The 133618-nt window shown below is 39.6% G+C and overlaps 34 protein-coding genes across 34 annotated transcripts; 17 read left to right on the forward strand and 17 right to left on the reverse strand.

Moving 5' to 3' along the window:
* Window positions 1-5100: 5100 nt before the first annotated feature.
* F4813DRAFT_301674 (fungal-specific transcription factor domain-containing protein) lies at window positions 5101-8166 on the reverse strand. Its single transcript, XM_049240772.1, has 3 exons — window positions 7752-8166; window positions 7564-7687; window positions 5101-7506 (listed from the first exon to the last, which is right to left on the reverse strand). Exons 1-3 carry the CDS (start codon window positions 7798-7800, stop codon window positions 5364-5366), a joined length of 2316 nt encoding a protein of 771 aa, XP_049094649.1. The 5' UTR covers window positions 7801-8166; the 3' UTR covers window positions 5101-5363.
* A 4572-nt stretch (window positions 8167-12738) lies between these two features.
* Window positions 12739-14569, reverse strand: F4813DRAFT_394413 (uncharacterized protein; the record flags this gene model as incomplete). Its single annotated transcript, XM_049247563.1, has 5 exons — window positions 12739-13112; window positions 13170-13476; window positions 13526-14098; window positions 14153-14322; window positions 14377-14569. 5 exons carry the CDS (start codon window positions 14567-14569, stop codon window positions 12739-12741), a joined length of 1617 nt encoding a protein of 538 aa, XP_049094650.1.
* Window positions 14570-16854: 2285 nt separating this feature from the next.
* On the forward strand, window positions 16855-19208 carry F4813DRAFT_377046 (major facilitator superfamily transporter). The gene is made up of 6 exons (XM_049245195.1): window positions 16855-16988; window positions 17047-17239; window positions 17291-17586; window positions 17635-17803; window positions 17862-18568; window positions 18623-19208. Exons 2-6 carry the CDS (start codon window positions 17103-17105, stop codon window positions 19012-19014), a joined length of 1701 nt encoding a protein of 566 aa, XP_049094651.1. The 5' UTR covers window positions 16855-16988; window positions 17047-17102; the 3' UTR covers window positions 19015-19208.
* A 291-nt stretch (window positions 19209-19499) lies between these two features.
* Window positions 19500-21936, forward strand: F4813DRAFT_377049 (glycosyltransferase family 62 protein). Its single transcript, XM_049245196.1, has 5 exons — window positions 19500-19923; window positions 20019-20701; window positions 20758-21077; window positions 21127-21222; window positions 21275-21936. Exons 1-5 carry the CDS (start codon window positions 19808-19810, stop codon window positions 21524-21526), a joined length of 1467 nt encoding a protein of 488 aa, XP_049094652.1. The 5' UTR covers window positions 19500-19807; the 3' UTR covers window positions 21527-21936.
* A 293-nt stretch (window positions 21937-22229) lies between these two features.
* On the forward strand, window positions 22230-27976 carry F4813DRAFT_377050 (uncharacterized protein). The gene is made up of 8 exons (XM_049245197.1): window positions 22230-23088; window positions 23145-25654; window positions 25701-25993; window positions 26042-26390; window positions 26441-26829; window positions 26879-26985; window positions 27036-27418; window positions 27477-27976. Exons 1-8 carry the CDS (start codon window positions 22608-22610, stop codon window positions 27747-27749), a joined length of 4785 nt encoding a protein of 1594 aa, XP_049094653.1. The 5' UTR covers window positions 22230-22607; the 3' UTR covers window positions 27750-27976.
* A 309-nt stretch (window positions 27977-28285) lies between these two features.
* On the forward strand, window positions 28286-29702 carry F4813DRAFT_377051 (RNA-binding domain-containing protein). The gene is made up of 3 exons (XM_049245198.1): window positions 28286-28406; window positions 28501-28814; window positions 28902-29702. The coding sequence occupies exons 1-3, from the start codon at window positions 28381-28383 to the stop codon at window positions 29300-29302; spliced, it is 741 nt and encodes a 246-aa protein (XP_049094654.1). The 5' UTR covers window positions 28286-28380; the 3' UTR covers window positions 29303-29702.
* On the reverse strand, window positions 29469-31041 carry F4813DRAFT_301860 (vacuolar ATP synthase subunit D). The gene is made up of 7 exons (XM_049240773.1): window positions 30790-31041; window positions 30606-30718; window positions 30517-30527; window positions 30077-30451; window positions 30002-30011; window positions 29909-29949; window positions 29469-29856 (listed from the first exon to the last, which is right to left on the reverse strand). The coding sequence occupies exons 1-7, from the start codon at window positions 30802-30804 to the stop codon at window positions 29636-29638; spliced, it is 786 nt and encodes a 261-aa protein (XP_049094655.1). The 5' UTR covers window positions 30805-31041; the 3' UTR covers window positions 29469-29635.
* Window positions 31042-31330: 289 nt separating this feature from the next.
* F4813DRAFT_377060 (TPR-like protein) lies at window positions 31331-34765 on the forward strand. The gene is made up of 3 exons (XM_049245199.1): window positions 31331-31548; window positions 31622-31792; window positions 31861-34765. The coding sequence occupies exons 1-3, from the start codon at window positions 31486-31488 to the stop codon at window positions 34114-34116; spliced, it is 2490 nt and encodes an 829-aa protein (XP_049094656.1). The 5' UTR covers window positions 31331-31485; the 3' UTR covers window positions 34117-34765.
* A 189-nt stretch (window positions 34766-34954) lies between these two features.
* Window positions 34955-36081, reverse strand: F4813DRAFT_301911 (uncharacterized protein). Its single transcript, XM_049240774.1, has 2 exons — window positions 35830-36081; window positions 34955-35743 (listed from the first exon to the last, which is right to left on the reverse strand). The coding sequence occupies exons 1-2, from the start codon at window positions 35942-35944 to the stop codon at window positions 35472-35474; spliced, it is 387 nt and encodes a 128-aa protein (XP_049094657.1). The 5' UTR covers window positions 35945-36081; the 3' UTR covers window positions 34955-35471.
* Window positions 36082-37802: 1721 nt separating this feature from the next.
* Window positions 37803-39570, reverse strand: F4813DRAFT_377065 (uncharacterized protein). Its single transcript, XM_049245200.1, has 2 exons — window positions 38936-39570; window positions 37803-38876 (listed from the first exon to the last, which is right to left on the reverse strand). Exons 1-2 carry the CDS (start codon window positions 39042-39044, stop codon window positions 38236-38238), a joined length of 750 nt encoding a protein of 249 aa, XP_049094658.1. The 5' UTR covers window positions 39045-39570; the 3' UTR covers window positions 37803-38235.
* Window positions 39571-40614: 1044 nt separating this feature from the next.
* F4813DRAFT_377069 (uncharacterized protein) lies at window positions 40615-42611 on the forward strand. Its single transcript, XM_049245201.1, has 3 exons — window positions 40615-41574; window positions 41629-42177; window positions 42232-42611. Exons 1-3 carry the CDS (start codon window positions 40653-40655, stop codon window positions 42495-42497), a joined length of 1737 nt encoding a protein of 578 aa, XP_049094659.1. The 5' UTR covers window positions 40615-40652; the 3' UTR covers window positions 42498-42611.
* Window positions 42612-42773: 162 nt separating this feature from the next.
* Window positions 42774-44531, reverse strand: F4813DRAFT_302103 (uncharacterized protein). The gene is made up of 4 exons (XM_049240776.1): window positions 44329-44531; window positions 43852-44221; window positions 43742-43786; window positions 42774-43526 (listed from the first exon to the last, which is right to left on the reverse strand). The coding sequence occupies exons 2-4, from the start codon at window positions 44008-44010 to the stop codon at window positions 43218-43220; spliced, it is 513 nt and encodes a 170-aa protein (XP_049094660.1). The 5' UTR covers window positions 44011-44221; window positions 44329-44531; the 3' UTR covers window positions 42774-43217.
* A 39-nt stretch (window positions 44532-44570) lies between these two features.
* Window positions 44571-49118, reverse strand: F4813DRAFT_302040 (Hydantoinase B/oxoprolinase-domain-containing protein). The gene is made up of 4 exons (XM_049240775.1): window positions 48954-49118; window positions 48286-48900; window positions 47986-48232; window positions 44571-47924 (listed from the first exon to the last, which is right to left on the reverse strand). The coding sequence occupies exons 1-4, from the start codon at window positions 49018-49020 to the stop codon at window positions 45008-45010; spliced, it is 3846 nt and encodes a 1281-aa protein (XP_049094661.1). The 5' UTR covers window positions 49021-49118; the 3' UTR covers window positions 44571-45007.
* Window positions 49119-49881: 763 nt separating this feature from the next.
* On the forward strand, window positions 49882-52488 carry F4813DRAFT_377125 (FAD dependent oxidoreductase). The gene is made up of 2 exons (XM_049245202.1): window positions 49882-50632; window positions 50694-52488. The coding sequence occupies exons 1-2, from the start codon at window positions 50417-50419 to the stop codon at window positions 51768-51770; spliced, it is 1293 nt and encodes a 430-aa protein (XP_049094662.1). The 5' UTR covers window positions 49882-50416; the 3' UTR covers window positions 51771-52488.
* A 743-nt stretch (window positions 52489-53231) lies between these two features.
* On the forward strand, window positions 53232-54913 carry F4813DRAFT_394426 (putative allantoate permease; the record flags this gene model as incomplete). The annotated part of the gene is made up of 3 exons (XM_049247564.1): window positions 53232-53736; window positions 53801-54226; window positions 54288-54913. 3 exons carry the CDS (start codon window positions 53232-53234, stop codon window positions 54911-54913), a joined length of 1557 nt encoding a protein of 518 aa, XP_049094663.1.
* A 2273-nt stretch (window positions 54914-57186) lies between these two features.
* F4813DRAFT_383812 (fungal-specific transcription factor domain-containing protein) lies at window positions 57187-59504 on the reverse strand (the record flags this gene model as incomplete). The annotated part of the gene is made up of 4 exons (XM_049245987.1): window positions 57187-57417; window positions 57496-58422; window positions 58481-58820; window positions 59488-59504. The coding sequence occupies 4 exons, from the start codon at window positions 59502-59504 to the stop codon at window positions 57187-57189; spliced, it is 1515 nt and encodes a 504-aa protein (XP_049094664.1).
* A 22020-nt stretch (window positions 59505-81524) lies between these two features.
* F4813DRAFT_400846 (uncharacterized protein) lies at window positions 81525-82569 on the forward strand. The gene is made up of 2 exons (XM_049248319.1): window positions 81525-81983; window positions 82040-82569. Exons 1-2 carry the CDS (start codon window positions 81655-81657, stop codon window positions 82443-82445), a joined length of 735 nt encoding a protein of 244 aa, XP_049094665.1. The 5' UTR covers window positions 81525-81654; the 3' UTR covers window positions 82446-82569.
* A 2113-nt stretch (window positions 82570-84682) lies between these two features.
* On the forward strand, window positions 84683-88318 carry F4813DRAFT_377201 (TRP-domain-containing protein). The gene is made up of 5 exons (XM_049245203.1): window positions 84683-85904; window positions 86008-86421; window positions 86502-86756; window positions 86854-87619; window positions 87675-88318. The coding sequence occupies exons 1-5, from the start codon at window positions 85163-85165 to the stop codon at window positions 87706-87708; spliced, it is 2211 nt and encodes a 736-aa protein (XP_049094666.1). The 5' UTR covers window positions 84683-85162; the 3' UTR covers window positions 87709-88318.
* Window positions 88319-95605: 7287 nt separating this feature from the next.
* Window positions 95606-96309, reverse strand: F4813DRAFT_302559 (uncharacterized protein). The gene has a single exon (XM_049240778.1). The coding sequence runs from the start codon at window positions 96184-96186 to the stop codon at window positions 95653-95655; it is 534 nt and encodes a 177-aa protein (XP_049094667.1). The 5' UTR covers window positions 96187-96309; the 3' UTR covers window positions 95606-95652.
* Window positions 96310-97825: 1516 nt separating this feature from the next.
* F4813DRAFT_394432 (uncharacterized protein) lies at window positions 97826-98221 on the forward strand (the record flags this gene model as incomplete). The annotated part of the gene is made up of 1 exon (XM_049247565.1): window positions 97826-98221. One exon carries the CDS (start codon window positions 97826-97828, stop codon window positions 98219-98221), a length of 396 nt encoding a protein of 131 aa, XP_049094668.1.
* Window positions 98222-98666: 445 nt separating this feature from the next.
* On the reverse strand, window positions 98667-100486 carry F4813DRAFT_400854 (MFS maltose permease MalP). The gene has a single exon (XM_049248320.1). The coding sequence runs from the start codon at window positions 100452-100454 to the stop codon at window positions 98820-98822; it is 1635 nt and encodes a 544-aa protein (XP_049094669.1). The 5' UTR covers window positions 100455-100486; the 3' UTR covers window positions 98667-98819.
* Window positions 100487-101103: 617 nt separating this feature from the next.
* On the reverse strand, window positions 101104-103468 carry F4813DRAFT_302576 (FAD/NAD(P)-binding domain-containing protein). Its single transcript, XM_049240779.1, has one exon. It carries the CDS (start codon window positions 103351-103353, stop codon window positions 101512-101514), a length of 1842 nt encoding a protein of 613 aa, XP_049094670.1. The 5' UTR covers window positions 103354-103468; the 3' UTR covers window positions 101104-101511.
* Window positions 103469-104546: 1078 nt separating this feature from the next.
* Window positions 104547-105738, reverse strand: F4813DRAFT_377213 (uncharacterized protein). The gene has a single exon (XM_049245204.1). The coding sequence runs from the start codon at window positions 105649-105651 to the stop codon at window positions 104704-104706; it is 948 nt and encodes a 315-aa protein (XP_049094671.1). The 5' UTR covers window positions 105652-105738; the 3' UTR covers window positions 104547-104703.
* Window positions 105739-106143: 405 nt separating this feature from the next.
* On the forward strand, window positions 106144-109282 carry F4813DRAFT_302597 (uncharacterized protein). The gene has a single exon (XM_049240780.1). It carries the CDS (start codon window positions 106756-106758, stop codon window positions 108937-108939), a length of 2184 nt encoding a protein of 727 aa, XP_049094672.1. The 5' UTR covers window positions 106144-106755; the 3' UTR covers window positions 108940-109282.
* Window position 109283: 1 nt separating this feature from the next.
* Window positions 109284-111268, reverse strand: F4813DRAFT_302605 (uncharacterized protein). Its single transcript, XM_049240781.1, has 4 exons — window positions 110842-111268; window positions 110563-110779; window positions 110121-110512; window positions 109284-110074 (listed from the first exon to the last, which is right to left on the reverse strand). Exons 1-4 carry the CDS (start codon window positions 111028-111030, stop codon window positions 109442-109444), a joined length of 1431 nt encoding a protein of 476 aa, XP_049094673.1. The 5' UTR covers window positions 111031-111268; the 3' UTR covers window positions 109284-109441.
* A 311-nt stretch (window positions 111269-111579) lies between these two features.
* On the reverse strand, window positions 111580-112062 carry F4813DRAFT_377216 (uncharacterized protein; the record flags this gene model as incomplete). The annotated part of the gene is made up of 1 exon (XM_049245205.1): window positions 111580-112062. A coding segment is annotated over exon 1 (164 nt), but the record flags the coding sequence as incomplete, so codon positions are not given.
* Window positions 112063-112198: 136 nt separating this feature from the next.
* On the forward strand, window positions 112199-113905 carry F4813DRAFT_377218 (uncharacterized protein). Its single transcript, XM_049245206.1, has 3 exons — window positions 112199-112458; window positions 112529-113037; window positions 113103-113905. The coding sequence occupies exons 1-3, from the start codon at window positions 112291-112293 to the stop codon at window positions 113350-113352; spliced, it is 927 nt and encodes a 308-aa protein (XP_049094675.1). The 5' UTR covers window positions 112199-112290; the 3' UTR covers window positions 113353-113905.
* Window positions 113906-116575, forward strand: F4813DRAFT_377219 (alpha/beta-hydrolase). The gene is made up of 6 exons (XM_049245207.1): window positions 113906-114750; window positions 114819-114935; window positions 114997-115080; window positions 115140-115184; window positions 115235-115328; window positions 115390-116575. Exons 1-6 carry the CDS (start codon window positions 114279-114281, stop codon window positions 116450-116452), a joined length of 1875 nt encoding a protein of 624 aa, XP_049094676.1. The 5' UTR covers window positions 113906-114278; the 3' UTR covers window positions 116453-116575.
* A 347-nt stretch (window positions 116576-116922) lies between these two features.
* F4813DRAFT_302678 (uncharacterized protein) lies at window positions 116923-119134 on the forward strand. The gene is made up of 6 exons (XM_049240782.1): window positions 116923-117050; window positions 117130-117194; window positions 117265-117436; window positions 117499-117944; window positions 118076-118594; window positions 118737-119134. The coding sequence occupies exons 1-6, from the start codon at window positions 116966-116968 to the stop codon at window positions 119097-119099; spliced, it is 1650 nt and encodes a 549-aa protein (XP_049094677.1). The 5' UTR covers window positions 116923-116965; the 3' UTR covers window positions 119100-119134.
* Window positions 118513-122393, reverse strand: F4813DRAFT_377222 (SacI homology domain-containing protein). Its single transcript, XM_049245208.1, has 2 exons — window positions 118737-122393; window positions 118513-118594 (listed from the first exon to the last, which is right to left on the reverse strand). The coding sequence occupies exon 1, from the start codon at window positions 122149-122151 to the stop codon at window positions 119170-119172; it is 2982 nt and encodes a 993-aa protein (XP_049094678.1). The 5' UTR covers window positions 122152-122393; the 3' UTR covers window positions 118513-118594; window positions 118737-119169.
* Window positions 122394-124593: 2200 nt separating this feature from the next.
* On the forward strand, window positions 124594-125294 carry F4813DRAFT_302856 (uncharacterized protein). Its single transcript, XM_049240784.1, has 2 exons — window positions 124594-124715; window positions 124767-125294. Exons 1-2 carry the CDS (start codon window positions 124704-124706, stop codon window positions 125127-125129), a joined length of 375 nt encoding a protein of 124 aa, XP_049094679.1. The 5' UTR covers window positions 124594-124703; the 3' UTR covers window positions 125130-125294.
* F4813DRAFT_383821 (uncharacterized protein) lies at window positions 125222-125897 on the reverse strand (the record flags this gene model as incomplete). The annotated part of the gene is made up of 3 exons (XM_049245988.1): window positions 125222-125294; window positions 125355-125713; window positions 125769-125897. The coding sequence occupies 3 exons, from the start codon at window positions 125895-125897 to the stop codon at window positions 125222-125224; spliced, it is 561 nt and encodes a 186-aa protein (XP_049094680.1).
* Window positions 125898-126224: 327 nt separating this feature from the next.
* F4813DRAFT_377227 (Adaptor protein complex beta subunit) lies at window positions 126225-129779 on the forward strand. The gene is made up of 6 exons (XM_049245209.1): window positions 126225-126537; window positions 126688-126807; window positions 127160-127344; window positions 127408-127483; window positions 127541-127905; window positions 127956-129779. The coding sequence occupies exons 2-6, from the start codon at window positions 126763-126765 to the stop codon at window positions 129475-129477; spliced, it is 2193 nt and encodes a 730-aa protein (XP_049094681.1). The 5' UTR covers window positions 126225-126537; window positions 126688-126762; the 3' UTR covers window positions 129478-129779.
* Window positions 129780-130184: 405 nt separating this feature from the next.
* Window positions 130185-131489, reverse strand: F4813DRAFT_394445 (uncharacterized protein; the record flags this gene model as incomplete). The annotated part of the gene is made up of 1 exon (XM_049247566.1): window positions 130185-131489. One exon carries the CDS (start codon window positions 131487-131489, stop codon window positions 130185-130187), a length of 1305 nt encoding a protein of 434 aa, XP_049094682.1.
* Window positions 131490-133618: the final 2129 nt, after the last annotated feature.

Genomic DNA, 133618 nt, shown 5'->3' on the forward strand with positions numbered 1-133618 from the left:
TTGAATTAATTATAGACATGCGAAGTTGTTGATTTTGTATGGGAAATGGGTGGCCCCCACTAGGGTGGCCCCAGTAAGGGTGGTTTGACTTATAGACGATGATCAACGACAAGAAGTAGTAGTCACAACAACGTAAATTAAATAAGTGAAACAAATGGTGAATCAGTACATATCATCATTAGAAATTTTTACATTGGTTATTTACTATGACCTTGGATACCTAGCATGTGGGTTTACAAAGACATATTGCAACTCTTTACTAACCTGGTAACCTAGTCAAGTCTTAACTCTATACTTTGATTAGGTAAACACTCCCCAAAGAGAGTGGTTTTTATCAATGATAAAATTTTGGGGCAGTGTAGATAACTCGATATACTGTTGTTTGGTCCTGACTTTGGATGCCATAAGGGCACGCTGCATCCTGAAGACGCAACTCAAGTTTCCAGGTAACACTGACTCCTCAACCCACCCCCGTCATCGCACAAACAAAAACCACGTGTACTTAAATTAGTTAAACGCTAAACACGCGGGTACATCTGATAATAATCTATTCCGCGCAGATGGCGATATGCAGAAGGAAGCCCCCTGAAACCTAGAATAGTCTAGGACCAAATCACCGGGTCTCGCGAGCCGGTAACGTTGCCTTCTTAATTTGAGAAAGCCGGCGGAAACGTGGGACCTGATCGCCGCCGGTACCTAGCGAGCTCAGTCCAATCAGCCAGCACGGCAAAGAACTCACGATCCCGATATCCCGCCCGGGGCAGGTTTCCCAAAGCGGGCAACGCGGCCGTCCCTGGGGAAGGAACCGCACTAACGGGCCAACACCTATGCAGCTCGTGTCCTATTACAAGTGGCGCAATGCATGGCTGGTGTGAGGAGACCAGCGATGCTCCCCAAGTATTCCTTCCTATAGGCGGCACCGCTAAGGTCAGACGGTCGGGGATCGGCAACGCAGGTACGCCGGACTTGCAGTAGGCGATGTGGCAGTCTAGCCTACCAGCCGGCGGCAGTGGATGCGCGAATGCCGATAGAGTCCGAGAGATACAACGCTGAGCTGACTGAGTTAACTTGCCATTCTTTATATACCTATAAGGATCCTGCCAAGACATTTGGAGAAGACTTACAAGTTGTCCAGCTCTAGGTTACTACATATCAACACCTCCAGGGGCAAGCCGTGGTAACACAGAAAACGACCACTGAATAGATCGTATGCTACACAACTAGGATTCTTGGCATGCAGTCAGAAGTGCTTGCTTCAAGACGACTCTTCGTTGTCTGAGGCCGTTGGCGGAAGAAATTAGCATGATGGAACGGTTTCGCTCAGACGCGCACCGGAGAAATTTACAAAACTCTTTACCGAAATTATTAACGTCAGGTGGAAGCTGACCGTATCAATTCGAGATTTTGTGAGATCATGATCGTCATCCGTGTTATCGTCATGTTACTCCATAGACCGAAAGACACATGATCATGAAGTACGTGAGGGGACGCCGGCGTGGATCGTAGTCCCAACGAAGGGGACAGTTTTCCGAAGATCCAGGCAGACCGCAAGAATCAAAAGCTTCAATGTTAGAGAACTCTTAACCCCGGTTTCTTAACTCCAAATAAATCTCCAGGTTAAGATCCAGCCTACACTAGACCCATGAATCACAAGTTGCGCACAGACAAAAGCAGTTGGGAACGACGTGTTCGTACTCGTATGTACATAGAAGACGGTCTGGAATGCTACCATGACAAGGGCAAAGGAGATTTTTCGAGGTAGGAGGCTATTCAGCTGTGACATTCATCGCAGCGTGCAAGCAGGGGCCCCAGACTTGTTTAGATATCAAGAAAGCTTGTACAAGTAAGAGAAATAAAGGTTCCGCTTTTATCCTCGACGCTGTAACTCGACGTTGCAGTAAAACACGGCTCGAGTGGCTCGACTTTGGGCCTGGTTCTTGGCGACCCAACTTCAAAACCCTGAAACTCATCCAACCACTGCTATCACCGGTCCACTTGGTTGATTCCTCAAATCCTCGGCGAGGCAGCGAAGGATGCTTAACTGTTAGTCGTTAAGGTTAGTTATGACGATTATTATGATATATCCGCACTTACATTCACATAGTTAGACCTCCTATACGCATTGCAAGGGTACCGAGTCCAAAGCCCCTCGAAATACACCACGTACTCAATTGCATCACGAGACGGTGTAGGCTATACTAGCAGCTTAGGTATGTACGTAGGGTAGGTAGGCAGGCAGCGGCATATTTACTGCGAGGGCGAGGCACAGTTGCGGTAGTCAAGCTAAACTAGACCCCAACATAATCTATTTCACTTGTCTCTTTCTGGACTATGCGCTTCCCGAAAGAGACAAGGTGGACAAGAAGAAGGCCTAGTTGAGGACATTACTACACCAGACGAGGGGCCTATATCATTATGCGATAAAGAATTGCTACTAGACACCATTACCACCATCTAACAGTCCTGAAGTCATACGAAACACGGTTCGAATGTGTAGTGGCGATTGGTTCTTAACGACACCAACTTGCCATAACCCCTGTTGACAATCGCATGAGGTTCCAAAGTGCCCTTTCATTCGTGCCACCGCGATGGCAATGAAGTCCTCTCATGGTGTCCTATAAGTCCTTTTTAAGCTCCGGGTATATGCCAAGGCCCATCGAGACCCGAGGTCATCATAAGATTGAAGACAGGTCACGTTGTAGAATGCAGACGTATGTAATTTAGGGAAATATGCCGTGGCGGTGGCGAATCGATCGTGAGCGGACTAGATTACCTAGGAGGTAGGCTTAGAAGTTGAAATATGACAAGCTCGAATCTCAATCTAGCGCAGGTCCCTGCCATGGTGACGCACCGTTGGAAGCCCAGTTGCACTTCAGCGAAAGCTCTCATCGGACGGACGTTTGTGGCCTCTCAACCCTACCCACCGGTCTCTAAACTTGGCGCATCGTCTCGACTGCCGCTGCAATCTCGCGCGACACAGCAATCGGTAGATGCTCGATGACAGGAACTATGGAACGATGAATCCTGATGGAGGGAGGAATAGAGTAGACGCAACTACCTTAACGTATGATAACGTCTTCGACTAGGAGCAGATTGATAAAGGAGGTTGAAAAAGAGGGAGATGATGAACAGAAGGGAATGATCAAGTCATAGATTGACATCCTCGTTGACGATCTCCTAACCTAGACCCTTACCCCGCATCTCTCATCTCCTAGTGATCTTCTATCTTACCAACCCTCCATCACCTATCGTGATGTTCTCCAACAAAACGGGAGTGTCCTCGGAGAGGGGTTATCGTAGATCTACTTACCTAACATACATCGGCACTGCTGCCAAGTTGTTTTGCCTTGACAAACGAGCAGTCTTCTGACCCAGAGAACCTAGGAAAGAAAACTCTAGCGAGATGGGGTTCCGTTATTTTCAATCTGGCAATTATTTTTCAGTTCGAATCCCCTCTCTAATCGCGCTGACCTCGGAAATTCCATAGAAGAAGAAAAGTTCTCCTTCTCCTCTCCCCCGCATGGGAATTTCCGCTGTGCCACTCAACACTTAAACCCCAGATGGGGAATGGCTGGGGAGAGACAAGGGACCCCTGACAGCCACATAGCGGTACTTGGGTAACATCGTAACTCACAGTACTTCGGGAAGCGTTACCGGGCGGGAGAGGCTTGGTGCCAAGTACCTCACTGGTAGCCTTGTAACAAAGCTCATTACCAGCTCGTCTACGGCGGCCCGAAAGTCCATATTGTGCCGGGGTTCACAACCCTTGCCCAGATGGCGCCCAATCACGATGGCATAAATTTCCCCAGTCCTGTTATCCAACGGCCAACAAGCCGACCGACCAATCGTGTATCTTACACTGCTTATTAACATTCTTTAGGACTACCCTTGCGCATGCAAGACATTGTGTCTCACAATAGCAATTCAGCGAATGGTATTGAGGAGAGTTGGGGGCTAACATGAAGCTATTCTGGGAAGTGCATAGATTGGGTACCTACCTGTTGATTGTTGCTATAACCAGTGCCGTCATTATCAGGAATAGGAAATTATCAAGGCATCACGACGGCTATTATATGCAGATGCTGCGAACACCAACAGAAAGTCCCCCTTACCCATCAATCATACTGACGTTACAGGGCACCGGTCTCCCAACTCTAGATTATGTACTCCATTTCTTCTAAGGCGTTCATCACACAACATCTTTATGGCATGATTAAAATTATAACGATAAAAGATAGTCAAATTTCCCTTTATATCAGACTTTAGTATACAGCTAAGACTCTAATAGATGTACATAGTTATCAGGTAGATACTCAGGGGCCAGGTCAACAGAACTATTACGTCGAGGTAGTCTTCTCTAGCCTCTACTTTGCTATGCTTACTTCGTGTAGCCCATCATCTTGGCGAACTACCACATGCTACGATGTGCCAAGTAGGTATGCAATCTCAAGGCACACGCACAGATAAGGTTTAGGTACCTAGGTAAGTAAGCGTTCACGACGTCTACCCCAGATTCCTGATTTTACCTACCGGCTTTCCGTCGACAGGATCCACTCTCTTCGGATCTCAGTTCCTTTGAGGCCTTCGTCAAGATGCCAACCCTACTATGTATGTGTGTGACGATGTATGTCAATCCCGTTTAGGATCTTCCATTCTTCTATTTCCCCAGAAGACGCTAACGTATAGCACTTTATACCTTTTCAATCACTTCAAGCTACGCGTAGTTGGTTGGTGTTCTCCTAATAATAGTATTATGCATGTAGGTATTGTATGTAAGTCTGTATTCGAGTCTCGTACAAGTTTTCTTCCAGATCGTGATAGGTCATCCCTCATTTAAAAGCTTTCTTGTCTTCTTAACTCCCCCCCCCCTCCATTACGCAGTAGTCGTAACAGTACTAGTAGCAACAGTAGCAGTAGCAATAGCAGTAGCAGTTATCCCCAGACTCCCGTCAAAACATTCAAACGGGCTGGTTTAGCTTGGGGTTGCTCGAAAACCACGTTGCCCGCCGGCCCGGTGCCCTTCCCTTCCCCCCCTTTTTAACCTTTTGAATTCGTTGTAACCCAACCATGAACGCATCCAACGTCAAGAGGTATCATCGCTGAAACATACATGCATGAGGTGAATGGCGATCATGGACCCCTAAAAGTTGACAAAGTATAGAAAGGAAAGAAAAATTGAGTAGAGAAAAAGTTTTTTTTGTCTCTTTGCTCCCGAATAGCCAACCAGAAGTGCAGAAAATCAACCCCAACCGATCGTCGTAATAGTAGCAGTAGTAATAATAGCCGCGTGGCCATGTGTCTCTTGTCTCTCGTACACGCAACATGATTGACCAGTCACCCAAAGGGGTAATCCAAGGGGGTAATTAGTGGACGAATGAAAATGCTGGATTATCGATGCCGTAGGCGCCGAGCTGGCCCATCATCCCGCAGCCACCCGCCGGTGTCCCGTCGTGCATGTTGCCGTTGCCGGCGATGTGTTGCTGTGCCCACTCCATCTCGTCGGGCGCGCTCCAGAGCATGCCGTCCAGGTCCCACAGGCCGTGCTGGTCCAGCATGCCCATCATGCCACCGAAGCCCTCGGGTTCGAGGCCGATAGGCGACATGTGTATTTCCGAGCCGTCACCCATGGGGTTCATGATGGCGGCATGGTCAGTTACAACTTGTAGCCTCTGCATGGGACTTTGCTGCCTCAAAATAGCGGGCTCCAATTGCCGCGATGCCTCGTACATGCGCCAGACGACCTCGCGGGAGCGGCGAGCTGCCAGCGACCAGTCTTCCATGGCCTCAAGAAGTTCCAGAATTGTCTCGATCTGCTTCTGCCAGTCGGGCACGCGGGGGCTGTCCCACTGCCAGAAGATAGAGACGAGCGGGATCATAGCGGCCTGGTACAAGAACCAGACAGCGTTCCAGCCGGACATCTGGTTGCGCGACCACTCGCGGGAGATATCCTCGATGGTCTGCTTAGCTAAGTCGCGGCATGCCTCGATGGCGGCGATGTCATGCTCGGCAGCGTGTGATGCGCCACTGCTGGCTAAATTCAGAAGGACTGGGCGGTGCAGTAGCATACGCAGGTTCTGGTAGCGCCACTTCATGATGCAGCGGGCGATGTACAGGGGTTCGGCGCAGGGGTCACTGGTGCGTAGTAGCCAAGGTAGGTTACTGAACCAGTTGACCAGTTGGCCATCGAGGTTGCAGCGGTCCTCGGCACGTAGTAGGGGGGAAATTGCCAGCATGTCCTGGATGGCAGTGGCAATTTTACAGAACTTGATGTTCTCAATGAGAGGTAGGATACCTGCGTGCTGGGCCGAGTCTCGTGCAGAGGTAACGCCAGTCTCTGGTGGGCGGATGTTGATGGCAGGGCCCCATCGGCCGAACGACGGGCGGCCCATGGTAGTTGTAGCCCAAGTATCGAGGCAGAACAAACTCCACCAAGTACGTCTTCTCGTTTCTGCGGCTGCAATTTCCTTGCTCGTACCGGCAGGGCCGTGAGCCAGGCTTTCTCGGTGGAGTCCGAGAGCACTCGCCATCCTGATAGCAGCACCAACGACGGCGTTTGCCATGTTGGGTCGGTTAATGTAGTGTAGATAGTATCCTCCTATTAATGCTAGGGCTTGGACAGTCTCGATGTGGCTGCCGCCGAAAGAGTCCATGGGAAGGTATTCCATGGCCCGGCTGTAGTAGTTCAGGTGGTTGTAGTCGTCGGATTTGAGAGCGGCAATGCATCCCATGGCGAAAACCATGTTAAGAAGTGCGAGCCAGGGGGCGTCGTATCGTTGTCCTTCAAGGTAGTCTGCTCTGAACGAAGCCTCATCTAGCATCGGAACAAATACGTGTACTCGCTTAAAGTAAGCGTCGATTAATGTTTGGCCTTTCCATGACCATGGCACTCGTTGAGGCTCTTTAGGATTCGTGACTTTTTGCCTCATAATCGGAAGATTGTGTGCCATCTCTACGCTGTTGAGCGGTGGTGTGAGGGAGCTTCGGAGGCCCGGCTGGACTTTTAGCATCACCATGAGTGCTGCCTTGATAGATGAGGCGCCCAGATATGATGCTTGGCGGTCGACCGATAGAGAAAGCGCATTGACATCGTCAGCTTCGACGGGTATAGGGTCTCGTCCTCGGCGTTCCTCGTCCCATTCGATATCTCGAGATGGTATTTGTTCTAAGCTGGAAAGACCCTGGTCAGACCCGGAGAGAGAAGGCGAGCCAATGTCGCCAGGCATAGGAGAAGTATGTAGCGGTGGTGATGGAAGTCCCGCGGCTGCGTCGATCTGTGGTCGGTCAAGGAGACTAAGCAGCTCCTGGCGAGGTAAGGGTAAAAGTGACTGAACTTCGTGGTTTGGGAAAAGCCGCTTGATAATTGACCGACATTCCTCTAAAGATTGTGATAATGCTTCAAGAGTCTTCCTTGATGGGATCACTCTTTGGCGGTGCTTGTCATAAAAACATCGCTTAGGAGCTCGACTTGAGAGACATTGACCACATGGTTGTTGGCCATCACATCGACTGGACTTAAGTGTTAGCAACTTGTTCGTTTATTCTGTCATGTTACACGAGGCGTACATCTTCCTACGCTTGCATTCAGCGCATGCATGTGGTGTAGTAATACGCTTAGCTGTGCCGTTGCCGTTTGTCTTTGTACTCTCTGTAGAGTCTGTGGACTGCTTCCGAGGAGTCACTCCTTGGACTAGCATCAAGTTAGAAACTTATAAATATGTCAAATTCAAGAGAGCAAAGTGAGGAAGACTTACAGGTGTGAAACATTCCACCTTGAGTGGGAATCGGTATACTCGGTGCCATCTTGGCTCAAGTACTCCTGCTGGAGTCTAGCAGATGAAGTATGAAGTGATGATGTGAAACTAAGGTTGAGTGAAGTGATGTATAATGACCCAAAATCACTATAAGCAATCCGGGGGATGTGGGGAGCCGTCTTGGACCCAGGACCGACAACACGGGAGTCGATGAAGATTTATATAGGATATTGTCTTGTAACCTATTTTGGCGGGGAGGCGTGGAGAATCTGGAGATGAAGGGCTGGTAAATAGATTGTGTGGAGTAACGCAACCTTGTCCAAGACTCTAAGTTGCTAGGTTAGTCTGATCAGGAACCGAGAGGCTATAGCGCATCAGGTATACCTCCACACCCTCCATACATACATCCTATAAGATGTGACAGGTCGAGCAGGCCAGACTTACAGACTGGAGTTTAAAAGTATGGCAAGGTACATATAGCAAGGTATAGCAAGGTATAGAAAGGTATGGCAAGGTATGGCAAGGGACGTGCCTTTCGTACCAGAGAACGTCGAGATTTGGACGGGTAGGGAAACGCGCATCTGGAGATCAATGCTGTAGTGCCCAGTAATGATCAACACGTTTGCCACAAGGGACGACAGCACTCAACAGCTGATTGGCATATAATCTGGCGTATCTATACTAGATCTAGGATATACAAGGGGTAGACGTATGGTACTTTGCCATGTCAAGGTCTAGTATATAGCATACATAGTATGTAGCATGATCTATCCGAGTCAGCCAAGTGAGTGTCATATAACACTCATCAAAGGCCTTCATGCACTTTGCCAGTGGTAGCGACTCGAGGTGAAGGGCGCTTGAACCAGTAGGGCATAGGATAAGGGAGCAATGTCAATGTTTCAGCCCTTGGGCAGCTGGCTGTCCAAACCGGGACCAGGCTGTGGATGCCGTTCGGCAAGTTGAGATATAATCCGAAAGCCATGTGAGCAGTGACTGACGTGCAGGGCATCAGACCGCATCAGACCGCATCAGACAGCGTCTAAGGGTAAGGGGCGTGGAATAACCTCCCGTTCTAAGGAGTGGGACTGGGGTAATAGTTTCATGCATGATGGGAAACTTCAATAACATTTTGGAAGGGTTTTTTTTCTTAGCGCTACTTAGAAAGTTGACATTTTGGCGTGTCTTTGGGAGTTCCTGGCGTATGAAAATTCCGAACCCAGCACCTTTCGCAGCGACTAGATTAGATTCGGGGAAAGCCAGGTTCGATTTTCACTGGCTGGAGACGACCTCAATCCCTCATGAACATACACTATATGTATCCCTGAATCCCTGCTACTAGGCTACTAGGTAGCCACGGGGAACCGTAGTCGAGGGGCGGCCCCGCGATCACTGTCATTCTCTCAAAGAATTCCAAACAGGATCAACGGCTAGAACTCGTATGTACCCGTAACAGGGTTACAACGTGAGATTATGGGCAGGCCTGCAAGATCTGCTAGTACTTCCTAGCCATCGATACTATGGTACTTTATACCCTCCCCAAGCCTTTAGGGCAGGGGAGATGCGTGGCAGGGGTCGTCGGCCTTTTTAGCTACATTGTAAAAAGGCTTGACCGGCAAACGACCCGTGCAAATGACATGCGTACAGGTACACGCTCAGCTTGCTCGTACTGAACGATGGGTGTAAGTCTTAGAACTTACATACACGGCCCGGGACTATAGTCAAGGAGAAGCCGCTGCAGACCACTCATGACCTCGACTTAATATACAGAACGTAGCAAGCGCCGACTTAGTGTCTCAATGCCAGGCACGTATACGCGTATATGCGTGCACTTCATAAAGAACCCCATAATTCGTACCATGAATAGCAATAATACGTATAGAGCTACACTACACGTACAATCGCTAACTACGAACCGCCCTCGACCGAATATCCCCAGGTCTTGGAAAGATAAGTAAGCGACTTGTCAACCGGGAGATATTTTTTCTTGCATCTCTGGCGGCTTCGCGTTATCGCAGTACACATAACCTAGTTAGTTATACGTTAACAATAACTTACACATTCAGATCGTCGCCTCTTAACGCCCTAAAAAGAGATGAGATCAGGGGCGGAAAAGCCGATACAGGAATTTCCGCGATGCCGGGGCGGAGAACTAAAGAGCCAGCAATAAGATTGGCTCGCTCCCTCGAGCACACACTTTGCTAACGTAAGGTAGTTAGTCTCGGGAGAGCGGTACGCTGTTACGATTCTTCATGTCTTGGCGACGTCTTGGAGCATGTAGGTATGTACATCGCAGTCCCGCTCAAGAGAAACACCCATCGTGAGGTTGGCCCATTGTTCACGATCCCCTCAACTCGGCTTGTTAAGTTACTAAGTTACTATGACCCTAATCGGCCTATGATCATGACACATCAGGGTTGGAAAGGTTAAGCACATCGTCCCATTCACGAATGATCACCTATCGAGATCTTTGCTTCAAATCCGGGCTAGCCCGACCCAGATGTGGAAATGAGGTGAGATGTAATACAATCGATGACAAGTTGTCCGAGCATCTTCGAGATGTCTCTCAGGGTCCCGCCAATAGACTTTTAGAAGCCCTATGAAAAGTTTGTTCAAGTCCCGGGTCCCTGCACGATTCTCTCCGGATCGCCCATGGCAATGTTTCTTCCTCTGCAAGCTTTTTTCTACATCCTATTCAGGTTCAGTTCCTGGCATGGTGCTGCTGCCAAGCTCGTCGAATTTACCCCACACTCATGCCGGCTGGATACCTGCAACTCTTTTCATCGTTGTACAGCAGGAGTGTGGAGTGCAGTGAACTTGAAAGCAACACCTGACATTGATGTTTATATTGAAACGCCACTCGCTTAAGCACTTAGTCGACATTTTCAGATAGACTTAGATATCTAGTGATGCAAGTAGTGAGGCAAAACCGAGTGAAAGCGAGATAACTCTCCTTGCTCGACCTCTTGGCGCAGAATGTCATGGCAAGACTCTGACATCTTAGAGGCTACGAGATATTAATCTTGTCTATTCCTGTCTCCACCTGCCCGTACTTGGATCCTTCTTGGGAATGCCCCATAGGTTCAAGAAGACTAGTCGACGCCTAAGCCGGTGCAAAATTCCACGATATGTCTTCGTCGTTAACGCGGTCTCGCCCGGGTTCGGACAGTAATCACTATTTATATGTTCATATTATTAAAGTGAAACCCATCCTACGCTTGCAGAGGCATCAGTGCTAATAGGTATACCATAATAGTAGAGTGAAGATGCTTGAAGCTTATACGAATGAGCAACGGGCCACGGGATTGTCAATGGTGACTGTAGGGGTTAGACTCGGCTCTTAGCTACGATGTCTATCAGGGTGCTCCGTACTTTGGTGTGAACTCCTCTATGAAGTTTCAATACTCATGATGGGTTTTACTGTCGGGGTCAAAAACTGCGCTCGTGAGTGGCCAGGAGTCAGTCATATCGGACACGATTAACATATACAGATATTAACTCATGAGGGCAGAATTCGGACACGTCCACGTGCCTCGCTGTCCAAATCGAGCCTATGAGTTTTGACGTACAGGATAGATTATGCGTGTTGGACCTAATCAAGCTTATGCATCGTTCACGCAATACCATGTTAGTGTGGCCGACGACTTAAATAAGATAGGTTAGGTAGCCGAGAAATTCGCTGACAATGCGGAAATACCCAGAGACCAATCAGAATGGCAAGAAGGCTCGGCCTCATTGGTCTATAAATTAAATTTCGCCGTCGATTTATATTCCGTGGAGTTGCATTATGAACATCTGGGGTAGGCCGTTGCGCCTCAATCTGCCCATCGCTCCTCTTTCGTCTCCCAGGGGACACCACAAGGGCTTAGTGCCTATGCCCGAAGATTCTCGACCTCTTTAGAGATGAGTAACACGACATTATATATATATTGAAGACACTTGTGCGCTGTCGTGCACTCTATAAGAGGGATCACCACCTGACCTGAGTCTTTTAATATGTTGCGCGATATCCCTTCATGGCTTGGTGGTCTGTTTGACCGAGAATAACCATATCCAATCAAAGAAAAATAGCTAATGAGCCTATCAAAAGTTCCGTAACCAGAATCCAATCATTGTAGACCGATGTAGAACTCTAGAAACCCTTGCATTACACACCTTCATGCTCAATTCCTAGCCTAGCAGGGTCTTGACTTATATGCCCTAATTTATGAGCTACACAAGGTAGAAGACGGGTATCATTCTACCTCTCAAGAACTACCTAGGTTAGGTACCTAACCTAACCTACTTACCCTTGTCATGCATAGAGCGTCTAAGTTATGGGACAGCGCTACGTGCAACGGCCAAAGATCGACCAGCGTGTTCTGCTAATAGAGGTAGAGTCGTACTTAGGGGGGATAATAGGGAGATTATGTGCGAAATCCGGGAGAAAGATAGCTGGCGTTTCATAATATTTCCGTACCTGAAAGTTACATCCATTTAGATCTGATCCAGAGGAATTTCAATTGTATAGTTGTATTGGGGAGTATACATACGTATCCCAATTTTCTATGGCCAATATCAAGCATGTGGCAGCCACACCGTCACTTCAACCATTCATGAGGATTGAAATTACGCACGAACATGCACTCCAGGTTTAGCGTAACTGGTTGTGACTTCATCCAACTAGATAGGCTCCTCTAGTAACAGTCTTTATAGCTAAAATTATTCATCGTTGACCGAGGGTACGATTAGGCTACATTTCGTAGCTGTCGTACATCGTGTCTGGCGTTACCGCAGAGGGTCTACGGTCCGACAATAGCATCCCCTGCCTTCTCCAGCCAGAAGGTGAGATGGTGTGAATATGTAGTATCGTCAAGCTTGCCAAGCTTCCAGGCTTTTCACGATTCTCCACAAGTTCTCCAATTTCCCCATGAATAACCCGGATCTGCGGATGGTATGCCTATGGGAATATCTTCTGCTAGCTGGCTGTCACCTTCCCGGGGTCCACCTACTATAGCCGAAGTACCTGGCACCGGCTACTGATGCCGTCGAATATGCAGGTATTTTCAATTGGGATGTACTGCTTCGTGATGATTTTGATGATTTCTTGCGCAACCATTCCTCCAGTCAGTGCGGATATGTTGTGAAGTTCGCCGCCAGCAGCTCGTGCTACCTCCTGAGAAGCTTCCAGTACTCTCTTGTTCCCGGCCGCCTTGGGTATTAGATTACTTATGGAGCTCATGATTTCATCGGTGGTAGACGCGATATTGTGGCTAGTCGCCACGAGGGCTAGATAAATGAAGAGATTAGACATGGGCAGAGTAAATGCCCCGTCGGTCTCGACCTTCATAGCCTCGGCTGCCTCGTCGTTCATCGTCTCAGCGTCTATGGAAAGGAGGTCAGTCCACTTTTCAACAAGTCATGGAATGGGTTGCCACTAACCAAAGATTGCATCGAGATCTTCACTCGTTCGTGTTGCATTGATGAGCTTCACGAATCGAGCATTCTTGCAGAAGAGATCTACCTCGGCGGGATCAACGTCTTCGCCACCAGGTAAGGCCCTAGAAGTTTCTAGTACTTCCTGGGCGTCTCGCCGAGCTTTTGCCTTGTATATACTTTGCAGTTTGACATAGACAGTAGACTTGGCCTTCATATCGGGTAAGGCCCCAGGCAGGGGGAGACAACCATGTTTGTTGTAGAATGCCTCAATCGCCTTTGCGATAACCCAGAAAGACGACTGGAGCTCAATCTATCGGCATTAGTCTGGAAAGTTTTCTATACACACCATATGATCATACCTCATTTGCGACTTGGTGATTAAAGATCTCTTGTACACCAGGTTCTAATTCGAGAACCTTGATGTTCTTATTGATGGCAGTGGCGGCCTCTTGGAAGTTCTCCTCCCCACCCTCTGGGTTATCGGTCCTTGCCTTGCTCAGGACAAACTTATTAAATTCCGTCTTATCATTGTAGCTGATAGGATTCTGGCCGTTATGTGATTGTCTCCATTCCTCGAGGTAGTGGAGCAGTATGACGACATATGGTAAATGTCCATGTTCATGATCATCTAGAGCGTCCATGTCCTTTGTCATATCTCGAGAAAACTCAATGAGCTCGGGCCAGGGATTCAGGAGTCGAAGATCTGTTGTCCTCTCTACCTCAGGGTGAGTGTCGACTATTGGAAAGGTTCCAGGAAGACTGATGCGAAAATAAGAATAAAACCCGGCAGAATGAATCGCCACTAGCGGGGTCTTATGCTGATTGGCATAGGACTTGATGATCGAAAGAAGTTCCTTTTTAATAGGATTCGTGTACATGATGAGAGTGAAAGTAGGTGAAGACTCAAGAGCGCTGTGTAGATCCAAGATACCCTATGTTATCATATTAGCACTACGTTGCTTTTCTACCGGGTGCACCTTACGCACCTTTTCCTTTGGAAACCATTCCCCCTGAACCTCTGGGTTTAGCTCCTGGAGTAACTTCGTACAGCATTCTGACCTGAGCTTTCCCAAGCAACTCTCATCAAGAAAGAAGTTGACTCCTAAATCAGCCTCGTTCACTGTAGCATCGTCTGCTATCGTGAACTTTCCTATACCTATATTTTCATATGAGCTTAGGTCGGGGAGAGTAAGTTGAGTATAAGATATACCTGGCAAAACGAGATTCTTTAGTGTCTCTACACCCACAGTGCCGGCGCCAGAGTTCACGAGGAGGATATTGGCAGATTCAAGAGCGGCTTGACCACTAGCAGCCCATAGCCTGAGCTGCCTATCATACTTCTTCTCCTTCTCCGTCGGTCCATGCAGAATAGGAGGGGTTTGGCTCGTCACGATCTCAGTCATCTTTGCCGATTTCCGGGGCGGACCGCTGATGTGAGAATCGACCGACTGCACCGGCCAATAACCCACAAATATCAGACCAACTTTGGGGCTTGAATATGTTGTATGTCGCTTTCAATAAGATACAGTTGAACTAAAACTCCCAAATAGTATAAAGTCGATCTTCTAGATGTTCGTTGTGCTAGGCAAATGGGACTCTGTGAATGCTGTAAGGTTTAGAGGTTCGTGAGGTGGCACAGTGGCGTAGTGGCACAGTGATGCAGTGGCAGACCTACCTTAGGTAGGTACCTAGGTAGCCGGTGGCTAGTGGGGTTCAGCCGCATGGCAGCTGCATGGCTGCTAGGTTAGACAGTTATGACAGCTGTTGCCAAACAGCCATCTCAGCCCAATCAAAGCGTCCATTCCAAAACGAGGGGTGGGTACGGATTACCTCTTGTCCCACATAAAATGCATGTGGATATACCTAGGTATGTACTATGTACTATGTACTTCGTACCTGAATGATTACCCCTATTCATCTCTTTCATCTCTTTCTGTGAGATACAAAGTAGAAAAGTTGCATTTTTAAGGGAAAACAGGTAGTTCGAACTATTGACGCAGTTACCTAAGCTACCTACCTATACATAATGTGTTTGTTACTGCCGGCATCTTCCGAAAGAAATAAGATGAAAGAATCAGACGCTTTCTGGTGGCGTGTGACGGCCGACAAATATAGAAAAAGTACAATATATCGGCAATTTGCTTCTTAACTTAGGTATAGCGGTATCTGTCAGGCATCACAGACTGGCATGTACATAACATTTGAGACAGTACATAAACGAAGCCAGATGTTGTTTCTCTAAAGAATCATCTCTAGTACCAAGCATCTAGTAGATCTTAGTGGCTGATCTGCATGACCAAATGCAGAACGAACCACTACAAGCCAGAATCACTCTATATATCGTGGCATATACATGGGGTATAAAAAGAGGCTTAAAGACGATCTATTTAGGGTTGAACCTCTTTCAAAGGAAGATGATAGGTCAGGATTTAAAAAGGTTGGCGGCTACTTGGCATCGCCACAGCCTTTTGCATCGGAATAGAAGGCCCTGCGTAGTATATTACTTTGGGTAGTTCCGTCACCCATGGCGGTGATCTTTGGCTAAATATCTATAGAAAACTTGGGACAAAAATATCTACATTTGAATTTAGCACTTAAAATTGAATCGAATTGTCAGTAGTATGGTCACCTTTGATAAAGAAAAATAAGAATGGCTCCTGTCATAAACAACGAGGAAATATTAAACTACGCCTAGCCTCTAATATGGGTCTACAGAGGTAACCTTGCACCCGGTCCCGAGAACTCATGTTGCTTTCAGTCACACAATCGATTAGGTTTCGAGATATGACGATGTAGCAACTGTAAAATGACATAAGCTCATTGTCTTCCTTTCGCAGCTCACTCGATACGGCTATAGTTGATAGGCCAGTGACCTCTACGCATAGAATTGTCAGCATGAGTAATATCTTCACAGAGCACAAACGTTAAGCTTAAACAGTGTTTCTCAACCTCAACCTCTGAGTTCTGTTGAGATGATTCAGGTCTACGTACGGAGACAAAATCAGGACGTCGAGTGAAACGGGTGGAACTTGGTGAAGTAAATATAAACATGAGGATCCATTGGAAACGCTCGGCATTGTTGCACTCGTCGCTAGTGCGTGACTAATACAACGGTGCCGAGATGCTGTGTGAGCTTGGGGCAAGTCCCGAGTGGGGGATGTCAAAAGATGATAAAGATTCTGTGAATCGTTTTCATTTACCTGAGAAATCTCACTCTGTGTGTACTAGCCTAACTAGTAGCATGGTGACAGTATGGGTAGTATTATATATAAATAAATACAAAGGAAGACGCAAGTAAACGTCAACTAGCAAACCTACTTGGAAAGCGTCCTTCAACTACTGCTTATATATTAGAGGCAACCAATGTCTACTGCTCACAGCCATAGAATATATAGGCAACTGTTCTCTAAGATGAGCTTAGTCAAGACTACTAGTATGAATAGAGGATATCCCAGTGTGATCAATACGGCCATGTGAGACGTCTAAGGGGTACGATGTTACCAACAGACTGGAACTGGTTACCCCAGGATATCTCGAAATGGTATCAAGTGGGGCTGGAGTTGTACACTCCTGCAAGCAAACGTGAGCGACATTACCAGAAACGTTGTCTCGGTAGGCGTGTAAGTGGGATCAACGCGAACAGCAAAGATTGCTGTAAGAAGCACTGCTAAGACCTTCCTGCTGTCAGGCATTCGCCTCGAGCGATTGGATACTCGGGTTTCCATACTCAAGATGCGCAGCATACGTCTCTTTACCGACGTAACTACACTTATTGACGGCCTATAAGAGTGGCACATGTGCATCTAAGCGTAGGCGGGGATGGTAGGTAGCACCATACACCTCGAGTAGAGTATTTCTTTGTTTAAGCTCTTTGATAAAGGCGAAGTGTTCCCACGTTACGAAGGAAGCATACCCAAACACGCCGAGTACATTGCCATGGAGCTACGTACGAATCCTACGAACAGAAGCGAAGACACCGAAACTCTTGCTCCCATTTCGAGCGATTCAAGTTTGGAACTCCAGATTTCTCGGCCAGAATTACCTCTGCTTCGATTTTGGTTATTTAGTATTGGGTGGGTTGGTACATTAATTAGCATCTAGCCGTTCGTCTAACATAGGACTAGGCTCCTTGTAGGGTTACTTCTGTCATTCCTAGATACATCAATTGTCGCCACGAGCATCTTTGCAATAGCGACGGAGTTTGGCGATTTGGCATCTATAAACTGGGTCGCCTTGGCCTATTCTTTGGTGTATCTTGGATGTGCTTCTTTGTTGGCTCGGGTTTCTGATATAATTGGCCGTCGAAATGCCTTCATCGCATCCTATCTCATATTCATTGCATTTTCAATTGCTTGCGGCTTCGCCCACAATCTAGTTCAGTTGATAGCATGTCGGGCTTTGCAAGGTCTTGGTGGTTCAGGTGAGTGACAACGTATCCTTTTAGCACAAAACGACTGACTTTAGAGAGGGTTATATTCCATCACGATGATAATCCTCCCCGAAGTTGCGCCCGGGAGAATTAAACGGTTTATTGGAGGTCTAGTCGGGATCGTGATTACCATGTCAAGTGTCTTAGGCCCAGTTCTTGGTGGCGTATTGACCGAGTATACAACGTGGCGGTGGGTATTCTGGATCAAGTGCGTTTATCTCATCGGAGGAGGACTATCCAAACATACATACTGATGTAACGTCTAGTGGGCCTATTGGCGTAGTGTCGGTTCTCTTGTTCTACTTCACCTGGCCGGCGCCTCAGTATCTACCTAATTCTGGGAGAAGATCTTGGAGGGAACTTGATTATATCGGCTCGATGCTTCTAATAGCAGCTGCTGTATTAGTTGTCCTCCCATTTCAGAATGCTGCCATGATGGAAGATCAGTGGTCGAAGCCAGTATTCATCGCTCCGCTTATTATCGGAGTAATCTCATGGCTAGGGCTGTTCGCATGGTCCGTCTTTATTGATCGGCAGTTGGGCGATGTAATAGACGCCGCATTACCCATGCGTTTGCTGCGTGACCGTGTGTACGCCGCAGCGGTGCTCAACACCTTATTCCTGGGGTTTCCTTATATGCTTATTGTATATGCATTTCCAATCAGGTTGCAGGTAGTGAACGACAAGAGTGCCCTTCTTGCTGGCGTTATGCTGCTTCCGATGCTGGGATCAAGCGCTGTGGGCTCTCTTGTCGCAGGGGCACTTAACGGAAAGAAGGACAGAATATTTGAGACATTGTTCGTTGCTACCTCTCTGGTAATTCTAGGTTGCGGACTTTTATCAACTCTTTCAAACTCATCTGAGCTTGAACAGAAAGCATTAGGATTTCTGGTTTTTGTTGGCCTTGGCTTTGGAATGGTTGTATCAACCGCAACAATGGTGGCGACCTTTCACTCATCGGTTAGAGATCATGGTAAGTTTCCGGCTCATTGAAACTTCCCCGAGGACGCTTTTGACCACTTGACAGCCCCTGCACAGGGTTTGATGGCCCAAGTCCGAGTTTTGGGAGGTAGCATAGGCATTGCAGCCTCCTCGGCCATCTTAGGTGTTAAGCTTCAAGAGCTCAGCGGCCCTGATCAACCCGGCGAGGTTCCATTGCTTGAAAGTGGCAGCAAATCTCAACAGCAAGCTCAGCTGGAGGCTACCATGCTAGCATACGCGGGTGCGTTTAAGGAAGACATGCGGGTATGCACAATTATTGGAGCTGTTGCCATTCTCCTTACTTTTGGTACATTCAGTCGGAATAGATTGACAGTAGCAGAACGCAGAGCACAGCAGATGAGAGAAAGGTTTGGGAGAAAGAAAACCCAATCGTCCCAAGCCTTTTCTTACCCCGAGTCTCTGGCCGACGAAGACTGAAAAGCTATTGAATGTGAGGTTTCTTGGAGGCGTTTGGTTCACTGTGTGCTCATGCTGGCAAGGAAATTATCAACAGAATTATACTTGTGTGGTATGCATTAGGGAGTAAAGGATATATACTAGAGTAAAGAGTATACTCCATAGTATAATTTGATATAAGACTTTTTTATGAGAAGTAATGGGAAGTAGTAAACTTGTTAGATACATATTTGCATGCATATGTACCTCTTATACATAATTCATAAGGTTCTCTGAAATGCCGTCCCTTAGCTAATAAAGTGGTCCGTGCATAATATGCATAATATGCATAATATAAATATAAAGGCAAGACTAACCTAGGTAAATCTGAAACAGCTTCAATAACTGACTAGCCTGTCTTGGCAAGGCTTCGCCTGTTCTGTTTACATGCTTATCAGCGTTCTAATTTGGGCGATAGACGTTAGCGTAATTAGCAAGTTTCCGAACTCGACACCTTTTTGATTATTCCGCCCTGTACCTCGTACTGTCGTTGCATTTCATTGACATGTATTTGACGGCGGCGACGACGACGACGACGACGTGAATTGACCCTAATACCTCATATAATATCTAGTCAATTCTGACCTAGATCTTCCAACCTCCAAACCTGAGCGGTCGTATCCTCACCCATGAATTTATAAAAGCTTCTTTGCGCGCCTAAGATCCCAGCCCCTAACGGCGCCCATCTCGAAATAAGGGTCGTACCGTTGACTGCAATTTCGAGTAACCCTTTGCGCGAGTCGTTCTCGTCGGCCTGGTCGTTCCTGTATTTCGAATGTTACCCTCGTATGCATCCTCGACCAGTTCCAAGATGATGCCCCGGCATCATTCCGCTGGATTTTCCAATGGCTATCCACGCAATACCAACACTTTCGATATCTCTCCTCATAGGTTGGTGGCCCTCTTCCGATCTCAACGCGGCATTGTTCACAGGTTCGAATAATGTGTAATATAAATTAATTTCTAACTGAGATATTGTTTATTAGATTTCAACCTCGCGCCTCGACACCTGCTGCTCGTCGACGAAGAAGTCTACTGACGCGATTAGGCATAATTGCTGTTGTTATCGTATTGATTTGGTTCTTTATTCGGCCAGGGAGTGGATCATTTACTTCTCTATTCTCTCTAGGTCTTCTCAGTTCAAGCGGTGATGTGTTGATGGATACTGTGCGTTACTATGATCTCTCGAACATTCAGGGTACCGCTCGTGGTTGGGAAAGAGAAGAACGTATCCTCCTATGTGTTCCATTACGAGATGCCGAACCCCATCTCAATATGATGTTCTCGCACCTCCGCAACTTCACATACCCCCATCATCTTATCGACCTCGCTTTCCTCGTTTCCGATTCGAAGGATAGGACGTTAGAAGTGCTTGTAGAGAAGCTGGAAGCGTTACAAGCTAGTGAGGACCCGAAACAGCCTTATGGAGAAATATCAATCATCGAAAAGGACTTCGGCCAGAAAGTCAACCAGGATGTTGAGAGTCGTCACGGGTTTGCTGCGCAGGCAAGTCGCCGGAAGTTGATGGCACAGGCACGCAACTGGCTTTTGAGCGCGACTCTCCGCCCGTATCATTCGTGGGTTTACTGGAGAGATGTCGACGTGGAGACCGCACCGTTTACTATCCTAGAGGACTTGATGCGTCATAATAAGGACGTTATCGTACCGAGTAAGCCTTCTTATTGTAATCTACCTCTGCCTCTTTCGTTGCTGACAGTGATACAGACGTCTGGCGACCCCTTCCTGATTGGCTTGGTGGCGAGCAGCCCTACGATTTGAATTCATGGCAGGAGTCGGAAACGGCATTGGCTCTTGCCGACACTCTCGATGAAGATGCTGTGATCGTGGAAGGATATGCCGAATATGCTACATGGCGACCTCATCTGGCTTACCTCCGCGACCCCTACGGCGACCCCGATATGGAAATGGAAATCGATGGCGTGGGTGGTGTTAGTATTTTGGCTAAGGCCAGAGTTTTTAGGTCGGGTGTTCATTTCCCTGCCTTCAGTTTTGAAAAACACGCAGAAACTGAAGGATTTGGCAAGGTAATACCCATTTCATTGATATACAAATTAACGCTAATGGTGGATTTAGATGGCCAAACGCATGCAATTCTCCGTGGTTGGTCTTCCTCATTACACAATCTGGCATTTGTACGAGCCTAGTGTAGACGATATTCGGCACATGGAGGTAAGTCAAATTTGAACCCTTGTATTTGAAATACATGCTAATTCAAGATTAGGAAATGGAAGCAGAGCGCCAGGCTAAGGAGGCCGAAGAGAAAGAAAAGCAGGAACGGGAGAAGAAGGTCAAGGAACAGTTTAGTGACACCAATGCTCAATGGGAGCAAGATAAATCACAAATACAAAACTTAGCTAAGGAGGCGCAAAAAGAGCGGGAATCCGAGAGCCAACAAGGATCAAGTCAAGACTCGAAAGCAGCAGAGGACAAGGTTGGGGAAAAGGCAAATAACCAATTTAGGGTAGAGGCCTAAGAAATGATATCTAGGATATAATGACTGATGGCCTTGGGTTGTAGTGAGGCTTCACGTCGCACTTCCGGACTCACTATGCATTAGGCGTGTGGGAAAGAAAAAAAAAGTCATTTGGGGCAAAGGGGAAGGATAGGGGCACACACATGTGATCATCTGGTCGCTTGTACAATAGCAAGGACCATGTCGAGGATCATGGCACTGGCGTTTTGGTCGTATCCGATGCATGATTACGAAGCATGGGATATTTTCAAGCGCGGCAACGGGACCGCGTTGTTGATTGTATAGATTGGCCTTGAGGCTATATTACTTTATTAGTAGATATTCTTGTTCAAGCTGCCCTCGGCGCTGTCTTGTTAAGTAATGAGTGATATTTTATTTAAGCTGTCAATGAAATACTCTGAAATACTCAAGATTATAATAGAAATCATTGAATGATATCTCATTAAATAAAATTATAACAAAGCGGTTTATAAGATGTGTTGAGTTATATATAAATATTGGCAATTAAAGATTGCCCGATACTTGCACGTAATCCGTACATATGTATCTAAGTACAGCCGGCATTTAGTACCTGGGCCCTAAGGGCTGGGCGTTCAGGGTTCCCGCCACGCTGTCACAATCGGATAAACGCCAACCGATTAACCTTACAGCTGGCAGAAGCTTGTCGGCACGTGCAAGATTTCTAAGGACCCTGCCGTTAGATGCGATAAGTAAGTTTACCTAAGGTTCGAGTAGTTACATTAGGTACCTACCTACCTAACTGATAAAATTGTTACTTACCTAGGTAGGTACATACAATTCACGACTCGGACAGTTTGTTCATATTGTTCATGTCTACGTGTTGGACGTAATTGGACAATGAGAAGGAGTCTGGACTCTTTGGTGCTTAGTGACTTATAGGCAGATCTTTCGAATTTCACTCCCGTATTCTAAGTGTCGAGTCGAGTCGAGTCGAGTCGATTTACACCAACCTTGCCGACTTCTAAACTCATCTCCTATTGCGCAACGGCGACAATATCCACGAACGCCCTTAATTTGCCACGTTTTACTCCTGAACCGAGTGTCGCCTCTTTAGGCGAGAATGAGTCGAGATGAGCAACTGAGCAAAAACAACATGGAACCAGAGCTTGCGCCCGAGTCGAGTAGCTTGGGTCTCCCGTTACGCCAAAGCGCAACGAGGAACAAGGCTGTGAATACCGATATTCAGGTACCCAACGCGCACTTTCGAAGTCGACCGGTAACAGTTGCTGTTGACCCAGCTTCCTTGGTCATATCGGAATGCATATCGGTCTCTTCTGCCATGCGAAAGCATGCTCGATGGGCGGGCTCGTCGGTATCCTCCATACTGGGTGGCAACCCTAATCCCGTTCAGTTAGGCCCGCCTAGCCCTCTCCTGCGGCCGGGAAGCAAAAGCTCTATGGCAAGCCCGGGAATCGATGGTGCGCAGGACTTTGCTATCGCAAACAGGTGGGGGTTGCGGGGAAAGAAGGGCAAGAGCATGCAGGATAATCCCCTAATGGCTGGCTTTGGTCGTCTTCGCCATGAACTATCAAACTGCAAAGGTAACATGAAAGATCTATACGAAGGTAGTAGGGGACCTTTTTAACACATGTTTTAGATATCCACGATTTCGATGCTCCGGCGTTACTCAACCCCTTCCTCCAAGTGATACAGGCCTCCTCGACTTCTGCCCCTATAACCATCTTAGCACTAAAAGCGATTCGGAAATTCCTCTCTTATGGGTTTATAAACCCTAGCTCTCCACGATTCCCACTCGCCATGCAATCCCTGTCGACAGCAATAACCCATTGTCGTTTTGAAGCAAGCGACTCTGCTCAAGACGAGGTTGTTTTACTCATGATCTTGCACCTGATGGAGGATATGTTGTCTGGCCCGGGTGGCGAGTTGTTAAGCGACGAGAGTGTTTGCGAAATGATGGAGACCGGCTTAACTATGTGCTGCCAGTCGCGATTATCCGAGCTCCTCCGAAGGACGGCCGAAGCGGCTATGGTCCGTATGTGCCAGATCATTTTCGAGCATCTTAAATATCTGGAAGTCGAAGCTGGCGATGACTTGGAGGCCCTAGATCACCAGGCGAACGGGGATATGGAAAGCGTAAAAATGGTTCCCTCGACTAATGGAAACAACGTTATTGCGTCTTCTGATGCCCCTGGTGGCGAACCGCGAGACTCGTCTGGATCGGAGAGTACTCCTCACAATGTAGAAGAAAGGCCCACAATAGAACCCTCAGAACCCGACGATTCTCTCGATATCAAACCCTATTCATTACCGTCTATGAAGGAGCTGTTCAGGGTTCTCGTAGACTTATTAGATCCCCACGACAAGCAGCAAGGAGATACAATGAGAGTCATGGCGCTACGTATTATTCACGTTGCCTTGGAAGTTGCTGGGCCGTCTATAGCGAGACACCCAGCTTTAGCCGTCGTCGCCGAAGATCGGTTGTGTCGACATTTGTTTCAACTCGTCCGATCCGATAACATGGCTATTCTCCAAGAATCTCTCATCGTAGCTGGAACGCTACTCGAGACTTGCCGAGGGGTCTTGAAACTACAACAGGAGCTCTTCTTGTCTTACCTTATCGCGTGCTTACACCCGCCGGTCGAAATACCTCGCGAGGAGAATATCGATCCTTCGCTTTATGATGGAATCCCTCAGAGGCCAAGCGGAGTAAAACCACCTCCGTCACAAGCGGGTAGCGGCAGGTCGACACCGGTGCCGGTTAAGGACCGGCAGAAGTTGGGTATGGAAGGTGGTGCACGAAAACCGGATGCTCGTCAAGCCATGGTTGAAAGCATCGGGGCTCTCACCCGGATGCCGACATTCTTAGTTGAGCTATTTGTTAACTATGACTCTGACGCGAATCGTGGAAATCTATGTGAAGACATGATTGGATTGCTTTCGAGGAGCGCTCTGCCTGACTCTGCAACGTGGAGCACAACTAGCGTACCGCCCCTTTGTCTAGACGCACTTCTTGGCTTCGTTCAGTCCATAGCCGATCGTCTTGACGAAGAGCCAGTTTCAGATGGGTTACCAGATCAAGCGACCCTCCGAGAAGAAAGACGAAGGAAGAAGGTTATCATTAAGGGCGCGACTAAGTTCAATGAAAAACCAAAGGAGGGCTTAGGATATCTCAAGGAGCAAAAGATTATTACTGATGACCCAGCATCGACTGCCCGATTTTTCCGAAGTACGTCCCGAGTCTCCAAAGCGGCCATTGGCGAATTTATATCGAAAAGGGGCAATGATGAATATCTCAACGCCTTTTTGGATCTTTTCGATTTCTCTGGCAAGCGTGTCGACGAAGCAGTAAGACTTCTTCTCGAGAGTTTCCGACTCCCTGGCGAGTCACCGCTTATCGAGCGAATAGTGACTGCCTTCGCGAAGAAGTACTTTGCAACTTCAGGCTCTGATGTTGTCGCGAGCGAGGATGCTGTGTTCATTCTTACGTATGCTATCATCATGCTAAATGTTGACCAGCACAGTCCAAAGCTCAAGGGCTCGAAACGCATGGAACTCGTAGATTTTGCACGCAACTTGCGTGGCGTTAATGGATCTAAGGATTTCCCTCCCGAATACCTCGAACTGACTTTCGAAGCCATCAAGTCCGACGAGATTATTCTTCCAGATGAGCACGATAACCAGCACGCCTTCGACTATGCATGGCGAGAACTACTTCTCAAGAGTGAATCCGCCGGCCCGTTGGTGCTTTGTGATACTAATATCTACGACGCCGATATGTTTGCTACAACCTGGAAACCGATCGTCTCAACATTATCGTACGTATTCATGTCTGCAACTGATGATGCTGTATTTTCCCGAGTAGTTACCGGGTTCGATCAATGTGCGCAGATTGCGTCCAGATATGGTATCACAGAAGCATTAGATCGTATTATCCAGAATCTTAGCTATATGACTACGTTAGATACCGATGGTTTATCAAGTACGGCTCTTAACACGGAAGTTAAGGTATCGGATGATAGCGATAGCGTTATGGTTAGCGAACTCGCCGTTAAGCTCGGCAGGGACTTCAAAGCGCAGCTTGCTACACTCGTCCTGTTCCGTGTCGTAAAGGGGAGCGAAGAAGTCATCCGCAAGGGTTGGCAACATGTAAGTTTCTGGCACAACCTGACTCGAGTTAAGCTAACCAGTTTAGATTATCCGCATCTGGTTGAAGCTATTCGTCAACTCTCTTATTCCCTCCTCGTTCTTTAATAAAAATTTTGAGAAGCTAAATCTTCCTAAAATTCCACTTCATACCCCTTCTCAAGTCATTGACCGAGCGACGAAAACTGCCGACACAGGCCTCATGTCGGTCTTGACTTCGTATATCTCTAGCTATGCGGCTGACGATCCACCGGAACCATCTGCTGAAGAGGTCGAAAGTTCGTTAAGCACAGTTGATTGCATCAAAGCCTGTGATCTAGAAAGTGTCTTCGCGAATATCTCGTAGGTTGTCAAGGACTCCGTAGTTTGCGCATTACTAACCCAACCTAGGGCTCTTTCGGCAGATTCTTTATCACCACTTCTTGAAGCTCTTCTGGACGAACTTCCCGATGACGAAAGTTCGGCTGTACCTGTCATCACAGTGAAAGCAGAGAGTCTCCCTTCTTCGCCCACCAGTGGATCTAAAACTCCTTCCAAGAAGCCTACTTATGACCCTGCAGTAGTATACATCCTGGAATTTTGTACCGTGCTTGCATTGAGAGACAACGAGACGGTTGAACATCTCGGCAAGCCCGTTGCAGAAGCTTTGCAGATGATATTGCGTGACTCTCCTCAACACCACCCTATCCTCGTTTCGCGAGCAGCTTTCTATCAATTCAGCGTATTAAAGGCCAGCTATGTAAGTAACACCCCGAAGATAACCAGGATGTACCCGTGCTGACAGTCCAGGATCACGACTTTGTACGAGCACCTGTACTGCTGCACGCCATATCTAGTTTCCCTAAAGAGACCCTTGTGAAAACATCGCAGTTAGTTCTTCAAGGTCTGAAGCTCTGCATCGATCAACCAGGGCCTCTACGAAGCGAGATTATGACTTCACCCGATTTCTGGCTCATTCTACGTACCCTTGCTGGTAACCCCAATGCGTCTTCTACCGTCTTCGAGATCCTCGAAGGTGGAGTGTCAGGTTCACCGTCAGCAATTATTGCGGATAACTACGAAGCTGCAATTGCCCTGCTTAATGAGTATGCTACCGCCGCTAAAGTCGGCGCAACTGTGCAGCAGAAGGGCGAAAGGAGGCAGAGGAACGCTCGACCACCGAAAAAGGAGACCTCAAGGTACGTTTTCCATTACTTTGCTTTTTATTAACTATCTAACTAGTTCTAGTGATAATGCTGTTGTTTCGCGGGGCGTAAAAGCCGTTAATCTCATTTCTAGCATGACGGCTCGTATTCCTCACTTGATGAAACAATCACATCTTGAGAATAGCGAGGGTAGGTCTGTTTCTATATATACGCATGGCTTCTTACTAATTGCGTTGCAGCATGGTCGGCATACTGGCTACCTATCTTCAAAGCTCTAACGACACAGTGCACTAATCCGTGCCGTGAAGTACGGTCTCTAGCATTTTCGTCACTTCAGAGGTCGCTCCTATCGCCCGAGTTGACCTGTAGCGACCACGAAGAATGGACTGCCATCTTTGGCGAGGTCTTGTTCCCTCTAATCTTGAGACTCTTGAAGCCAGAAGTCTATTCTTCCGATCGAGATGGCATGAGCGAAACAAGGGTGCAAGTCGCGTCTCTTCTTTGCAAGACATTCCTGCAGTACCTCGTGCTTCTCTCCAAGTGGGATGGCATGCTGGATCTGTGGCTGAAAATAATCGATATCATGGATAGGTTGATGAATAGTGGCCAAGGCGATAGTTTGGTAAGCAGCTGACAATAGTTTTCTTTCCCATCTTTAAGTATACTAATGCAATGTTTAGGAGGAGGCAGTCCCCGAGAATCTGAAAAATGTACTATTATTCATGTCGAGTAGCGGATACCTTGTTCCTCCAAGCAAGGACCCATCACAGGAGAACTTATGGGTTGAAACGTGGAAACGAATAGATCGTTTCCTGCCAGATCTGCGCAACGAACTAGCATTAGAAGAACCAGAGCCCTTATCGGAAGAGAAGCAACCCACCACAGAAGAGCCAGTTAAAGAGCAGCCGGCTGAAGAGAAAAGTAATAGCAAGGAGGAAGTTACGACGGCTTAAATACTGGTCGAGAGATATCCATAGTTGAGAGAACAAAAGCTAAAGGCCGTAGATTGCGTGTCTAGCACATTGCTAGAATAGAGCACGCCGATCTGATGGATTGTATAATAGAACGACTTAGAAGGGTAGACTTACCCATGATGCAGAAAATACCTACATATAATCAGAGCCTTAAATACGATAAACGAATTGGTGCGTTCATATTTAAGGAGCTGGTATGATTTATGCAAAATGATACAGTTGATGTCTTATCAGTACCTAACCTGCCTAACTAGGTAAATAAGAAAAAGTGAGCAGTTATTTTGATTTCTATCTACCTAACCTAGGTATTTCATAGCTGCCTTGCTAAAATAGGGGCTAAAGCTGCCACAGACGTTTCGCTGTTGGCAGCTGACAGTTAAATAAGTGGACTTACTCAATACATGCATGTATGTATATTTTTATAGACTATACGTGTTGATTGCATTATCGATAAGCTTTTAGCTCATAACTGGTAGGTTACATCAATTGTAGCTCGCCATGGAGATTTGCTTTGTCCCAAAACATCTACAAAGTCGTAAAAACGCTTCTATCAAAGTGATAACTTTCTCTACTTGATATCACCTAGAGAAGAATTCATACACCACACAAGATGGCTTCAGGCCCGTCCATTTCTACGTATGTGTCATTGCACTCCGACACATACAAGTTCCCCCCAGGTCGTGTTTTGCGCTCGCGCGCCGTTCTGATTTGACTAACCCAAATGCCACAGCGTATACGTGCGGAACCTCGAGGAGCGCGTCAAGCTCGAGGCCCTCAAGGAGGCGTTGTCAGCCGTATTCTCAGAGTACGGGAATATCATCGACATCGTTGCGAAGCGGAACCTTAAGGCCAAGGGCCAGGCGTTCATCGTCTACGACCGCCCTGAGTCGGCTCTTCAGGCTGTAGAAGAGGTTCAGGGCTTCGAGCTCTTCGAGAAGCCGATGCAGGTTGCGCTTGCGCGCACGCGCAGCGATGCTACGGTCAAGAAGACGGGGAATAAGGAGGAGTTTGAGCTTCATCAGCGGAGGAGGTTGGCTGAGAAGGGTAAGTTACTTCTTTTTTCGACAATCGGATTTTAAATGATAGGGGAGGAAGGAGAGGAAAAAGGCTAACATATTACCGTCATGATAGATAAGAAAAAAGCAGCCGAGGCAGCCGAGGAGCAGAAACGCCTCAAGCGTCCCGGCGCCCAGCCCGCTCCAGGCGAAGCAGCGCGTCCGGCCAAGGCAGCGCGCGGGCTCAAGCCGACCGGCCCGTCCGCCGGGCCCAACGCCGTCGTTCCGGACGAGTACCTACCTCCGAACAAGATCCTGTTCGTGCAGAACCTACCCGACGACTACCACGACATCGAGGCGCTCACGGGCATCTTCGGCCGCTTCGAGGGCTTCCGCGAAGTCCGTCTGGTCCCCGGCCGCAAGGGCATCGCGTTTATCGAGTACGAGGCCGAGGCGGGTGCTATCACGGCGAAGGAGAATACCGCGGGCATGGCGCTTGGCGAGAAGCTCATCAAAGTTACGTACCAGAGACAGTAAGGCGGAGGTGGGATTGGTTACGCTGTCCGAGGCGGGAGAAGGTTTGTGTGATAAGCGCATGTTTAATACCCTTTTGCATTCGATGTGGATGCCGGTAGTTCGTAGGAACGTCGAGATAGTAAGCCGATTTAGTATATCTTGCACATCGAGAATTACGCGGTGCCTGTTCACTTAAATACCTACGTATACTACGAGATAGGAACCCAAGGTCATTTAGCCTGATGGTATCATAAGGAATACAAATATATAATGACAGCACGACAAACATTGCAGTTCAGGTCCAAACAACCCCCCAATTCGCCCGTACTAAAACCATACCCTTCATAACCTAGACTAAAAGATAATATCGTCGTCTTCGGTAGCTAGTACATCTGCTGGTCCCGAGTCGTTCGGCTGTGCCTTTTGGCCACCTTCCGCTTGGGCCTTGGCCTGGGCTTCCTTCTTGGCCTTCATCTCGGCATCCGCGGCGGCGGTATCGCGTTGCTTCTTGCCGGCGACCTTCTTCAACCTGTAAAACTCCTCTCTGTCTAGCTCGTCGAGCTCCGAGTTGATGTCTGGCGCTAATGTCAGTTCATCTGCTCCGAATAGTAAGAGGGTCGTACTTACACTTGATGGTATTTTCTGTTCTCGGGATGATAACGTGTTCTCTGCCGGCTAGTTAATTTGTATCTTAAGCATAGTTTGGGTGGGTTGGATTACATGGCATTCACTATAATTATACAAAGTTAGCTTGGTTGCGTTATAAATATCATCTGTGCTCGGTATTCAACTCACCTCTTCGGTTCACAACCTTGATGACTTCGTCTAGAATCACGAAGGCAGTCTGAAGACTAGCAAGCTCGACTAGCGTTTCTACAGCACGCGCATAGGTCTCCCTACACCTCTGCACCTGTTGACCACCTTTGCCGAGGCCAGTCAGGCCAAAGTCGTTGTTGCCCTCCGTCAAGTAGCTCTCGAACGCGGGTAATAGGACACCGGAAACGTTGTCTTGCTTAGTGCGCAGTCGGAAGCGCGCTGATCGGGCGGACTCTTGTACTTGGTAGCCGATATCACCTCCTACGGCGTAGGTGACCTCGGCCAAGGAGAAAGCAGCAATTTGCATGACCCTACCCATCTTGCGCTTCGCCTCGTCGATTCGCCGTGTGATTTCTGTAGGTTCGGTCAACTACTGCAACAGTCGGAAGTCAATGTCATGGTAGTATAGTATATAGTACCTCGGAAACGTCTAGATGTATACGTTAGCATATGTTAAGATAAGGTGGTGGTGGTGGTGGCGGTGGTGGAGGTGATGAGGTTCATATACTTGGTAAGGGCCTCGCTCTTCCGCTTCAGTAAACTGTGGCCTGTCTCAGCTCCCTTGAGCTTCGCCTTCATAATACCCAACGACTGCCGCGTCGGGAAGACGGCCTCTCGGTCCTAGGAAGACATGTTAACATCGCATCGCTAGTGCAAAGATAGCTAACACTCGTAGGGAGTTGTCGACATACCCCAGCTCCAGCCATGGTGGCGTATTATCTATTAACTGTGCTTTGATCGTCGGATGTGATAGGTTAAGGTTTATGGCGGGTCTATCTATAGCACAATAGAGAATGAGAGAGGAAGAAAAGCTAATTGGAAATGGGTTAAAGGTTGTTGCTTTGAACTTGGACTTAGACTTGGACTTGGACTTGGACTTGTGATGACTTATCGGGAGTTGAGTTCCGCTTTATTATTGGTTGGTTACATAAACTGGATTTACAGTAGGTTAGGTACTTGTAGGTACTTCAGCTTTGGAGGCTGGAGCTTTTGGTTTTCTGCTTTACTAAATGCCAAGACTTTATTCTCCTTTGTGCTCTTTTACTATTCTTATAAATGCACCGATGCTCCGCTTATTAAATATTAGCGTCCTTAATTCTCCTTGTCTTTTTGCATTGTTGCATAGTGCGTAGCTATGGCCCATGGTTCTGGAATCCAGAAAAAATAAAACTGGTACTAATCCTGTCTCGTCCTTAAAAATAAGTTCCAAAAGCTGCCGCGGTCACGGTCGCCTTTCACGACGCCAGAGGTCGAAATTTGTCGCCCCCCCCCCCCCTTCAAATATCTCCCACGACGATGCCCTGACTCTCTCGTCTACACCGTCGATTAGCAGAGATTATCTGCGAGCGATCGCGCACAACGACAATCGACGGGTTAAAAGGGTCAAGATGCCGCCCAATGGCCCGACCAATGGTCTCCGAACTGCCCGACAGCCAGACCTTCACCTCATCGTAAGCAGCCTATCGCGTCATCGCTACGAGAGCCTTGTAATTCTTCAAATTATTGGCTAACATGTCTACCTAGACCGATGAAGACGCCGTCTACGAGCAAGATATCTTAAGGGATCTGGGCAGTACGAAACCTTGGCTCGCTTACATTCAGTTCAAAGTCCAACATGGCACCATTCAGGAGCAAGCCTTCGTTCTTGAGAGGGCTTGCCAGCAGTTACCGCGATCGTACAAGCTCTGGAAGATGGTGAGCGAATCCTACACAAGTTGCACGTCGCGACACGTCCCAATGCTAATAATGCTAATATTCCATAGTACTTGCAATTTCGAACGAAGCATGTCATAAAACTAAATGCCGCCGTCTTTGCTTCCGAGTATAAAAAGGTCAACGCCCTATTCGAGCGAGCCCTCGTCTTACTCAACAAGATGCCAAAGATATGGGAATTGTACTTGAAATTCTTACTTAAGCAGCCTCTCGTTACTTTTACTCGGCGCACATTCGACCGAGCTCTCCGGGCCCTTCCTATAACTCAGCACAATCGGATATGGGCCCTATATAGACCATTTGCGAACTCAGCTTCAGGCGAAACTGCGGTGAAGATATGGCGAAGGTATATGCAAGTTCACCCCGAGGATGCTGAAGACTTTATCGAACTCCTGATACAAGTCGGTCTCTATACCGAGGCCGTGAAGAAATATATCGATATCCTTAACAACCCGCGCTTCAATAGCAAGCATAGCAAAGGCCACTATGAGCTCTGGAGCGAGATGGTTGACCTACTCATCGACCATGCCAACGAAGTCGAGACCGGCCACGAGACCGGCATCGACGTCGAGTGTATCATTAGGAGTGGAATCGACAGGTTTGATGACCAAAGAGGGAAACTATGGTACGGCTTAGCTACGTATTGGGTCAGGAGAGGGAGTTTCGAACGCGCGAGAGACATTTACGAAGAAGGAATCACGACCGTCATGACTGTTCGAGATTTCACCATGATCTTTGATAGTTATGCAGAATTCGAAGAGTCCATCATTGGTGCGCTAATGGAGTTGGCGTCCCAGCGAGCGGATGAAGGCACGCTCGATGATGACGCCGACTTTGATCTCGATATACGCATGATGCGGTTTGAGCAGCTCATGGACCGACGGCCATTCCTTTTGAATGATGTATTACTACGACAAAACCCCAATAGCGTTTCAGAATGGGAGAAACGAGTAGCGCTTTGGGGGGACAACAAGGTCGAAGTCGTACAGACATATACCGATGCCATTGCCGCGATCAGTCCGAAGAAAGCCGTTGGGCCTTTTCATCAATTATGGGCAAATTACGCCAAATTTTACGAAAAGGGCGGTGATATACGAAATGCGCGTATCATTATGGAGAAGGCTGTCAAGGTCCCATTCAAATCGGTTGCCGAATTGGCTGATATGTGGATCGAGTGGGCCGAGATGGAACTTCGCAACGAGAACTTCGACGAAGCTGTCAAGATCATGGCCAAGGCCGTGCAAGCTCCGAAGAGATCAACTGTGGACTATTTCGATGAAACCCTGTCGCCGCAGCAAAGAGTCCACAAGAGCTGGAAGCTTTGGAGTTTCTACGTCGACCTCGTTGAGAGTGTCAACTCCCTGGAGGAGACGAAGAAAGTATACGAACGCATATTTGAGCTTCGGATCGCTACACCGCAAACCGTCGTCAACTATGCCACTCTTATGGAGGAACACAAATACTACGAAGAATCCTTCAAGATATATGAAAGAGGGCTCGACCTCTTTAGTTACCCGGTGGCTTTCGAATTGTGGAATCTCTACTTAACTAAAGCAGTGGATAGAAAGATTGGAATTGAGCGACTGCGAGATCTCTTTGAGCAGGCAGTAGAAGATTGCCCGCCTAAATTTGCTAAAGTATTATATCTCATGTACGGCAATCTCGAGGAGGAAAGAGGCTTAGCGAGACACGCCATGCGTATCTACGAGAGAGCGACCCGCGCGGTTTCAGACGAAGACCGAGCAGATATGTTTAACTTCTATATCACCAAGTCGGCGTCTAATTTCGGATTACCGTCTACGAGACCAATCTACGAAAGGGCCATCGCAGCTCTACCAGACGAAGAAGCGAGAGATATGTGTCTGAAGTTCGCCGATATGGAGAAGCGCCTCGGCGAAATCGACCGAGCCCGCGCCATTTACGGACACGCATCCCAATTCTGCGACCCGCGCACCAACCCGGCGTTCTGGACTAAGTGGGAACAGTTCGAGGTGCAGCACGGCAACGAGGACACGTACAAGGAAATGTTACGTATCAAGCGCAGCGTACAAGCACAGTACAACACCGATGTGAACTTCATCGCGTCACAAGCCATCGCACGTGCAAATCAAACACGAGCAGGATCAGAAACAGCGAACGGAGACCCCGAAGTTACTGATGCAATGGAACAGCTAGAGCGGCAGGCCCGAGCGCCGGCAGGATTTGTGGCGTCGAGCACGGGACTCGCAGGGACAGTAACCAAAGAAGCGGTCGCAGTGCCTAGCAACCCAGATGCCATCGATATCGACGGCATGGATGACGACTGACACGAACTGGCCTCTAGGATGGTTCCCGTTTTTTTAATTAGTTACTTGGCATTTGATATTTGGCATAGGTGAAAGGATAGGGCGGCTAGCAATGCAAAATTGCGTTGCATTCCGTTTGTAACGCGCCTTTTTTTTTTCTACGGGTTTTTTGGTCTTCCTTTTTTTTCCCCGGTGCGAGAGTCAAAGCAGACAGATACCTACATACGTACCTACACCTATCTAGCTACCTAGGTACTCTATGAATTCACTAAACACCCATCGGTTTGAGTATACTTGCTACGTGAGTTATCTCTAGGCTGACATGCTGGTGATCATGATGCGTAGGTGCTGAAGGTTTCTTGGTTTGGATTAGGGGGGCAGTGCTATTGGCTACTTCGTTGGCCCCTAAATTGAAGACGACGTAGCGTTGGGGGTTATGTATGTCATGCCCGCAGCTAGATGACGTTATCATCTCCCCCCTTTTCTTTTTCCCCTTTCCCCTTTCGAGGGCGGCTGAATTGCTTGCTGCCTTTAGATCGACGGCTCAGCTTATCATAGGGTTGGGACGTCATTGCTGCTACTTGGGTCGATGGAGTGCCCGCACGAACTGCTGGCATGACTCGTTAGGATTTGTCTAGGTAGAGCTTGTTTATTTGGGGTAGGGTAGGGGGCTAGGGCTGGGGCTAGAGGCGAGGGAAGTCATTCAGAGGCGATAGATGGTTGTAATGGTTGTAATAAGAGATAATTATTTCACGTGTTCGTATACTTTTTGGTGTAGAGCGGTGTGTTGGGGGTCTTTTCTAAGGGGAGTTATAAGCATTCGATATCTCTAGATTAGGTGGTTCATATCAAAATATAGATCATAAGCGTGCGTTTATATATTTTCTTTACGGACATTCAAGCTTTCCAACTACGCATGTAAACTGCAAAATTAAATCTCCCAGTGAGTTGGTTGAAAGAATTTCATATATTCGTCGTGCTCATGTCGTAACCTAGTCGTAAGGTAAAGTAAGGTAGTAGTTGTAGTAGTAGTAGTAGTAGTAGTAATAGTAAAACAGGAATGGAGGCGGTTAGGTATACCCTATATATGTAATACAAGCCAGCGAAGCAACTGCACCTCCCAAGAACATCATCCCAGGGCCCATCAACTCCTTTCCACCACGGCGCTCGTCCTCAGGGCTCTCGCCCCCGCATAGGCCGGCGAACCACGCACCCACCCCCCTTGCTCTACTCTCGTGTATACGTGTACATTTTTCGTTACCTTTTTCGTCTTCATCTTCATTTCCATCTCCACCCCTATACGTAGCATCATCCCCGCCGTCGCGACGACAGCCCCGGCTCTACGGCATAACCGGCGCCCACGCCGTCGACCACACCTATTGGCTTGCTTTGCGGCGCTGGTCGCTGGTAGATGTGGAATGGGTAGCGGTAGTGTTATGATTGTTGTTGCTGTTGCTGTTGTTGCCGCCGGGCAGGCTGCCGCGACGGCTCGACGCGGTACTGCTCATGGACCAGCGCTTCGAGTGCGCCTTGTGGAACTCCTCGACGGCGTCGCGGTTGCGCTCTACGTGGCCGTCGCGGGACGAGGGCGTGGCGTAGATGCTGCCTTTGCGCTTTTGGAAGCGCGAGGGGGGCGTTTTGGAGGCGTCTGGGGGGTGGGTGTTAGTATGGGAGGTACTTTAGGGAGGTGTTTGTGGGAATCGAAAGGGGGGAGAATGCGGGAAAATTACGTACCCCATTCGTCGGTGTGGGAGTAGTCTCGCGACCCTGTCCTTTCTGTGATTGTGGGTTGCTCGTTGGAGAAAGTGTTGGTCAAGTGAGCTGCGTTTGTTTGGTAGTTTGCTGCCATGATGGATTTTGTTCTCTTTGGGTAGGATAGGTGTGCTGTTCGCCCAAGCTAAGTAGGATGAATTAGCTTATAAGATAGTTTCAGAGCAAAGAGGTAGAAGTACCTTCGACGAGGAACGTGTAGGTGCTGGTAGGTCGATATATGTTTCGAGTATGTAGGGTAGTTTGAAGGTTCGAGATTGTATATCTTTGGATGATTTGCGTCCCTGGAATACTTTATATCTGGGGTCCAGGGAGTTCTTATACAACTACATGTAGGTTAGAAGGACCGGACTGATGCTATCGGACCATGTAGAGTTTGCTAATCTTCGCCTGCCTTGGCTTCATGTACGTAACTCGCCTGATCTTTCCTATAATCTATTGAAACGATTATGCAAGATATGTGGCGTAGCATCATCCTCATCTATCTCATATGCCGGTATACCAGAGCGTAGGAAGTTGGCTAAGAGCAACAAAGGGTATCTCCCGGAAGTAGTAACTGGGTTGCCTCCCGTCCATTGTGCTATGAGACTCCGGATCTATTATTGGTCATGCTGCAGCTATCCTTAGTGATCCTAGCTATGGGGAGCATCACGACTCAGACAAGAGCAATTGAGCTCAAGGCCAAGAGCTCCGGGGGTGGATAGAAACGACGATCCGATGGAACTAGCTAGCCTTTCTCGTGCAGCATGTAGTCTAGACGCTTGAAGCCGTCCAATAGCCAGTTATCTCTTTTTAAGCTCACATTATAGGGGGCTTAGCTTTACTGTCACGAGTCGCAAGGGTTCTTTAGTGTGATATCGTCCAATCGAGAGATACCTTTCTCATCACAGTATCCTTTCAATATGATACGAACCCATTTCTAAGATGCAAAGGTGTCGTATGTAGGACCCCTAATACCCATTGCTCGGATCGTCCAAGAGAATCACCGTAGGTTTTCACTTGTATAAGTCAGCAACTTGCTCGTATCCACGGTAGCCTGCAGATCCTATCGCAATGTGAAATAGGGCTAGATATGTAATTGACAAAGGAGCACCCGATTGCTTGTCACCAGACTGTCTATCCTATCAGTGGCTGTGTAAGTCGAGACTCGTCACTTGCAAGTAGTGTGACGCAGAACGGAAACTATAAGATGTCTCTTTCCTTGGGCCCTATTTGGTATCAATGGATATTGGATATTGATGTAGATAAGTGTTTATACGTTTACCTCAAGACGTCTAGTCCATGACGTCAGTCAAGACACCGGAACTTAGCGATGGCAACGGATGTTACGGTATTGCTATACTACCTTAGGTACTACACAGCGTAGTATTTACCCCGCCGTTTCTAGTTAAATCGTGGGCACCAATCAGCGTTGTTTAGGGATATGCTAGGATGGCTATACATACGGCTAGATATATTAATTACTTCCTATCTTATGTAGACAAACGATCGAGACCATTATCAACACATATTCTTGGCACACTAGGTCTTTAACGACAGCATTAACGTCTATTACTAACGACAAGACCAGTTATTCCTAATAGATCTAATATACTTGGCGGGGAGCAGGCGGGGAGATATTATCAACGATATGCCTACGGCTAGTCACCGGTAGACCGGCAGCAAGCAAGCGTTATTTGTGTAATTAGTATAACTGACTGACTTGTCTGTAGCTAGGTAATCTTGCTTTATTTAGGTCTAGACCTCTCCCGACTTTGCTATTATGGAGGCATGCATGAATTCTGCAGCCCTGCGTTGAGTCTTAACTGAGACATGAAGTAACTTCTTCAATTTCTATTGATGAATTATTGTGATTGTGGCTACATGGCGTAATAAAGCATATGCATTACTGAGTGACCAACCAATAAATAAAATAGCAATTAATAGATTGATTAATAGGGATCATAGATTGTCGTGGTAGATCTAGATAACTTCTGTAGAATGTATGGTACAATAAACGATTGTGACATAGGAAGGGATGGGAAGGCATTGAAGCTTACGATGTAAACTTCCAGCTGCACGTCATCGGGCATCAAGCCCCTGTACCATCCAATACTACGCTGCTACCTGTTCTGATCATTCCCAAAGGGTCCGAGAGAATTTCGTAGCTACCATCCAATCGGGATATCAGAAACCACTTCCTCTTCTCATCACGAAATCAGGGATACCCTTTCAACCAGTCTATTACTACCTCTACGATTATCTATCTCAAGCCCCCGAACGACCATACCAATCCCAAAGAATGAGCGTGCAGGACTCAGGCCCGTATTAGCGTCAAATAGCTTTCCCCAAACTCTGCTCTGGACGATTACTTGGACGTAGACAGAGTAGCTAAGCAGAAAATATCGCGCTCTTCCTCGTGACGCGAGAGGTGCTTCGGCGTGTATTATTAGTTGAAGTCGAGTTGGATACTGCACACAACGTCAGCCAGCTAATTATCAATGGGTACCTAGGTAGGTAGGTATTCCGAGGCATCTTACTCTGGACCGGAACGACCCCACCGAAAGGCCCAGCTCTAGCGCCGTTCTGGCATCTGACTAGACAGGCATTGTCCTGACCGGCGACAGTCCCGGTGCACTCCTGATCCTGGGGAATAGCCGCGACTAGAGGGAAATCCGTCTCGTTGCCATCACGGTCTCGCGAATCGTCGCCCGGGGGAGATTGCGTGACTTCGATGTCTTCCCAGTCCTCTCCCGTGCCGTCGTCGTTGATCATGCACTGGAAAGGACCGGCACCGTCGGCATTAACTTGATGAAGGGTCATCTTGAGCTGGCCGCCGGCAGTGACTTGAGGAAGCTGGTCGCCAGTCTCCTCCATGATGGCCTGGGTTCCCTGCTCGATGTCATTGTTGCCAGCGCCGATAGTCTCGCCAACAGTGTCGGCTTGGTCGCCCCGGAAGCGAGTGCTGTCCTGCTGGAATGGCCTTCGTCTGGTTCCGTCTCGGGGAGTTGAAGTGTCGACACCTAGAGCCACTGTTACTCATGTTAGTTTATTGCTCTTTTGTCTGCGAATCTAACAATGGACTCCTCACTTCCGGTTCCACCAGCGTCACCGGTAGCTTCGGTGATGACTGCATGGCCAGCAGCTAGCTGGGCAGCGGCCATGATGCAGAGAGTAACGAGGGCTTTGAATGAAGGCATCGTCAAGTATTTGAAAAGGGATATATATATGGTTAAGATACCTGACCGGCAGGAAGAAATTAGTATGAGAGAACGGAAGAGGTATGAGAAGTTGGTGGTGAACTGATGTGCGATGATGAAAAGCCATTATCCTTCAGCGCAGAGCAGTCTTCTTATAGACATTTTAGTTAATGAATATTTTGCATATTTTACATCTGCTCGCATCTTTGCCTCTCTTGGTCCTAGGGACTGAGCACTATCATGTTGAGTCAAACATGTCTCCGCTGGGGGCTGCCTCCCGTGCTACTCCTAGAAGCTTGGCATGGTAATGGTAGTATTATCTCTTACGAGCCCGACTACTTTGAAGCTTGAGAAGACCTCTCATAAAAACTTCGTATAGCGACGTTGGTATGAATGGGGTCATGTTCGTTCTTTGTGTGGCTGTGAATCCCAGTTTGCACGGGAACGTGATAGCCGGACAGAGTATTGATTATTTGACACTTGGATAGGGAGCCAATCGCAACTGAGAATTCTATTTAGTTTCGACATAGCAGGCTCAACTTCACGGTTGCGGATTGGACCGCATCGGGATATTGTTTCAAAACCGAATCGGGGAATTACTGGATTGATAGGGTGTGATTCGGTATGATTGCCTATTTAGACCGGAACATTTATATGGATTCCTGGTACATATGTATGTAATCAATAAAATATAGCGATAGTATCGATATGCTCTCTATTGAAGTAGTTGAGAAGATATCTTCATATTCTTACTAGTGAAGTGAAGTGAAAGGGGTGATTGTGTTGGCTTTACTACGATAAGTTGTCAAACAACAAGACATATGATATATTCTAAGACCAAGCTAGTAGATGAGACTCTTCAAAGGGGTTCCTAAAAAATAAGCAGACGAAGACTATAAGAATCTAACTTGGAGACTTTAGGAGGTTTAAGCATCTGAGCATGATAAAGGCTATGGATACAGTAACATCTTGTCAGTTTCGCTCAGTGTATGTATTGCTGTACTATTTTCCTGAGATAAGTGACCTACTTCTGGCAAGTGGATTAGAATTAACCCAAGACTTTCTCAATTCATTCTCGTACGACTTGTAGAGTAAAGTTGAAGTCAACGATGTAAAGATAGTTGAATTCAGAGTTGAGAGTTGAGAGTTGGAAATAGATGGGGTAAAGGGGTAAAAGGGTAAAAGGGGTATATGTTTGAGAAAACTGGCCGGTGCGCTAAACTGACAAGCCAATCGGATTCGAGGTGGTTTTTTGGCAAAGCTGACGGCCGACAGCCAGACAGCCAGACAGCCACAGCTATCACTGTCAAGACTAGGTACCTAATGTACCCAATGTACCTAAGAGCTACCTAAGAGTCAGTTCCCACTTTGTCGTCTGCCCCACTACCAATTTTTAGTGGGATGAAGCTCAAAACCGATAAATGATGAACTTCAAACAAATCTCAAATCTACAAGAAGTGGTGAACAATCTTGTAGGAATTAAATCATCTCGAAGCCGTCTCTTCTATGTAATAACCAGTTCCGTCCGGTGTCTAGTACTTATCTTGAGTTACATCACATACCTATTGACATACCTATTGACATACCTATTGACTCATCCGGCGGTCAATGCGTTTTCTTTTTCGCCTATCATCTTACTTCATCTCGAATTTCTATGGGAGATATAAGCCGCGCCTTCACTTAATATTACAGTCCCTCATGGTAAAGAGAAAATCGGAAGTGCTAGGTGACAGCTCCGGGATTCAATCGCTTTCTCGGAAGATTAGAAAGATGGCAACACAGCCAGCGACTACCACTATTGAACTGAGCCCCAAGGAGGCCCAGCTTAAAGACTTGCTTTTAGATGCTGCTAAATTCATAGACAAGTCGGGAACTATCCAAGATCAGGTCATTTTACGATGGGCTGGCGGCTGGGTTCGCGATAAACTTTTGGGAATTGAATCTCATGATATTGACACGGCTATCAACGTGATGACTGGAGAGGCCTTCGCACTGAAGCTATGTGAGCTATGCCAGCAGCCTGATATTGTCAACAAGCATAGCATAGAGGAATCGGATATTGGCAACCTTCATAAGATTGCGCGAAATCCAGAAAAATCTAAACATCTTGAGACCACGACAATCAAGCTCTTCGGATATGACGTTGATTTTGTGAATCTCCGCAAAGAGACTTACACCGAAGACAGCCGAAATCCCCAGATGGAATTTGGCACCGCTGAAGAAGATGCACTACGAAGAGATGCCACTGTTAACGCTCTTTTCTACAATCTTAACACTGGCAAGGTAGAGGACTTCACGACTGGGCTGGTTGATATGAAGTCGCGGCTGATAAGAACACCGCTAGAGCCATTACAGACCTTCATGGATGATCCTCTCCGCGTCCTCAGACTAGTTAGATTCGCTAGCCGCCTAGAGTTTACTATCGACCCAACTGCCGAGAAGGTAATGGGTGACCCTCGCGTCCTTGACGCTTTACGTTTAAAGATCAGCCGTGAGAGGGTTGGTATTGAGCTTCAGAAAATGCTTACGGGCAAGTTTATCTCTAGTATCATCATAGGATTGAGTTATTAATAAGGTACTATAGGTAACCATCCTCGCAAGTCTTTAGAATACATCAACGATCTCGGGCTTTACCACACTATTTTCACAGATCCATCCAAGACGGATATTCCAGCTCCAGATATCTCCAATTGGAAGTCAGTATATGAATGTCTTGACTCGCTTCGCCGGAACAAGACTCCTGGTTCTATTTACGACGTCCTTGTGCGATCAGACGAAGCCGCCTATTATGCCTGGGTCCTAGCGGCCATCTGCCCCTGGGAGAATGTTGAGACCCCTAAGCGTTCTGGCAAGGGAAAAGCGCCACCGCCATTGGGAACTCTAGCGGCTCGAGAAGGTATCAAGGCACCCAACAAGCTCTGCGATCTTGCAACTGCCGCTCATAAGAACAGAGCGGAAATCATGTCTCTTGTGACAGCTGTTTCGGATAAGGCACCCTTCATCGCAGAAAGAGACAGGTTCGGAATGGCGATCCGGCATTGGGATTCAAAAGCTGGTCACTGGAGGTTACAAGTTTTGTATGCTTTCCTGGTCGAGGTTATGAATGTTTTAGGTACAGCGTCGAAAGACCCGGGTGAGATATTATCTGTTATGGCCCATTTCAGACCCATTACTAACAACTACACAGTCAGCATGGATAAGTTCCTACGAAAATGGCAAGCGTTCCTAGATCACCTACAAGAACTGGACGTCATGGAAGCTCCGTCGCTTAAACGGTTAATCGATGGCACTCAACTCACCGAAGCGTTGGGCCTCAAACCTGGAAAATGGCTAGCTCAAGCCCTAGAGATCTGTGTTGCCTGGCAATTGCGTCACCCAGAGGCTACGGATCCGGCGGGTGCAGTAGAAGAGGTCCAAAGTAAAAGAGCCGAGTTAGGAATCCCGGAAAAATAGGATGATACCCATGGGCTTATGATTATCTTTTAGTAGTCTATCAATAAGAGGATGGTATAATAGAATAATGGAAGCCTCTTGTTTATCTATATTAATATTTACGGCATATTTGATGACCATGTCTTTCCCGTAACATAACTCATCGTAAACTAACATCAATTGACACCTAGGTAAGTTTTAGATGCATGGAACTATAAACGCCATGGGTTTTTGTAATAGATTCGTAAATACCCCATGTTGATATTGATACTGGTTGCTAATATAAAAAGAAAATACCTTGATAATAAGTGAATACCTAAGTACCTAATTCTATACACTTCTCTAGCCAATTCATCATGAATATTATAACTATTGTAAACTTGCAAAACTTCCCCTGTTCGTCGCTTTAATATAACCGCATATCTTATCTTCTTATGAGGTATCTTGCAGCCATTCTAGCCCAAATGTAGGTACATTCAATTTGTTAGTAGATGAAGTAGCTCGATATAATATAATATCGCACGCGCTTCAAAACAGCGAATCAACTCCTATTATCCCGCTTCGCCAGAACAGAATTATCATTCATCCCAACTAAAACACCAGGTAAGACCACCCGCTAAGAAAAAGGAATATATCATAAACCCATTAATAAACCACTTCCTCTCCAAATCATCAATTTTCCCCTGACCATAACCAACCAATTCCAACTCCCTATTACCCCAATCCCCTCTCCTTCCAGCCTCAGTCGTCCCTAACAGGCGTATTTAAAGCATCGTCAAGCTCCCTACCCCTAGACTGAAACAACACACTGGCGTGGCCCAGCAGACTGTCTCGGAACCCTTCGACTTCCGAGCGTGTCTCGTCGAGAAGCTCTCCATCTGCGACCAGTCCTTTCAATTGGTTCAAGAACGGCTCCCACGAGTTCTCCTCCACGTCGTCTCCTCTCTCCGCCACCTTCACCTGCGCCTCGAGCCCGTCGACGAGCGTCTGGTTGGCTTCTTCCACCTGCCGTTTGTAGTCTGCGTCTTCGTCTGGCATGGCAGATACCCCCTTTTCTCTAGGGTGTAAGCATAAGTTGAGGGAGCTGTGGACGTAAGAAAGAGAAAGTCGTAAATAGACTTAGCAAAGCTGATGTGCTAGGTTGGCAGATAGATAGAGACTAATGTTCTCCCCCCCCTGAAGTCCCAAGTGGATATAAGTATCCACTACACGCTCTAGCTTATTGCTTGCGAGAAGGGGCTTAGAAATGTTCGCTTTGGACTCACCGATCTCCGGTTATCGGCGTGCTGGATGCGTAATGCGGAAAGTCCCTGCTGCTGATATCAGCGGCGAAACAGAGAAGCGCCGGTCAGGGAATGGCGGCGATTATAAATACTAGAGCCTCGAGCTCATCGGGACGGCCCATTCTATTCCGTCTAGTGAAGTGGGTTATGGCGTTGACGAGTCCTATAGTTGCTCGATATAATCCACCCCTTTCGGTATCAGGGTTGGCGTGGGACGCATCGTTGACGGCCTGGTAGTCTCTATCTCGCATTGTGACTTACTGATTGGTTGGGTAGCCCTGTCATATCGGTACGGTACGCATGCATTATAACTCCGTAAACACCTAATTGTCTTGAAAGCTCCATGCTCAGAATAAGATTTTCCCTATAACTAGGTAGTAAGTACGTTTTAGTAGGTATCCGGACCGAAGCCAACAAGGGATTAAAACCCACGTATATTAATAACGCGTGGTTAAGCATATGCTGCATAATTCTATAAGTCTCGGCGTTAAACAAAGCGGTGTCTGCGTGGCGTGACGAACTTGCAACATCGAACAAGCAGTGCAGGAGGGTCTGCTGACTTGTCTTACCTGTCATAAATAATAGTAATGATCTCCTGCGATGATATTTATAGTATGTATGGGTCGGGTAGAAAATAACCTCTTAAACATGACTAACATGGCATGATCAGAGGTCGATCTGCAGCGACGGATCTCGGAAGAATAAGCCGCAGAGATGACGAGCGTGCGGGGTTATGTTCAAGGGGCTTCTCCTGAAGATTGGTATAGCCCTTCAAGGGGTTAGGTGGTCAGGTTAAGGAGGAAAAGCAAGGATAGTGGCAAGAGTACTATTCCGATATATGCTTTACGATATAGCAACGCAATCCAACCCAACATCATAGACAAACCCTAACGCGCTAAGAGCTCACAGAATAAACTTGATTGCCGGCGTGAAATACCACAAACGATCAATATCATCAGATCCCTAAGTCCAAAGTAAAAGAATAATTACTATCGATCCAGAAACGACGTGACAATGGATCTCACCAAAGCAACCCACCGTAAACAATTTTCAGATACCCTCTGCAGTCAGAGTCCAATTATGGACACTTCCTCGTAGTTCAAACTGGTTCATCGTAGCACCATTAGTCGAACCCCCTTTTCCTAATGATGATCCGTTGGGTTCCGGTGTTCCCCACCCTCCTCCACCAGGACTATACAGATAGGAACGATCAGTTTTCTTCGAAGATGTATGCAGATGGAAGCAAACTTACGTGTTGATGATAACGCGCTCTCCGGGAACCACGTCCAACTCCATCTTGCCTCCGATGTTGATAGTCCGTTCCTTGCCGCCCTCTTCCTTTTTGATGTAGAGGTTCTTACCTACAGCACCCGGTTCACCGCCTTCTAAACCGTACGGGCGCATTACACGTCGCTCGCTGAGGACGGAGACGTGGAGCGGGATCCGGAATTCGACGTCGCGGATACAGCCATCACCTCCACGATATCTACCAGCTCCTCCGGAACCCTCTCTAAGCGTCCACCTCCGGAGGATCACAGGGTAACGCAGTTCGTATACCTCCGGGTCCGCACACCGCGTATTAGACATATTCGTGTGCACACCAGAGGCTCCGTGCCATGCCGGTCCGGCTCCCGAGCCGCCGGCAATAGTCTCGATATAACCGAATCCCGGTACCTCGTTGCCCGAATCGTCCGTGCCTCCTATACCAAACCCAAATACGTTTACACATCCTTGCGACGCAGCCATCGCGTGGAAAGCGCCTAGTATCACGTCGGTAACCCGCTGAGAGGTAATACTATTACCCGCACAGACCGCCGCCCACGGGGAGGGGTTGAGAATCGTGCCTTCGGGAAGAATGATGTCGATAGGAGCTATGCAGCCTTGGTTCAACGGTATATCCTGATTAATGAGGCATCTAAGCGAGTATATAACCGCAGAATAAGTAATTGCTTTTGGCGCGTTGAGGCAGTTGAGGGTTTCTTCCGACGTGCCGGTGAAATCGAATACTGCGTTTCCCGTCTCGCCATCAATTTGGATCTGCAAAACTATGGCCGATCCATCGTCCATGTAGTCTTCGAATGAGATCGGTTTGCCATTCAGTCTTTTGGCTACCGAGCGGAGATAGTTCCTCACCGCCACCTCTGCGTTTTCTGCTATCGCGTTCATATATCTGTGCACAACGGGTAAGGTGAACTCTTTTACAAGAGCGTCAATCAAATTAGCACCCTTTCTGTTAGCCGCAATCGCGGCGCGCATATCGGAAAGGTTGTCCTTGTAGTTGCGAGATCCGCTGCACCCTGTATATTGCGAAGGTTCGTCATACAGGAACCGACGTGTCTCTTTCTCGTTGAAGATACCACCGCTAACGATCTTGTAGCTTATAGTGGCAGCGCCCTCTTCATATAGGAACTTACTATTGGACGGCATGGAGCCTGGACTAATCCCGCCCACGTCGGGATGGTGACCTCGAGAAGCAACCCAGAAGATGATGTCTTTCCCTTCTGCATCCCATATCGGTGTCATAATTGTGATATCCGGAAGATGTACGCCACCAGCTATAGGGTGATTACTGCAGAGAATATCGCCTGGCTTAAGAGTATCCCGATATCTCTCATTCTGGAACCTAACGGCGTACTCCATCGACCCAAGATGAACCGGAACATGGGGCGCATTCGCAACAAGACGACCGTCAGGGGAGAAGAGGGCACATGAAAAGTCCAAGCGTTCTTTGATGTTAGTGGAAACCGATGTCTTTTGGAAAGTCCTTCCCATCTGTTCTGCGATCGACATAAATCTGTGTCCAAATATCGACAACCGGATAGGGTCGATCACCGTGGTACTCAATGTCTGAGTCCTCTTAGAAGGGAGATCGAGTATGACATGGCGGCTAAGAACTGTTGCCTTGACAAGAGGCTCTACAATTATAGTCTGGGTGTTGTCGATGATAGTAGCAGGTCCTTGAATGACGCATCCAGGCTTCAGTTTCTCAAGTAGGTAGATAGGTGTATCTGTCCAACCGAATCCAGAAAAGTAGACGGGAGACTTGCCATCCTCGTCAGCGTTAGTGACATTAAATTTCGCTACGGAAGCAAGCTCGCGATTTGGTGACTCGTTCGCACTATCCATAGACTCCCCAATACCACGGACGCGGATATCTTCAAGAAGTATGTTCTTGTCTGGGAACGTAAACGAGTACTCACGCTGATGTTGGCGGGTGAATTCTGCAATATAGTCACCATCGACCGGCTCGAGGATCATGAGACTATTATCAGTTCCTTGATACCTTAGGTTCAGATAAACTTCATATTTTATACGATCCTTTGAAATCCCATCAAATTCAAGTTCCTGAGTTACTTCCGCCTTCAGCTCGTTAACAGTTGGTAAAACAGACTCGGTCGTAGTAAAGACGCCGGAGCTAGGCTTTTGAGCTTCATGAACAAGTTCGGCGAGTGCCATGCCATATGCAGAGAGGATAGAGGAGTAACGATGGATAATAACTCTAGTGATCGATAGCGACGTTGCGATAGCGCAAGCATGTTGGCCTCCGGCACCGCCAAAGCAAGCAAGATGATGAGTCGACGTATCGTATCCGCGGGCTTCTGTTAACGCGCGTATCGGCTTCGCCATCGTTTCGTTAGCGACATCAATAAAACCCATAGCAACCTCCTCAGGGGTCTTGTTCTGGCCAGTCTCCGAGTTGATTTGCGCAGCAAGCTCGGCGAACTTCTTTCGAGTAATCTCGACATCTAAAGGCTCGTTCTCGCTCTTCCCAAAGATCTTGGGGAAATAATCAGGTAAAAGACGACCGGTCAATGCGTTTGCGTCGCTAATAGCTAACGGGCCACCTTTGCGATAACAAGCCGGACCGGGGTGTGCGGCAGCCGAATCAGGTCCTACGGCAAAGAGACCGTGTCTCCAATGTAGAATACTTCCTCCGCCAGCCGCAACGGTATTAATATCCAATTGTGGCGCCATTATGTTTATTCCTGCGGTGATATTTTCGAAGGTGTGCTCGAATATACCATCAAATCGAGACACATCAGTGCTCGTGCCACCCATGTCGAATCCGATAATAGGTATTTTGTCCTCCGGGTCGTAACTAGTGCCGGCGTGGCCAACGACACCTCCTGCCGGGCCCGAGAGAACAGCGCGGAGTCCACTAAATCTTTGCGGCGTCAGTTCTCAGTCTATTGTATCTATAAGATTTAAATGACCTGTAAACTCACTTTCTTATATCTACCAGACCCCCATCGCTTTGCATGAAAGCGCAACGCGTATTAGACGATTGCAATCTATCTGTGAAGCCCGACTGGAATCCCGAAATATACTGCTGTATGACGGGTGTGAGATAAGCATCCGCAGTAGCTGACATACCTCTCGAAATCATTTTGATCATGGGCAAGGTGAGGCAAGACAGTGTCACCTGAGAGAAGCCAATCTCAGAAGCTATGTCTCGGACAGCTCGTTCATGGTCTGGTATAAATGTTAATTTCTCATTAATCAATAGCGTTATTATAGTTTAATACCTTGGAAGGTATATGAATGAGCGAGACAAACACATATACTGCGGATACCCTCATCGTAAAGACCTTGCAGATCTCTTCTAACGCGATCTTTGTCCAGAGGTTTGAGGATTCGGATATATTGGCCATTGAGGCCCTGAACTAAATCCGGATCACTCTCAGCCGTCTTACTGATCGCCGCGACTTCTTCCTCATAGAATGGATTCTGTTGGTAGCCTTCGACTGTGACTCTTTCAGCTACCTCGACGACTTTCTCATACAGCACGTCTGGGCGGACAATGTTCAAATCGAATAGCTTGGGCCGTGATTGGAGGCCAATTTTTAAGCTGTCCCCAAACCCTTCTGTGATAAGAAGACCAACCTTCTCGCCCTTGCGTTCTAGCAGCGCATTCGTTGCTACCGTAGTACCCATGCGGATGCTAAGATCTTCGAATAAAGAAGTGTCGATTGGCTCATTACGAGGAAAACTCTTTCCGGTAGCCTTTTCAAGGATACGCCTAATACCTTCGATAGGTGCATCGTCGTAATTAGAAGGGTCCTGAGACAGAATCTTCACTACAATATCATCTTCTCGTCCCTCGATTATGCCCAGGCAATCAGTGAAAGTACCGCCTCTATCTGTGCTTGATTAAGCATTCTGTTCGGAGCCACTGGCTAAGGTAGCGGCGTACCAATAGCAATCTTAATTCTCAATTTAGAATCTGACCCCAAGGGTCCCTGACTACCGTCGGCAGCCATTTTAGAAAGTCGAGACCAAGTTCGAGAACTCGGGTTTGAGACTTTGAGTCGATATCATAAGAGATAGACGGTTTCTTTGAATGATATATGACTAGTTACGTAGCGCGTGTAAGTCATATGAAGTGTGAATGCTGCATCATATGGCAGCCAGATAAGGAATCGTGAATCTTGGGAAAGTCGGAACAACAAAGTGTCGATCTAGGTAACACAGGTGTAGATGATTTAGTAATTTAGTTCGTTGGTTGATTTATTGTAGTTACCATTTACCATTTACCCACGTGGATGGCATAAGTCGAGACTATTCTCGAGACGAGACAAAGAATCCGGCGATTTTCCGGTGATGGTTTACTTGGTAGCTTTCTAAAGAAACGCTGTAGAGAGACGCTATAGATTTAGTAGTACCCACCGCCCCCCCCCCCCCCCACAGTCCCCGTCACTTTAGAAAGTGGGTCAATTTCCCTATTTCCACTCAACCCCGCCTTTCTCCGATACGGATGTGGATCACGGACACAGATTAGTAGGCAGGTCAAGCCGACGGCGCTAAAATATCCGGGCGGGGCCCAATCAGGACCCGCTCTCCATTCCGTGATGGACTCATATTATACATAGTAGGTATGTAGTACAAAGTATAAAGTATATACCTAACCTACCTAGGTAGGTATGTAGGTGTCTTATATATTATATTGTATTAATTATATTTTAGTATATCCTATATATCCTATATCACATATGTATTCCGTATATGGTATATGTATTACCCCGGAGCTAGTACGTATATACCCCACAGGTTGATAATTTAGCTAACCTAGGTATGTAACATACCTACCTCCCTAAGGTACGATATGCACGAAATCCCTAGCCCCTAAATGCCATGTGTAGTCCTTTAGTACAAATATATCCTTAGTACGTATATCCATGAAGCTTAGCAATCCCTAGTTGGCATTCCCTAGTAATCTCCAGTCACCTATCCTATCCTATCCTATCTTGTCTAACTGGCCGTGGTAACCCTCCATCGTGTAGTCTCGTGTCGTCTAGTCTCCCCTGTCTCCCTGCCCTTAGCGGTTTCACCTACACCTGCTTATTAGAACACGCTTAAACGTAGATTTAAGAGAAATTTAGAAGAATGTAGAGGGAAACCAAGTTTCTTGTCCTCCGCGTTACCCACTATCATAGAGTCTAAAGGGGTCTCCATGTCACGTCAAGTCGCGGCAGAATTATCTATCGTGCGACCTATTCTTGTGGATCGGCACACCCCGTTTCCACTTCGTAACGACGAGAAGGGTTATAAAAATGAGGCCGATGTCCGCAACGTAGTAGTATTACAAGAAGCTTTCGTAGTTGTAAACACTCCGAACATCACGATTTCCTTGCGAGCACTTACTTGCTCTTCGCTACAATGACTACACAAGATTCCCTCAAGCCGTCCGTGTTGATCGTTGGTGGAGGCTGTTTTGGTCTCGCTACCGCCTACACTCTAGCTTCGTCTGGGTATACAAGAGTTACAGTTCTCGAAAAAGATGACGTGATACCGAGTCGTTTCTCTGCTGGCAACGACCTCAATAAAGTCATCCGCGCTGAATATTCTGATAATTTCTACACGGATCTCGCTGTAGTAAGTAGACAAACGTCGACGTGCTCCCTCTGGCCTTTCACTAACGCACTAGCCGTCGTAGAAAGCCATCCGCAAATGGCAGATTGACCCGTTGTACGAACCTCATTTTCGCCAGACTGGTTTCTTAAATGTGACTTCAGAAAGCGCCACGCAAGCAACCAAGGATGTGGTTACGAATTATCTCACTTCAATCAGGGAACATCCGGCATTTGAGGGGCAAGTTTCAACCGTTCACGGTGCAGAAGAGATAAAGAAGGTTGCACCCGCGTTCACTGGTCCCACGGCAGGATGGTCAGGTTATTTTAACAAAATGGCTGGATATGCTCATTCGGCAGACGCATCAAAAGCTGTTTACAGTGCCTGTATTAAGTTGGGCGTCAATTTCGTCCTCGGTAGAGACAATGGAGAAGTGACTGAACTAGTTTATGACGCCATATCATCTAGAAGGGTGTGTGTCGGGGTTAAGACGCGTGGTAACCAGATATACAATGCAGAAAAGGTCATACTGGCTTTAGGTGCTGACGTTCCGGGTTTGATTCCTCAGTTAGGGCCACAGGTTACTGGCCGTTGCTGGGGCGTTGTGCACATCCAACTAACGCCTGAAGAGGCCTCGCCTCTCAGGGGCATACCTGTCACTAATGTTCGGGACCTTGCCTTTTTTTTCGAGCCTGACAATGCCACCAACAAGCTCAAATTCTGCCATATGGGGGGCGGCTTTACTAATTTTGCCTTGACCAAAAATGGATTATCACTTCCCTACGAGAAACTAGAGGATTCTCAATTCATCCCATTGGATGATGAGGCCTACGTCCGTAAACTGCTACAGGAGGTGTTTCCCCAATTTGCAAACCGCCCACTAATCGACAAACACCTGTGCTGGTTTGCAGATACGATAGACTCCGACTACATCATTGATTTTGTCCCGGACACCAATTCCTCGCTTATTATCCTCTCTGGAGACTCGGGTCATGGGTTCAAGATGCTTCCAATCTTTGGAGAGTTCGTCAAGGAAATTTTGGAGCGTGGGTCGCAGAATATTGCGAAGTGGCAGTGGAAAGATGATACCAAACTCAAACCAACAGGGACGTGGCGTGGTGACACGACCACTCAAGAATTGTCAGAGATACTACGTGCATAGCTAACTATACAACATATGTATGATGAGAAGAGGTACCTAGGTACTATGTCAACCCCCTTTCCCAAGTAAAAAGGACAATACATATTCCTCCGCGTAGCTAGGCCCACGGAGAATACCTAAGAAATTCGGACCCCGACGTTCCCGAGCTTGCCCGAGCCCATCCGGATGTGATAATAGTTACATAAGTAACTATTGCAATCCCTTAGCTACCCCTAGGCCACTGAAACATTTAGGAACAGGGAGTTACATTAGTGGTTTGGTCTTGAACGGACTCGTAGTTCTTCGTGTGATAGCATAGTTATTTGTTTCCCTAACTCAAACTTATATTTGACGATAGGTAACAGGTAGGTAGCCTCATTGAATACCTACCTTAGGTACTCTTTAGTGACATTGTGATATTTATATTGCGATGCTTATATTCTGGTGTTTAGGTCGTAGTTTTTAAACCGGCATCTGTACCATGCGCGACCAAAAGTATTGTAGCATTTATTCATAATACAAGACTCATATCATATGAGCATAAAAGTCCTGGATTATTTGCTAGTAAGATAGCTAACTACTTGAAACTACTTGAATAGCATGTAATTGATTGTTTATGGCAGCGCTATTCTCATTCTGAAGCTGACCACATCACGTCAAAAACAACCAGCCAATAAGCGCTCACAAGGTGACATAGCCGCAGCAATATGACCCAGAGAGTCGGTAACAGTCATGGCACAATGGACAGACTAGGGTTCATGAAACTGATATCGTGCTCGACGGCATACACATGTCGCTTAGATCTGCGGATGGACTAGATACATATGTAATTACTTACATCAGATCCTAGCACGCGGCCGCTCCTCTCTCCCACAAAGCCCTCTCGTAGTTCCTATTGGTCAAAATGGTATCTCGGACCGTTAAGTAAGAATATATCGGAGTTGTCCAGAGCTCCCCGCTACATCGACTCCTTTTAGACGGGAGTTTTCTCCACAGTACGCAGCCAATACTGTCAACACCCCTGGCTCGGGCAAATGAAAATGAGGCATTGCACGGCCCTAAGACCAGGTTCTCGTTATCAGACGTCACATGCCGAATCTGGGCGCTGCCACCCATTCGTCGCCTCGAGCTTCTCTCAGAACCGAGCCGTACTATTTCGGCTGACGCTGGGAAGCTCGGACCACGGAGGGTTTCTCGATGTGTGATGCTGAACTCTGTGATCGTTCTAGCGCGTGTAAAACATTGGCATGGAATGGCGCCTCGGATATCATGGGCTGAGAAGGGATTGATATGGACAAAAAGGTAATAGTTACGATTGCGACTACTGCTATCATTCCGATTCGCATTGCAAGTCCTAAGCCTGACAGTCGTTTCCCCCCAGATCTTCTAGGATCTGTAGCAGACTGTCTCGACGCGTCACTAAACTAAACCTCCAACAGTAGAATCCACGGTTAGAGAGCCCGCGGTTTACAAGCGCATACCATGCATCAATCTAACGAGAGCAAGACCGACCAGAAGGAGACCGTGCTCGCTGAAACCGAGGCCGGAAGCCATGGAGTCGACGACCTGGTGGGACTAGGACGCGACGCCGACGTCGCCGCTCAGTTTCTCGCCTCCCTGGACCCATCCATCGTCAACGAGCCGATCACCAAAGAAGAAGCTCGACGCGTACTTTGGAAAGTCGATCTGATCATTCTGCCTCTGCTTGCCCTTTCAGTAATCATAGCGGCGGTAGACAAAGTCATAATCTCTAATGCGGCCATCTATGGCATGCGCGAGGATACCCATTTGGTCGGTGACCAATTCTCCTGGGTCGGATCCATTTTCTACTTTGGCTTCTTGATCGCGGAGTGGCCTGGTAACGTCCTGATCCAAAGGCTTCCGATTCGGTCGTTCTATGCCGCAACGGTCCTTGCTTGGGCGGGTCTTACTTTTGCTACCGGTGGAACAAACAATTTCGCGAGTCTAGCATCCGTTCGCTTTCTGAGTCAGTCATTCCATACTCCTTAATGAACCCACGGAGAAGCATCCAAAGCTAACGACGGTACTAGTGGGCATCTTTGAGGCTGTAGTCTTCCCCGTCTGTACTTTGGTTTCGGCTATGTGGTGGACTATCGACGAGCAACCAATTAGGATCGCCATCTGGTACAATACCTTGTCTTCGGTCGTCACGGGGCTCTTCTCGTACGGCGTTGGCCATAGCAACTCCAGTGTCGCCCCATGGAGACTACTATTCTATATCCTCGGGGGTATTACTACCGTCTGGGCAGTGATCCTCTACGCGTTCCTACCAAGCTCGCCAGTCGAGGCCTGGTGGTTGACGGATCGACAGAAGTACGTCTGTCTGGAACGGGTCCGCAAAAGCAATACCGGCATAGAGGACAAGAAGATCAAATGGTATCAGGTCAAGGAGTGCTTGATGGAACCCAGAGCTTGGCTGATCTCCATATTTGCGTGCGCTATCAATATCCCAAATGGTAGAAAACAAACCCGTCCCTAATCCACTAGATAGCCATACTGACATGGATCTTTCTGCAGGCGGCCTGGTCACGTTTGCGGCCATAATCGTCAATGGTATGGGTTTTAGTCCCTTAGACACCACCCTCTTAGGAATACCAACCGGCGTCATCGCTACGACTTGGTCTATAATCTTGAACGTTACCGCAAGCCGTCTACCTGGTTGGCGATGCGTTCTCATCGTCTTTGCCATATTCTTTCCCATGACTACGGCGATATTGCTGTGGAAACTTCCTTCGGATAACAAGCTTAGTCTCCTGGGTGCCTACTATGCCTTCTATTCGTACTGGGCGCCTTACACTATGTGCACTTCTCTTCCCATGGCTAACACATCAGGGCACACTAAGAAGGTTACGCTGAATGCAATGTTTTTTTTAGGGTACTGTGTAGGAAACATCCTAGGCCCCCAAGTATTCCGGGCCGATGACGCCCCAGAATATCACAAAGGGTATATCGGACTCCTGATATCGCTTATTATTAGTGCCGTGACTATTGCAGCTTATGGTTTTACGTGCTATTGGGACAACGCTAAACGTGACAAGCTGCAAGGAGGCGCCCCGGTGCCCCAGACAGAAGAAGAGAAATCACGAGAAGCCTTTTCTGATATGACGGACAAGGAGAAGCTCAATTTCAGGTATACTTACTGATCAGTCTTCGATTAATGGCGAGGTACATCTTCCTACGCTTAGATTGGCTTATATTATCCAATGCTGGTAGAGTTATACGAGGTACTGAGGGAATTACATAATTATTATCCTAGGTCCCTTCAATATATTTGCTATATCAGGTATGTAATACCGCAGCGATAGCCTAAATATCCCACCAGTATTCTTGAGTCGGGAGAAAAGCCACCAATAAAGTCGTCACGACGTGATCCTGGATAGGATGGTCTTTGTCTGCGTTACGTACCCGCGGCAACATTAGGAGTTCCGGAGGTGCTAAGCTAATATCTAGAAAGGGAGGGATTCGTCGTCATCTAGTCTAGAAGTCGTGCGACTGTGCCGGAAGTGTATCAGAGATCCTCACGGGGTGGATCCGGACAGGCTTTACGTACCAGAAAATAGGGATCAGGACTTTTTAGTGGACTGTTCTATCGGCGATACTGACCATTCTTCGGGAACCGTAGAATTAAGACGGAATCCCTAACTATCCTATGAATCTCAAAGCATGTTTTCGGCAGATGTGATAAGATAATTACAAGTACCGCCTTATAACTTGTGTCTTTTGACAAGCAACTAAAAAGATATTTAAGAGTTCCTTTTGATCTTTGGTTTAACTAGGTACCTAACCTAGGTAGTTAGTAATCTAACCTAGGTTAGTATTGTCATTGTCAACAATGTCTAAGCTACTTCTCAAAGTCCTCTGAGAATACTATTAACCTAGGTTAGTCCTTAGGCTATTAACTATCTCGAACTAACCTACATAGTGGGGTTTGTCTGGCATTTACTAATACATAGGAAGCACTAATGCACGGGCAACCCGCACACTATGTATTAGCTCGCTTCGACCTTCAATTGCGGTGCAACTGTGGCAATGTGGACCCCACGATGTGATGGAGCAGTTGAGTAGTCAGAAACAAGTCCGCTCTCATGATTTATCGGCTTAGCCTTCAGTTCTTTCAATTCCTTATTCCCGGGAGAAAGTCAAATGGGGCTAGTTTATGTTAGCATCTTTACACCTTCTTATTTCCATGATGATGTGACGTCCAACTTGTTCGACAAAGCTTTTAAATCCGATACCTGGTGGATCATAGGTAATGATCACCATAAACCCATATTTATTATGCTTTCCCTCTTCTATTCCTGCTCTTGTCTCAAAGTTATCATTCCGAAGCGTACGGTTGATCCCAACTTCTCATGATGGACATCAATTTGACTACCTTTCCTTTAAGAGTGCCTAATCTATCAAGAAGGCTGTATGCCGCACTGACAAACATTCATCGTACTTGGCTTTTATCGAGTACCTAGGTATATCTCAATATCGCAAATCATCTTTAATCAGAGGGATTTAATGGGAAAGCTAGGAGTCGGCTGTGTCGCCATTGCAGCTTTCTAGAGAGTTGGCACTTTCAAGTTAAGAGATACTTCCAAGGCCTAGCTTTGATTCGACGAAGAATTGGCTTGTAAGATGCCTGCGGATGTCGTAGCTAGCAAAGACAAGCAATCAGTTGCTCCGACGGCAAGGATGGGCCGTGCTGTTGATTGCTGGTGCATACCGTGATGGTTCGAGTTTCGACCTTGGCTAACATCAAGGCGACCAGGCGAGGCCATCTTTGGGAATATAGCTATCCCAATGCCATACAGGGAAACGCAACACCTGGGTTGAGCTTCAAGAGCAAAAAACTTGAGTTCTCCTAGTTTCAGCCTGGCAATCGCACAGCCCGCGTACTTCGACTGGCGATTACTCCGTCATCAGCGACCCGAAGCCCGTTACTAGATTCTTTGCTATCACCGACGACCAGGTTAGGCTCGCTCGTCGTATCTAGACTTCAAATATGTCGCGAAGGAATAGAGATACCCCGCATTCTCTAACCTGGGCTCGATAAGTAGGTGGAAACATGGATTCGAAGACGACCAATTTGGATTTCCTCACGAAATACGAATATCTTTCTACCCACAATGGATTTTATTGAGCTAAGTAGATTACCCTTAATCCTGACCAAGACGATTATCTCAGCCTGCCAGCCGATAAACCCGCTTTTACATCTGCCTCCAGTTAGCTAACCGAAATGTCTATGCCGCTAGAGAAAAAAAAATCAATGGATAGATTGGCGATCCAAAAGTTGCCAGAGCAAAAAAAAAAAAAAAAAAAAAAGCCAGTATGAACCCATCCCATACTGAAGTCGTCCGACAAAACTACAAATCATTCCATCGTTTCAGCGGCAGCATGAACTCCTCGAGTTTCCGCATAAATCACACAACTATGTAAGGCTCAGTAAGGATGAGCCCCCCAGCATTGAAATCGCACGTTCCCAAGGATATCGTGTTCGCTGCCTACGACTCGTAGACGATGTGGGACCACCACCCTTACCATCGCAACTCCCAGCAGAATCACTAGACGATGCGAGAAGTATTTTTCGCGGGTTTTCGTCGGATCCTAAATCACGTTGGCGCCAGACCATCTTGATGACAGTAAGCGCTGGTGGCAGGCTCTAAATAAATGTTAACAGACAGCCTCGTCGGTACTCAAAGGGGATATCTGGCCATGATTAGGTAGTATATCGACTTACCCCGAATTTCTTCTGACTCAGAAACATGTCAAATATCTCCATCACTTGCAGGCGGTCATCATCAGTAGAGGCCATGCATCCGGCCACAAATACTGGCCAAATAGGAAGGGCGGCAGTGATAGGTCCCGTCTCACAGATGAGTTTGACATGGGAGAGGGTTTTCTGGATGATGGCAGAGCGGTTCTTTCGGCATTGCGGGACAATATGAGGGAGATGGGTGGCGCATGTTTCGTCGAGAAAAAGAAGTGCAGCCAACCTGTTCGAATCTGCTGTCATCGTAATAAACTCTAACTTGCGCCGGAGTTCTTCAGGCTCGAGCTGAACATCACGATTCGTCCCAGCCTCCAAAACTTGGATGTTTTCCGGCGGTACCTGTGTAAGGGTATCAAGCTTGAACTGAATCTCAACCACCCTACGTTCTAATGCTTCCGTATCGGCATCTTGGTGGTTTGACTCATCGGAGTTCTGAGCATCACGCAGGTCGCATATGTCATTAATAATAAGAAGCAGGCGGTTACTAAACCCTTGATGGGTATCAATTTTGTCCAGCTCATCGTTAAAGCTAGGGCCTACGAGGCGGAAACCTAACTGTGCTGTGGAATCTCCATTTCCATAACCGGACGACATGGTTCGTGACGCTGCGTTATAGGGCCCTTCCAAGCCCGCGTAGTTTGTATTGTGGCGCCCCTTGTGCGTGGTTGCCGGACTTCCTAGGAGCTTCGATAGGATATGTTTATATGATGGTATCACATCATCAACGTGGAGAGTGCTTTTGGCCATAATTAGATGATACATTAGGTATTGTTGGCTGAAGTGCAGTATTCCTTCGTAATCGGCGGAACGGATATTCTTTTCCAGACAGACATCCAACAGCCCGAATATGCCTACAAGGTGACTTATCCAAGTTGATTTGCAATTGTCGCTAATCTGGCAATATCCATTTTATGAGCTACAGCCAGAAAGTCGGAATAGGAAAGCGACTCACATCATACCAACATAGCATAACAACTGATACGAGGGCCTCGAGACATTTAGCTGTATCGATATGGTCGCTTTCCAGAAGACGTTTAACGTCCACCAGCACCCGGTGTCGATGCACCAAAGCTCTACGATGAAATTTAGGATCTTTTGTCGCCATCTTGACGGCACTTACTGCTAACATAGCAGAGAACACAGTACTGGAATGCGATGCCATTGGAACGATATGATATCGAAATGGATTATGCTGCCGGCCATCAACCAGAGAAGCGTTAGCGCAGACGACTTCAGTATAATACCGGGGTATAAACTCATCGAATCTGGCTAGTTGATGAGTGAAACTGATGCTTCTTCCGACGGGTGCTGCCAACTTCCAGGGAAATACGCGGGACCCGCCGCCGCCGCCGCCGCAATATTGAGATAAACAAGACAAATGAGGATTATGGTGTTCTTCAACGCTAGCTTGAGTAACTAATAACTGGTCAATACTATCGTCTTCCTCTGCATGATCATCCTCAAGTAGAGCTATATTAGTAAGAATGTCTCTGAAGCCTTGCGAATCCCAGTACAGTTGGATATCCCTCGAGAAGGTGTTCAAGAAGTACACAACGCCTTTAGACCTAGCGCGATACTTTGCTGAGCCTGGAGATTCTTGAAAACGTCCTTCCAAAAGTGCTGTAGGCGTGCATGCGTCTCGGATGGCGTCTTTCTGTTTTGGGCGCCATACTCCCTGGCGGCCATGACGAATGCCACGAGCGACCGAATCTTCAAGCCACTGGAGGCGAATACCATAGTGGCAAGTTAGATTCGTCTTTTGGCATCTCCGGCAACGCGGTTTAGCTTCTGTACTCGGCTATAGCTTAGCTCTTACAAGAACAGGCATAGTTTCTCAAGTGGGTTAGTGGTTTAATAGACGTACCATCGCATTTAACACTTCGATCTCGACAAGCCCAACAGCCTGTTCGGGTTCGAGGGGTTCGAGTTGTTGAAGGAGGAGATTGCGAGGAGTTTGACGAGTTGGAACTAGGCATTTTGGGTTTTGAATGGTATGTGGTGATATGTTGCTTGTTTCCATCAATAAATGTATTTTAGAGGGCTCGTTGTTGATGTTTAACAAGTAAGAACTTGGGGGGTGTCAGAGGGACTCCCCGTTGGCCTTAGGTGACGGCCTTGGGTGATAGGACAGCTTATCTTTACCGTTTTTACAGCACCTACATACCTAGAGCCCCCGACTCCCCGGTCCCGCAATTCCTGCACAGTGTGGGCCTGAGCGAGAGGCTATGTAAGTCGGTCTGTCAGAATGCTTTCTTCCCCTCACTTTTCACTTTTCACGCATCCAATAGTAAAATTAATGCAGCTAGGACTAGCCTTGGAAAGTGACAAGTTTTGACAGTTGATAGTTGACAGTTGAAATTAAAGACACATAGAAAATAAGAATATTTTAAGGTTGTTACTTAAAATTGAAAGCGCATTCGAAAGTATAACACAACACATCTTAACATAGGTACCTAAACTATACACCTCTTTACAACGTATGTTGCACTTTCTTTGCTAGCCTAATACCTTCTATCTCAAGTATTTGACGAGGTAAAGAAATATCCTCGTCGTAATAAGAAGGTACGTATGCCGTGCATACATAGGTACCGACATGCGCACGGTGCATTATGAAGTCTCAACCTTGGAAATGACCAAAAAAATCAAACAATGTCAAATAATCTCTCATGCAAGAAGCAGGCTGCGATGCATACATTGACGAATCTAGGCCAATGCAGGATCTCGCCGGCCCTTCATCGGCTCTTCAATTCAGTAAATTCCCATTGTTGGAATAAGGTTCAGCTTGGGGAATTATAGTCTATAGACTACCGAACAGGTACCTAACTAATAATAGACCAATTAAAAAGACTCTGGACGTTATGGACCAACAACCTCCGCTAAGTGCAATAAGTAATAGCACCAATCATCTGCAAAATATTAGATATCATTCAACTGCGCCCCGCTATAATTCTGCATGTACAATACCTACGCGAGCTCAACGTCATTCTCGCGAAATCAGACTTGAAAGCTACGAATAGCAAATATGATTGGCTAAACTAATACTGCGCGGGCCATTCTCTCTTTTCTAACAAAGCATTGCTAGTCAAGAGGATAAATAGGTACATATCTTGCCAGCCTTGTATTGCTCTTGTAAAAATATCGAGAAACCGAAAAATCATACCGTTATTGATCCTACCGACGATGCCGTCCATACCTTATAGTCAACTTTGCCACGGACCAGCTGAAAAGATGACGAGGACTTCAAATATGCATCTAACCCTATTAACAGCAGAACGGTCATGCAAATACTGCCCGAGTTCACAAACGCGCAACTACAAGTGTTTATAGGTATTAACATACGTCGATTCAAGCAAACACAAAGTATATACGCATTCCTTTTTATATACCCACTGAAAGTTTGGCTAGTGTCACATAACTAATACGTACTAAATAGGCGTTATATGAGGTTTAATTTATCATATTACTGATAATTTAATTAATCGAGGTAAAATCGTGGGAACGCGTGTTACACCGTTATTTTATATAAGATTAAAGATTTTTAAATTACTTAATATAGTTAATTAATTTAATATACTCCTTTAAATATAATTAATAAGTTAATTTAATTTAAAATATTTCGATATTTTCTTATTATTTAAATTATTAATAACTTAATTTTAACCCGGAAAAAACCTTTAATTATTTTTAATTATTATTAATATATATTTTTTATTTTATAACTATTTTACTATTTAATTTTTATAATTACCTTATTTATAAAAAGTCTTTAATATTTATTAAAATTAATTAAATTTTAAATCGTTTGTATAAATCTTTTATAAAAGTTTTAATAAATTTATCCGTAATTATATCTTTTAAAATAACGTAATTTATTTTAATACGGCTTTATTAAACCTTTTAACGCACTTAATAATTATATATATCCATATATTTTAATTTAATCTTTAATTTTTTAATATCTTTATTAATTAATTTAATTATTTATTTATTATTATAATTAATTTTAATAATAAATTAATTTAAATTAATCTTAAAAATGTAAATTAATTTTATAATAAATATAACCTTTTTTACCGCTTATAATAAAGTTAATAATTTAACTTTTATAATAAATATAATTATTATATCTTATTTATTAACCCTTTAATTTATTATACCTTTAAATAACTTTATTACATATATTTAAAAACTTTTTTAATCGTAAATATTATCGATAAATAAAACATTACTTACAGCTTTAAAAATATTATCCCTTTTTAATTATAACACATATCTTTATATATATTTAAAATATAAAATTACTTAATTTAATATATTATAATATTTTAAACCGAAGTTATAATTAAATTATAAAAATTATAAAACTGTAAAAATTATATTTAAACGTATAATCATTATAATATATAAAATAAATCTTATATATTATTAATAATAATAAATATTTTTAAATAAAGTTATCCTTTTATAAAGAAATAATTCTTTTTTAATTATTAAAATATTTAAAACTTAATTTAAAAATTTTATAAAATTAATTATTTTATTAATATATATAAATTAATTTAATTAAATAAATTATTTTTCCTAATTCTTTATTATTTTAATACTTAAAAACTATTATAAATTATTATTTTTAATAAATTAATAATATTATTTAAAATTTTTAATAAAATATATTATTTTTTTTTAACTTTAAAATATATTATAATATATTATTAACATAAATAAATAATAAAATCTTTTTTTTAATAAATATATAAGATTTTTTAAAAATAAACTTAAAACTTAAGGTTTTTAAAATCTTAATTAATTTTTTTTACTATAATAAAAAGGATTTTTATAATTTATATAATATTTTAAATAACTTGAAAATATTATTTCCTTTTTAATAGTTTAATAATATTTTTATAAATATATTAAACTGGTGTGGTGCCACATCGTTAAAAACAAGGGTATTATTATGTAATCTTAAATCATAAACCATATAAAGGTTTAATATTTGTCGTATTCTTTTGATTAAATAGCCACAATTATTATTATTTAATTATACATTTAATATAAATATATTTATTATTTTCCCATATTTATAATTTATAGTTTTATTTTACGTATTTATTTTATATATTTTATCCGATTAGTAGATCCTTACAATTCTTTTAAAATATAATGCTATCATTAACTGTTTAAGGCCTTTTACAAGGATTTAAACGTTGAAATGATATGCCATACTTTATAAAAAATACCAACTCTTGTTTAATATTTCTTTTAAATTTTACATTTATAAACGCATTTATAATATTATATTAAATTAATTTAACATTAAATCTTATAATTATCATTATTAAGGTTTTAAAAAACCTTTTAATTAACGTTAAAACGTATATTTTTTTGATTTTTAAAGCTTATTAATCCTTTTAAATTATTAATTTTATTTTAACCTTTTATAAATAATTATATTTATTAATTTTATATATATATATTTATATTGAATTGGTGTGGTGCCATATTACTAAGAATAAGGGTATTATTATGTAATTTTAGGTTATAAGCCATATAAAGGTTTAATATTTGTTGTATTTTTTTAATTAAATAGTTATGATTATTATTATTTAATTATATATTTAATATAAATATATTTATTATTTTTTTATATTTATAATTTATGGTTTTATTTTGTATATTTATTTTATATATTTTATTTAATTAATAAATCTTTATAGTTTTTCTAAAATATAGTGTTATTATTAGTTATTTAGGGTTTTTTATAAAAATTTAAATATTAAAATGATATACTATATTTTATAGGAAATATTAATTTTTGTTTAGTGGTAATTATTACAGGATTTAAATTTATAATTTTAATTTTAAAAAAATTGTTAAGTGTTAATTAGTAAAAATAGTTTTAAGAGTTAAGAAATTAATTTTAAATATTTATTAGGAAGATTTATAAGAAAATAAGGGGATTATAAAAATTTTAAAAATTATTAAATATTTAAAATAAATTATTATTAAATTATTATAAAAATTTTTTTATAAATTAATATTATTTAATTAGAAATATTTTTATTAATATAAGATAGTTATAGTTAAAATATGTTAAAAGAATATTAAAAATGATTATATAATATAAAGTTATTTATAAATTAAATAGTTAGGAATAGTGATTAATATTATAAGATTTATAGATTAAAAGATATTAAGATATATAATTAAGGATAATGTATAATTATAATAGAGTTATTATTAAGGAATATGGAATTAATATTTTTAAAGATTATAGTTAAAATATAATTAAATATTGGTAAAAAGAGGATATAAATTAAAATATGGTATTATAATTATATTATTAAAATAAATAATTTATAATTAATAAATGATAGGATTTAATGTTAAGAAATTTATTTATTTATTATTTTAAATATGTAGAAAAATTTATTAATTAAAATATTAAAGTGGAACAGATGGAATATTATTAAAGTTATTATGGTGATTTTATTGTTATTTATTTTAATATATTTTTAAGGGGTATAAATAAAGGTTAAATTAGTAATTATTTATTTATAAATTAAATTTTACGTTAGAAAAAGAATATTATATAATAATTAAAAAGTTGATTAGTTTTTAATAAATAGAAATAAATACTATTTTTATTTTTGTATTAAAAATAAAAAGTGAAATTATTAATGTAAATTATTAATAAGTTAAATATTTTTTATATTTTTATTATAGTAAAATATTAATTAGTTTTTTAAAAATATTTTTAATTAATCCTAAATTGGTAATATTAATTTAAAGGATTAGTTAATATAATAAAAAATAATATTTAAATTAAAAGTATAATTAAGTTTATTATTTTTTAAAAATATTATTTTATTATTTATTAATATATTTTAAATATTATTAATTATTGATTTTATTTATATTAATTAATTAGAATTTAAAATATATAAAGATATTTTAGTTATATTATTTAATAATAAAGGTAATTAAAATAACGAATTTTTAAAATAATCTTTAAACTTTAAATAAGTATGATTAATAGTATTTATTGATTAATTATAATAAGTTATTATTTAAAATTTTAGTAAAAGAATATTTAATTAATGTAGAAGATTAATTAATATTTAATTAATTGTGTATTAAGATTTTATTAAGAATATATTTATTAGATTAACTATTATTTTAATTTTAACAATTCCATTAATAATATAAGTATTGGTTTTTAATTAAAGATTATTAATTTATTTATATTAAATTATTTTATTAAATTTATAAAATTATAAGGATAAGTTATTTAACAAAATAAATATTATTTAATAATTAAAAGATGTTAATAAGATTTTTTATTAATATAGGATAATTAATTATAATTAGATTAAAGAGATCTTAATATAGATTATTAATAGTAATATATATAAGAAAGTTAATATAATTATTAATAGTGTGATTATTTAAGATAAAGCTTAAATTTTATTAAAAAGAAAATTTATTACACATAATTTATATTAATATAAATTATATAAATTAAAGTTAAGAAATTTTAAAAATAAAGGTGTTTTTAATAACCTTATTAAATTTACAGATTTAATTAAGAATTATGTAATTTTTTTTCAAAATATTAAGTTAAACACAATATAAAATATTGATTTTAATAATTATATTAATACTATCTTGGAATAAATTAATAATAATATTTTAAAAGATATTATTTATTATACTTACTCCTTTTTTATAAATATTTAAATTGCGTTATTTAATGCGATTAAAAGTATGATATATAATTAGGTTAATAAAAAAGTTAAATTATTAAATTGTTATTATAATAATAAAAAAGTTAAATTTCAAATTTCTAATAATATTAAAAATATTTTTTAATAATTTATTAATTATCTATAAAAAAATAACATTAGCAACTAGCCCCAACTTAAAATCCTCATAAAAAACAATAAGTTATAAGATTTATTAACTATAAAAAATTTGGTAAAATATTTCAACACTATATAAATTAATATATAAAAAATTATAATGGAATAGATTAAATAAAAATTAATAATTATTAAAAATATATTAAGAATATTATTTTATATAATAATATATAACAAATGTATAACATACCCCAATCAACCTATTAAAATTAATTAAATTTAAATTCGTAAATAATCCCAATTCTTTAATCATTACATAAGAGATTATAATTAAATTAAACTTCTTCTTTCATATATAATTAATTATTTATTTAATATATATTAATTTTATAATATTTAGAAAAACATATATACATATTATATAATATCTTTATATTTAATAACATATAATATAATTATAAATAAATTTTTATATTATAATAAAATTTGTAATATATACATCATAAATTAATCAAATAAATAAAAACTAATCTAGAATATTAATATCCTTAATATAATCTAATTAACTATTAAAAAAAAAAAGCTATTAATATTACTATTTATAAATATATTTATAATTAAAATATTAATAATTTATTTATTAAGAAATAAATTAAATATTATATTAAAAAAATTAAAATTAAATAAAAATTAATAATATTATATTTTATTTTAATTAATTTAATACTTTAAAATTAAACCACTTACATAATAATAGAAATTAACGCTATAAAATTTAGGAATAATATTAAAACATTTAATTAAAATCTTCTTATTAAATATAAATAATTCTTAAAAATAGTAGGAAAAAATAATATTATTTGTATAAAAGATATTATTTAAAAAGAAATTAATAACTAATTTAAAAATCTACCGGTAAATATTAATATAATTAAATAATAAAAAGGACTAAACAATAAAACCATTAAAATTAAATATTTTAATAAAAATAAATTTAAAAAAATTAACAATACTAATTAATTGGAAGTTAAAAAATCTATATTAATAAAGATTTCAAATATATATAATAAAGAATTTATAAAATTTTAAAAAGATAAATTTATAAAAAATTTTAAAAAATAATTTAATATAATTTAAAATAAAATAATTAAATTTATATTTAAATTTAATAAATTTATTTACCAAAAATTAGTTAAAAAATTTAAGGATTAAAAAATTACTCTAAATTTAATTATTAAAATTATAAAGAAATAAGTTTAAAAAAATACTAATATTAATATTAATTATATTAAATTTATTAATTTATAATTAAAATTATATACATTTTTTTTAAAAAATATTAAATAATTTTTAATTAATTAATAAAATTAAAAACCGCTGCCTTTATTGTCGAATAAATTTAAAGCATATTTTAAACTATATTTAAAACTAATAATTAAAATTAAACCCCATAAAAATGAAAATTTAATTATTAAAATTATTAATATAAAAATTAAATTATTAATTATAATATAATTATATATTAAATAATATAACCTATTTTATAAACAAAATAAAATAATTTAAAAAAGATTTAATTAATTAATTTTAATTCTAATATTAAAATATATTAAAAGGTTTATATAATTAATTAATTAATTATTATAATTATTTATTTATATTATAGAAAATAAATATTATATAAATAAATTTATTTTAAATTTAAATTTTATTTTTTAAATATGGATAAATATAATAATTAAAAATAATAAAATTTTAATAAAAATTATAATTTTTAATTTAATAATAATTAAAATATTTTTATTATTTAAAAATTTTATTAATTAGGTTTTAAAAGATTTTATTAAACTATATTATATATAAGAAAATTTAAGGTTATTAATAATAAAAGTTTAATTAATAATATTATAAAATTTATTAATTTAAATAATTTATTAATTAATAAATTAATATATAAAATATTTACCAAAATTAGTATAATTATAATAGATATTAAAATAGAATTAAATCATAATTAAATTAATCTTAATATTAAAAATATCTATAAAAAATATAATCTTTAATAATTAATTTAAGATATTTTACTATTTAAAAATAAACCTTATTAAATAAATTTTATAAAATTTTAATTATAAAAATAAATATCTATTTTATTTAAAAGAAAACGAAAAAATTAAAATAATATTATTTAATAATTAATTTTTTACATTTATAATAAAGACCTTATATAAAATATGGAAATTATTTAAAAAGAAATAACAAAAAATATAAAAACGTTTTAATAATTAAATAATTTAAATTAATATAATATATAAAAATAAATTTTAAAAAATTTATTTTATTAATAATATATTATTTAATAAATTAATATTATTTAAATTATTAAATTAAAAAAATAAAATATTTAAAAAAATTTTAAAAAATATTAAAAATTTAAAATTATTTAAAATAAACAATTTATATTAAAATATTACTTTACAATTTATTAAAAAATTATAAAAAATATAATTTATTCTTAAATAATTTAAAATTTTAAAAATTAAATTATAAAATATAAAATTTATTAATTAAAAGAAAAAAATATTTATTAAAATATTTTATTATTAAAAAATAACTTTAAAATAGGATTTTACTAAATTAAAAAAAATTAAAAACAAAATTACGTTATTATATATAATTAAAATAATTTAATATAAAATTTAATAAATTAAAAATATTTTAATTTTAGTTTTATTAAAAGATTAGGTAATTAAGATTTTATAAAATAAAATAAAAATGGGAATTTTAAAAAAAAACTATAATTTTTATTATAATATTTAGTTTGTTGTTAAGAAAAAAAACGGTAAATTATAATTAATTAATTTTATTACTAAATTAAATATTTAAATAATTAAAAATATGTTTTTTTTTAAAAAATTATAATATATTTATAGAAGAATTTATTATTTACATAATATTTTTATGTTTAAATTTATTTTTAAGATATAATTAATTAAATTTATTAGTATATAATTAAGATATAATAATATTTATTATTTTAATTAGTTTTTTAAGATTTATTATAATTTTAATAAAAATAATAAATTTAATTATATATTTTTTTAAAATTATAAATTATATATTATATAATTTAATTTTAAATATTTATAAGTTATTTTTTAATAATATTAACGTTAAAGGCTTAAATATTAAATATAATAATTAGGAAAGTTATTTAAGAATTTATTAATTTATATTAAAATATATTAAAAATTTAACAAAAGTATTATTTAATTTTAAATTAATTAAAATTATTATAAATTTTATAAAATCTAAATTTTATAAATTAATTATTAAAATTATAGGTTATATTTATAGATTTAATAATTAATTATTGAACTGGTGCTGGTGTATCAGGTGATCTTGATCCTGATCATGTGATCATATTTTTAATATAAGTACCATTTATGGTCGCACACACCCATTTTATATAGTATCATCCACTTTTAATACAAGTTATTCCTTTCCTTCTTTATTAGTTTCATCATTTAAAAGTCCTTGATACTAGGTTTAATAGGGTTTAATCCAAGGCTAAAACGTTTAAGTCTTGTTTAATGGCGACTTTTAGCAATTTAAACCTATAATATCAGTCTTAGAAGGACCGTTATCGTTAAAAATGCCTTATCGTGGCCTGATCGGGTGGCCTCCCACAGTTAATAAGGTCTACGATCCCATAGTCCACAAGGCCCACGATATATCAGTCAATAGCCAGATCCACAATAGCTTCATCGATATCTTTAGCCAATAGCCTGAATATAAGCTAAATAACCTGATCAAACGATTTAAGCTTTATATCAATCATATCAGCCTATTTAAAGATATTTGCCTATTAGTCAATTTAGTTATGTCTTAATATATTAGTTAATATATACGATACGATATAGCCTTATCGAGAGCCTCATCGAAAGCCTCATCTATAGCCTTATCGATAGCCTTAGCGATCACGTTATTTATTAATCAAATCAATATAATCCCCGAGATATTGATATTTTTATACCTTAAGTCGAAATATATAAAATACGATACGATTTAAGAAGTATTATTATATTAGGATTTAATTATTAGTTTTAGGATATATGAGGGCTATGACGCATCTTAACTAGTCAAATATTAAGAGATAAAAGGTGGCTTTATTAAATGCGTAAAAGGATTACGGGGATAAGGTTGGTAAAAGTATTAGCAATTACTATATTTAAGGTTATGTTTTAAGTTATTTAGGGATAATATATGATGCTTTTTAGATTATATTATACCTAGTATACAAAATGATTAATTATAAAAAGTTAATAATAAAGGAAGTAAGTTAATTAATTGATAAGTTATTAAATTTATTATAAAAAAAGTAAAAGTTTAGTTAATATTAAAGCTTATTTAAGTTAATATTAAGATATTAAAGGAGGTAAATAACTTAATTATAAAGGTTATACGATATTGGGATGAGAAAAGGAATAAGATTAGTTAAGTTTATTGTAAAAGAGGTAAAGTTATATAATAATCTTTTTATACAATCTTTATATCATAATTTTTATATATATTTAATTTAATAACAAACATTACAATCAAACCTGTTATTATATAATTCTATATAGTTAAGGGATATGATTTAATAATATCGAATATTTGATTAGTAAATCCTAATTAAATTGGTTAAATTATACAATATATAGATTTATTTAGGATATAATTTAAAACTTAATAATATCTAGGATATTGGGAAGGTTATACCACAAGGCTATACTATAAGGCTATACCACAAGGTTAATGATCAAAAGCCTTAATAGCCCTAATAATTTAAGTAGTACGAAATTTTTTTTTAAGGCCTAGGATTCGATCTTTATTTGTATTGTTTTATTTCTTTTTTTTCAGGTTCCAGCCCTTGTTTCGTGGGTCAAATTTGATCTCGTGGTCTTGATAAAATTCGAAGGGAGGTTATAAACTAATATTGGTATATTAGGTAACTTTAATCCTAATTATATGATCATATTTTTAGTATAAATATCATTTATAATTGCATATATCCATTTTACATAATATCATCTACTTTTAATACAAGTCATTCTTTTTCATCAGTTTCATCATTTAAAAGTCCTTGATATCAGGTCTAATAGGGCTTGATCCAAGGCCAAGACGTCTAAGTCTTGTTCATTATTAAGAAAAGTTAAAGTTTTAAAAATTTTTTAATAAGATATATGTAAAGATATTTTCGAAATTTAATTATTTTTAAATTTAACAATATATTTTTATATATAAATTAAAAATTATATTATTAAAATATTATTTTTAATAAAATTATTATAAAAAAAGAATTATTTATATAAGAGATATTTTAAATGTAATATATAATTAGGTTAAAAAAAGTATTTACAAAATTATTATATTTTATTATATTTAATTATAATTTAAATTAATTAATAATATTAAAAATAAATATATTTGGTTAAAAATAAAAAGTAATAATAAGATAGTTTAATAATTAAAAGAATTTTAAATTTTTTTATTATAAATTAAAAATTTAAAAAAGAATTAAATTTAAATATAATATTATAAAATAAAAATGTTTTATAGTTATAAAAGTATTAAGATGTTTAAAAAATTATATTTACGATATTTGATTTTAATTTAAAATTAATATAAAAGTTTTAATTTTTTAATTAAATAATAATTTTAATAATTTATTAAATATAATATTATTAAAATAAATTATTTATATTAAAATATTTAATTTTGAAATAAAATATATTATAAGTAAATGTAATATAATAATTAATATTTTATTAAAAAAACTTAATGAATTATTTAATTAAGAAAATAAATAATAGGAAAAAAATTTAAATAATTTTATTAATATTTAATTTAATATAATTATTTTATTTTTAATTAATTTTAAAATTTAAGATTATAATTATAATTTATAAAATAAGTTATAATTAATTATATTATATTTAATTAATAAATAGATTATTAAATTTTAAAAAATTATAAAATATTTAATAATATTAAAATTACCTAAATAATTATTTATTAATTATATAGAAAAAGGTTAAAAGGTTTAAATTAGTTTTAAAATAAAGGTTTTAAAATATATTATATTTAAGGGAATTTTTTAAAAAAAAGTTGATAAAAATTAATTAAATTGTTAAATTATTAATTATAAATTTATAAAATGAAGAATTATTATTAATTTATATATTTAATATAAATATAAAGATTAAATTTTAATATTTTATTATATTTTTATTATATATTATTGGAAAAGAATGTATAAATATATTATAAATGTAATAAAAGTTTATATTTAATGTTAAAAAATAGATTAAAATAAATTATTAAATAAAGTAGATTATTTAAGTTTAGATATTGTTTTAATTTGTTAAATTTTAAATATATAATATATGTTTAATAATTATAAATATAAAATAATTATTAAAATTAAAGAATAATTATTGGATTATTTAAAAGTAGTTTTTTTAAAAATAATAAAATTAATAAATGTAATAAAGTTTATAAAAAAAAATAATTTTATAATATAATTAATTATTAAAAATTAAGGTAGATAAAAGTTTAAAATTTAAGGATAAAATTGTAAAAGTTTATAAAGAATTAAAGATTAAGAAAATAGTAAGATTATTTTATTTTTTATAAGTTTAAGGTTAAGTTAAAGTTGGTTATAAATTAATTAAATTTGGATTTATAAAGATAATTAATAAAATTGGTAAAGGTTGGATATAATATTTAAATATAATAGTATAAGTTAATAAAATTATAATTAAATTTAATAAATTTAATTTATATAAAATTATATATAATAAACGCTTAATTTTTTTAATTAAAATATTAATTTTATTTTAAAGGATATTAAATTGAAAAAAAATTAAAATCTTTAAAGATTTAATTATTATATATATATAAATGGTTAAATGTTATTTAATTAATATTAATTATATTGTATAAATTATTATTAAAAAATAATAAATAATAGTTATAAAAAATAATTAACGAAATACCTATAAAATAAAATAAAAACCCATAAAAATTAATAATTTAATACTTTTATATAATATTTTTAAATATATTAATATATTTTAGAAATGTTAATTATAATATAATTAATAGGGATTTTATTTAATTAGTAATATCTTTAGCTTAGATAAATATATTATAAAAGATTTAGGAGGAAATAAAATATAAAGGAGTATAGTAAAAAATAAATTAAAATTATTTATTTAAAATAATTAAGAATATTAAGAATTTATAAATCTTAAAAATAATAAATAAATTATTAAACCAGTTTTAAAATCCATTAATTAGAATAGTTCTAAAATAATTAATATAGTTATTTTAAAATTTAAAAAAGATAATTATAAAAAGATTAAATAGTAAAAAACCAAAATTAAAGTTAATATATTGGTAGAAATAAAAGAAAGATATAAAAATTATATAAATATTAAATTTAAAAATATTAAATTAAAAGAATATAAAGGGGGATTATATTATTATTTAATATAGATAAAAATATAAAAAATATAGCTTAATTAATTATTTTATAATTATTAATTAATTAAAAAATATAAAAATTAATAAAATATATAAATTAAAACTTAATTAAAATATTATATTTATTTATTATTAAATTATGTTAATTATTATTATTTATTTTATTATTTTTTATTATTTAAAGATTTTTAATAATAATAATTTATTATAGTATTCTTTTATATATAGTAAATTATCTGGCGTAATATTTTTAATAATTAAAGAATTTTTATTATAATTAATTTAAAAATAATAAAAATAAAATTCTTAAAATAAATATTATTTTATTATAAATAAATAGTTATTATAATTATTATTAAATTAATTAAAAATTAATTAATAATTAAAAAACAGCTATATATTAATATAAATTAAAGATTTAGAAGATTTAAAATATTTTTTATAAATATAATATAAGATTTTATTTAAATAATTATAAATTTAAATAATTAAATTTTTAATATATTTAAAATTTTATAATTAAATTATAATTTACTTAATTAAGCTACTTTAATAAATATTTATATATATAAAAAACGGATTATTTATAATTTAATTTTAAATATAATTGGTATAAGATATTAAGGGCTTAAATAATATCCAAAATTAATTATTTATAATAATTTAGTAAATGTATTAATTAATTGTTATATTATTAAAGAATTAAATAGCCAATTATTTAAATAGCTATATATTTTAATTATTAATATTATATATTAAATATGAAACATTAAAATAATTTATAATTTAAAATAGTGGGAAATACAATTCTTTAATTATATTAATTATTTACCAATATTTTATTATTTAAAACTTATTAAATCTTTAATTAAAACGCTTAAGAGTCCTTAAGTAAAAAAAAGGCCTAAGAATTAAACCATCGCTACTGCCACTGCTAATACTATTGCCACTACTACTAACTAAATCGGTTACAATATTACAGGTAGATGAGAGATTATAAAAAAAAGGAGAAACAATATATTTCGCATACTTCTTATAAGCAGCCTTAAAATTAACATTATTGATGGCGGTAAAAGAAAATATTATAAAAATTATATATAATATATATTAAGAATTAAATAACCAGGTCTATTTTGAAATAACATAATATTATAATAAAATAAAATGATTTTATTAATTAAATAAAAATTAATTAAATAATATTAAAATAAATTAAGATGGGTTATAAGAAATTAAGATTTATTTAATATAAGATAAAGAAATAAAGGCTTATAAAGAAAGAAAGAAAAAGTAAAAAAAAAGGCAATTTATATAAATTATAAATATTATAATAATTATTTTATATTAAAATTTATAAATATATATAAATATATATATTACTTTTTAATAAATCTTTTAATTAATTAAATCTTTTTAATTAATAATAATAAGGTTTTAAAATATAATATAAAAAGATTATTAACTATATTATTTTATAAATATTTTATTTTTCTTCTTATAATATTATTTAATATATTAATATTTTAATTAAATTAATATTTATTTTTATATTAATTTATTTTTATTATATCCCATTATATTACTATTATTAGTTTAATATATTATTAATAGTACCTTCCCTATTTATTCTTTAAAATATTTAATATTTTTTTTGTAAAAATTAAAATAAATATTAAATAGTAAAAAATATATAATTTAATTTATTTATTTTAATATCTAATTTATATTAATAAATTATTTAATTAAAAAGATTATATTAATCTTAACCTTTAACGTATAATTATTATTAATAAGATTATATCTCTAAATAATAAGCTTAATAATTTATTACGCATCCAATTATTATTATTAAAGATTAATAGGAAAAAATAGGAATAAAATCTATTTTTTAAACTTATTTATATTTTTTAATTATATAAAAAAAAAAGTAGTTATATATTAAATAAATTATAATTTTATAAAAATTAATAATATTAAATATTCTTAATTAAATAACAAATTATAAGCCAATAATAACCTAAATATTTAATTATTAAGCCATAAGAAATTTTAATATAAAAATAAAAAAGATTTTAAAAAATTGTTTTAAGGTAATGGCCTTTTTAATATTTATTAATCTATTAAACCTAAAGAAGATAAAAGAAATTATAAGTAACTTATATCACTATCTCTTTATTATCTATATATTTAAATAAAAATAGATTTACATATTTAATATAATTAAAAATAGAATAAATTAATAAATTAATTATATTGGTAAATAATTAAAAATAATTATAAAAAATTAAAATCAAATTTTTATACCTAAAAAATTAATTTTATTTAAAATAATAAATTAAAATAACAAATAAATATATAAATACTAGTATAGACTTACGTTATACCTAATTATAAAAAAATTAAAAATCTTACTAAATACGATAAAATATAATATTAATCTATACATTTTACTTAAGAAATACATATAATCTCTTTCTATGTATTTAAATATTAAAATAATTAATAAATTAATTAAAAAATTAATACCGTTAATACCCCTACAACCTTCAAAAAATACAAACTTTATACTTAAATATAAACCATAATAAAAAACCCTTATTATTAAGATTAAGCCGAAAATATTAAAAAAATAATAAATCAAAATTTAAAATATATTAAAAACCTTAAAATAATTAATTAAATCAATTATTAATAATAATAATACGCCAATTAAAGAATTTTTAAATATAATAAACTTAAATAAACATTACTCACATAATCTTAAACTATATAAAACCGATTAATATAAATATAAAAAACTTACTCCATATATATAAACCATTAATATATATAAAACTGCTACTATTTAACCATAACCCAATTTCCTGATAAGATGGTTAAATTAAAATAAATTTAAAAAATAATTTAAATAAATTAAGCTAAAATTTAAAAAAGTTATTAATTAAACTAAAAACCATATTAAACAAACTAAAACCAAAACTAAAAAACAAATTAAAATTATTAAATTAAAAAATAAAAACATAAATAACTTCAACAATTAAATTAATTTATTATTATTAAAAATACATTAATTAACAATTTACGCGTTAAATTAAAATATTTTTTTTATTAAAATTACCTTATTATTATTAGTATTATTAATTTTAAAAAGTATTAAATTAATATAATATCATATTATTAAAAATAAAAATATTATTATATAATTTTAAATTATAAACCATATAAAGATTTAATATTTATTATATTTTTTTAATTAAATAATTACGATTATTATTATTTAATTATATATTTAATATAAATATATTTATTACTTTTCTATATTTATAACTTATAGTCTTATTTTATATATTTATTTTATATTGAACTGGTGCTGGTGTATCAGGTGACCTTGATCCTGATCATGTGATCATATTCTTAATATAAGTACCATTTATGGTCGCACACACCCATTTTACATAGTATCATCCACTTTTAATACAAGTCATTCCTTTTCATTCATCAGTCATCATTTAAAAGTCCTTGATATCAGGTCTAATAGGGCTTGATCCAAGGCCAAGACGTCTAAGTCTTGTTCAATATATCTTATCCAATTAATAAATCTTTATAATTCTTTTAAAATATAATGCTATTATTAACTATTTAAGGCCTTTCACAAGGATTTAAATGTTAAAATGATATGTTATACTTTGCAAGAAATACCAACTCTTATTTAATATATAATTAAAGATTTATTTTTTAAAGTATTTAAAATTAAATTATAAAATTTTTTCCTAGGTTTTCATTTAATAATAGCTTTTTAAATATACTTTTTTAGCTTTTTCGAATAATATCTTATAAAAGTGATTTTTAATATCACCGTATCTTTTAAAAGACTTTAAGAAGTCTTTTTAATACACTTTTTTAAATTTATTTACTTATTAAAAATTAATTTTAATATATATTATTAAAATAATTAAATTATATTAAAAAAATTTACGAAATAATTTTATTTTTCTTATTTTATTAATTGTTTATTTTTAATAAATCTTTATTCGGTCTTTTAATTTACTTATATTAAATGTAATTTATTAAATTTCAATTTATAAATATTTTTTATTAAGTAAAATATTAAAATAATTTAATATTTTAAAATATATTATAATTATAAATAAAATTATTAATAATAATAAATTTAAAGTTAATATAAGGGTAAATTTAATATTTATATAAGGGTAATTAATTTTTATTATAATATTTATTGCTTTAAATTTATTTAATATATTATTTATTAATAACGTTAAATTTAACTTTAATATATTTATATTTTTAATATATTTAAATTTATTATTTACTATATTATCGTTAATAACTTAAATAATAACCGATTAAAAATTTTAAATAAATTAAAATATATAATTATATTTCTTAATATTTATAAAATAAATTATTACGTAATTTTTTTTTAACTTTATAAGGTTTTTATTAAATAACTTATTTTTATTAAAAATTATATTATAAATTTTTATTATTTTATTTATATAAAGATTTTAAATCTTATATATATTAATTAATATATAATTTATTAAAAAGTTTATTTAAGCTTTTAAGTTTAATTAATATTTTTTATTAACTTTTTTTTAAAACGTTTATTATTAATATATAAACTTTATAATTATATACTTGTAAATAAACTTATTAAGACTTTTTTTTTTAAGTTATAATATTGTTATTTATTATTACGAATATATAAAAATAATTATATAAAAATTGTTAATTATATTTATATTGCGGTATATAATTATGTAAATATATTGTAACTTTATATATTTTTAATTATAATAAATGCGGTAATTTTATATTTACCTTTATAACCTTAGTTTTATTTTTGATTATATCCTTTAAACATTTAATAACATTATTTTATACTTATATATAATTAATTAAAGGTTTTAATTTTATATAAAAGCTTTTAAAATAGTTTTTTATTATTAATTTTATTTAAATAATCTTATAATTTAATTCTTAAACTTGTGGGGTAATATTATATTAATATTTTAATAATTTAATAAAGTTTTTTAAAATTATAATTATTATTTCCAATTTTTAATTATATAAATAATAATTAAAAATTATATTAATTTATTTATTAATAATTAATATAAGGTTTATAATCTTGTAGTTATTTACTTTTATTAGATGAAAATTAAAGGTTAACCTTATATTAAAAAGCTTATTAATACGGTGCGGTATATGTTTTACTTAATATTTTACTTTAAATATATTGTATATTTTACATTTAACTATTATAAATTTTTTAATTTTTACCTTTTTATTAATATTAATTAGATATTTTAAAGCTTAAGACTTTAAGTATTTTAATTTTAAATATTAACAAGAAATAATTGTAATGTTTAAGATTTTTGTAAATTTTAAATTTAAAATGTTGCGGTAGGTATAAAAAATAGTTTTTAAAATTTTATAAAGGATATTTTCAAATACGAATTAATTATAATAATTAACGAATTTAATTACAATAATATTGTTTAATTATTTTAAATAAATGGGATTATTGCGTATATTTTATTAATAGCTTTATTTTCGTAACTATTTTAAAGATATAAAATTATAAGTAAAATTTTTATAATAAATTATATTTATTAATTTTATTTTAATAAATCCTTTTAAGTGTTAAGTGTAAATATTTACTTTTTTATAATTTATAATTTTAATTTTATTATTATTTATTATAATATAATTATTTGGCAATATTACCTTAAAATCAACAAATTAAAATATTTTATTAAATATGTAAATAGTAATTCTTAAATTTAATATTATTAAATTTTTTAACAAATATTAAATAATATTAAAAGCAGCGGTGTAAGTTAATACTACAAAAACTATATCTTTTTTTATAATGGTTATATATTTATTTAATTAATTATTTTTATTTTTTACTTTTTAAACCTTTGCTTTTTTTTTTAAGGTTTTTATTTTAATTATTAAATTAAGGTTAATTTTTAAGGTTAATTTTATTAAAGTAACATTTATTTTTTTAAGTTTAAAATATTTAAGCTTTTTATTTTTAAATATATAAAAGTAGTTTTTAACATTATAAAAGCTTTAATAAGTTTTGTATTTAATATTATAATTATAGTTTCGATATTTATAAGGTTAATTTAAGTTAATATTAACTTTTTTACGTTTGTTAAAGCTGTTTTATTATTTTTTAAAGGTTTTTATAAATTATAATAATTTTTTTTAGCGGTTAAATTTATTTTTTTAGTTAATATTTTTACTTTTATTAATATTATAAGTTAATTTAAAGGCGTTTTTAACTATTTTTTTTTCTTTAATATTTTTAAAAATTTATGTATGTTTTTGTAACGTTATAACCATTTTTTAAAATATTAAAGTTTTATTATATATCTTTTTATAAAAGATAATATTTTAAATAATTATTTAATTTGTTAATATAAGTTTTAAAGCTAATGTTAATGCGTAAAACTACTTTTAAAGATTTTTAATAACGGTTAATTTTAAGTGTTTAATTTTAATAAAAGTAATGGATTAATTAATTATTTAAACCTTTTAATTTTTAAATATTTTTATAAATGGTGTTATAATTTTTACATAATTATTTCAAATTTTATATTTTAATACGTATATTTTTAAATAGTTTTTTAAAATATTATATATATCCCAAATTATATTGTAGGAAGGACCAGGTATAAGGTAATAATTAAGTAAAGATTAGGTGTACACCAATAAGCGTACGGCAAAGGAAAGGGAACACACGGTACTGAAATGAGGCTATCACGATCTATTGTTGTCTGTTGTTAAGTTGTGTGTGTGTGGGTTAGCTTAAAAGGTAAACCCTTTTAGGCTTAGCCCCACGCACGTGGTGGCACGTGACTAGCTTACATAATTGGCTATTCCCCATATTCCAACATATATGTTTAAATTATTATACAATTTCGAAATAAAATTTCGATACGGTTTAAATAATTAATTATTTTAATTTAATAATTTTTTTTTATTAATTATATTTATTTTTAATGCGTATATATACGTTTAATTTTTTTAAGTAAAGTTTTTATAAAGCTTTAATTATTTTTTATATTATTTTAAAAAAAAAAGGTTAATTATTTAAAATTAATATTGTTAACAATTAATTTTTTAATAAAATTTTTATTTTTATTATTATTTCCGAATAAGATTTAAATAAGTTAAGTAATTTTTTATAATTTTAAATTTAAAGTATTTAAGAAAAAAATTTAAATTAAATTTTAAATTTTTTATATATATTAATATTATTAAAGTTTATTTATTTTTAAAGTTAATAGTTTTAAATAAATAATATAAACGTTTTATTTTATACATTTTAATTATTAAAATATTTAAATTTAAAACTTAATAATAATATAATAAAATTTATAATAAAATGAATAAATGAATAATAATTTGTTTAAAATTTATTTTAACGTGTACGTATTATATTATATAATACCGGTTAAGATTTTATTTTTAAAATTTATACGATTTAAACGTATAAAACTTTTAATTATTATATAATTAATACGTATTAAATAAGCGTTATATAAGGTTTAATTTATTATTTTATTAATAATTTGATTGATTGAGGTAAAATCGTGGGAACGCGTATTATACCGCTATTTTATATAAGATTAAGGATTTTCAGGTCACCTGACATGGCTGACTAATCTGACACCTCGTAAGGTTGAGGAATTCTTAATGGCCTACATAAGTACATAAATTTTAGAATAATAGTGTAGAATATATAGGGCTCTACCTAGTTAACGACCTATACTCTTATAGTTACCTAGGTAGTTAATCTACAAGCCTAAACGTTAAACAGAAACAGATATACAAAAATAAACCTCCAACTAATGATACGAATCGATTAATCCTATATGATACCTAAGTAGTACTCGAGTTCTGGCGAGACTGAAAATACGAACTTAACCTTTGGTTTATGATAAGTTACAGTAGAAACAATATAAAGACGTTACTCAACTATATATGCCGAGTACAAGTTATCTAAGAGGTACCTATGATCTGCTAAGTGACCACTTCCGTGGTAACCTACCTAGAAGATATCGTCTTACTAGGCATGATTCAGGTGCATGGCAATTCTGCCTTTCACTAACAAGATAACATACCAGTACATCTGGCTGGTGTATTTCGTAGGTACCTAAAGTACTAGAAGCTCTATATAATATTCAGATTAAAAGGGACGTCAAATAAGGTACCTATCCATTAACATTCATTCGTATATCCTAGGAATTCATTCCATTCGCAATGATTAAGGAACCAATTAAACAAGCTCATGTAATCGTGAGTGTAATTAGATAAAATGAAAACACTGCTTTCTTAGCCTAGGTACGCAGCTGTGAAACTATGATGCACGTGGATATGTCATGATCTCTCATCTGCCATGCAGAGGTAAAACTTGGGTATCTAGTCAGAACCTCTAACAAGTGTTACGCAGGCTTCATCACTAATGAATCAATGAAGTTGAAACATCATCGAGGAGGCCAGTCATTGGGTTGTGTTGCCTATCGAATCGTCCTGTCTATTTTCTGTCTACTTAAACATGCCCTGGAGCCCACTAACTGCTTGACTTTATCCCTTTGACCTGCATCTCTTGTCTCTTTCAGTACTATCGTATCCAGCACCATAGACACCAGACTTGTCGATTTATTAACCCTATCTTTTGCCTCGTATTACAATGGGCAACAATAGCAAGGGTAGATCTAAAGAGCGGGATGACCGTTCAAATCGGGTGGTCATTGAACGAGACGACAACGGCCGAGCAATAGGTAGACAATTCGATCCGTATGATCCTAGATACATAGGAAGACTTCTAGCAGAAAATAGAGCCCGTTATCATTCTGGAGATGCCCAAGCTAGCTCAGCTCCGCAGCGCAGTCGAGACCCTGGTCCATACGGCAGTAGCCAAGCGGCATACAACACAAGCCTCCAACGACCTCAAACCGAAATATCCCCCGAGAGGCGTGAACTCCACGATCGAGTAACGCAATGGATGCAAACACCGAGGTAAGAAGAAAAGCAAGCCCCGACTTACTGGGTATTTAGAACTAATAAATCGGTAGTTTTCCTGCTTCGGATACTCCTATGGGGGGGCAGCAGCAGCAGCAGCAGCAGTATGCATCTTTTTCGAGTGCCACCGCTGGGTATGTCGCAGGACCCAATACCACAGCTGCGTGGCCTACAGACCCAAACACGGTGGTCCCAAGCGACGTAGCGAGCTATTACAACAGAAGCGGCTACCCGAGCAGAGAACCTAGCCCGGACAGAGAACCTAACCCGCCGTACAACCCTTCGGACGTCACGAGCTACTATGCCCATACGGGTTTCTATCCATCCACGGAGGAGAAACGGAGACGGGCGGACCGTCAGAATCAGGTGCTCCTGTACGAAGACCCAAGACAGTACCGTAGGGAGCAAGACAGAGAGAGGAGAAAAGAGAAGCGGCATGGGAAGGAAAGAGCCTATTAAGTAGTATTGCTGGATCTTATGTTCTGGTATGTCTCGATGCTTCGAGGGTTAATAAGGTGCCGAAAGAGGTCTCCTCCACATTAGCTAAGCCGGCGGTGATTTTTTATTAGCTTTTAGTTGGCTAGTATTAATATCAATTGTTATCTATGGTAATATTAACACGTAAAAGGATAGCTAAAGGCACTTGCTGTAAGAATGTACGCTTCCCCCCCTTTTCGCCTACCTAATTTTTTTTTTAATCCGCCGAGGGCTTCCGAAGCAATAACTAGGCGCTGGGGCTAGTTTCTGGCAGTTGAAAATTCCGGGTTGTCTGTTAGAATATGGTCTCCCAAACTGATTCGAAGGAAGCACATTAATTTTTTGGGAACTCCCCACAATACGAATGACCCTTTTTTTTCATTTATTCCGGTTTGGTAGTTGTTCTTTAGGGGGCTGTTACCCCTGGCAGTTTGCTCTGCGGCGTATACCATTTGTCAATAATTTCGATAAGCTCTTCACATGTGTCGTGTTACGACGGGAAATCAAGTATGGGGTTAGGTGGGTATGATCACATTAAGTATTGGCGTGTCATAGCTGTAAAGACCCTGTTCGTTGATATTGGCCATGGTTTAGGAGACGCGAAGGCTCGGTGTTAAGACCAATGGTGAGCTCTTGAATCCGCGGAATACATACCCCTTTTCATGGACGAGTAATAGGTACTTGGGCAATTAGAGAGATTCGTTACAGAAGGAGTTCATCTGAATATAAGGATGGGGCAGGAATCTATAACGAGGAACCTAAATATGAAGAAATATTATTATATTGCTGCAACGAATTAACTCTTAACTGGAAGTTACTAACTTCGGATCGCCAATCCGTTATTTGAAGGATATTCGTGTTGTTGCGTATACCTAATGTTACGTAGATCCTTGGATCGTCAAGAAATTTAGAGAATAGCTCCCAGCTATGTCGGTGGTTTAATTCAAGTTGGGTTTACGGCTGTTCGTGTTTCAACATAGTCGAATTCTCATTTCTTAACCACGGCCTCACAACCAAATCACGACCACCCCTAAGAAATTTCGGGTTAAAAAATGCAACTTCTTTTCGTTGAAACTTGACAAAAGATCCCTGTCCGGAACAATCTGCAGATCGATCTATCTTACAGGTCTATGAAGACGGCACATTCTATCCTGATCATATTAGAGCTCCACCAAAGTAACGTAACGGCTTCCCTTATGGTTCGAGTGATTTTAGTTTGTTTCTACTGCTAGTACATAGGCTGTGTTAAATAGTTGACGGAGGTTGAGATAGTGTTCAGACTATAACACTACTCGTGGCTGCGTGGATTTCCCTGCTAAAGGGTTATTTTAAATCTCTCTTCATCGGGGAAAACTCCACAGTTTATGTCAATCCAATCTGCCAATGGCGGAAACTGGGGATGTAGACCCATATTTAGAACTTACCTAACCTGACCCATAAATTTAGCTTTTGTTCCTGCGTTTCTTGGGACAGAGTAACTTCTCTCCGACTTATAGATACAGGTACCTATTTATTGAGGTCTATTCCACTAATACATGTATGTACTTAAGCATTGGCTTACATAGGAACATGGGGTTATACCTACATGTAGGTAGTTCCTTTTGTATGTAGCTTGGCATTTCTTTGGAGCAACTGCTTTTGCTCGTAAATAATTGCTGATTTCGAAACAATTGGCTGATGCGCAGAAGGATCATTGTCGAAATTACTCCAGGTACGTACTGCTTACTACCCCCACCATTGCATGTAGGTAACCTAGGTATGTAGCCAAGGGATAGAACGCTGGATATGTACCTAACCTAGGTACCTATGCACATCAGTTAATAAGTAGGTTAGGTACTTTTCTTCAAGGTATGTTAAATAGACTACTCTAAGTTCAAATAGTAATGTTTATTTGGCCTGGTCTGTCAAAACAACTTATTTACCTAATTATTTCTTATAAGATACGTACATGAAGATGGTGTTTATGGATCTGTATGAACAGCTGGAACAGGTAGGTTAGGTATGTAGATCTCGTATTCAAATGGGCAGCTCTTATTTATACCTGACAAGGTCGCGGGGCTGTGCGACCCACCTTTGTTTGCGACTGGTTTGCACTGCCTCTTCAAGGGGACATGGATCTAGGAACCCGTAGCAGCCGTTGGTGCCGTTACACGCCACTTATTAAGTAGGTACCTATGTTAGGTACAATACATACATGTAACCTAGGCTGTAGGCGGTAGAGAAGTCGCACATTGCATTTTAACTGCTACTTCCTAGACCTGATCCTAGACCTGATCGAGGGAAACCACCCCCGGCTAGTTGCTTACCAGCGATTTCTTCCACACCACGTTTTCATCACCGTTCACTCGTTTCGGCTATCTGTTTCTTTCGTTTGATTCTTTCTGCTTTTACATCTTCAACCGCCCCTCTACCTCCGCTTCCACCTCCGCCTCCGCCTCCGCCGCCGTCGCCCGGTATTTTGGTTGTGCATTCCACTCGCTTTTCAACTAACCATTACCGCGACATCGTGCGATCCGACGTATTTACACTACGATCCGACTGAACCGAAGCGCATCAAATAAGGCGTTGATTGCACGATTTGCATTTTCCATCTCCGTGGTCGCATCAGCTAGACTTGATCAAACCATCGGATTTTGGACGAAGAAACTCAATGATAGCTTACTTGGATTCATGAACTCGACTATTTAATAGCGAGGACGATGAGGCTTTCCATAGGATCACCGCTTTTGGCGGTCATCTCATTCGCATCCATCATCCTCCCCGTGACGGCAGAACGAATTCTCCAATCTACCTCTCTTAATATCTGCCAGGAAAACTCTGGATTTACGGCTAGTTTGTTTAGTGTTATTTACAACCCGGCTACAGACAAGGCTTCTGTGAATATATCGGCCATCTCCACTATCGAAGCCAAGGTTGAATTTGATGTCGAAATTACCATTTATGGCTACTCGTTCATGCGCACTACAGTTAAGCCTTGTGATCTTGGCTTAGCTGGGTTTTGTCCTATGAGTCCGGGGAAAACGTCCGATCCCTTTGACATTGACGTCCCCGGCGCTTCATCTAGGATCCCGTCTATCGCTTACGACTTTCCTGATCTCGATGCTAAAGTTAGGATTTTGATCAACGCAACTGATGGTCCTCAAAGTGGTCAAAGCGTTGCTTGCGTCGAGGCAATGGTTTCGAATGGACAAACCGTCAACTTAATCGGGGTTAAATGGGCCTCGGCTATAGTGGCTGGTTTGGCTCTGGCATCGTCTGGATTTCTCTCTGGGTTGGGACATACGAATGCTGCTTCGCATGTTGCTGCGAATGCCTTGTCGTTGGTGGGATACTTCCAGGCACAGGCTATGATTGGCCTCGTGGGAGTTCCTCTGCCTCCTGTTGTGCAGGCGTGGACTCAAGATTTCCAATGGAGTATGGGTATCATCGATGTCGCTTTCAGTACGTTAACTCATCATTTTCTATCTAATCTGAGTGAACGTAGTTTTGCTCTTATGCAGAAGTTTCAATTATCATAAAAGTACCTGTTAACACTTAACATTAGTGCAGCGCATCTTCACCTGGTATCAGCGCTCAACAGGAGGTACAGCCTCTACATTGATCACGCAGGCTGATTATTTTTCGACTGTGTCCGTAGAAGTACAAAAGCGCGCAGTTGATCTCTTCGACCGGGGGACAGCAATGCTCCCTCGTAGCATGGTGGAGCACGGTTCTAAGCTCATGAAGCGAGCAAACGTTATGACCTCCTATGGGAGTTATATCGTATACGGCATCCAACGTGTGGCTTTTAAAGCAGATATTGAAACTACGAATCTATTCTTGACAGCGATTGTCTTCTTCTACCTTGTTATGGTTGTAACTACCTTATGCGTGGTTGCTTTCAAAGGAATATGCGAACTGGCTGCGAAGCAGAAGTGGATAAAGGGCGACACTTTTCTAGAGTTCCGCAACGGTTGGCGTGAGTATCATCTAAATTTATATTTCGGTATAGCTTTCTATGCGAATAATGTACTAATGCCAATTGCTGCATGCTCATAGGTACCGTCCTTAAAGGCATCCTCTTCCGAATGGCTCTCGTTGGACATCCTCCAGTAACAATCCTTTGCCTCTGGGAATTCACTCAGAATGACTCTCCTGCGCTGATGGTCATAGCCGTGTTTTTCCTCCTCCTTGTCAATGCCGTACTAGCTTGGGCAGCCTATAAGGTCGTCCGAATTGCGCATCGTTCAGTCGCGCTTCACAGGAACCCGGCGTATATTTTGTTCTCGGACCCTCAGACACTTAATAAGTGGGGTGAGTAATTCTCCTATTCTAGATTCTGGCTTTTTATGAATGTGACTGTCGTTATATGTAAATATTATACCTTCAATGCTAACTTGATGTGCGATAGGCTTCCTTTACATTCAATTCCGCGCCTCCGCTTACTACTTCATCATTCCTACTCTCGGATACACCATCGTGAAGTCTATGTTCATTGCATTTGCCCAGAACTCCGGCATCGTTCAGGCCATTGCATTCATTCTCATCGAGGCCGCCGCTCTCATTGCATCTGCCGTATTGCGACCTTGGATGGATAAGAAGACCAATTCCTTCAACATTGCTATTGCGGTTGTCAACTTCATAAACGCCATCTTCCTCCTCATCTTCACCGATGTGTTTGACCAGCCTGGAATTGTTACCGGTGTCGTTGGTGTTGTGCTCTGGATCCTGAACGCGGTTTGCACGTTGGTTCTCCTGCTAATGCTAATAATTACTACTGGCATTGTCATCTTCAAGAGCAACCCGGATGGCCGCTACAAGTTTATGTCTGACGATCGTACTTCTTTTATGAAGTCTCAGAATCACCTCGCTACTTCAACTGAGCTCGATGCTCTAGCAGTGACTGCCCGAGGTGAAAAGCCGGGATATTCATCTGGCCTTGATTTGGATGACGATGGAGACTCCAACCCTCGCGATTCATTATTTCGGGGGCAAAGTTCGATAGCTAATTCGACAGCTAATAATTCCCACCACGCTCCTTCCCATTTTGCCGCGCCTCACTCGCCCAGCGACCCGATCAACAGGACTGCCAGCCCGTATAACGGGTCGGTATCTTCAATGTCGCGTTCACAGAATAGCTCTAGCCCGGCTGGTTTCAAGTCACCTGCTAGCTCAAGGTAAGAAATTATTACAACTACTACTTTGAACCGTTAGCTGACAATTGGAATCTAGTCCGTGGCAACGTGGGGCTGGCTACGACCACTGAACAGGCTCGTCAGAGCACTGACAAACAAACCATGAAGCCATTAGTATTTCACATATGACCTATTTGGTTTATATGCACATGCTGGTATACTCGTAGGCAGTGATTATTTTTACCTTGACTTGTGCGGAATGAAATTAAGGATATCCAAAGCATGTTGCATATGTTTGGCGGATATGCGTTCTTGGAGGAGCAGGGAGCAATGGAAAGATTTTCTAGCATACATGGCGTTTGGGTAAGGAATGATGCTCATAGCTGGTATTGTGTTCCACAATTTTTAGTTGATTCGCGATGTATATTTTATCTAGACTATTTACTGAATTGATGCTTGGCTATGTGTAGCTCTGAGCAGTTTACTTAACATGGACAGGTTATTTAAAGTGTTTCTACGCTACTTTAGGGAGTATTGGAAGGTTTCTCGAATCGGACAAATACCCCCCTCCCTAACCTCCATGCCTATCACAGATAAGGTTCCACTAGTATAATAATAGTATTTTACAGATACGTATTTGTATCTTATAAATAAGCATTTTACAAATATCTTTAGATATATTTTATAAACTTAAACAATATAATATCATCTAACTATATATAATTAATGCTTATAATTGGTAGCTTTATATTTTGTCTCATTTTTTTTTAAGAAATATTTAATATTAATAATTGCTACGAAAAAGCCTATTTTTAAATATTTTAAGAATTACTATTATTGTTTCGACAAACTAAAGTTTCGATCGAATTAAGATTATTATTATTATCTTTTTTAAACGAATTAATTGTATAAAAACTGCTCGATAAATTAATTGGTAATTAATTAGTTTAATTTATTTTAACTATTTTATTAGTAATTAATTAATAGGTTAATTTGTTTTGGAAGATTTTCATTTTAATAATAACGCCGTTTATATTTTTATAATAATTTTATCGTTTAAATTTACCAATATCTAAAGAATTAACTAAATACGCATTATGTTTATTTCAATTTTTTTAAATAAATTATTTATACCTTATTCTTTTAAAAAATAACAATATTATTATTATTTATATTATATTAAGTTTACGTTTAAAAGATATAATTATTTTTAATATTAACGTTATTTATTTTATTAAATAAGTAAAAAGCAAAAAGAAATTTAAAACATTTTTAAAAAATTAACGAAAGAAGTTTATTAAATTTTAAAAACGATAACTTTATATCTTTTTTACCAAATTTATTTTCTTTTCCCGTTTTATTATTAAGTAGTTATAATAATTTAATAAGTAAAAATAAAGTTTTAATATTATTTTCATTTTATTACAATTATTACGTATAAGCCTATTAAACTTTAACCTTATTAATTTATAACCCTTTATAAAATAACAATTATAATATTATAAAAGTAATAATAATTTAAAAACGTTATAACGTTAAGCTTAATTCTTTCGTTTAAAACTTTTCGAAGACATTAAAATCGGGTTTTTAGTTTTTTTTGTTATTGTAATTCTATTTATTAAACAAGTATTAAAGCTGGAACAAAAGTATTATCACAGATAAGGTTTTATTAATATAATAATAATATCTTATAAATATATATTTATATTTTATAAATAAACATCTTATAAATACCCTTAAATATATTTTATAAATTTAAATAATATAATATTATTTAATTATATATAATTAATATTTATAATTAATAGTTTTATATTTTGTTTTATTTTTTTTAAGAAATATTTAGTATTAATAATTATTACAAAAAGGTTTATTTTTAAATATTTTAAAAATTATTACTATTATTTTAATAAATTAAAGTTTTGATTAAATTAAAATTATTATTATTATTTTTTTTAAATAAATTAATTGTATAAAAATTATCCAATAAATTAATTAACAATTAATTAATTTGATTTGTTTTAATTATTCTGTTGGTAATTAATTAATAGGTTAATTTATTTTGGAAAATTTTTATTTTAATAATAATATTGTTTATATCTTTATAATAATCTTATTATTTAAATTTATTAATATTTGAAAAATTAATTAAGTATATATTGTATTTATTTTAATTTTTCTAAATAAATTATTTATATCTTATTTTTTTAAAAAATAATAATATTATTATTGTTTATATTATATTAAATTTATATTTAAAAAATATAATTATTTTTAATATTAATGTTATTTATTTTATTAAGTGGGTAAAAAGTAAAAAGAAATTTAAAATATTTTTAAAGAATTAGTAAAAGAAGTTTATTAAATTTTAAAAATAATAATTTTATATTTTTTTTATTAGATTTATTTTCTTTTTTCGTTTTATTATTAAGTAATTATAATAATTTAATAAATAAAAATAAAATTTTAATATTATTTTTATTTTATTACAATTATTATATATAAGTTTATTAGATTTTAATCTTATTAATTTATAATTTTTTATAAAATAATAATTATAGTATTATAAAAGTAATAATAATTTAGAAATGTTATAACGTTAAGTTTAACTCTTTTGTTTAAAATTTTTTAAAGATATTGAAATTAAATTTTTAGTTTTTTTTTTTATTGTAATTTTATTTACTAAACAAGTATTAAAATTGGAACGAAAATTTAAATTTTTATTATTAAGAATTATTAATTTACTAATTTAAATAATAATAAAGTTTTTATCTTCTTTTTTAAACAATTACTTTAGTTTTCCATCTTTTTTTAATATTATATAAAACACTTTTAAGTCTTTAATAAAAACTGAAAACCTTATAATTATTAAGGAGTTTACTAATATTATAACTTATTATTATAACTTTATTTAAATATTATTTATTTATTTAGTATTTAATAGTTTTATTTTAAGACTATTTACTTATTTTTTATTTGTATACCTAGCTTTTATTAAAATAAATTTACTATTTATTAAAATTAATTATACTTAAATATAAAATTAATCCCAACAATTAAATATTAAAATGGATAGTTTTAATTATAACAATTTTACTATTATTAATTTTATAATAGAAATAATTATTTAAACCTTTAAATAAACTCTATTAAACAATATTTCCAATATTATTAATAATAATATTAATGTTAATAACTATTATGGCAGTAAAATCTCTTTAAAAATAATGGGATTTTTTAACCCCTTATAAATAAATCTCTATTTTATTGGTGTTATTTTATTTAAAAAATATATTATTTATATAAACGTTTTTACTTTCATTTACTGTTTAAAAGAATTTATTAAATTTTAAGGCGAAGTTAAAATTAAAGTAGTTTGGTTTTTTTATTTATAGTATATAATATAATAATAATTAATAATAAAATTTACGGATATAAAACAAAACGCCTTATTTATGGGAATTATGGATTATATTTGCGAAAAATTTATGATAAAATTTTGTAAATATTTAAATGTTATATATTAAAATTTTAAAAATCAATTATTTACTTTATTAAATATAAAAAATAGAAATTTTTTTTGTTTATTTATTAATAATATTATTTATAATATTAAAGTATATAATTATTCTTTAAAAAATTAATTAAAATATATTTTCAAAACCTTCAATTATAAAATTTAAAAATAATTAATTAAATTTACGGCGGATACAATTTTAGGATAATTTTTTCGATAGATTAATAAATAAAAAACTATTTTTTTATAAGAAACCAAATTTATTTATTTGTTTAATAAATATAATAAAAATAATTATAATAAGTAAAATATAAATTATTTCTGTAATTAATATTAGTAAAAGAATTAAATTAATAACCAATTTAATTTTAATTAAAAATATAATAAATAACCTTATTAAAAAAAATTATTAATAAATCTCTAACCCATTTAACAACCCTAAAAACAAAAACTAAAAATTAAATATAAATTAAAAAAATAAAAAGTATTTTTAACCCTTTTAATAAAAAACTTATATAGATAATTTTAAAAAAAATTTATACAATTTTAAAAATTACGATTTGGAAAATTGTAAATATATTAATAATAATAAAGATTTTGGTATAATATTTTATAAAAATATTTTAAATAATTTCGATTTTTTTTAGCAAATAATAATAACAAAGATATAACCAATTTTAATATAAATATTTAAAAATCTAAAATAATATAATATAAAGTCTATAGTAAATAGGTTAATAATTGAAATAAATTTTTTTATTATATTTAATAAAAACATTTTAAACTCTTACCAAAAGATTTTTATTTAAATAAATCTTTAACCAACCTATCAATAAAAATTTAATAGGATATATTATTTATAATTTTCGATTTATCTTTTAGTTAATAGCAAAATAATTTAGAAAAAGCTAACATTATTATAGTTATAAATTTTATTCTATTAAAATTACATTTAATAAATAATATAATAGAATAATATACTTTATTAAATTCTTTAATCTTATTTACTAAAAACTTTATTAACATATTTAAAACCTTTAAGATATTTACCAAAATTAATATACTTATTATGTAATCTTTAATCAATTCCTTTCCAAATATTAGAATTAATTTTATATTATTATATTTTTAAAATTAAAACATTAAAAAAATATTTACATAAATATAAACTATATCCACATTATTATAAATAAAACTTAAATATAATGTTATTATTTAAATGTTAAAATTTAAATAAAAGTTATATTAATATTTATTTAAGGAATTATAATAAATTATGTTATAATATTAAAATATGTTATTATATAGTTTTATTTTAAAAGAATATACAACAACAAACCTATTATTGTAACATTTTTATAAAAAATTATTTTTATTTAAGGCTTTACACTTTATATACTATTAAAAATCGATATTTTTAACGCCGAATAAATTAACATAATCTTTTTTAAGAAGATTATTATTATTTATTTCTTTAAATATAAAAAAAATATAATAAAACTCGAATAACAAATGCCTATTATATAGTAATAAAACCCTACCAATGCTTATAATTACCTTTTAATAACGAAGGAAAAACTCGCTATTATCGCAAAGATTACATTTTTAAACTCTTTTAAAAATTTAAAGATTTTTATTAATTTTGTTAAATATATAAAAAATAATATATTAAAATATATATAATTAATAAAACCTTTAAAGAAAAGAAAAACTCTTTTACTTCAACTAAATCCGTATTTAACTTTATTAAAATAAGGACGTAAAAAATAAACGTTTAATATTATTATTTAAATACCTTTTAAAAAAGAATTTGTATCTTTTTAAGGAATTAAAAATATTTTAATAAAATATACAATTCTTTATTTTTTTTCTTTTAAAAAAATATTATATATTAATTTTAATATATTAAAGATTAACATTAATATTTATATTTATTATATTACCAAAAATACCTTACTAAAATTTTTAAAAAATAATAAACTAATTACTTATATCCTATAAATAATAATTAAATTAATTATATTTTTCTTTAAAACTTTTACTATCGCGAAGAAAAAATATTAACCCATTAAAATAAAAATCTTAAACTTCGTTTAAATTTTTAAAAAAACATAATAATATATTACCGTTATTTAAAAAAAAATTTACTTTTTTATAAATTATAAAACCATTTTTAATATAACAAAACATTTAAATCTTATTAATTTTATTATAATAAATAATAAAAATTTACATTTAATTAAAATTTTTAAATATATTTTTAAATTTACTTATACAATTTTATATAAATTTAGAAAATTATATATTATTCCAAACATATTATTTTATTTTTTAATAAACAATCCCGTAAAAGAAAATCTAACCCCTTAACTCAGAAATTTAAACATTCTTTTAAATAATATTAATAAATATTAAGTTTTATTTACTTAATTAAAATTAAATAATCCTTAAACTTTATTTAAAAAAATTTTATTAACAATCCGTTTAATATTTTTAAAATTTAAAAACAATTTTTTTGCTACCTAAAACGTTTAAAATATTATTTTAATTTAAATTATTTTAAAATTTAAAACAAAAATACAATAAAATTATTATTAAAATTTTAAATAATAAATAATTTTTAATATTATTAATATTAATAAATGTTTTAATTTCTAAAATATAATAAATCTTTTATTTCATTTATAAAACGGTTTTATCTAAAAATCTAACAAAACATATAATAAATTTTATATTTTAAAAAATTACTATATCAAAATTTTCAAAATAATTTATAAACCTAATTATTTAAAATATAATTATTTAAAAAATTATTTATAATTTTTTATGCTTAATTGTAAAAAATTTACTAAATATATAAAATTTTACCCCAAATATACTATTTTATATTTATAAAATTATAAACTATATAAATCGTTACAATTAATTATTAAACCGTTTTATTTTTTTTATACTATTATATTAAACATAACATTTAATTTTCTTAAAAATAAAAATAATTACAATATTTTAAACGTTGTTATTAATAAATTTACCAAATCTATAATTTTAATCCTTAAAAAATATAATTTCAATACCTTATAATAGATTAAATACTTCTATAATCAATTTTTAAATATTAGGTAAAATTTACCCAAAATTATAATTATAAATAAAAACTTAAAATTTTTATTAAAATTTTAATTAATCTTTTAAATTAAATATAAAATAAAATTATTATATACAATAACCTACTATTTGTAAATAAATAAATAAATTAAATGATATATCCTCTTCGTAAAATTATATTTTAAATATTATTTTTAAACTTTAAAAAATAATAGAATATAAAAATCTTATTTCTTTTATCTATAATATAAATTAAATTTATTAAAATTATCAATAACTAAAATTAATCCCCTAAAAATTTTATATAAATTTTCATTAAATCTCATTATTTAATTCTTAAAGATATAACATTAAAACCTCCCCCCCTTTTAATTAAACATACATAACACTATTATAATAACGTTTATAATATTTAAACTATATTATAATAAACAATATAAATCCATATTTTTTTGTAAAAGATAACAAATCCTTTTTTGTTTACATAAAGGATATAACATCTTTACTACAACAATTTTCAACTAAAAATTTAACCAATAATATGTAAAACCTTTTAAAATATTAAAAAAAATTAATTATTTAGCTTATTATTTTAAATTTTCGTAAAATTTTAAAATTTATAACATTATTTTAATCAACTATTTAAAACCAACTTTATCTTTAAATATTTTTAAATATTTATTACCATACGTTGGTAAAATTTCTTTAAAAACTTATAACCAACACATTATTAAAAAAGATATTAATAGATAAAAATATTTTATTAAATATATAAATTTAAGAAATAAATACATTAAATAATTTTTTATAAAAAAAATAAATAAAGATTTAAACAAATTTTTAATAAATTATAAATAAAGATATTAATTAAATTTTTAATATAAAATTTTTTAATAAATAATAATTAAGATTTCATAAAAATATTATTTAAGAATTAATTAATTATAATTTTCTTTACTAAAGTTTTAATTATAAAATAATTTTTTTTATTTAAATAAAATTATTATACTTTTAATAAAACATTATTATATAATAAAAACATTGTAATTTTTTTATTATAATAATAATTATCATAAATAAAATTCCATTAATATAATAATAATATTTTATAAATACATATTTATATCTTATAAATAAACATCTTATAAATACCCCTAAATATATCTTACAAACTTAAACAATATAATATCATCCAATCATATACAATTAATGCCTACAATGTCCCTATTATTTCTACTCTCCCACAGCACTTTAAGATTCAAAGAACTCGATGAGCATAGGCAGATGGTGAATAAACGAATGGTTTTAGTTGTCCCAGGCAACTATCTAATCATAGCATACAGGCAAGTATTTTAAAAAAAAACATCTAGAAAAAGACCGTAACCATATGAGACCCTCTTTTAACCCCAGCCAGTCCTCCAATTCAGAATACCCTATTGCTACCACCCCTTTACTCAGTAGATGCCGCGATCTCCTCACGCTTCCCAAAGGACCTCAAGTGCTCGGCCTGGTCTTCGAAGCGAGCAAGCATTTCGTACGCCTCGCCCTCAGGTGAATCGCGCTTGAGAGTGTAGCGGAATGCTCCCTCCTCCAAGAAATGCTCATCCGGCTCAACTCTCTTGGCCGGTCCGGCGCTCTGCTCATCCCGCGCGTTGATGACGACGAAGACCTGAGCACCCTCTACCTCCTTCTTCTTGTTGCTGAGGCATTTGTTGCCAGTCTGCTGCTTAATGGCTAAACCGCCGCAGTCCGACTCCTTGTAGATCTTCAGCTGGTCGTCTGAGTCGTTGCCGCCGGCGGTCTCTGCGAACTTGGCGGACCGGTACTTATTCCCGCCGCCGCCGCAGCAGGTTCGAGCAGCGACGTTGCTGCAGGTTTGGCCTATTGCTTTCTTGCAGTCTTTCTTCTGGTACAGCATGATGTTGTAGTTGGCCATGGCGAGGCTGGACAAGGCTGTTGTGAGGAGAAGAGTACTGAACTGCATTTTGAAGAGATGTTTGGCTATCGGGTAAGGGATAAGTGAGTGGTATAAGTGTTTAATGTGCTTGGAATGTGGGTTTATCTGGATATGATGTAGAAGCTGGTCTGTTGGGTTTGTATAATTCAAAGCCGAGATGTCTGGGGATAACTATGCTTTTATATTGGCAATCTTTGGTCTTGACTATTCTTATGTGTCGTAGGTCAGCGTAGTTCATCAGTTAACCAGCACAGGGCATTCTAATTATGGCTACATGTTAATAGATACTATTACTTGTCTTCGTTACCTCTTTCTTTTTAGATTTTTCGCCGATATTCCAAGTCATAGCAACATTGAAATCTAACGTAGACGTACTAGTGATCCTACCGGATTTATACGATTTGTATGAATAATTCATACTCATAGTTGATCCATTTAGTTTCTCAAAATAGGTCGAAGTCCTACGAGGATCGTATCCTCTTTTGACTCTTATAAGGAATTGTTTACGGCAGAGTATTGCCTTTGCCGTAAATACTCGTACGATCAAAAATTTACGCTATGACATTACCAACCACAAATCCTTCCCAGGTTATGCATACCTAACCTAGCTAGTTAACGTTAAATGAAAATTCGGACCAACAAATTAATAGAATCTCAATCAATAGAATACGGATAAAACGGCATTTTAAGTGAAAAGTAGGATCACGTATGTTGATCTGTAGGCTGAAGAATTATCACTGCGGCTCGGTAGATACCACTCAATGCTTCTAGGTCGCTGTCCGGCTTATCCATACAACCTCGGTGTAACCACCCACGAGCATTGATAAACCAAAAGAAATTATGTGCACTTCTTAGGCATACTCTCGGAACTACGTCATGATCACTTTATATGACCTGTTTTCGAAAATACTCATTAAAAGTAGTTATCAAGTACATTCTAACACGTCTGATTAGGAAGTAATATTCATAATCTACTAAGGGCATACTAAGGACATTGTGGCTTCACAATTAAGACTTGGTAAAGAAACCGTTGGAACACATATACGAGTTTCAGGAGACTAAAGAACTCCAAGTTAGTATCGAGAGTAAAGTTGACTACCATTAATGATAGTATGCATCATGAAAACTATAGGGAATATAATTGTACGGATTGAATTATATCATGTATCCTCGAAAGAGGTCAGGTTGGGGGAGCCAATTTACGACGTAACATTATTTTTAGCATGATAGTTTGCTGCCGTCTTTTAGTCTTGCCGCTCCTTGAAGATATGCGCTTCTATTTTGATATTCTGTACAGATCTAAGGTCACTTCGTCTCCGGATCGACATGGATTCAGGCTTGGCAGGGCTGAGATCCTCCGGTGGGTTTCAGGGGTATGATTGATTCTCTATTCTCTATTCTAATTGGCTGATTGATACATCATTATGATGTGGGGCAAGAACAAGTCCTACACAATACGGTTGAGAGGCGTAAGCATAAGACAAGATCAAAAGAACGTATTCTACTTTAGGTTTTGTCTTATGTGGTTATCTTATTAATTAGGATCTGTGAATCTACCTATTTCCCTTGTCCAGTCATACCAAAAGTCACTCTCCATCATCCATCTTACGAGTATTGTTGTATAACTTTTATGGTATAACTTCATTCAACTGCTCAATCCTAAACAATGGCGCCATCTGAGAAATACCCATACTACAAGATCCACGATAAACAAAGTGGCTGGAACGGAAGCTTCAAGGTGTACACTATCCTGATTGACTCGGACGACGGGCGGGCGTACGAGAAGCTCTCAACTGACTCGGAACGCCTGGACTATATGCGCAAGCATGCGCATGATAGCTGGAATGTCGTTCGACCGGACGCCGCTTTCTATGAGGATCACGAGCTCGGGAAGAGATATACCATCAAGATAAACTCGCCCGAATACGAGAGATTGCAGAAGATGATGCGAAAGGACGGAGAATGTCCCGATGAAGGGACGAAGGAGTTCGATGATATGCTACAATATTATAAAGACCATGCCACTTCAGTTGAGGATATACCTGTGGGATCCCGCTGCTAGATATCAAAAGATAGGGGGATATTTAGAGTTACGATCGCCATCTATGTACCTACCTACTTATCAATTGTCTTCGTCGAGCATAACCCTACGAGCCCTGCTTACTGATGAAGATCGTTCGCTTGACAAGTCGGATAGAAGAGTTATGGAAACGATAATATCGTCCCTCGATGAAATAACTTCAAATAATCTGTTAGGGAAAGGGTATGAGCTTATCGGCGTAGATGAATTAAAGTCTTCAACTAGAGGATATTTAATCGGCTTAGTGTTCCTCTACAGTTGCGTCACACGATGTTGTATAGTCAACAGTCCCGTAGCTACTGATGGATAGTTGGAAGGTTGGAAATTTTGCATGGATCGTATTGTGGTCTTCTGTAAAGCACATAATATAGCTTTTAGTATAGGCACTGCTAATAGGTAATTATTGACCTCCTTTTCAATTTTACCGGTGACTTATTCCTATAGTACTCTTTCTAATGCTCTCATCGATAGTTACTTCCATAATTCGACAGCTGTCGATCGCTAATATTCTATTTCTAGACCATATATACCCTTATGATGCCCTTACTGACTACTGCCATTTCTTTTGAAAGTGTCGGTTTTATTGCGAACGTTGTGCCTGGTTTGCATCCACATTACGTTGGAACGGGTCTACTACAGTGTCCTTAAACCTTCTTGCACTGACTCCCTGCTCAAACAGGACATCTAATTCGCTATAGGTGCGCCCTTTAGTTTCGGGAAGAAAAAGGTAAGATAGGAGTGCAAGTAGGAAACATAGTCCACCCCAGAAGAACCCCGATTTTGCTTTCCAGTTCCACGCGTTTGGGTTGAGCATATATGGAATAATCACGGAATTCACGATTCCGAGAACGTTGAACAATATTCTGGAAATCACAAGTGTCTTTGAGCGGAGGCGCGTAGCGGAGAGTTCAGACACCAGAATATACCCAACCCCTCCAGCAGTACTGTTGTAAAAGAAGACGAAGGCGAGAAATATGCACCCGATAGCCCACGAGAGACTTGACTGTTCTTTACCAAGGGATATGAAGCCGATAGTGGACAGGATAATACCAAGAATGAACAGTCCAATGATATAGAGAGATCGACGTCCAAAGTAATAGGTGAGAAGAAATGATAGAATTGTTCCTAGAAAACCGGCTGCGTACTGCGCCAGTGAGAGGCTGAACGATGCGGACGTGGGTAGGCCTACTTGAACGTAGAAATAGGCTGAGTAGGCCATGAGACCGATTCCACAGAGAGCCTGACTAGTAAAGACGAGGCAGGTGATGCTGGTTCGTCGGCGGTCGACACCCCTGAAGCAGTCGAAGTAGGTAGTTCCCATAGATATATCCTTCTCAAGTTCATTTGTATGTATCATCAAAGAGATTGCTTGATTCGCGTTGAAATCAGACTTATCGCTTCCAACAAGACGGTTAAGGGCATCGAAGGCTGCCTCACGGCGATTGTGGCGAATATACCACCATGGACTCTCCGGTGCGAACACGACAGCTGCAATGATTAAGACAGGCCACGCCCATTGAATGGAAAAGGGAATCCTGTAGGACCATTCACTTGTGTTTTCGATTTGAGTTCTCAGGACACAAAGTGCAAGAAGTTGACCAATAACCCACGAAAGGTTGACGTATATGGTAAGACAAGGCCGTAGAATGACCATACAGACTTCGGAGGCGTAAGCAATTGTCAGTGTCTGGAAGGTTCCAAGGGGGAGGCCCAAAAGTATTTCGCCAGCGACGAGTGTCTGGATGTTCTCGGCAAAAAACAGCATAGGGACCAGTGCAACAACTGCGAATAGAGCTACTAGCATTGTCTTCTTATGGCCATATCGCTCCTCGACAAAGCCATTAAGTAAGAGGCCAAGGACCTGGCCAGCATTCATGCCACCGGACAGTCCTGCCTGCCAAGCTGCGTCAATACCGTATGTTCCATCCGGAAGTAGTCGACCATACTTTCTTTGGAAGGCTGGAAAGGCATAGAAGGACCCAATAAGGGCATTGTCAAAGCCTTCCATGATCACAGCTGATGAAATAACCATGGACCAAGCAATAGCTTTAGGGTATAGCTTGATCCCCTGCCAAACACTCATCTGATGTTCTCTAGTAGCAGCTGTTTGAGCATCACTGATGAATGAAGTGAAATTTTCGTCCGCCGCTGCCATAGTATCCTGCCTATCTCTGTCATCATTGAAACAAGACGATTCTATGGTTTCCCTGCTCATATTTGGATATTGGACTGTTGCTGGAGTTATTTTCTGAATGCCTAAATGGTTGATCGGGAAATGTTTTCAGATGGCAATGGGACGATAGTATTTATTTATATATTCCTAGCATTGGATACAGTTTTAGCAGTCCTTGAGGCTGAACCAATATCCAAGCCCGAAAGAGCGAGATATGCTTCAACTGCAAAGAGCACTGAAAATAAAAATCTACAAAGTCTTTCGAGATACATGTTTCTCAGTACATGATAACCCGGTTTAGAGGTATCTAGAAGTATACTCTATTAATTCTTAATTGACAGCCGCATCTTTGATCCAGTATCAATGCCCGAAGAGCGTGAGGTGCATAGCTAGCAAAACCTGCTTTAGTTCCCAATATCTTGGCCAGGTGAAAAGACGGTAACTAAGTCTAGATAGGAAGTATTATGAGATGGCGATTGTATATGCTTACACTTGATAATTTGCTTACTTGGGCAGGTACATTACGTTGGGTACTGTGCCCTCTGGAACCGAGAACTCCTCGGCTATCGACTATTCACATCAAGATTTGGTTGACCGGGCTTATTGTGGAGCGTAGGATTCATGTAGGTCGTTAGTTTTCTAGACGCAACGTGTCTTAACCCGGAAAATGGGGAATGGTGACTGTATCTAGCTGCGCTGAACTCTTCACCGGTTAACTATGCACGTCATCGCTACCCAATTTGCCCTATTTACACCAAATGTGACCCTGCTGCTACTAGTGACTTGATAGAACCAGGGAGCAGCACACCGGTGCCGATCCTAGTTGTTGATTGAAATTACTCAGAGACTAGAAATTTTTTCGTAGATGAATACACGCACAGGATGTAGTATGTCTACCTAGGTAGCTTTATATATCAACTGCCATGTCAACTACCCCCTAAATCTAATAAAAGCCTCATAGCGAAGAATTAATGTCAAGCTTTTGCCAAGAGCTGAAACTTGCACAACTCAAGAAAACCAATCTCACTCCTATATCTTTCTTTGGTCTCGATGTGGTGTGGCATATGCCAGAACCGAACGTCCCACGTCCGTGCCTATACTACTTACGCTCTATTCCAGCCTGCGAGACGTTGCCATTTTTCTTTGACAACCCTTTTAAGTGGTCTCCCAGCCTCTGAGCAAGTGCAACCAACGTCAGCGATGGGTTGGCTGCTGGACTTGCAGGGAAGACCGACAGATCGCAAACATATAGGTTCTTCCAGTCGTGGACCTTCAAGTTCTCATCTACAACACCGTTCTCGGGCTTCTCATCCTCGGGCTTTTTATCCTTACTCATTCGCATGGTTCCAACTTCGTGTGCCACAACTCCAAAATCGGCCCGGGATACTTCTGGCAATGTTTGTTTCGAGAGTTTGTCCTCGTTCTTGTCCTCGTCCACAGATAAAAGTTTCCCAGCTTCAAGTGCATCTTTGATAGCTTTCGCACGCCTTTTCATATCTTGCACAAATTTGCTATTGTTGACGCGAGAAGTAATCTCAATTGTCGGGATATCTTCTGGTAGGTTCAAAACTCTATTTTTCTCTTCCAACTTGGCCCCGAGGATGAACACAACCTGGAGTATGGATTTTTTCTTATTGGTAGATTTAGCAGACCTCTCCGCATCTCGAAATGTATATTCGTTCACTTCTTTACCGTCCGAAAGGAATTGAGTCGGAAACCCCATTTCTCCCCCCCAGCCAAGGAATGACTGGGCGTTGATGGTAATATTGAGGAGGCACCGGGTCGTTTCGGGGTTGGAGGGGGGAGTAGAGGTGGGATCAGACTTGAGTAAGATATGACTCTGCAGCCTAAGTGCCTGAAGGTTTGCGGATTCATCTAGATATTCAAAGCGAGTACCCCAGATATCATGGTCTGTGAGTCCCGAGCCGACAAGCTTGTTGCCCAGTCCACTTCGAAGAGCAATTATCGCCGTATCAATTGTGCCAGCGCAAAGTATGACGGTTGCTTTTCCTGTACGAATTGCGCGCTCATTGTTGAAATTATCGCGGATAATAAGGCTTCTCACGCTCTTCTCGTTATTATCTGTCGACATAGAGTCCCTCCGGCTGCCGTTCACAGCTACAACTTGGGTCTCAGGGAGCACATGCAAGTGCTCGCTCTTGTTGTAAATCTGTTCCAAGATCCAGCTGACAGTAGAGAACCCCCCCCTTGACATTTGATACAATTTCTCTCTGGGATTCCTATGAGTGAAATGTGCAGCCATGGGGCATAAGGTAAATTCTGTGCCAGTCCCCAGAGCACCAACAACTTTATCAATATCTTCATCAACGGTAGAATCGGAACTACTTCTGTAGTTGAAAGTTCCTCTGGGGTAGGGGTGTGACAAACATGCTCGAGGATCACCGGTCAGCAGTTTGTATGCGCGATCATACCCAGTCATCCCACCATTCTTCTTTTCCTCCCTGCATTGTATACACTCCTCTCTCGGTTGAGGTGTCGGCCCACCGAATAAGTAATCGCAAATACTTTTCGGGAAATAACCTTCAGCCTCTTCCTTGTTTATCCATGGCGTGTATAGACCCCAGACGTTGCTGCGTCCACCGAGACAATGTACTGGTCCACCAGCGTATGGGTTAGACCGCGAGGTTACTGTTGATACTGGGCTCTTGACAGCATCGTAGACGAAGGAGTTATCCGAAGAGGGTCCATCGGGGATATCTGGATTCCATCGGGGAGTAGGTGTATTAAGGACATGTGTGGAGAAGAAAGGCTTGCCCCTTTCAATTAGAAGAACACGGGGACAATCTTTGTCCTTAATGCTGAGCAGGGTTCTAGCTAAGACGCCACCACCCATACCACTCCCAACGATGATATAATCATAAAAGTCGGCCTCGCAAAGCCTGGCAACGTCATTGGTGCTGGTTGAGAGAAAGTGATTCATTTTGAGGAATGGTATCTTTCCTGGGGTCGAAGCTGATTATCCCAGAGTGTCCTTGTTGGATGAGTATTTGTGTTTGTTCCAACCAAACTATGGAAACTTCAAAAGAAGGCAAATGGAGATATGCTTAAGACAAGATCACTTCACAACATCCCAGCCTTTGGCAAACATTGAGGATTTAAGAATGTTGACAAGTTAGTTGAATGTTTCTAAAGGGTACCTAGGTATGAAACCATGCCGTTCAACCCTAAGGACGCAGTTTTAGGCTTCAGAATTCTAGGTTACGTTATAGCTCATGGTTTGGGCCGCCGTACACCTTGTATTGCATCTCATCGCATTATCCCTACATATACCGCGTTTATCGCCCTATGTTACTATAATATATTAAGGTGTGATTGAAGGTTAGTATGTTCACTTGTAGATTCCTTTATCTGACTCCTAATTACCTGGTTTCTATTGCCGCTATTATGAGGTATATAGATTGTTTCTAACTTACTCCACAGCCTACCTATTCTTGGGTAGCATTGCAAATCTTGGATTGAAATTGCGTAGAGTTATGTAGATCTAGATACCCAATGTAATTAGTTGGTTCGGTTATGAGCAATGCAGGGTGGCGTGGAATATACATACCTCCTTAGGTACCTAACTACTTAAATACAGTCAGGAAGCAAAAATTTCCCTCCTGGCGTTTCGAAATATGACTCGTAATATTTACTGATTAGTCCTAAACCCCGACAATGGAAATCGTGGTCGCCTATTGGAGCAAAACTGCGGTCGTACAAAAAAAGAAAAATAAACTTAGCACCTTGACCTTCGTAGAGAGATGAATAATAAGTGGACCAAAACTTAAAGGGGTAAAAGACTAACTATGCCAATCCCCTATCTTTAACTAGAAACATAAATGTTGACTAGAATATATTGGGGTTTTCTTCACCTTTTCGTCATTCTCTTTCTACCTGTGGCAAAGTTCAAAAGACTTAAGGTCACAGGACGACGTTGCAGAATAACGTCAAAAAAGTGCCAAAAGGCATAGCTTCACACATCTAAGTAAAGAAACCGGGGAGATCTACCCTTTTCTGTACTTATCATTCCGACCTATCAGATGGAGAGTTCCAGTGATGTAGGGTATCATTACGCTTAGACCCTTTTACTCCTTACAACAACAAACGGTACCTCCGGTTCCCCGGGGTACTTGAGGCTCTAATATATTCAAAATGCAACGTAATAATTTCATTCTATCCACCAGCTCTACCAATGTCGTAGAATAGAAATTTTCTAGAGTTGGCAGAATTTAGATACCTTTCTTCAAATCCTTTGTGTTAGGCAAGCCATGTGAGAACAATAATATGGCCTTTAGAACATATCTTGTAATGTAGCGTCTGAGCTGGCCAAACTAGTTTCTTGAGTTCCATTCACCTGCGGAATCACTTTACCATCAACCCATTCCACTGAGATACGAAACGTGACTGTGCCTTGCTGCCAGGCCTTTGTTACTGTTTGGGTCGTTGCAGGTAACCTTAGAAATCCTTTCCCACACCACCAATTTGCCTGCCAAACAAAAGCTAGCATGACGCGAGCAGAAGATGTCAGATTGGGCAGCCCAGCGTGCCAAAGGCGTAAGTCCCGAATTATGATGCTCCCCTTTCGTGTGCAGGCTCGAACCGGCGGTGAAATATCTTGGCGTTGTGCCACAAGTTCTGGGAGGATTGCGTGTACAGGTAGACCATCTTTTTGATCGAGGCTTAGGACCTGGTCGCTGAATGAAGTTGTAGTATGCGAACCTATCCAGACTTCAGTAGCTCCGTTATCTTCCGTCACATCCACGAGAGGTATGTTCACAACGAACGAGAAGGGAAAACGTGGATGTGGAAAGTCGATATCAGAATGAACAGGCTGTCGTGACGTGGCCGGCAATGCTGTATTGCCGCTTGCAAAGTGTAGTACTGGTGTAGGTCCTAAAATAGCAGCCAATATACTTAAGGCGAACGGGTTGGCCCACACGTCTGAAAACATGAAGGCCTCGTCGAGAGGAGGACCTAGGCTAATGTTGCCTGTATGGACACCGAAATTAAAACGCTCCTCTGACGTCTTGCTCAAGGTGATAGCTTCTGGGACAAGCATAGCGTTTAAGGCATCTAGATGCCCTACATCTATCACATTATCAAGAACGACAATCCCAGAATGGTGTAAGTGCCCGAGGGCCTCTGCGATGTGACTTGGAGGACAGATCCCTGTCTGACGCATCTCATCTGAGAAAGTAATGGTTGGTACCGAGTTACATGGCTGGTGTTTGGACTCCATGTCGGCGTTGATCTGCGATGAAAATCTCTTCTAGTATCTCAACGAAAGATTCAATTGATCTATACTCTAAATGGTCCTCTTTTCTATGCGTGAGCCAAAGTAAAAACTCATCAAAATACGAATACAAGGTGGCTTCTAATTATATGCCTCCTTAGAAAGACCTGCTTATGTGCCTCCTATATCATTACATTACTACCTACCTATGCATATGTATCATGCTTTATCTGATAGTAGCTCTTGACCGCCAGTCTTAGCTTGATACATAGGATAACGCGATTAAGTATTCTGGTGGCGAGATGTCTACGGGTCACTCTTCCTGTAATGCTTACTGGCGGCTGCTATAAAAGGTGTAGGTGTGTAGAGTAGGTACGTATGTAGACCAAGCGTGTTCACATCGACAAAGCAACACAATATGCCGATTATTGTCAATGACGTATTTACAAGTCGGTAGAGGTTTGGACTTTCAATCAAGGGTACGGCGAAGGGGGATTTCAGTAACTTCAGCAACAAAGGTGGCGGTTCGTTGAAGTTTGGTCAATCACAGAGTCAAGCTAAAGCGGCGTCATGATCCAGACCGTCGGATGAATTAGCGACGACATCACATGGAACGCTATATAACCTGTTTGACCTATATCATAGGCATACGTATATGTAACCCTCTCCGTCCACATATCCCGGAATTTCCCGCGATAGGCGCCCCGATGAGCCACGACGAATAGCAAAGAATATGACGTTGCTAAGACACGTCTAGAATATCATCTGGAGCAACAGGGGTCTTAGATTATGTGAAGCTTCGTGGAAGATGAATTTAGACGGAAACTATTTGCAAAGGCTCTTTGTCCCAAATTCTTGGCTCGACAATACTCGATTATCGCTACGGAGCTGAGAGCTGAGAAACACCTAGATTACCCCCGTTAGGCAATTACTGCCTGACGGCTAGGCATCAGACTGCAAAATATGGGGGCTAGAATCCTTCAGCCTGCCTAAATAGATACCTCAAGCTGCCCGCGCTATGCATCACCCGCACCTAGATGTATCATTTCGACGAGACTATCGTTTTTACACATCTTTAGCCTGGCTATCGTTCCATCTCACGTCAGAACGATGTCTGGCATCGTTTCCCTTCAAGCTGACATTGGGAACATTCCTTCGGGAGCTGTGGAGTTCCTTAGGTCTATTGCTCCTATTATGAGATCCCTGACAGCTGACAATGTGAGCCCCCTTGCGGTTATCCAAATAGAGGATATTGGCCGATGCTTTCAAACTAGCGGTCCCTTGGCAGATCGAACTCGGGATACCCTAACGAGGAGCGGCTCAATAAGACTTAGAAGGCTTCAGGTCTCGATAGGATGGATGGCAGGGAATACTGCTGCGGCTCTGTCCCAGACCACGGGCGGGCAGGCTGCCACACTCCTGATTCTTTGCCTGGTGGAGATGTTTTGCCGAAACTCCACGGGTCATCTGCTATTCGAACTTTCCATGAAGATATTACCTCCGGATCAATGTCGAGCAAGTATGGCGCACCTTTCGGACCTTGCAGAAATCATCTCCAACAAGCTGCAGCCACTCGGATTTGGGCAACACCATGCGATTCAACTTACTCGAATTAGAGAAGTGTATCTTAATTCCGGCATTGAGATACCGCCTTCTACTATGGAATCATTTCTAGAAAGGCTAAGCATCGAATCTATGGTGGAGCTATTGAATGCCGTACAGCAAGCACTTCGAGATGAGACCACCATGGTGCATATTGAGGGATTTCAGGGGCTTGGTGGCATTATTGCACTCCTCACGGCTCTATGCCCTGACGATATCCTCTTACTGGTGGAAAATGGCATCCTGTTCAAGGGCCCGAGAAAGTCCATCATGATTTCAGTTATGCACCAGAAGAGAACTACAATATCTGTGGAAAAGCTCGCGCTGAGGCAGCTACCCCTTACTTTCCGCAACAGCGAGTTTCTATCGCAACCAGGAAGGCTTTCTTCTTACGAGCACTGTACCGTGAAGGTCAAAGGCTGCCTAGCTAGGATGGTAGAACAGCTTTTCATCCCCATAACCTTTCGGTCTGTGAGAGGGATAGTCACTAGTTTCACTGATCTCATTGGAGCAATGGTATTTTCATTCATCGGGACTGAATTTGGTTCAAACGCTCACTTCCGCCGTGATGGCCTCCATTCGCTTCTTGGACCTCATTTTCATGAAACTATTCGTGGCAAGTTGGGTCTCTTCTTCGAAGTCGAACCATCCCTTGACAACCCTGATCCGGCCCTAAAATACGAAGCGTTACGAAAATCCATAGCTAGTGTCATCTCGAGCTCCTCCTGCGTTTGTTCCCAGTGTGTCTGTACGCATAACTGGGCTGATATGTCATCCAGGAGGTGTCGCTGTCCGCTTTACAGTATATGGGGCGGCCTACAAACACTAGTTGGCCAAGCTGTTCTGCTAAGCCTGGTTGACACGGACCTAGACATGATAAAAATTGTTCAGAGTTCTCAAAACCAAATGGGTCGACATCTATGCCGTCGCCTCATGCATCATGTTCTTCCCTCCGATGACTCCCTACTCGACCAACAAGAAGGTAAAGGGGGCGAAGAAATATATTCCACTCACAACCTTCACACCGATCTATGTGGGCTGTTTGGATCTATACCCTCAAATGCTGGCGGTGGGCAAAATATCTTGGGGACAAGCAACGGTGCAACATCAATCTTCCCATCCACTCTGAATACGGCATTTCCCAATGAGGAGCGTATCATTCGGTACATTCTTGTGGATGGCCAGTTTCATGATGGCCATAATTATTACACAGCTCCGATTGAGGATGAACATGTTCTTCCGCGCCCCTTGGCTGAAGACTCCATCCTCCAATCCACGAACACGATCCCCCTATCCCAGGCAGGAACTCATTCACAAACTACCTTATCGCTACGGCCATACCATAACTCGTTATCAGTACGATTCATAGCACTTTTTACATCCAAGGTGGTAAACATTTGTTTCTACGCTACACATCTGGCTTACATGGCTGCTTCAATTGCCCCTCCTTGCGACCACGATGCTGATGCCTCAACCACTACTCACGACAAAGATTCCATTTTAACAACAGGTGTCGATTCTCCTGTTGCTAGCGGTGATCGGATGTCAATAGTATTGACGCATGGCAACCATGAAGCGCAGTTTCTAGCCGCAGTACTGGGCATTCCTACACTGTATCAAGGCGCTAGCTGCCTGGATTGCATGATAAAATTCGCACAGACTGAAGGATTTCGATTATTGATCCAAAATTAGCCACGGCCTGGCATAGGATCTGGAGACGAGCTTTCGGGTCCTGTTAGTAATAGCCAGGAGACAGTACAAACTATTCTCAGGATCTACGTAACACTTCACCTAAATAGGTACATTCTAGAAATTGGTTATGATTAATGTCAGGGTATCAGTGGGTAGTGGTAGTTACAGGGGTCTATCTACTATATAAGGGGCGCACAGCGCCCTCATAAGAAGACAGAAGGCCAGGCGTCACACTAGATCAATACAATACATTACTTAGTCTACCTACCCTAGACACACACTCTGTGTATGACATCAATCAAAGGGCATAAATCCTGACAACTAAGATGTGAGGCGTGATACGATACAAATAAGGCGAGAAATACGTTAGGGACTTATTTAATTATGCACCTGTGTTTTGTGCCTCTACCTTCAAGCAAAATCTTGTATTCGTGTGTCTAAGAATCTAGGATTCGACGCTCTACAGGGCCTAGACGTGAAGTATTATATTATCATGCGCATTTCAAATAATAGGGACGTAATAACACATCTTATTTTCAGGGTCCCAAAGCTGCTTCAGCTTTCTCAACTTCTCCAGCCTCCACTCCTCCCAACCATAGACTTCCTGCAAAGACTCATCGCCGTTTGCATAGTTCACGTACGCCCGAAGGTGGTCCGGATCATCGCTCCCTTCCAGTAAGTAGTTCCGCAATTTCTTCCCGAACCCTTGTGCGGCCGCGTCAATAGATTCGTTGGGCTTGTACTGTACGTAAGACGTCACTAGGACCTCGTCACTTCGGTGTGGGAACGCGGTGCTCGCTTCTTCGATAGCCTGCACACCTTGGGTTGAATAACCTTCAAGCAAGAAAAAGGACCCTGCCAACTCGGGGACTTTTCGAAAAGTCTCGTCGATCTCATTGTAAACTTTCCTGACGGACGCCGTGTTGTACGATTTCAGCCCTATGGGATAGCGGAGGGACGTCAGGCCCTTTGCACAGCCAGGGCCGTTCTCATCTTGAAAGGTGAGGACCGCCAACTCGGGTATCGTTGCCTCACCCGCATTGACCATAATTGCCTCAATGGCATGGATAGGTTTCGCATATTGGCGAGCTTCAGGGGCTGGTCCGTCATAGATTATAGCGTACCAGATAATGGGCTATAAAGCGTCAGTCTTGGTTTTCTTTAGAACCTTATGTACGTACATGCTCAGGATCAATGTCTGCGACTTTGGTGATATAGGTCCAATGAGTAACTTGGGGTGGTTGAGTTTTAATCATTTCATTGGTGAGATCATAGAGAGTTTCGAGTTTGTCGCCCGAGAAGACAAATATCTCATAAGACCATTTTGCATTTTTGATATCATAGACGCGATACTTCCATTCCGTTATCAGACCAAAGTTATGACCCGCGCCCTTGATCGCCCAGAAAAGGTCTGGGTAAGATTCTTCAGATACGGTAACGGCATCGCCGTTCGGAAGCACGAGCCGAGCTGAAATGACTTGATCGGCCGGTAGACCGTATTGACCTTGAAGCCAGCCATGGCCGCCTCCCAAAATGGGTGCTGAGACTCCGACGGACTCGCAAATTCCAGTAACTGAAATCATCAGCGCCTGAATACCTCTTTGCCTTTGCCAATTAGCTCACCTGCTTGCTTCCCTAGTTTTCCGAGTGCCTCAACAACCCCCTTGACTGTTGCTCCTCCACCAATTATCGCTGTCTTACCGTCTTCGGATAGCTCGACCTGGCTGAGCTTCCGAAAGTCTATCTGAATAGCATCTTTCGCAGAAGCCATCGCTTCTGTGGCGCCGTGGCCTCCCGACCGGGCGATAAAAGGGAGGTCATACTCGTTGGCAAACCGTACCTAGGTAGGTAGTTAAGCGAAGTAATCTAGTTATTAGTTGATTGTCGCAAATGAGTGCTTACCACCTGTTGAACATCATCTTCGGTAGCCACCTGGACTACGGCGGCGATAGTAGGGGCACGCCACTCTCTCCATCGGCTCGTGAGATTGGCAAAGTTCGCATCGCCAGGAAGAACGACGGAAGCACTCGGAGATAGGCGCGACCCGAGATCAACCTGCAGATCAATATTTTTCGAACTCAGCGACGCCATACTAAGTTTTTTTTTCAATGAGCTTCTGAGTCGTAACAGTTATACTGATGATCTATATCGAACGAAGTCTCATTTATTTACTAAGGTGTGGAATAAAGGTAGACAATGAGATGAGGGGTTGTCGTGTTAGATTGCAGCAAGGGATGTTTCGGCTAGATGATCCAAATAGCAATCTCTAAATGAATCTATTTATAAAAATATATAATTTCTGGGCACACCATTGGTACTACGAATAATAATAGTAAGAGTGGTATTTATTAAGATATAAATACGGTGTAATAGTAGTTCGGTACTTGGCGGCTTAGGTGACTCGGATGATTCGGACTAACATCCTGTAAGCAGGCGTGTTGATTTTTCACCATCGAGCAACATCCATACATAATGATATTTCATGTCTCGCGCGAATCAATCCACGATGGCCTAATCAAATCAATGTGCTCGAAGGCGAAGGGATCGAGCCGTCAAAGAAAACTACTGTTACCTGTATTGGTAGTATAATAGGAATGACAAGTGCACCGGGATTATTGGTGCCCCAAGCATTGTAGGTAAAGTACTAATATGATAATGTAGCAAGTATAGTGAAGCTATATTAAATATCGTATAATAGCCTAGACCCCGAGTTCCTCGAATACTGTCAAGTGAGAGCTCGCGTGGTAATTAAGTGCTACTCACGTGCGCTTGGCCGTGATGAAGTCCATGGGTTAGAAATCCAATCGCATTGAATACTCTCCACTGTTTTGAACATAATTCTTTAGGACGTCAAAATCCTGACACTGTCGTAAGAAACCACTCCCTAGGAACCCGTTTGGATCATCCTCCGCGGACTCGATCGTACTATCCACCGGACAGATTATAATACTTTATTTAAGATAATCAAACCAATGGGCGGCGTGGATGGAGTGATTCTTGCCAAAGTCAAACTCTTCAAGGTCATCGGACCACGAGTAGTATGCTCTCCTTAAAATATAAAGGCAGTACGGGATATACTGCCCGTTTAGTATTGCTCTATAATAATTTGCATTTATCATTTTTATAATAACATCAAAACACATAAAAGGAATTTCAGCGTGATAATATCAGGTAAAACAAAGATATAATATATAAAGAAGCGAAGCCACAAAATAACGATGATGTAAGTGATAGGCCAAGTCTTTTAAACCGGAAGAAGCAACAATTATATTTAGTGAACCACTGTGTAGCATAAAGCCAAATTTTCCAGCTGCCCCTTTACAAATGAAATATACTTAACCCAGCAATTTAATGGCTCTTTCAACGCATTTGAGTCAGGTTAACAACCGTCTAGGGCTCATATTCATGGCAGCGTTCTTCTGTCTTATGATAACAACAGTAGTCTTTTACAGATTCTATGCCAGGAAACTGGTTAAGCTTGGTTATGGCATTGATGACTGGTTAGCACTTGTGGCATTGGTGAGTTCAATACAGATCTAGTCTCAGGCGTGATGCCGCAAACTTTGACTATTGACATCATGGTATAAAGGTCTTTGTGCTTACACTTAATGGAATATTTATTGGTGGCACAGCCCAAGGTGCAATCACCGGTCACTCTCCCATTGAAAATAACTGGCCCGTAACTACAGATCTCGAACACACAGCACAAAAATACAAGTATGCCTTTCAGATAACAGAAAAACTCACATTTGGGTTGATTAAGTTGTCAATTCTGTTCCTCTGGAAACGCATATTTGGTCCAACTAAGTACTTCACCACACTTTGCTGGCTTATGATTGGCATTATCAGCGCGTGGTCCTTATCGTTTTTTCTCGCAACCGTCTTCCAATGTGGTACCCGATGGACGTGGAACTGGGCGCCTATAGGCATTTTCCTAACCCAATGCACCCACACTTTAAATCTACTTACAACTTTTACCGGGACAGACGTGTTAACCGATTTTATTATCATGTTCATGCCTGTCCCCCTTATTTGGAGGCTTCATATGCCGATCAGGAATAAGATTGGCGTAACGAGTATATTCATGATTGGTCTATTGTAAGTCTTTCAGTTATTATATGATATTCTTCTACTATATACCTGCGAGACTAATTTCAGCCTAGTACAATCGCTGCTGGTATAGCTCGGATGTATATCTACCTTGTAACTTCTTATGATAAAGAAGATAATCCGGACTTCATCGCGGATTTCACTTTATTCATTCTATGGTCAGAGATCGAAGCCAATGTTGCCATGGTCGTATGTTGTATGCCGACATTAGCCCCTGTTCTAGCAAAATGCAACAATTGCGTTACTTTTCTCTTAAAAAAGGGCCGTCCTGATAAATTGACCATCCCATCTTCTGACCTCTGATAGAAAGGTCAATATAGAGCAGTCTGCCGCTTTGGAAAGAATGTCTCCACCATCGAAGATATTCTAGCACGACGGAATAGTGCCTTGGGGAGATGTTCGTGGGGTAATCACAGAAGCTGCTTGTGATGATGTTGGAAGTCAATCTGAGCATAACAACATAATAAAGGGATTACCACACGCGTTGAGAGTCATAGAAAATTTGAACACGGGGTACTCAAGTCATAAATGAGGAGGGGAGGGTAATTTGATTTCTCCATTCCAGTACCGGGTTAAGGTATCATAAAATTAGATCGGAGTCACATCCTATACAGGATCATTATTTCTAACGAACTTAGTAAATGTGAAGTCTACATAGTATCAAATACCTTAGGTACCTATATGACTATATTGTTAAAGGACTAACGGAAACCAGAAAATACATTCATTTATCAGGTATTCGGGTGTCTCGGAAGCGTTGGCAGTAAGGCTATGATAAAACAGCAGGTTACTGGACGGCACAGCTACAACACCTACATATGTGGCGACACACCAACCCAGTTGGAATTACTATATGAAGACCATTGGGTGGGGCATCTCATACCCAAGTTTCCCTTTAACATCAATAATACCAACATGTACCAGGTATCAACCATATATGACAGGTACCTGTAGGTATTTATAGATTTACTGCGTTGGAAGTCACAATATTAAATTATTTGCATTCAATCCTTTCAGCAAACAACTACAAGTACATAGAGTACTCATCTTGCCACAATCCGATCGTGGCCCCTCATGTCCCCTAAGCAAATATTCCCTCCCACCACAAAAGTCTCCGTTTCTCTATTTATTCTATAAAGATACTACTGTTGTTGCTTTTCCTGGCATTCGAATATCGAAATCTCTGTAGGTTATAGAGCTGTGAAAGGTTACTGCTTCTTGAACTAGTGATGGCTGGCCGTGCCATTTCAATACGCTTTGGCCTGGGCGCACTGGTCTTCGGCCTGCTCGCCGTATTCCTGAAGCCATTCCGGGAATTTCTACTTTTAAATGCTAGTCGCTATAACATTCAACTACCCTTTTTGGAACAGACATTTCCAGTTATCTCAATTGACCATATCCGCGAAATTACCTACATCGGCAATTATTATAATGGCGTTGATCATTTTCAGAATATCTTCTATGCGGAAGATACTTCGGGCAATAACCGGTTTGCACCACCCGTTCCTATCAAGCATGAGAAGGGATCGTCTATCGACGCTACGCGGTCCGGTGCCTGGTGTCCGCAAGGGACAGGTGATGTTCTTCCGTTCACGAGTAAAGTTGTTAACATTAGCGAGAACTGCTTGAGCCTAAGGATTGCTCGACCACACGGCACAGCCCCGGATGCCAAATTGCCGGTAATGGTCTGGATACACGGAGGTATGTGTGACTTATCGTGGTTTATCGGCCATCATACGAGACTAATTAATTAATATCACCAAACATAGGCGGTCATGCTCTAGGATCAGCATCAGATGTCCTGTATGAACCTGATGGTCTAGTGAAACAAGCTGCTGCAGATAGACAGCCGGTAATTTTCGTTGGAATCAATTACCGCCTTGGCTGTATGTTCATCATGGAATGTCCTATTTTTGCGGATAGCTCTTCTGATATATCTATATGTAGTCTTCGGCTTCGCGGCTAGCAAGGCGTTACTAGATACTAAGCATACTAACGCTGGCGTACGCGACCAACGCGCTGCACTTGAATGTATGTGGCTCAAATAGTGTACCTACGGCCTGTTTATATTGACAAACCTTTCATAATAGGGGTTCGTGACAACATCGAGAGCTTTGGTGGTGATCCACTGCGTGGTAAGTATCCCTTGATAACACAGGTTTGCAAGTTCTAACTTCCATAAAAGTCACTGCCGTCGGTCAAAGTGTTGGGGCCAGCGATATCGCTTTGCAGTTACTTGCATTCGGAGGGAAAGCTGATGTCCCATTTCAACAGGCCATGTAAGAAATATTCCGGTTTCGAACCAACCCTACACCTTCGCGCTAACTACCTGTGTTATAGTATGATATCCGGTAGTCATGGGCTAAACATCAACACCAAATCGGATCTCGTAGTAAATAACACTGAGGCCGTTGCTAAGGAAGTAGGATGTATTAAAAATGGGAACAGCCAATCGGTGGAGACTTTACAATGTTTACGGGAAGCGCCTTTTGAGCTACTAACCAATCTCTCCGTTACGGCTTCTCGTACTGCGCGCCCACCATTCGGGGAAGCGTTTTTCTATCCTACGTATGACAATGATTTCCTGATCGACCGCCCTTCCCAATTGTTGCACGCCGGAAAGTTCACCAGGGGAATACCGGTGATTGCGTCCTGGGTAGCAAACGAGGGTGCTTGGTACCCTCCTCCTACGACGTCAACTGATGAAGATGTCCTGGCTAACTTTGGGCTATGGTTGACCGGCCACTCCGAGTCTACAAAAGCGAAGCTCCTAGAACTATACCCCGTCGAAGATTTCGAGAGCATGGTGCGGCCAGAATACGACGGACCCATCACAGCGCAGTACTATCGCGCAGCGCAACTAACCAAAGACCTCTGGTTCACCTGTCCCGTGCTCGATTTCGCATGGCAATACGTGAAGAACGGTGGTATAGAGGCATCACAACTGCGAATATATGAGCATAATGCAACGCGATTCACGCCGTCCTATGAGATGATGGGCGTGCCTATGTGGCGTGTGGCCCATCTCAGCGATATCCCATATGTGCTAAATATCCAGCGTTTAGGCGGAGGCGCGGACAACTCGGTATTTCAGCTCGAACTAGCGAAAACCATGAGCCGGAGCATCGCGAAGTTCGTAACGTCTGGGAGTCCTGATGGTGGATCTGAAGGATGGCCCGCGGCATTCGATGGAGTAACAGAGGAAGAATTTAAGACAGACTTTCCGAGCCGGTTTACATTGAAATTATTTGGTGGCCCGCATGGTAATGCGGTCGTTTCTCTCAGAAAGGGTGAAAATGAGGCCGCGAGTACAGCAGCCGAGCAAGCTGTTAAATGGGAGAAACTGTTCGAAAGGTGTGAGTTCATCAACAGTGAAAAGGTAAGAGAGGAGAGCGGGGTTTAATCGAGTATTTCCAAGAGATGAATCACCATGGATTCAATGACTAGGATTATTCTAGACTATTATATTCTAGACTATATAATTAGTTCTATGATGAGATATATTGATTAAAAAGGAGGCATTCACGTTCACATACCAACCCCTATTTTTATGTCCCGAATAAAACTTCCCCCTTATCGAAAATCCCCCAAATATTAATCATAACTACCACTCAATCCATACTTCCTTTTCAACATATTCATAAGGTACTCATACTGATAGCATTAACCTTTAAAATCGGAGTAGTTTCATAAGATTTATTTAAATCATTTGAACCTTTTGCATTTAAAACATTGAATTATCTATTTGCCTGAAAAATAAGGCCATATGTCTATCACCTGGCAACGGCCCGACAAGTTTTCCATGAATTAAACCTTCAGAATATTCAATCTACATCCGAGCTTACCTCAGGTATTAATTCAACCTTACTCCAAAAGCCACCGTAACGACAAGATCGGTAATAAAAACAAATAAAGCATGTTTGAGGAACTTCTCGAAACCTGCAAGAGGCTCAAGGGATCTCCGACTCCGTCGTGGGAAATTCGCGAGGATGTTTTACGACGTATGCTTCTTCCGCATCTCATCTCATCTCATTTCATTTCATCCCGTGAGACAAACTAACAAACAAACCGTCACTCTAGTGGTCCCCAACGGATGCACCGCACAAGATCTGAAGGATTTCCTGTTAATAAGCAGAGATGAACTGGTATGCCTTTAGAATTGATGATTTAACTGAGCTTTCTCATAAAGCCGTGAAGCTAAGTGAGCATATACAGGATCACGTCGCCGTACTCTTAGCCGCGTATGCTGTTGCGCTCAAGATCAGCAACGACGCCAAGGGGCAGGACCTTATCGACGGAGATGACTTGGACGACACGCTCCATGACATCGCCGAGCACATCAGCTCTCTCATCCTGCCTCTATGCTCCGGCGAGTCATTAGACGAAGGTATGAAGTTCTGATTCTTTGTCACATAGCAAGAGGAGCGATTACTGATGATCTACAAACAGATGAGACAGATTACAACACCCTTCAACGCAAAGGCGAACTAGGCCTCCTATCTCTAGACGCACTCACCAAAATCCCTTCCCGCACAGCTCCCCTCCAGCTCCCTAACTCGGCACTACTCCGCATAACCGCTTTCACCAACGCCACAGACCCCTGGACAACAGCAGAATCGCACAGCCTGTCGCAATCGCTCCTCGCGGCCCAACTCCAGCACCTAGGCGATTCCCAAACAAGGACCCTCATCGTCGAGGACATCCTGACCAGCTTCCTCCGCCCGCTGTTCTCCAAGTCCCGCCCGCCAGCCATCACCGCATCCGGGCGCAAGGCCGAGTACGTCGAGCCGTCGCGGTACGACGGCGCCTCCCGGGAATCGCCCGAGACGAAGCCCTGGAAATACGCTCGCCGGTACGCCGTGGCAGTCTTCGCGTGGGCGGTGGAGCATGCCGATGTGAGTTGTTTTCTTGCGTGTTTAGGTACTCGTTCAATCGAGAATCAAACCCGTCTTCTATGATATATGCCTACCTACCTACATAGGTATATAAGTCCACATCTATAACCTAAACACTAACTCGCCTATAGTCCCCCCTCCTACAAGCCCACTGGCCGCTCTTCACCCCCGTACTGCTTACTCTTATCGACGAGCCGGGCCCCAGTACTTTCAAGGTACGCGCTCTCGGCGTGCTACGCGCCTTTTGGGCGCGCTGCCCCGTGGGACTGATGCGGGATACGGGACTGGGCGAAGTATTCGAGCAAGCCGTGTTTCCTGCAGTCCTGTATCTTCCAAGCTTAACGCCTGAGGACGAATCTTTAGACATTCTCGGCGCAGCGTATCCTGCGCTGATCGAGATGGCTGGTCTCACAGTCGATCGGCCATTAGTAACAACAGGCGTAAACACGGCGGAAGAGCAGAAGCAGACACAGAAATCAACGCACCAAATCACAGAATCACAGCGGAGACTACTGGATAAGATCATTAGAGAAGGCATCATGATCGGGTATCATCACGCAAAAGAACACGTGCGGCTCGTGGGCCTATTCTGCGAGACGCTCGTCTGTATTATAAATGGGATGGGTATACTAGCCGTGAAACACCTAAAGGTACCGTCCTTCCTATTGTTTCCGCTTACACCCACCCTGAATTCCAAGCCAAACCAAACAAACTCAACACACAGCCTTGGTTCCTATTATACAAAACGCCGCTTCAGCTATGAGATACCCTTATTAATATAACAGGAAATAGGATTTCATCCCCATGCTCTCCGAGATTATGACCGACCCTTTCGGCACCAAGCACCCGCCAACTCTCACCTCGGCCACCAAACTCCTGCAGGCTATCCTGCGCAATTGCTGGCCCAGAATTCAGCATTACTGCAATGAGATCATCAAGGTGCTTATGTTGTGCTGGCTTAACATCGAAGACGAGGAGTCTTTTCCGCACAATAGCCCGATCGCAAACGACTTGAAATCCGGTCTAACCCAAACCGCTACGATGCTATCTGCAATAATGAAAGCAGCCCATATTGACTTCAGACAGCGCATTGACCCACTAATTGAAAAGGAACCTCAGTTAAGCGAGCTCTTCGGAGAGACAAACTCAACGTAAAAAGGACGCCTCAGGAAGACACCGAAAACTCGGACAAATTATTGCTCACCGACCTCCACGCGGCCGAATCCTAGTCGACCGGCTGCTGCTTGAAGAGGGATTTACCTCTAAGCCATTTCCTATATGCCTTATACCGTTTCTTCGGCAAATCCTCATCCGTCACGGTCAGTGGGTTTTCGCCAATCCGCAGCAAGTCATTATACGCGTCGATGTCATCATCAGTACCGGTCGAGACTAGACCTTCCGTGTGCCAGCTCCCGTTAAGGTACTCTTGGTATTCGGAGGAATCGACGTCTGGCGGCGCCTCGTTGGAGATGACCAGGGGCAGACTCTGTGGGTGGCTGATATATCGCGCGTAATCATCCGCTTCTTGCGTACTCACTGACGGGTTGAGCGACTCCTGGACGATATTCGTGAAAGTCCACTGTGCAGTCTTTGTTTTCTCCTGAGCGGTCTGCTTTAGCCTATGACTGTCGCGATTCTCTGCCGAGTCTTTCATGATGCTATGAGGAATCGTAGGGCCGCGGTCCGGCTGCATAGGCTGGAGCCAGCGTTGAATGGATATTCCCCGAGAACTCGTCTTTTCCGTCACGGCGGACTCGGAGTCGTCATCCGGCGAAGATTTTCGAGAATCTTGAGGATCAACGATAATCACCTCCTTCTTTGCTGTTGACTTTTTCTTCTCGTGGGTTTCCGCGTCGCCATCGGTGCGAACGCGGAAAGGGCTCAAGTCATATTTGCCTTCCTGGGTCGACTTGAAAGGTATATACTTGATAGTAGAATTCATCTTGTACGGAAACATCTTCGGAAATGAAGACAATGTTGACGGTCGATAATACTCCAGCCAATAGTCATCGAAGAATGAGACAGGCTTCGTCGCCATCTCTTTTTTGGGTGGTACAAAAGCAGGTATAGTCCGCTTCTCAAGATATGCCGGAGTGTACCAATGGATATAATCGTGCTTCTCCTTTTGCGACCATGTTCGCGGATTAGCATGGTGGAGATAGTAATCTGTTGATAGATCCCACAGCATAGGTTGCCCTTGAGCAAAGATATAATTCCCGAGGAAGAGGTTATAGGCTTCCTGTCTTTGACTATCTAAGAACGAGTTATTATAATATCGCTTGAAGCTCTCGATCATATCACGGGAATGGCTCGTCCATTGGTTTATTTTGCGGTACGTCTCCATTGTATTCACCAACTGGGAGCCTCCATACTGAACCGCGATCGTATCACCATGATCGTGGTACATGTGAGTAAAGAGATTAACAGCGTCCGTGTCGTAATCAATAATTGTGTCTTCAAGAATACCGAGTGCGTGAAGCTGGTGTCCAAGAGCTCGCTTTCCAATGACAAACTGAGCTGCATTAGTACGGTCTAAGCAATCGATACAATTTGTTCTCGCGACACCGTTCTGAACACTAGTTGGAGTGATATCGCCGTCGCCATTGTGAAAGATGCCGGTCGTAGTAACGACAGTCTCAGCAATATTCTCAAGCGTACCAATGACATCTTGATCTTTGCTTTTCGCGGCCCTACTCATATCCCAAGCTTTATGGATGATCTTGTGTCCTTCTGGTAGAAATTGGTTCAGATAGTTGATGGCATTTGTATACTCGTCAAGTAATTTAGATTCCCGCGGAGTCCTCTCTCTAGCTTTAATGAGATTCAGCGCATACACTGGAGACCCATAACGTTCGAACAAGTTGTCAAAATGCAGTGCGGCTGCCGTGTAAAAGGGATCGATGAGATTCAACTCGATCGGCGGCTTAGGGGTAACGCCCATATTATCCTGCGTCCAATGAAGAGGAATGCTTCCTCTATGCTGGACATAGGAAGTAAACTGCGGATTCGCAAAGAGCTTGGGGCCAGGAGAATGGAACGAAGTCGTCAATGCTTCGGAAACGATCTGCTCAGTCTCAACATCGTTCGCTACATAGCCTAGATCATTGGCCCCACGCTTCAGGAATCTAGCACCAGCGAAATATCTTGACCGCCTCGCAATTATGGTGATATGTGCTGTCCTGCCGTATATAGATATGGCAGCCTGATCAATATATCCATGTATTATCGGACGACACCAATCAAATGGGTCATGAATAGCATCCTCGGCGGGTCGCAAAAGATGGCTATTCCAGATGAACATAGAATTATAATCGTCATATGTCGTACCTGGCATTCCATGCAGTAAAGCAGTCCTTTCTCGGGTGATGTTGTGTTGCAAAGTCCTGGTGATGTCGTAAGAGTAGCTATAGTAGAAAGATCTTGTGAGATCTAGGTTCTTAAGAATATTCAGGAAGCGCTGCTCCTCGACATGGCGAGCATCCGTCTTGTACTTCGCTGGAGTTAAAGGAATGAGTTCAGTCCCGTCGATCTGGTAAACATAATGGCCGCCAATCATCGCAACCGTGCTTTTCTTGGTGATCAGTAACATGTAGTACGGTCCTGTGAATTTGATGAAGCCTAAAATCCCCCAAGTCGTACATCGCTGCTTAATACCACCCGTGCTCTTGTTTCCGTCGTCAATAGTATTCAGCAGCGAGTTCATCTCTTTCTGACTATAAATAATTTTATCATCCGTTATAGTCAGGTCAGAGTCGTGGGTATCAGACTCGTGAGTGTTACGATCTATTTTCAAGATGCGATAGCGTTTCTCGGTAACATCTCCTCCCACAATGTAGTACCGACTCGCCGTTTCGTACAAGGTGAACTTATGCATCTTGTAGGCGGATCGAATGGGAGCTCGTTCTTCTCCAGGCGGAGTGGCGACCCTAGACGACATGTCGGGGCTGCTTGTTCGAAGAAAAGGCCTAGCAACTGGTTCCTCATCATTGTCGTCCTCGACCGTCCGCTTCTGCGCTTGCACGTTGTGTAGTAAAGTTTCGCTGCTAGCATTGTTCTGCAATAGAGGATACGCAGGCTCTAGACGATCCGTATCATGCCGGCATTCGTCATCAATTACTCGGTGGCTAACATCATGAGTCTGGCTTGGTGGCTGAGAAGCTTGGCCATTGCTGGCCGTTGTACCGTCCTGGTCGTTCACGTCGGCCATTAGAACCGACACGGGAGTCCCTATTGAAGCATGCTCCTAAAGTATACGGAGGAGCCTTATCCTTATTTTTCCAATAATATTTAATATTTACGATGTATGAGAGCTGGCAAATTTACCGACCCGCGTTGTCAGAGAAAACGAGTTTAGCGATTCCGGAAAGTGTAAACTTTCGAAACTGTAACGACTTCAATGAGGACGAGACCCCGGGACCCTGGGACCCTGAGACCCCAAGTCTAAGAGGCCTGTAATTCGTACAATTTATCGATAGGGAAGATAAGCAGGTGACGGTAGCATGCGCCATGTGCGTAAAAGCATAAAAGCGGAGCAAACCTAAATTTCATTGTTCTATTCCGTACTGTTACGTCATCGCGTTATTTAGACTTTATTTAAACTTTCTTTATTTGATGTAGTTACGGATTAATTCCATCCACGTTAAAGAACTGATACACCGGTACCAATTCTTACTTATTCGTAAGCTGTAGCGCATTCTTACGGACTTCTATATCGCCCGATTAGTATTCTCGAATTCTCCGTAGTGAAACGGGCCGGGGTTTGCGCCTTATCCCAACAACACTGTCTCATGCTTAACGGAACCGATGCGTAAATAGTTGACCCAGCGGTAACGAATAATAAAGGCTTTGTGTAAGACTCCTTCGTACATGTTTAATACGACGAAACATCCAGTATAGAAATGCACCAATAGCGATTAATAGAACTCCAACTCCACCGCAAACTTGTGGCGAAATATGTATAATAACTAGTAGATAACTACGTGATCATTCCATAGATTATAAATTTGTATATTAAGATATTCTCGATCCGACCACCGCAAGTAAACTATCTGCATGTGTTGCTACATAGAATGCTACTATGTTGTGTGTATTAAACTCCAGTGTGTGGAAATGGGGTCTGCAGGTACAAATGCTGACCGCTGTCCACAACTCACGCAAGGTTCATACACCGAACTGATCTGGCTGGATTAGGCAAGCCGTTAAGGATAGTTGGTGTGAAGCACCGTGAAATGCTACTTCAAATGGTGCTATAGTCAAGTGTATAGTCAAGTGCTTGGGCGAGGAAGAATATCAAACCCTGCTTGCAAGAGCCGCATAACTTTAACGGCAAGTCATTTGCAACATATGCAGTAAGACGCCAAAAAAAATCCCCGAAATCCTACAGCCGAGCAGGAAACAGCGTAACGTGCTAGACTATATGAGTGGCTGTAAGCCATCGAAGCGGTGAATAGATATTGTATGACGTTGCAGAACTGCCGGGTATTATCCAAGAGAAGAACCAATCTGCGAATCTAAGTACCTACCTACGCAGGTTTATAACGATACGATGCAAGATGCCAACACAGAATGAGACCTCTACAAGTCACCGATGATACCCAACATACTGAGCGTTAATAGTCATGACGGGTGGAGACATGAAGATGGGCTGATGGGAGGCATATTCATGCTATTATATCGCAAGTTGACTCGATAAAGCTGCAGACAAGAGACCTGTATGCGCGATAATAGAAAGAGGCTGACCAATTAGAAAATTCCAATACTACCTTAAAACCTCATAGGGTGGTAGATAGGGAGTCCCCAGGACGTAACCCTACCTCGGGGTGATAGATCACTGCATAATTACTGTTGTTAGACGTTGCGTAAATCCCGAAGCTGAGCTTGTTGGACTCCCACTACCGAATATGCCGCCCCTTCGCATTTACGTGGTTCGTCAATGGTAGACCGCTATTCCTTAACCCGGTGCGGGTCTGCATCTCATAATGCACGGCATATGCCACCGCCACGATTGGGCGTTCGCCAGATGAAAATGTCGGTATATGATTTACAGCCAACATCATTGTAACCCTGCCAACTAATTATATAGTCGTATAGTAGATACCGACTGTGCGGTACGAAGCTTCTGATAGGCCGATAGTTAGTATAGAGGTGTCTTCATTTGACTTCTTGACGTGTTGATAGTATAGTTGTTAAAGCCGAGTGCTCTTGCAAATCAATTAAGCAAGACGCCCGTTTTCTTCGTGGAGTCAATATTGTGCTTCCACCCAATCTTGTACAACTAAAGCAGTTTGTCGGTTCCCTCTTTGGGCTCTGCACATAATGTAAGGCATTGGCGTCTCGGGGGGTACTATTGGATGTGTTGGGACACAGAGTTTACCAGTAGATTACACCCTCTTTGGACAGTTATAATTGACTCCGAGAAGCCGTACACCATATCAGACAAAATAGACCGAACAGCAAGATGTTTTTATGTGACTGTGGGAGCGGGGCCTGCCACATTTGCTTGCAACGGCTATGGGTATATAGGAAGTAGTTTAGATTGAAGAACCGAGGATAATATTTAATACCCTTGGATACCCCCGTCCAAGAGTGGACATAATCGTCAGATAACTTGCACTATCACAATTGCTTTGAGCACAGTATGCGAACAGATATCGGGACCACCCAACTAGAGCGTGGACGACAAGAAGCTGCACTTAAACACTTGTGCGGTCGTGCGACTTCGGAAACTTTTCGAGCTAATAAGTAACCAGCTACCGCATCATGGAACCACAGGTAACTCAACACATACACTAAATAGAAATTAACAGCTGATAGGATCGATAGGTGGAAAGACAAACTTCGAAGGACCAAGGCGGCAAAGCAGCCCCTCAAGCAACTAAGCTCCTTTCTACGAATCAGCAACAAGCCTCAGGAGACGCAGACTTCTTGATGTTGAACCGTTCATGGGCGAATCGTAAACATACATTGGACAACAGGTTGCAAGACAAACTTTGGTGGAAGGCGATACCTTATAGCGGGGATACCCTGGAACGCTGGAGGGCCCAATCGATGACAGATGGTCCATATCAAAACATGGAGTCGATTATGACAAAGACGAAGATCGTCCAATCCAAGCCTTCTAATGTCCAGTCGCCGGAACACACAAGGACCGTAAGCGAAGCAGCAGCTACCTCAGGATCGAAGTAGATAGGGTCTAAGAACGCGGGATATGTAAGAAGAAAAGAAATTGGAAGCCGAAAATGTTTTCAACGTGAGACTATATTTGATATCTCTCAAGTCTATAAAGCAGGAACAGCAAGCTCTAGTGGTTCTCGTTGGGCTTCCCAGGCCAGCCAGTCTGATCGTGTGGTTCTGTATCTAGTTAGCAAATTCCAGCTATATCGACCTATTATTCAACAAAGATAAACTTACGGTAATAAACCCATCGCGTTAACTTTCCAAATTCCAACCGCCAAGGCTACCAACTGCATCGCGACGTAGGCCAGCTTGGCCTGTATTATCTTGCCCTTGTTGCTCTCGCTTTCGAACCTCTCGAACGCCTGGTTTGTGCTGATGATGCCCATGATAGGGTTCTTGAAGGCCATGAAGACCATCATTATGCTGAAGATCTGTAGGGAATTTCCCGACATGTACATCATGATGGCTGTCATTGGCAAGCTCTTCACAGGCGCGAGCGCCACCTCCCAAGCCTTCTTCAGCTTCAGCGTATCCATCTCTTCGGTCGTTGGTTGTTTTCGGGGTTGAGTTTTGGCTTCTTTTGATGCTTGTTTCTGTCATGTGTCGTCAATATAGGCTACGGGCACCTAGATAATAAGCTGATATTACCTTTGATAATGCGGCTGACTGCGACGGGTAGCCGGGTGGGTCGGGAATGCTACTATTCTTCGACCTGGAGGCTGGGAGTGATTGTAAATCGACAACCCATTTAGGGACGGAAGGATCGATTAACGACATTGTTGTTGATTTGGTTATTTCATGTGATTATTCTTTACTGATATTGTTTGATATGGTCGTGTTATGCGGCAGTATCCAACGTCGTTGCTTAGCTGTGAAGCTTCCACTAATTGATTTTAGATGAAGTTGCAAATCAGGCGCAGAAGTACAACGTGCTGATCCACACCAGCCGTGGGTTAGGTACCTACATGTACCTCCTAGGTTACCTGGTTACCTAATGAAAAGCCGCTAAGACAGAAATATGGAAAGTTTGGGATCCACATAGCCCGTTGTGACCCGAAATCAACCCCCTGCAAGCGCAACTGCAGCCGAAGCTTCTAACTTTCCGCTCTTCAGGGGTTTCCCTTTAATTCTTACCTTTCCATTTTGGAGGGGCCGAACATCTTCCTCCGAATGCGATATTCATATTCCCGATAATGTCCATTCGCGAGTCTCTTCAACCTAATTATCTTTCCTTGTAATAGAATGTCATTGTATTCGACCTAATTCGATTATCCGCTGCACAATCAATAATCTGCGGGCCAAGATCCGGTACGCCATTGCATTCGATCGCCCCTCCAGTACCAACTATTTTCTCGAACCGCCATCAACGCTTACAATTGGATGGTTGCATTAATACCTAGGCTTGAAGAATACCTACGTAAGTAGGCTTTTAGTTAACCAATATTCCTATCCCTTGCCCAGAGTTCCAGTGTGAGGGGTAGGCCACAAGTTGGTTTGCTTCCTTGCTTTTCCTCCCTGTTGTGTTCTTGCTGCGCGCCATATCAACTGACCTCGAGCTCCTGTTCAGCCAACCAGCCGATACGTCGAAAGACTGACCGAAAGAGGCAATTCCGACAGAGGCAAACGCCAACTATAAACAACCATGTCGAGCACCCAAGTCGGAGGGGACTCGAAGCTATTCGCTCGAGTAAGCCAATTTATATTTCTTTCTACGCGACACATGAGTCCTGCTGTTATACCCATCGCTTAATCACATTACCTCCCAATTTCTTGGGGCTTTCCTTTCCTCGACGCCCTCTTCCCCAATTTGATAAATTGGAGGTCGACATTTTCTACCCATTCATCACCGTTCGCCAAAGCGTCTTCGTCTTGACGTCTATCTTAGAAAGGCACACGTTTCGAGTCGTCCTGCGATCCCAACGTCCCTTCGGGGCCATCAGAACACATTATGACCCTACCTACCTTACCCATCGCATACAATGGCCATGTTTCTAGCATATATGCCCCCGGATTTTGGCTTACGACCCATGACTATACAGGGGAAAGTTACCGAACTGCGACTCGAGCTGAACGCCGGCGGAAAGAAGGATAAGAACTACACGCAGAAGAAGATCGCACTCAAGAAGATTGTCGCGAACATGACTATGAGCAACAATGAGATGGTCTCCCTCTTCCCCGATATAATAGGCTGCATGCACATCCAGAGCCTCGAAATCAAGAAGATGTACGTCCATACCAATTTTCGGAACCAAGCCATTGGAGTTGGGCACTGATGAGGACCGGATAGGTGTTTCTTATTCTTAGTCAACTATTCGAGGATGCGCCCCGAGATTGCGGTAAAAGCAATCCCGTTTTTACAACACGTAAGTATCGCGGTAAGCATGGCGTTATGCTCGGAAATTCGATTAACACTCGTATAGGATATGGAAGACAACAATCCGCTAGTCAGGGCTTTAGCTCTCCGAACTATGTCATACGTTCACGTCAAAGAATTCGTCGAGGCTACGGTCCCCCTTGTCAAACGCCTGCTCAGAGACTCCGATCCCTACGTACGAAAGACGGCCGCTTTTTGTGTCGCGAAGTTATACGATCATGATAAGCACATGGTCGAACAATCCGACCTAATAGATAGGCTAAATCAGCTGCTGAGAGATGACAACCCTACCGTGGTGGCGAGCGCGTTAGCTGGGTTGATGGATATCTGGGAACGTAGCGATTCCATCAAGCTTACTATTGATTACAGCAATGCCTCCAAGATGGTAGCAATCCTGCCAGATTGTTCTGAGTTCGTCTCTTTCGCCCAGTTAATATTTACTCTTGCTAACATGAACTTAGGTGGGGCCAGACTTACATCCTTGAGGCTTTAATGTCCTATGTACCTCAGGAGTCAGGGGAAGCAACTTTACTGGCTGAACGTATAGCACCGCGGTTATCACACTCAAATTCCGCCGTTGTACTCACTTGCATTCGTGTAATTCTGTATTTGATGAACTACATCGCAGAGGAGAAGCAGATCTCGGCCTTGTGTCGGAAACTGTCTCCGCCGCTTGTGACGTTATTAGCAAAGGGCCCAGAGGTGCAATATCTTGCTCTACGGAACGCGCTACTCATACTTCAGAGAAGACCAGATGTTCTGCGTAACGATATCCGTGTATTCTTCTGTAAATACAACGATCCGATCTATGTCAAGGTCACTAAGCTCGAGCTGATATTCATGCTCGCCAATGAGAAGAACATCGACGAAGTACTAACCGAACTAAGAGAATACGCGACGGAAGTTGACGTGCATTTTGTTCGTAAGGCAGTGAGAGCTATCGGCAAGCTGGCCATTAAGATTGAGCCGGCTGCGAGACGGTGCATAAACCTGCTACTCGAACTTGTCGCAACGAAGGTCCCGTATATCGTCCAAGAGGCCACCGTGGTTATCCGCAACATCTTCCGAAAATACCCCAACCAGTACGAGTCCATCATCGGTACGCTTTGCGAACATCTCGACTCCCTCGACGAGCCCGAGGCAAAAGCTGCAATGGTCTGGGTTATCGGGCAGTATGCAGATCGTATCGAGAATAGCGACGTCTTACTCGAGGACTTCCTGTATTCTTTTGCGGAGGAACCCGTAGAAGTACAACTAGCGCTACTCACGGCCACTGTCAAGCTCTTCATTCAGCGACCCACCAAGGGCCAGGATCTCGTACCGAAAGTCCTAAAGTGGGCCACGGAAGAAACCGACAACCCGGACCTCCGGGACCGTGCGTACATGTACTGGCGACTCCTCAGCACGGATATGAACGTCGCGAAGCAGATGGTCATGGGTGAGAAACCCCCCATCACAGCCGAGTCTGAGAAGCTCGACCCCCAGACCCTAGAGGAAATGTGTCTCAACGTCGGCACGCTGGCCACTATCTACCTCAAGCCCGTCCAAACCGTCTTCCGCAGCGCGCGTCCCCGCCGCCTCCCTGACTCACCCGCCCTGCAGAAACACGCCCTACCCTCCGCTGCCAACTTGCCCGCATTTGAGGCCCAGAAGAGCCTCAGCATGTTCGGCATGGGCGGACAACCCGCCGTCCTACGACCCGACAGCAACGACGGCGTTGCACGCGCCCAGGCCACCGACGCTAGCAGCAGTAACAGCGGCAACGGCCCAGACAGCATGGCCAACGCTGTCAGCGACGCGGACGCGTACTTCGCAGGTATCGGTAGCCAGCAGATGGCCGCCATGGGCATCCACGAAGCGGGCGATTCGTCCTTCGGCGGTGGCGGGACCGAGGCTTCCTACGTCGTGAACCAGTACGCGCCGCAGCAAGTCTTCCAGCCCGCGCAGGGTGTTGGAAGCAATGGCGACTTGTTGCTTCTATAGTTAGGTACTTGTGCCTATCCTCATAAACTTCGATGTACGGGAATAAGAGTTGCAGCCGGTGAGGATGAGAAGGATGAGTGCAAGAATGACAGATACGTGAGGTTAAGTGTGGCCAGGACGCAGACGAAGGAACTACCTAATTAAATTAACCTAACCTACCCAAGGGTGGATGTGCAAATTGTCGGGTATATGTAAATATTACCACTGTCAAAATTAGAGAAAGCAAGCAAGCAAGCATGGGATACTGATATTTTTAAGGACGTGTACATCAATCACAATATTATCTTTTTAGACCTTTCGGATCCTACGCTCATAGTCATAATTGCTCCATGATCATGTTGGCTAAGTGTTTCGAAATGCTCTGGTACCAGATCAATGCAGAATTCGATTAGAATGCGTACGAGTACATGCTGATCCTGAGGATCCTTCACAACGTGATTAGAGAATTAGAGCCATAACAAGCAAAGTGGCAGCGACAAACATTAATATGCAGCAGGCGAAGGTGCCTAGCAATCTGTGGTCCAGCTCCCAAGAAATCTCGATCATTTTCATAACTTCTCTCCCATTTCAATCCCTCATCGTCTCGTCTCCCTACCGAATATAACCTCAACAATTAGTTCGTGCCAGAAATATCCGTCTGACATGATGGAACACCGTTTAAGTCGTAATTCTCTTTTTCAAATCTTAGTTTAATGATTGTTGATTTATCAGCGACAGTGGCTGCAGCATCCGGGTTGAGCCAGCTCCAAGTGGCCATGTCTATTCGCATTATCGGAGGCCTTCTGAACTGTAGCTTGTCGTCCATTGCTACCATCTCCAGAGGTAATTCCTTCGGTTTTCTCAGAAGCACTACGACGAGCGTTGGAAATGCTTGATGCTAATCGCGAAGGGACCCAACCAAGTAGAGTTAATATAGAAGGACCTATAGCTACCAGGGCCGCTGCAATGAGCAAACGGTATCGGCTCAGTGTAATAATGGAAACAGCAGCGTTGGTATCTGGGACCGGCCTGGGAGGAGGGTGCCCCGTTACCGTGTACATTGTGTTGGTACTGGAGCTGGCGTGTGGCAAAGAAGATGACCGGGTGACTGTAGTGTAAACGTAGTCTTCAGTACTGTGAGTAGTGTAATGTTGAATACCAGTTGACGTAACCAGGAGGGTCACTTCCGGAGTAGGGTCTAATGTCGGGTCAGACGTCGTAACAGGTTGTGTGGTATTGTATTCTGGCGTCTGTGAAACTGATTCACCCGTGCCAGTTACTATGACAACAACAACTTGCGCAGGAGTAGTGGATGAGCTGTGGACGGCAGATGAAGTGTGATATTCTAGAGAAACAGTTACGGTTTGGGGATCAAGATCCGGCGGCGTCACAACGCTTGGCTTGTTAATTGCAGGGGTCTGTTTGTTGCCATATGCACCAGGAGGCAAGTTTGTAGGCTTAGGGGGGTTCCCGTAGCCTCCGCTTCCAACAGGGGTTGTACTGGAGCCGTATCCGTAGCCATAACCGTCACTATAGTCATCTCGCCGAGATAGTCCATTCTCCTGTGACAGTTCCAGGCACTTGGGGTCTGCTTCATCCCAACGGCATGCTTCCAGAAGCCCGCCGTCAAGATAACTTTTGGGAGTTGCCTCAGTCATCTCAGTCACAATAGGATTGTGTGCGAGTGAGATGCCAGATGAAAGGTTAGGTCCACTAACGTCTTCACCAGATCGAGTGGGGTAGATAGAAGATGATCCAGATTGAGTCACGGTGATGAGGTCCATGCCCTGTGTAGTTCGAATTTGATGAGAGGGTTGCTTGTGGATCGTTGCGAATGTGGACAAGTTATGGATGAGTTCAGACAAGACAACATTGGTCTCCACGGCTGTACCAACTGTAGTGATAGGAGCGGATTCGCGCTGGAAAGGCGATTCCAGAGCAAGCTCTTGGTTGCTTACAACGGCTGTGCACTGGCAAACTTGGTGGTATAGTGCCAGAAGGCCGAAAAGGAGTACACGTGTCCAGACAGCCATCGTGACGCTTTTTTATATTTCGATAGACGAATAGAACCTGGTTGATTCAGAGTTGTAAAGGAACCATCTGGGAGTGGAAGAATTGACAACAGATGGACGTGAAATAAAAAGGAGGCAAAGACGAAAGATTGGATTGAAGTGTGAAGACTGATGTTTCAAAAAAGGTAGGATGTGTCATTGAAGTCGTAAGTTTCACCTTCCGAGTCGTGAAAGCTTTGGTGCTACTTCCTTTGCTGTTGAGATCTTGGGAAGGTGCTGGCCTTGTACACATTGAAAAGACCAAGCACGGAGGCAGCTGCAGTGAATAAATATGGCAAGACCGCTCGCTCAGGCAGCCACATGGAGAGTACCTGAGGTAATTATAATTCGCTGTTACTCTATATGATTATTCGAAGTTTCCCAGTCAGATTAGACAAATACCAATTTGAAGTATACAACGATGCACCTACCAACATATTGCAACATATTCAGATCCCTATCTATAAGATTCCCTCTTGCTTTCGAGGCTGCACATGTCTAGGTTAGTACACTTATATAATTTAAGATACAGATCAAGATTGAAAGCTATGTGTGTCAATATGCATTACACATTTGAATGATTCAACTATGTAATTTCGTCAAACTTATTTATCCAACTGGGATTCCCGCTTTCCTCAGTATTCTACCAAGCTCGAATTATAAGCACTTCTATTGTTTCATACCAAAACTCTTCGATTATACCAACAGATTTTACAGCAGCTACCTACAAATATTACGTATTAGATCCTGATGCTATGATTTCGCTAGATATGAGTTGCTTGTTAAATGAGTGCGTCTTGTAGTGAATCATATTGAAGAACAAGAGATAAGGACTACATGGAGCATTTGATATTGGATGGGTAGTGATACAATTTAGCAAATTAAAAAGCAAGGCATAACCCCAAGTTGATTATAGAAGTGGAATTATCTTATCTGTTCCCAACTACTTATTTTTCATCCAAGAGGTAGCAATTTTAAGATGTGTTATTATATAATTCAACGCAATATTGCCGATACTTTAAGTAACTCGCTTAAGTACGCATGTGTATTAATATGAGGACCGAGGTTTACGGAGAAACTTTCGGATAGCCGGTCGGGCAGGAATAGGTACCCACCTAGTAGTTGCGGAGCCGGTCTCGGTACACCTAGCCGACGGCATGCGGGGATGATGGCCTTGCTGCAAGAACGACAAACAATAGTTTGATTGCGTTTAGCGCCACGCGTAGAGAAGACTATTTTGTATCTTAGCCCACTCGAGTAAAGCTAAAGAGAGACTAACGTAACCAATTCTGCATGGTGTAAGTAAATGATTCTGTTAGAGCTTAGGCCGTACATATTTTGTGGGCGGTTTACAGGTAATCATTAAAACATGTGATGGTGAGGGGTCTTGATAAATTCGAATCTTGCTGTTATGGATGGGACGCTTATTGGAAGATCTATTCTAGAGGCCTTGGTATGCAAGCAATTAACCTAGGAGATTGTTTAGATTCAATATCCATCTGGGTTAGGGGAGATACGTTGCTGGTAGCAATGAAGAAGCGGTGTATGATAAGATGATAAGATGATGACTAGGGTCAATATCTTAAATAATAGTATGTAGAGTTAGGAGTTTCCCATGACGCATACTATTTATGTATCTATACGCATAGCAATTGACATGGGTAGGGTTGAGTTTAAGTGACGTTATTTATTATGTTAAGATCTTAGAAACGTTTGAGAAGGGTGTGATTTATGATTGTCTTGTCTTAGTTATATGAACTTACAACTGAGAATATTGAAAAAGCACTGGATCAGTATCGCTATAGTTCAAAGATGTAAGTTGAAATGGGCGAGTATATATAATCAAATTGTCCTGTTACAATTTGAACCTGATGATGTTCTTATGTAGACTTCGGTGAGTGAGCAATGAAGGCAATGGAGGCAATGGAGGCAAATGCGGAGTGTGGGGAAGAGAACGAACGCTATGTGGTACCAGGATGCCAAGACGGGGGAGTTTACCGTGCCGAGAAAAGAAAGATCCAATCTGTCCCCAGCTGTGTGGCGCTGGTCCACTTGTAGATGATGATCATACGTGAAACTCAAATACTCGATGTAACACTTCGATGGTGATA

The sequence above is a fragment of the Daldinia decipiens genome, assembly GCF_022478715.1.
Source record: "Daldinia decipiens strain CBS 113046 unplaced genomic scaffold F4813scaffold_61, whole genome shotgun sequence".
NCBI classification, from domain to species: domain Eukaryota; kingdom Fungi; phylum Ascomycota; class Sordariomycetes; order Xylariales; family Hypoxylaceae; genus Daldinia; species Daldinia decipiens.

Excerpts from the sequence above, each read along its gene's own strand:
- F4813DRAFT_302103 (XM_049240776.1), bottom strand. The coding sequence starts at position 44,010 with ATGCGAGATAGAGACTACCAGGCCGTCAACGATGCGTCCCACGCCAAC. Across the intron at positions 43,787-43,851 it reads CCGATGAGCTCGAGGCTCTA|GGACTTTCCGCATTACGCAT; the intron begins GTATTTATAATC and ends TATCAGCAGCAG. Across the intron at positions 43,527-43,741 it reads ACGCCGATAACCGGAGATCG|GGGGTATCTGCCATGCCAGA; the intron begins GTGAGTCCAAAG and ends CCTAGAGAAAAG.
- F4813DRAFT_302559 (XM_049240778.1), bottom strand. The coding sequence starts at position 96,186 with ATGCAGTTCAGTACTCTTCTCCTCACAACAGCCTTGTCCAGCCTCGCC.
- F4813DRAFT_377227 (XM_049245209.1), top strand. The coding sequence starts at position 126,763 with ATGTCGAGCACCCAAGTCGGAGGGGACTCGAAGCTATTCGCTCGA. Across the intron at positions 126,808-127,159 it reads ACTCGAAGCTATTCGCTCGA|GGGAAAGTTACCGAACTGCG; the intron begins GTAAGCCAATTT and ends ATGACTATACAG. Across the intron at positions 127,345-127,407 it reads AGCCTCGAAATCAAGAAGAT|GTGTTTCTTATTCTTAGTCA; the intron begins GTACGTCCATAC and ends AGGACCGGATAG.
- F4813DRAFT_377046 (XM_049245195.1), top strand. The coding sequence starts at position 17,103 with ATGGAGCTACGTACGAATCCTACGAACAGAAGCGAAGACACCGAAACT. Across the intron at positions 17,587-17,634 it reads GCAAGGTCTTGGTGGTTCAG|GGTTATATTCCATCACGATG; the intron begins GTGAGTGACAAC and ends GACTTTAGAGAG. Across the intron at positions 18,569-18,622 it reads CTCATCGGTTAGAGATCATG|CCCCTGCACAGGGTTTGATG; the intron begins GTAAGTTTCCGG and ends ACCACTTGACAG.
- F4813DRAFT_377222 (XM_049245208.1), bottom strand. The coding sequence starts at position 122,151 with ATGGCCGACGTGAACGACCAGGACGGTACAACGGCCAGCAATGGCCAA.
- F4813DRAFT_377051 (XM_049245198.1), top strand. The coding sequence starts at position 28,381 with ATGGCTTCAGGCCCGTCCATTTCTAC. Across the intron at positions 28,407-28,500 it reads TCAGGCCCGTCCATTTCTAC|CGTATACGTGCGGAACCTCG; the intron begins GTATGTGTCATT and ends CAAATGCCACAG. Across the intron at positions 28,815-28,901 it reads GAGGAGGTTGGCTGAGAAGG|ATAAGAAAAAAGCAGCCGAG; the intron begins GTAAGTTACTTC and ends CCGTCATGATAG.
- F4813DRAFT_377050 (XM_049245197.1), top strand. The coding sequence starts at position 22,608 with ATGAGTCGAGATGAGCAACTGAGCAAAAACAACATGGAACCAGAGCTT. Across the intron at positions 23,089-23,144 it reads TGAACTATCAAACTGCAAAG|ATATCCACGATTTCGATGCT; the intron begins GTAACATGAAAG and ends CACATGTTTTAG. Across the intron at positions 27,419-27,476 it reads GTGGCCAAGGCGATAGTTTG|GAGGAGGCAGTCCCCGAGAA; the intron begins GTAAGCAGCTGA and ends TGCAATGTTTAG.
- F4813DRAFT_377213 (XM_049245204.1), bottom strand. The coding sequence starts at position 105,651 with ATGGAGTCCAAACACCAGCCATGTAACTCGGTACCAACCATTACTTTC.
- F4813DRAFT_377125 (XM_049245202.1), top strand. The coding sequence starts at position 50,417 with ATGACTACACAAGATTCCCTCAAGCCGTCCGTGTTGATCGTTGGTGGA. Across the intron at positions 50,633-50,693 it reads TCTACACGGATCTCGCTGTA|AAAGCCATCCGCAAATGGCA; the intron begins GTAAGTAGACAA and ends TAGCCGTCGTAG.
- F4813DRAFT_377219 (XM_049245207.1), top strand. The coding sequence starts at position 114,279 with ATGGCTGGCCGTGCCATTTCAATACGCTTTGGCCTGGGCGCACTGGTC. Across the intron at positions 114,751-114,818 it reads AATGGTCTGGATACACGGAG|GCGGTCATGCTCTAGGATCA; the intron begins GTATGTGTGACT and ends CACCAAACATAG. Across the intron at positions 115,185-115,234 it reads TGGTGGTGATCCACTGCGTG|TCACTGCCGTCGGTCAAAGT; the intron begins GTAAGTATCCCT and ends CTTCCATAAAAG.
- F4813DRAFT_302576 (XM_049240779.1), bottom strand. The coding sequence starts at position 103,353 with ATGAATCACTTTCTCTCAACCAGCACCAATGACGTTGCCAGGCTTTGC.
- F4813DRAFT_377049 (XM_049245196.1), top strand. The coding sequence starts at position 19,808 with ATGTTACCCTCGTATGCATCCTCGACCAGTTCCAAGATGATGCCCCGG. Across the intron at positions 19,924-20,018 it reads TTCGATATCTCTCCTCATAG|ATTTCAACCTCGCGCCTCGA; the intron begins GTTGGTGGCCCT and ends ATTGTTTATTAG. Across the intron at positions 21,078-21,126 it reads AAACTGAAGGATTTGGCAAG|ATGGCCAAACGCATGCAATT; the intron begins GTAATACCCATT and ends TGGTGGATTTAG.
- F4813DRAFT_302597 (XM_049240780.1), top strand. The coding sequence starts at position 106,756 with ATGTCTGGCATCGTTTCCCTTCAAGCTGACATTGGGAACATTCCTTCG.
- F4813DRAFT_302605 (XM_049240781.1), bottom strand. The coding sequence starts at position 111,030 with ATGGCGTCGCTGAGTTCGAAAAATATTGATCTGCAGGTTGATCTCGGG. Across the intron at positions 110,780-110,841 it reads AAGATGATGTTCAACAGGTG|GTACGGTTTGCCAACGAGTA; the intron begins GTAAGCACTCAT and ends CTACCTACCTAG. Across the intron at positions 110,075-110,120 it reads CAGACATTGATCCTGAGCAT|CCCATTATCTGGTACGCTAT; the intron begins GTACGTACATAA and ends GACGCTTTATAG.
- F4813DRAFT_400854 (XM_049248320.1), bottom strand. The coding sequence starts at position 100,454 with ATGAGCAGGGAAACCATAGAATCGTCTTGTTTCAATGATGACAGAGAT.
- F4813DRAFT_377218 (XM_049245206.1), top strand. The coding sequence starts at position 112,291 with ATGGCTCTTTCAACGCATTTGAGTCAGGTTAACAACCGTCTAGGGCTC. Across the intron at positions 112,459-112,528 it reads GGTTAGCACTTGTGGCATTG|GTCTTTGTGCTTACACTTAA; the intron begins GTGAGTTCAATA and ends CATGGTATAAAG. Across the intron at positions 113,038-113,102 it reads ATATTCATGATTGGTCTATT|TACAATCGCTGCTGGTATAG; the intron begins GTAAGTCTTTCA and ends ATTTCAGCCTAG.
- F4813DRAFT_400846 (XM_049248319.1), top strand. The coding sequence starts at position 81,655 with ATGGGCAACAATAGCAAGGGTAGATCTAAAGAGCGGGATGACCGTTCA. Across the intron at positions 81,984-82,039 it reads CAATGGATGCAAACACCGAG|TTTTCCTGCTTCGGATACTC; the intron begins GTAAGAAGAAAA and ends ATAAATCGGTAG.
- F4813DRAFT_301674 (XM_049240772.1), bottom strand. The coding sequence starts at position 7,800 with ATGGCACCGAGTATACCGATTCCCACTCAAGGTGGAATGTTTCACACC. Across the intron at positions 7,688-7,751 it reads AGGTGGAATGTTTCACACCT|TCCAAGGAGTGACTCCTCGG; the intron begins GTAAGTCTTCCT and ends ACTTGATGCTAG. Across the intron at positions 7,507-7,563 it reads GAATGCAAGCGTAGGAAGAT|TCGATGTGATGGCCAACAAC; the intron begins GTACGCCTCGTG and ends ACTTAAGTCCAG.
- F4813DRAFT_377069 (XM_049245201.1), top strand. The coding sequence starts at position 40,653 with ATGCGTTTTCTTTTTCGCCTATCATCTTACTTCATCTCGAATTTCTAT. Across the intron at positions 41,575-41,628 it reads GCTTCAGAAAATGCTTACGG|GTAACCATCCTCGCAAGTCT; the intron begins GCAAGTTTATCT and ends AAGGTACTATAG. Across the intron at positions 42,178-42,231 it reads TACAGCGTCGAAAGACCCGG|TCAGCATGGATAAGTTCCTA; the intron begins GTGAGATATTAT and ends ACAACTACACAG.
- F4813DRAFT_377201 (XM_049245203.1), top strand. The coding sequence starts at position 85,163 with ATGAGGCTTTCCATAGGATCACCGCTTTTGGCGGTCATCTCATTCGCA. Across the intron at positions 86,757-86,853 it reads TCAGACACTTAATAAGTGGG|GCTTCCTTTACATTCAATTC; the intron begins GTGAGTAATTCT and ends GATGTGCGATAG. Across the intron at positions 87,620-87,674 it reads AAGTCACCTGCTAGCTCAAG|TCCGTGGCAACGTGGGGCTG; the intron begins GTAAGAAATTAT and ends ATTGGAATCTAG.
- F4813DRAFT_301911 (XM_049240774.1), bottom strand. The coding sequence starts at position 35,944 with ATGGCAGCAAACTACCAAACAAACGCAGCTCACTTGACCAACACTTTC. Across the intron at positions 35,744-35,829 it reads CTCCCACACCGACGAATGGG|ACGCCTCCAAAACGCCCCCC; the intron begins GTACGTAATTTT and ends CCCACCCCCCAG.
- F4813DRAFT_377065 (XM_049245200.1), bottom strand. The coding sequence starts at position 39,044 with ATGCCTTCATTCAAAGCCCTCGTTACTCTCTGCATCATGGCCGCTGCC. Across the intron at positions 38,877-38,935 it reads TGACGCTGGTGGAACCGGAA|TGGCTCTAGGTGTCGACACT; the intron begins GTGAGGAGTCCA and ends CATGAGTAACAG.
- F4813DRAFT_302040 (XM_049240775.1), bottom strand. The coding sequence starts at position 49,020 with ATGGCTGCCGACGGTAGTCAGGGACCCTTGGGGTCAGATTCTAAATTG. Across the intron at positions 48,901-48,953 it reads GAGAATTAAGATTGCTATTG|ATAGAGGCGGTACTTTCACT; the intron begins GTACGCCGCTAC and ends AATCAAGCACAG. Across the intron at positions 48,233-48,285 it reads TCATTCATATACCTTCCAAG|ACCATGAACGAGCTGTCCGA; the intron begins GTATTAAACTAT and ends CATTTATACCAG.
- F4813DRAFT_377060 (XM_049245199.1), top strand. The coding sequence starts at position 31,486 with ATGCCGCCCAATGGCCCGACCAATGGTCTCCGAACTGCCCGACAGCCA. Across the intron at positions 31,549-31,621 it reads AGCCAGACCTTCACCTCATC|ACCGATGAAGACGCCGTCTA; the intron begins GTAAGCAGCCTA and ends ATGTCTACCTAG. Across the intron at positions 31,793-31,860 it reads CGTACAAGCTCTGGAAGATG|TACTTGCAATTTCGAACGAA; the intron begins GTGAGCGAATCC and ends AATATTCCATAG.
- F4813DRAFT_301860 (XM_049240773.1), bottom strand. Across the intron at positions 29,857-29,908 it reads AACAGAAAATACCATCAAGT|ACATCAACTCGGAGCTCGAC; the intron begins GTAAGTACGACC and ends CATTAGCGCCAG.
- F4813DRAFT_302678 (XM_049240782.1), top strand. The coding sequence starts at position 116,966 with ATGTTTGAGGAACTTCTCGAAACCTGCAAGAGGCTCAAGGGATCTCCG. Across the intron at positions 117,051-117,129 it reads TCGCGAGGATGTTTTACGAC|TGGTCCCCAACGGATGCACC; the intron begins GTATGCTTCTTC and ends CCGTCACTCTAG. Across the intron at positions 118,595-118,736 it reads TAGCCGTGAAACACCTAAAG|GATTTCATCCCCATGCTCTC; the intron begins GTACCGTCCTTC and ends AACAGGAAATAG.